The sequence below is a fragment of the Microtus oregoni genome, unplaced genomic scaffold (assembly GCF_018167655.1).
Source record: "Microtus oregoni isolate MIOR12 unplaced genomic scaffold, Mior012 000082F_ref0000272, whole genome shotgun sequence".
NCBI lineage: Eukaryota > Metazoa > Chordata > Mammalia > Rodentia > Cricetidae > Microtus > Microtus oregoni.
This window is the reverse complement of record NW_024544542.1, coordinates 526,605-664,939: the sequence shown is the minus strand read 5'-3', so window position 1 is coordinate 664,939 and position 138,335 is coordinate 526,605. Positions and strand designations below refer to the sequence as shown.

The 138,335-nt window shown below is 41.9% G+C and overlaps 1 protein-coding gene across 1 annotated transcript; it reads left to right on the top strand.

Moving 5' to 3' along the window:
* The first annotated feature begins 49,408 nt into the window (after positions 1–49,408).
* LOC121441863 (polypeptide N-acetylgalactosaminyltransferase 1) lies at positions 49,409–125,246 on the top strand. The gene is made up of 13 exons (XM_041643187.1): positions 49,409–49,423; positions 80,934–80,988; positions 85,735–85,976; positions 87,112–87,286; positions 94,148–94,314; positions 99,379–99,586; positions 102,961–103,131; positions 104,776–104,893; positions 107,173–107,353; positions 108,893–109,032; positions 117,147–117,245; positions 118,510–118,644; positions 123,108–125,246. The coding sequence occupies exons 3-13, from the start codon at positions 85,838–85,840 to the stop codon at positions 123,252–123,254; spliced, it is 1,680 nt and encodes a 559-aa protein (XP_041499121.1). The 5' UTR covers positions 49,409–49,423; positions 80,934–80,988; positions 85,735–85,837; the 3' UTR covers positions 123,255–125,246.
* Positions 125,247–138,335: the final 13,089 nt, after the last annotated feature.

The window sequence follows — 138,335 nt, the reverse complement described above, 5'->3', positions numbered from 1 at the left end:
TGTTAGAGGGTCCCGATCTCCCGTCTTCCCAGGCATTCAGTTACGTGTCACAAGGATGTCAGTGGTGGGGTAGAGGGCGTGTGCTGCTCAGGGAGTCTTGGGCTAAGGTTGGCAGAAACCTATGTAATGTGAAGGAGCAAGGAGTTTTGGCGAAAGTAAGTCTGCGACAAAACAGAGCAGAGGTCTCAAGATGACAGCGACCAGTTTTCTGTCCCCTTGTGATTTGTGCCTTGGTATTTGTATATGGCTCACACCCTCTCCAACTACTACACATGTTAAGGGATCTACCACTAGACACTCAGAGCCAAGTTAAAGCTAGCAACCATCTACTCTGTCACATTACAACTGTGTGACATTATCTATAATTTGTCATAGGATTAGCAGAATACATGGTAATAAGTGCTTCATTTTGTGAAAGGTGACAAATGGCAGGGTTCAGATTTCTAGAGGCAAGAGGTGAATGAAATCAAGGAGGGAGCCAGAGTAGAGCAGAATGCTATCTGCGTGAACCTTTGAGCTCAGTCGTCTAAGGCCTACCAAGGAACTGAGGAGCACAGGAGATATTCAGAGCAGAGGGATGCACTGCCTTGCCCCCCGTTCAACAGACTCTCATGAGCCTGCATCCACATATCCCTTCATTAAAGGCCACTTCTTCCTCCTCCTATTCCTTCTCCTCTTGTTTTAGGTTTCTTGAGACAGGGTTTCTCTAACCCTAACCCTGGCTGTCCTGGAACTCGCTCTGTAGACCAGGCTGGCCTTGAACTCAGAGATCTGCCTTCAGAGTGCTGGAATTAAAGTGTATTCCACCACTACCTTGCTCTAATTCCCTTCTTAAAAGGGGAGACTCATAGTTCTGAATTTTCATTTTCTTGGTTAATTATATTATTATATATTATTCTTATGCCAACTGAGAGGAAGTAAAATTCCTCGATCTGTTAGAAGTAACAATTTACTTCCCAGAAGGAAGGAAAACTAGGCAATCTCTGATTCTGAGGAAGTGGATAGAAATAAAACCCCAGCCAAAATAGTGACAAGAACCACTAGTGAGCAGAAGGCTGGGTGTGTACAAGAGACAGAACGCTTGCCTAGTATGCATGACGCCTTGAGTTTAGTTCCTACCATGGAACTACATGGAACACCACACACACACACACACACACACACACACACACACACACACACGATGGTGGCAGAGGAGAAAGTGAAGTCCAGCTGGATTTGAATCTAAAATAGATACAGGTATTGCCAAAAACATTATTTTTTTTAAAAAAATTATTTATTTTTATTTTAAATGTATAGGTGTTTTGTCTGCATAAATGTCTATTCTCTACATACAAGTAGTTCCATCAGAGGCAAGCAGAGTATGTCAGAACCTCTGATATTGGAGTTGCAGATAGTTGTGAGCCACCATGTGAGTGCTGGGACCAAACCTGGGTCCTCTGCAAGAGCAGCTGGCGCTCTTAATCACTGAACCATCCCTCCAGTCCACTACGCTACCTTCCTAATGAAATAATGTTGGAGGACTCTAACCTCAGACTCACACACAGATAGCCACACATTCTGATTTAAAAGAGTACTTCTTGAGAAGGACCAGAAATTTTGTTTGCCTGCTTTGTTTGGTTTGAGACAGGGTCTCTCTATATGTAGCCCTGGCTGTCCTGGAACTCTCTATGTAGACCAGGCTGGCCTCGAATTCACAGAGATCTTCCTGCCTCTGGCTCCTAGGGTCTGAGATTAAAGTCACATTCCACCAAGCCCAGCAAGATTTTGTTTACTATGTTTAAATGATTAAATAGAAGACTTACAACCTAAGAGATATATGTGGAAATTTTGAAGCGTCTATGAAATGGCATGGGTTGTTTTTTTTCCACAACAGAAATCACTTTTTCCACTTTTCAAGATAACGTCCTGCTCTGCAGTTCAGCTGAAGACTGACATTGCCCACCTGGAGCTGATGTCAGATCCACGGACTAAGGACTCAGTCTTGCAATCCTGCCTGTCCTCGTTGGGGTGATGGAGGAAGGTCATTGGTTAATTATAATAAAGAAACTGCTTGGCCCTCATAGGTTAAAACATAGGTGGGAGGAGTAAACAGAACAGAATGCTGGGAGGAAGAGGAAGTGAGCTCAGACTCGACAGCTCTGCTCTCTGGAGCAGAGGCCATGCTCCTCTCTCCCGGGCAGATGCCATTAAGCAAGCTGCCAGGTCAGACATGCTGAATCTTTCACGGTAAGACTGATGCTACACAGATTATTAGAGATGGGTTGATCGGGATATGAGAATTAGCCTGTAAGGGCTAGAGTTAATGGGCCAAGCAGTGTTTAAAAGAATATAGTGTCCGTGTAATTATTTCGGGGCATAAGCTAGCAGGCGGCCCCGGGGTGCTGGGGAAGCAACCCCGCCGCTCCTATTTAAACATTGGGGATTCTGTTGCTCTGAAGAGACCCCATGACCATGGCAACTCTTATAAAGGAAAGCATTTAATTGGGGCTGGCTTACAGTTCAGAGGTTTACATTGTCATCATAGCTGCAAGCATGGTGGCATGCAAGCAGACACGGTGCTGGAGACTCTCCTGAGAGTTCTACATCTGAATCTGAAGGCAGCAGGAAGAGACCCTGAGCCACTAGGCTTGGCTTGAACTTATTAAACCTCAAAGCCCACCCCCAGTGACACACATCCTCCAGCAAAGCCATACCCTACTACCACAAGGCCACACGTCTTAATAGTGCCACTCCTTGTGGACCTATGGGGGCCGTTGTTATTAAATCCACCACACTGACACCATTCAGAATGAATGGCCAGTCCCAAGTTGTCAACCATACTTCTGACCAACCAGGTATAAATTTAAGGTTTTCACAACCACTCATGATGTTAATTGACCATAACAGCTCACAAAACTTAGGGGAATATTTATTTTCATTTTCAGATGTATTATAAAGGATACAGACTGAATGCCGAGCAAGGTCTGGGAGGGCACTCCTGTTTCCATGGAGATAAGGGTACACCACCCTCTCTACCCAAAAAAATTGTTCACTAATCCCAAATGTTTCCTGATTCTATTATTTAATGTTCCTATGGAGGTTCTATTATGTAAGCGTGATTGATTAAATAATTAGTCACTGGTGATTAAAGTCAATCTCCAGCCCTCTCCCAAGGAAGTAGGGGGTGGGGGTTGGAATCGGTTCCTCCAGCAGCCAGTTCCTTCCTGAGCTGTCTAGGGGCTGTCAGCGCTCAGTCATCTCATTATCATATAAAAACACACTCTCGCCATTCGGATTCTGTCTTGGTTTCTTTTTCTGCAGCTATGACAGAATGCCTGACAAAAGTAACCTGAAGGAGAAAGGTCTTGTTTTGGCTCACGGGGCAGTCACAGGACCTGGAGGCAGCTGATCATAGGACATCCTTAGCAAAGACTTCGACAGCCATGATCCAACCCCAGGGTTAGAGTGGATCTTCCTACCTCAGTTATCCTAACTGACACAGGCACTCCCTCTCAGGTGTCTCCGGAGGCTACAAAGCCCTGGCAGGTGTTCCTGGAGTCCATCTCTAGGTGACTGGAGATCCTGACAAGTGAGGACACCAATAACCACAGACTCCCTGTGTCTTAGCTCTGTGTCAAGAACTTGAAATGGAGATCAAATACCAAAGATATCCCTACCACATGGGAATCCCCAGGTTTTAAACTTAGAAACCCTGAAGTCTTGTATCCCATATGTTGCTGGGTCTTAACAACCCCTGAGGGGAGAGGGGAGAAGGGGAGAAGGGGCAGCATCAATGGCATAGACACCAGAAGTCAGGTAAAAGGCAACAGCAGAGTCGTTTATTCATCAGTGGGAAGAGCCTTACATACCCTCCTCCCAGCACCCAGGCTATGTCCCTCTGGTGGCATCTCATGGTCACACCCTCATTGGCTAGGCACCATCAGGACCTCTGACAGCGCCTGTTGATAGGCCCTCAGGCAGACTCCTAGTTGGCTACCTCTTGGCCTCATAGGCCTTATCTCCCTACACCCATGAAATAGAAACCAAATTTATATTTCTTACTATGCCACACAGAGACTTTGGGGGAGGAAATTTTATTTATTTTATATTCCTATCAGATGATATGGGGGCATTTGACATTCTAGATTTTAACATAAAGGGCTGGCTGGGATTTTTTTGTTGTTGTTTTTGGGTTTTGTTTGTTTGGGGTTTTTTGTTTGTTTATTTGGTTGGTTGGTTGGTTGGTTGGTTTTAGCTTTTGGAGACAGAATTTCTCAATGTAGCCTTGGTTGTCCTAGAATTCACTTTGTAGATGAGACTGACCACGAACTCAGAAAGATCAGCTGCCTCTTCCTCTCAAGTACTGGAATTAAAGGTGTGTGCTACCATGCCCAGGTTGGAATGAGGTTTTAACTAATAATGAAAAGACTCCTTCACTGAGAGCTGGCATGTGGGAGGCCAGCATCACCAGTAGTAAAAATTTTTTTAAAAAGGAAGATTTTCGACAGACAAAGAGACAATTTATTTCTTACACTGTTTGAAAACAATGGCTGGGTTCCCAGCAAGGGGACCGCACCAATGAAAGGGTGTGGAGGCTCTTGTAGTGTAGTCAAGGGGAAGTCACGTAGGGATAGCATCTGAGGGGACTGGTGCACCTCTCATCTTGTTAAGTAGTGATTTCACAGTGTTAAGTTCTTTTGCTGACACTGGCCGTGTGTGTAAGCCATACTGAGTCATCAGGAGCTAGGCGCCAGACGTCTGTGTAAGACACATGATGCTTAATTGTTGTTAAAAAATATTTATTTTTATGTGCATTGATGCTTTGTCTGTGTAAGGGTGTAGGGTCCCCAAGAACCATAGTTACAAACGGTTGTGAGCTGCCGCGTGGGTGCTGGGAGTTGAACCTGGGTCCTCTGGAAGGACAGTCAGTGTTCTTAGCCACTGAGCCACATCTCCAGCACCATGATGCTTAGGATTAATTGTTATTCTGACAGTCTAGATCAGGTGGCTTGTGAGTCTGTCTGTGAGGACTTTTCTTAGTTTGGTTAATGGAGGAGAAAACCTACCATGATTGGGAGCAGCACCATTTCTTAAGCTGGGTACTGGTGAGGCATGTATTTGTTCTCTCTGCTCTTGACTGTGGGTGTGACCAGCCACTTAGGTTCTTGTCCCCTTGAGTTCCCCACAGTGATAGAATGTGACCTGGAATTCTGAATCAAATAAACCCTTTTTCCCTCATGTTGCTTTTGCCAGGGTGTTTTTGTTTTTTGTTTTATTTTCTGTTTGTTTGTTTTTATCACAGCAACAGAAATTCAACTAAGACAGAAAGCATGGGTCAGTCTCTACACAGTTGTGGCCGGACTGTTAGAGTGTGAGAATCTGGCTTTTTTTTCTGGCCTTTGGTCTCTACAGACCCACAGTCACAGAAGAATGTTTTGTTTGGGGACTAGGTAATCTATCAGGAGAGATTTTAAAGCTTTACTTTAAACATATCATTATTACTGGTGGGTGTGTATGTGTGTGTAATGTGTGTGCATGTGGGTCTGTGTGCCATGGCATGCTCGTAGAGGTCAGACAGCAACTTTTAAGGAGCCAGACCTCTCTTTCCACTGTGTATCCCACAGACTGAACTCATATCATGAGGTTTGCACAGCAAGTTCTTTTACCCGTGGAGCCACCTCACTGGTCCCAGGAAATTTTTTTTAACATTGTGTGAAGGATAAAAATATACCTAAGGCCAGACAGTTAAGGTCTTTGATTCCACTAGTTGGGAGGCAGAGACAGGCGGATATCTGTGAGTTCAAGGACAGACTGGTCTACAAAGCGAGTTCCAGGACAGTCAGGGCTGCACAAAGAAACTCTGTCTCAAAATAACAGAAAAGAAAAAAGAGATAAATAGGAAGACAAAAACAAAACAATCCAAACAGTCCAAATGTCCACCTTGCAAAGTAAGTCTCAATGTTAAATAATAAATAAACTATGTGCAATTGAAAAAAATTGGAACTACCTAAAATGTTGGGTAGAAAATTCCAAAGAGAGGGAAATAAAAAAGAAAAAAAAATATGTACAGTGTGGAAAGTTCCTGATAACGCTGTGGGGAGAGTGGCTGGAAAGCAAAGCATGTATGGCCTGGGTTTCTTCACTGGAGCACAGTGGTTAGACACAGTCACAGTTTTAATTAAAGTAAGGCTAGGTGATAAGACTCAAAAGCAGATGAGAGGCCAGGCTGAGAAGTAGAACACTTGCCAAGCTTGTGCTAGACCGTGGGTTTGATTCCCAGCATTGTTAAATGCTCCCTGTAGGAAGACAACAACAAAAATAAAGAAAAGGCACAGAAGTAGGATAATCAAGACAGCATGCAGCAGCCTTCATGAAGTGAATGGGCACTGCCAGGCACACATGATTGGACGCCGGTGGGCACACAGAAGCCGGCAGACACGCAGGAGTGGACGCCAGCAGGCACGCAGGAGTGGACACCATCAGGCACGCATGAGTGGACATCATCAGGCATGCATGAGTGGACGCCGTCAGGCATCTGAAGTGTGCCAAGAGTTGTGCTAATGTTGAAACCAGAAACCTGTTCTTGAGAAGTCTGTAGTCTATAATCTCAAACTGCTTTTAAGATTCCAGAGTATGAAAAAAATATATAACATTGGCAGGGATGGTGGTACATGCCTATAATCCTAGCACTTATGAGGCAGAGCCAGGCAGATCTCTTTGAGATTGAGGCCAGCCAAGTCTATGTAGTGAGTTCCAGGTCTACCAGAGCTACATAATGAGACTCTGCGTCTTAGTCACGGTTCTGTTGCTGTGAAGAGACACCATGACCAAACCCGTTCTTACAAAAGAAAGCACTTAACTGGGAGCTAACTTACACTTTCAGGGGTTAAGTCCATCATCATCAACGTGGGAAACATGGCAGCATGCAGGCAGACCCTGGAGCAGTAGCTGAGAGCTACATCTTGATCTGCAGGCTGAGAGGAAGAAGCAGCTAGGACTGGTGTGGGCTTTTGAAACCTCAAAGCCCACGTCCAGGGACACGCTTTCTCTAACAAGGCCACTCCTCCTTGCCTTCTCCAATGGGGCCACTCTGTGATGACTAAGCATTCAAATGTATGAAACTATAGAAGCCATTCTTATCCAAACCACCACACTCTGTCTCAAAACAAAACAAAAAACCCGAGAGTATGTCATTAAATGTTACCCGATAGTCAGAGACTGCAGAGGCCTGGCCCAGAGCCCTGCCAGCACGGGGGCCAGTAGATGAGCCTGTATGTGGTGGCGAGATGGGGATGAGCCTGTGTGTGGTGGGGAGATGGGAGGGAAATAATAGGAGCAGGGCAGTTTGTGCACTGTGAAGAGAGGTGGAACTGGAGACGTGACAGCGATGAAGAAGGGAGAGGCCTGCTCTGCCCCCTAAGGCCTCGGTGATATCTGGACCCCTGCTGCCACCAAGAGCCATGTTTGGGTCTCTGCCCCTTCTGCAGCAGGGGTCTTGTGTTGATGTCTGTGGCCAGTGTCACCAACATCATGTGGACCTCCTTGGCATGGGCTGCTGTCTGAGACCATGTTGATGTCTGAGCACCACGCTGAGCTGAACTAGCCTCTCACTGCCCACCACAGCTGGCATCAGCGGTGATATGGAATACAGGAGAAATGGCCCGCCCCTTGCCTGGGCAGGGCAGGAATGCTAGGTGGGGGATAAACTTAGCTACCCCCCAGACTTCGAGCTGGCTCACCCTAACACCTACTCTGTCTACACGCTGCTGGGGCATGATGTGGGAGTGATTTCTTTCTAATCTGTTGCTTTCATTGGTTAATTAATAAAGAAACTGCCTAGGCCCATTTGATAGGCCAACCCTTAGGTGGGTGGAGTAAACAGAACAGAATGCTGGGAGAAAGAAGCTGAGTCAGTGAGTCGCCATGATTCTCCTACTCCAGACAGACACAGGTTAAGATCTTTCCTGGTAAGCCAGCTCGTGGAGCTACACAGATTATTAGAAATGGGTTAGATCGATATGTAAGAGCTAGCCAATAAGAAACTGGAACTAATGGGCCAGGCAGTGTTTAAAAGAATACAGTTTCCGTGTAATTATTTCGGGTAAAGCTAGCCGTGCAGGCGGCCGGGTGCCGGGGAAGCAGCCCACCGCTCCTATTACAACAGGGGCATGTGAAGGGGCCAACCCTACAGATCCATAGCCACAGATTTCTGTGACTCAGGGCAACACCAGGATATCTGAGAGGAATCTCAGGGAGGGTCCAGTATGGATGGTGAAGCCAGAAGTCAAGCCAGCCCAACAACATTGCAATGAACATTTACAAGTAAAGCTGGTTGGACAAAAGGGAGGACTGTGGGATACACCGTGACACACTGCTACACCATGACACACTGCAGCTTCCAGGGCAAGACTTTTTTTTTCTATTTCCTTTTGGGGAGGAGGTGACAAGGGTGGAGGGTAGATATGGAAGAACTGGGAAATGAGTGATATAAAATTCACAAAGAATCAACAAGAAAGTTATGGGGAAAATGTTATGCTATTTTTCTAAGAAAATATAAGCACAACTACAAGAAAATGTAATCTTCGAGTGCTCTGCCAGCGGCGTTTCTTTGTTGGTTTGGCTTGGCGGGAATGGAGGAAGGGATAATTTTGTTTTTGTTTCTTTGAGATATAATTTGACAGTGTAGTTCAGGTTAGCTTGGAATTCAGTCTCAAACTGGTAGTATCCCTCCTGCCTTGGCCTCCTAAGCACTGCATTTATAGTGTGAGCTACCATGGCTGCTTGCCACCAGTTTAAAAACAAAACAACACACCTTGTAGAAGGTGTCTAGGAGGAGAAGGACCAAGGACGAGCTCGCTAATTTAAGCAGGTGAGGAAGATGGGGAGGAGCTTCCTATTTCCTGTGTCGCCATCTTTACTGAATTACAGTTATATGCCCCAAATCACAGCAACACAATGGTCGGCTCAATTCACTTCCAAAGCCTAAACATGTCTGTGTAACTGGCATCCAGACCAGAACACGAAGCATTGTCGCCATCCCTGGGGCATCCTTATGACTCTGTCCAATGAGGGAGCCCCTAGCCACCTCTCACCTCACCCCTGCTAATGGTTGACTTGACTTCCAGACTTCATTTTGTCCAAAGCAGTTCACCCATACAAAATGTCTTCATTAAGGTGTAGGCTTCAGGCATTTAAATCATAACATTAGATATGACAAAATATAGATAATGAACATTCCCATCGTCTCTTGTGGAGGTTCCTCGTGTTCTTTGGTGATCCATCCCTCATTCCATCTTGTCCACATATATTTTCCGATCTCTCTCTATGGGTTGTTCTGGTTTCTAGGATTTAACGTGACTGGGATCACACATTACATACTTTCTTCCTGGAGGGAAGGAAAGACAAGGCACACAGCTCTAAAGGTAGAGTGTGCTCAACTTCAGTGCAAGAAGCCCTGAGAAGCCCTGAGTCCAACCCTCAAAACCATATGAATTAAATGTGGTAGAACACACCTGCAATCCCAGTACTCAGGAGGTGGAGCAGGAGGATCAGAAGTTCATGGTCAACGCCAGCTACACAGTTTGAGACCAACCAGGAACGCATGGGATAATCTTGAAATCCCCAAACCAGCCAAACAACTCCCTTTTTCTTTTTTTTTCTTGTTTATTTGGTCCAGATTCTTTCACCTACCATCAGGATTTTGAGATCCGTCCATGTTTCTGTTCCGGGCCTTATTCTTTGATGTTGCTGTGTGATCTCCTAGTATGAGATGGTGCCACCATTTGTTTTCCCATGCTCCTGTTGACAATATTTAACTGTTTGTGGCTTACAGCTAGTATAAATAAAGTCACTACGAACAGAATGTGTAGCGAAGTCTTTCAACACAAGTTTTCCTTTTTCTTGGGCAAATTCCATGACCAAATCATCTGATAGAGTTGTGTTTAAGTTTTTAAGACGCCAGACTGTCTTGGAACGCTCTCTGCCATTTTGTAAACTCTGCAGCAGTCTGTAAAGCCGCCAGTTTGGCCACATCCTTGCCAATAATTGATATTATCAGTCTTTCAAATTTGAATCATTCTAATGAGTGTATAATCAGATCTCCTCGTGGGTTTTATTTGCATTTTACAGATGCCTAGTGATGGTTAGCATCTGTACAAATTTATTAGCAAGTTTAGGGTCTCTTTGGTGAAGTTTAGAGATCTTCTCTTTTAAATGCCATGCTCACTAAAAAGAACTTAAATAAGTGTTCAAAGCCAGGTTGACAAGATAGGTCCAAGGATAAAGGCACTTACTGATGGCCTAGGTTTTATCTTAGGGACCCACACGATAGAAGGAAAAAATAGAGACCCATAAGTTGTCTTTTGACCTCCACCTGTGTGGTGTGCTACATGTGTGCGCCTATACACATGACTAATGAAAAAAATGTAGTAAGAAGCTTAGGGCTAGTGGGACAGTTGAGCAGCTAAAGGTACTTGCCGCCAGTCCTGGCACCCTGAGTCTGAGCCCAGAACCCACATGATAGAGAGAACCCACTGCACAAGGTTGTTCTCTGAATTTCACAAGCGCTTCACAGCACATGTGTATCCACACAGAGACAAACACACTCGCACACAAAATAAATACGTGTAATGAACGTTGTTTTAAATTGTTTAAAAAAAATCTTTAGGGCCAAAAGCAATGGGAGTAATTGATATGGTGTCTCTGGGTAAGAAGGGTGAGGCGGGCTCTCCAACACTCGCTGCTCAAGTCCTCCCTTTCAAGGGCGGTTACTGTGAGGAAGAGCAGCAAAAACAGCAGCTGCACAGGGCATCCTGGGCAGAGAGGAGGAAAGCTAGGCACATCAGTAGTCATCTGTGGAGGCTCCGTACGAATGGCCCCTACAGGCCCATTGGTTGGAATGCTCAGTCACCAGGAAGTGGCACTATTTGAAAGGATTAGGGGGTGTGGCCAGGCCCAGTGTCACTCTCTTCCTGCTACCTGTAAATCCAGATGTAGAACTCTCAGCTGCTCCTCCAGCACCAAGTCTGGCTGTGTGCTGCGTGCTCTCCTGACATGATGACAATGGACTAAAGTCCTGAAGCTGTAAGGAAGCCCCGAATAAATGCTTTCTTTTGTGGGTTGCTGGGGTCAGGGTGTCTCTTCACAGCAAAAGAATACTGATTCATACCCCATCTCTTTCCTTTTTCTTTCAAACTTACAAGTTCATGGGGGCAACTCTCTTTGTTCACTTTGGACCTAGAGAATTCCCAAGGTGCAGGACTTCCAGTGTCAAAGACAAGAAGTCCCCAGGAAATCACAACGAGCTGGTCCAGGATAGGCCCTTCACTTCCCCCAAATGAATATGATTCTTTCCAAGTGTCTTTGTCAGATAGATGTAGTCCCGTGATTCCATTCTCTGATCAGAGAAATTAAAGCAGAAATGATGTATGAATCTCCAGAGTTATTCACACTGAAGCAAGCCCCCATTTTCTCCCTTCCCACCTCCCAGCTGGTTCAGATAAAGAGGTAAAAAGAAGTACGGGCAGAGCGTCTTAGATGGTTGGCAGGAAGCAGACTGTTAGGGACGACAAAGCAAGGTGAACAATGTCACACCCTTGGGATCCCAGCGCTGGGAATACAAAAGTGGGAGCATGGTTAGCTTGGGTCGATGTTAACCTAGGAAGATCTGCAGCCTCAAGAACGATGCCAGGAAGCCAGGCGGTGGTGGTGCACGCCTTTAATCCCAGCACTCGGGAGGCAGAGGCAGGCGGATCTCTGTGAGTTCGAGGCCAGCCTAGTCTACAAGAGCTAGTTCCAGGACAGGAACCAAAGCCACAGAGAAACCCTGTCTCGAAAAACCAAAAAAAAAAAAAAAAAAAAAAAAAAAAAACGATGCCAGGTCTTAATCATTATGGGATAGGCTGTCCTGCCTAGCTTTTGTGTGCTCCAGGTTGTATGATCTCCTGTGTTTTGGGTCTCCTTTTCAGCTGCCTGCTTGAGGTAGCATGTTAGAGCATAGCCAGGGAGGCTGGAATGAGGAAGAAGAGAAATGTGTGTTAAACATTATGAACGTTGGACGTTCTACTACTGGTTTCTTTCCTTCTTAAGATTTATTTCATTTTTAAAATTGTGTAGATGTATGTCAGGGTATACTCATACTCACATAACCTGCTCCCCACAACACACATACACACACATACGCATAATAAATACATCTTAAAAAGAAACTTTTTTTTTTTTTTATCACCGACAGATAGTACAGTAACCATGGAGTTGACAGATGGCATAGGATCAAGGAAGATAGTTCTTTTTCTCTTCGCTGCTAACAGATACCTGACAGGAAGAGACTTAAGGCAAGAAAGTCTTCTTTTGCTCACAACTTGAAGATTGGCGCTCCATGGTGGGGAAGGCCTAGTATCCCCAGCTCTGTTTGTGGTACTGGTGGGGGACCTGCCACTGTGACCTCTTACCTCACACACTCCCAGAACAGGAAGCAGAAACTGGATCGGAAGCTGTGGCCAGGCTATAAACCACAAGGCCACCTCTCTCCACAACTCACTTCCTCTAGGTAGGCTCCACCTCCCAAAGGTTCCACAAGCTTCCCAAAGAGAGTTGCCAACTGCAGACAGGGTGTTAAAGCACATGAGGCAGTGCGGGGCATTTCCTACCCAAACCTTAACAGCAGCAAACACTGAAAAAGACAAAATCAGAACCAAAGTTTTTGACACTCATGAATATGTGTTACACTCTTTTCTTTAAAAACAAACCCATCCAATTAGTTAAGAACAGAGAGAGGGGCTGGAGAGATGGAGCAGCAGCTAAGAGCACTTGTTGATCTTACAGAGGACCGTGGTTCAGCTTTCAGCCTTCACAAGTAGTGTCCCTGTGCCTCCAGTCCCAGTGAATCTGGACCCTCTATAACCTCTGCAGGTACCAGGCAAGCTCGTGGTGCATATACATACATACATAGAAACCATAAATACAGTCCGCAGGGAGACCAGCAACTTTCCTGATCCTTTTATAGTGATATAGAATATCACATTTTTTCTTTTTTTCTCCTTTTTTTTTGAATATCACATTTTTTGTATGACTTAGCTTATCCAAACAGCTAAAGCTTAACAAAGTGAGAAAAACAAAGAAGCTAGACAAATATTACTGTGAACCCCAGTAGGCCCTAGGAGTTTATAAATCTATTTACCAAATATACCTTACTTATCAAACATGTTACATATCTAAGTTTTTTAAAAGCCTAGTGTTGAACAGTTAGTAAAGACCTAAGTACTTAGGTACACATTTCTAAGTCAGCTTCTGATAATCTGAGTAGACCTTCATAACCTTAAAGTTTATTATCATACAAAAATAATTCCTACCAGTCCAAAATATTTTGGAGGCCTGCTGTTGTCTCTTTAGTCTGAAACAGCAAGTAGAGGGGGCAGCAGGACTAAGAAGTTTCATCAGCTGATTTGCACCATGTGGTCCTCTTAAGGTAGTGGTGAAGCTACAAGACACATACTCTTTAACCTTAGTAAAGATGGCTGCCAATCACACGGTTGCTTCTGTACTGATGAGGTCACCAACCATGGTGGAGGCAAGTCACATTGCTGATATTTAAAACATCTATTTTCCTAGTAGATCTATTTTTTGAATAAGAGTTGAATCTAAGTTACACACACACACACACACACCTTAAATAAGACTTGAATCACATACAATATGCCATAGCAAATTAAGATTATCCATGTATAGATTTTTAATTAGAAGCTTTCAGTCGTAAGTTTAAAGCCAAATTTTGTTACAGATTTTGTAGATTTTCTTAAAAATCATTTCCAATGAACTTAGAAATCCTGAGATAGAATTTACAGCATAGTCTTAAGGGACTTTTTTTGAGAGCAGAACACAGAAAATTGCAAAGATAAAAGACTGTAACAGCAGGAAGTAGAAGAGTATGGCACTGAGGAGGTTTAGATAGAGGAGATCTCGGGCCGTTTACTCGTGCTATGGCAGTTGCTACGGTTTGTGAGAACTTGGAAACCAAGGGTGCCAACTTTTGGCCACTGAGCTGTACTGAAGCCAAGCTGTTTGTAGTTCAGAGGGGAGAGAGGGGTGGAAAAATGAAACTCTGCCACAGGGAATTTCTGTACCGCCAATGGTAGCTAAGGGCAGGAGCTGCGGGCAGGAGCTCTGAGACTATAGCTCCTGGGGGAGGCGAGGAAAGCTAGCTGAGCTGAGGCAATGAAGGGTCATTGTCACAGGAATTTCCATCAGGGGCCTCCCCAAGAGGAATGGGAAACTAGTCAAGGAGAAAAATGTTCTAAATCACAGAGAAAAGGTGTTTCTTCCCATGTGACCAGGGCCCAAGTTGGACAAGAGGAGTTTCCTGGCACACCAGTGTGGCTTTTGTAGTTATAGTGGACAAATCAGGTAGCTCAGGGTGAAATTAATCCAGCAGAGAGAGATGGGGGAGCAGGAAAAGGGAGATGGTGTCTTTAGCAGAGAGACCCAGATAGGTGTGGCAGGCCAGAGCCGAGAGAGATTGGAGACAAGGGTCCAGGCAGGTGCATTGTGGGGTGCAGAAGGTTCTGGGAGTCAGAGAGATTCCTATGGCATAGAGAAGGCGAGGAATGGCTAGAACACGTAGAGAGGAGAAGTAGCTGAGAAGGTGGACTCTGGGATTTGATAGATGGCAGGAACCATCAGAAACAAAAGATCCGTACATACTTTCGAAGAATCAAATCGGCAGCTTGATTCAGAGAGGCCAAGTTTTTCAGAAGAGAACTCAGATATGCCAATCCCATTGTTTTGGCACCAGATGAATGAAAAATATCAATAAAAAAGGAAGAACATGACTGCTCCTAGGTATGGAGGATGAGAAGGGTTATTGTAGATAAAAGGGAGAACATAGCCAGAGACAGGGACATCTGGGAGAGTCCAGAGTGAGCACGACCCTGAACCAGGCCACGTGAGAAGAGGGGAGAGAGGAGAGCCAGGAGAACAAAGTGTAGATAAAAATGCCAGGTAACCAAAATGTCTGGATTCTATAGGCAGTCCAGTCCCTGGGCTGGAGAAGATTAGGGTATGGGGCTGGTAAGCCAGTCTTACCCTATAACAAGTAGGGGCCGAGAAAACCTGCTGGCCAGGTTCACTTTCTTTTTTTTTTTTTTTTTTTTTTTTTTTTTTTTTTTTTTTGACTTAAATAAGAGTGAATTTTTTTTTATTAAGAAAAGAAGAAAAAAAAACATAAACAAAAAACAAGTTTCCACCTCCTCCCAGCCTCCCATTTCCCTCCCCCTCCTCCCACCCTTCTCCCCCTCCTCCCACCCTTCTCCCCCTCCCCCCACTCCTCCCCCCCTCCCTCTCCAGTCCACAGAGCAGTCCGGGTTCCCTGCCCTGTGTTAAGTCCTAGGTCCTCCCCCTTCCGTCCATATCTAGGAAGGTGAACATCCAAACTGGCTAGGCTTCCACAAAGCCAGCACATTAAGTAGGATCAAAACCCCGTGCCATTGTCCTTGGCGTCTCATCAGCCCTCATTGTTCGCCATGTTCAGAGAGTCCGGTTTTATCCCATGCTTTTTCGGTTACAGTCCAGCTGGCCTTGGTGAGCTCCCAGTAGATCAGCTCCACTGTCTCAGTGGGTGGGTGCACGCCTCGTGGTCCCGACTTCTTTGCTCATGTTCTCCCTCCTTCTGCTCCTCATTGGGACCTTGGGAGTTCAGTCCAGTGCTCACGTGTGGGTCTCTGTCTCTATCTCTATCCATCACCAGATGAAGGTTCTGATGATATGTAAGATATTCGTCAGTATTGCTCTAGGATAGGGTCATTTCAGGTTCCCAATCCTCAGCTGCCCAAGGAACTAACTGGGAACCTCATGTTGGGCACTTGGGAGCCCCTCTAGGGTCACATCTCTTGCTCACCCTAAAGTGGTTCCCTTAACTAAGAATTGTGGTTCCATGCTCCCCTATCCACCTTTCCTTTATCCCAATTCTCCTGATTCCCCAAGTCCCCCCTCCTTCCCTTCTACCTTTTCTCTCCCCATCTCCCCTTACCCCCATCCCACCCCACCCCACCCCCAAGATCCTAATTTTCTCCCCGGCAATTTGGTCTACTTCCCTTAGCCAAGAGGATAACTATATGTTTTTCCTTGGGTTCACCTTCTTACTTAGCTTCTTTAGGTTCACCTATTGTAGACTCCGTGGCCCTTATTTATGGCTAGAAACCAATTATGAGCGAGTACATCCCATGTTCATCTTTTTGGGTCTGGGACACCTCACTCAGGATAGTGTTTTCTATTTCCATCCATTTGCATGCAAAATTCGAGAAGTCATTGTTTTTTACCGCAGCGTAGTACTCTAGCGTGTATATATTCCATACTTTCTTCATCCATTCTTCCATTGAAGGGCATCTAGGTTGTTTCCAGGTTCTGGCTATTACAAATAATACTGCTATGAACATAGTTGAACAAATGCTTTTGTCATATGATAGAGCATCTCTTGGGTATATTCCCAGGAGTGGTATTGCTGGGTCCAGGGGTAAGTTGATCCCGAATTTCCTGAGAAACCGAAACACTGACTTCCACAGTGGTTGCACAAGATTGCATTCCCACCAGCAATGGATGAGGGTACCCGTTCCTCCACAGCCTCTCCAGCAAAGGTTATCCTTGGTGTTTTTGACTTTAGCCATTCTGACAGGTGTAAGATGATATCTCAAAGTTGTTTTGATTTGCATTTCCCTGATTGCTAAGGAAGTTGAGCACGACTTTAAGTGTCTTTTGGCCATTTGAACTTCCTCTGCTGAGAATTCTCTGTTCAGTTCAGTGCCCCATTTTTTAATTGGGTTAATTAGCATTTTAAAGTCTAGTTTCTTGAGTTCTTTATATATTTTGGAGATCAGACCTTTGTCTGTTGTGGGGTTGGTGAAGATCTTCTCCCAGTCAGTAGGCTGCCTTTGTGTCTTAGTGACTATGTCCTTTGCTTTACAGAAGCTTCTCAGTTTAAGTAGGTCCCATTTATTCAATGTTGCCCTTAATGTCTGTGCTTCTGGGGTTATACATAGGAAGCGATCTCCTGTGCCCATCTCCTGTAGGGTACTTCCCACTTTCTCTTCTATCAGGTTCAGTGTGTTCGGGCTGATATTGAGGTCTTTAATCCATTTGGACTTGAGTTTTGTGCACGGTGATAGATAAGGGTCTATTTTCATTCTTCTACAGGATGACATCCAGTTGTGCCAGCACCATTTGTTGAAGATGCTTTCTTTCTTCCATTGTATACTTTTAGCTCCTTTATCAAAAATGAGGTGTTCATAGGTTTGTGGGATAAAATCCGGGTCTTCTATACGATTCCATTGGTCGACTTCTCTGTTTTTATGCCAGTACCACGCTGTTTTCATTACTGTAGCTCTGTAATAGAGTTTGAAGTCAGGGATGGTAATGGCTCCAGAAGATCCTTTATTGTATAGGATTGTTTTGGCTATCCTGGGTTTTTTGTTTTTCCATATAAAGTTGATTATTGTCCTCTCCAGATCTGTGAAGAATTTTGATGGGATCTTGATGGGGATTGCATTGAATCTATAAATTGCCTTTGGTAGAATTGCCATTTTTACTATGTTGATCCTCCCAATCCAAGAGCAAGGGAGGTCCATCCATTTTTTGGTATCCTCTTCAATTTCTTTCTTCAATGCCTTAAAGTTCTTGTCAAATAGATCTTTCACTTCCTTGGTTAGATGTACCCCAAGGTATTTTATGCTGTTTGTGGCTATTGTGAATGGTGAAGCTTCTCTGATTTCCCTCTCTGCTTCCATATCCTTTGTGTATAAGAGGGCGACTGATTTTTTGGAGTTGATCTTGTATCCTGCCACATTACTAAAGCTGTTTATCAGCTGTAAAAGTTCTTTGGTGGAGTTTTTGGGGTCGCTTATGTACACTATCATATCATCTGCAAATAACGAAAGTTTAACTTCTTCCTTTCCAATTCGAATCCCCTTGATTCCATTATGTTGTCTTATTGCTATTGCTAAAACTTCAAGCACTATATTGAAGAGGTATGGCGAGAGTGGACAGCCTTGTCGTGTTCCTGAGTTAAGTGGGATGGCTTTGAGTTTCTCTCCGTTTAATTTGATGTTAGCTGTTGGCTTGCTGTATATAGCTTTTATTATATTTAGGTATGACCCTTGTATCCCTAATCTCTCCAAGACTTTTAACATAAATGGATGTTGAATTTTGTCAAATGCTTTTTCAGCATCTAATGAAATGATCATATGGTTTTTTTTCTTTCAGTTTATTTATATGCTGGATTACATTGATAGATTTTCGTATGTTGAACCAGCCCTGCATCTCAGGAATGAAGCCTACTTGATCATAATGGATAATTTTTCGGATGTGTTCTTGGATTCGATTTGCCAGTATTTTGTTGAGGATTTTTGCGTCGATATTCATGAGTGAGATTGGCCTGTAGTTCTCTTTCCTGGTTGAGTCTTTGAGTGGTTTTGGTATCAGAGTAATTGTGGCTTCATAAAAGGAGTTTGGTAATGACCCTTCTGTTTCTATCTTGTGGAATACATTAAGGAGTATAGGTATTAGATCTTCTTGGAAGATCTGGTAGAATTCCGCATTGAAACCATCTGGTCCTGGGCTTTTTTTGGTAGGGAGGTTTTTGATAACCTCTTCTAATTCTTCGTGACTAACAGGACTATTTAGATTGTTCACCAGGTCCTGATTTAACTTTGGTATATGATATTTATCTAAAAAAGTATCCATTTCCTTTACATTTTCCAATTTTGTGGCATATAGGCTTTTGTAGTAAGATCTAATGATTCTCTGAATTTCCTCTGTGTCTGTGGTTATGTCCCCCTTTTCATTTCTGATCTTATTAATTTGCAAATTCTCTCTCTGCCGTTTGATTAGCTTGGATAGTGGTTTGTCAATCTTGTTGATTTTCTCCAGGAACCAGCTTTTTGTTTCATTGATTTTTTGTATTGTTTTCTGTGTTTCTATTTTGTTGATTTCAGCCCTCATTTTGATTATTTCCAGTCTTCTACTCCTCCTAGGTGAGTCTGCTTCTTTTTTTTCTAGAGCTTTCAGGTGGGCTGTTAAGTCTCCAATGTGAGCTTTCTCTGTTTTCTTTAAGTGGGCACTTAGTGCTATGAACTTTCCTCTTAGGACTGCTTTCATAGTGTCCCATAAGTTTGAGTATGTTGTTTCTTTATTTTCATTGAATTCCAGGAAGACTTTAATTTCTTTCTTTATTTCTTCCTTAATCCAGGTATGGTTCAATAGTTGACTGTTCAGTTTCCATGACTTTGTATGCTTTCTGGGGGTAGCATTATTGTTGAATTCTAACTTTAATCCATGGTGATCTGATAAGACACAGGTGGTTACTAATATTTTTTTGTAACTGTGGATGTTTGCTTTGCTACCGACTATGTGGTCGATTTTCGAGAAGGTTCCATGAGCTGCAGAGAAGAAGGTATATTCTTTCCTATTTGGATGGAATGTTCTATAGATGTCTGTTAAGTCCATTTGATTCATTACCTCCATTAATTCTCTTATTTCTCTGTTAGGTTTCTGTCTGATTGACCTGTCCATTGGTGAGAGAGGAGTGTTGAAGTCTCCTACTATTAGTGTGTGCGGTTTGATGGCTGCCTTGAATTTTAGCAATGTTTCTTTTATGTACGTGGGTGCTTTTATATTAGGGGCATAGATATTCAGGATTGAGACTTCATCCTGATGAACTGTTCCTGTTATGAGTATAAAATGCCCCTCTCTATCTCTTCTGATTGATTTAAGTTTAAAGTCAACTTTGTTAGAGATTAGTATGGCCACACCTGCCTGTTTCTTAGGTCCATTTGCTTGATAGGCCTTTTCCCAGCCCTTTACTCTGAGTAGGTGCCTGTCTTTGTGGTTGAGGTGTGTTTCTTGTAAACAGCAGAATGTTGGATCCTGTTTTCTTATCCAATCTCTTAGCCTGTGCCTTTTTATAGGTGAGTTGAGTCCATTGACATTAAGTGATATTAATGACCAGTGGATGTTAACTCCGGTCATTTTTTTTTAGTCGTAGAGTTTGTGTGTTTCCCTTCTTTGTTTTGTGTTGGTGAAGGGTCTCTAGATGTCTGAGTTATTGTGGTCATTGTTGGACTCCTTGGTTAGTGATTTTCCTTCAATTACTTTCTGTAAGGCTGGATTTGTGGCTGCGTATTGTTTAAATTTGTTTTTATCCTGGAAAATTTTATTTTCTCCATTTATAGTGAATGAAAGCTTGGCTGGGTATAGTAATCTGGGCTTGCACCCATGGTCTCTCAGTTTCTGCAGTACATCTATCCAGGACCTTCTGGCTTTCATGGTTTCCATGGAGAAGTCAGGTGTAAGTCTGATAGGTTTACCTTTATAAGTAATTTGGCCTTTTTCCTTTGCAGCTCTTAATATTCTTTCCTTATTGTGTATGCTTTGTGTTTTGATAATTATATGGCGAGGGGATGTTTTTTTTTTGATCCAGCCTATTCGGTGTTCTGTATGCTTCTTGCACCTTCATAGGAAAATCTTTCTTTAGGTTGGGAAAGTTTTCTTCTATAATTTTATTAAATATATTTTCTGGACCATTGAGCTGCCCTTCTTCTCCTTCTTCTACTCCTATTATTCTTAGGTTTGGTCTTTTTATTGTGTCCCATATTTCCTGAATGTTTTGTGATGAGAGTTTGTTGGACTTGCTGTTTTCTTTGATCAGTGTGTTTATTTTCTCTATGGTATCTTCAGAATCCGAGAGTCTTTCTTCTATCTCTTGTATTCTGCTGGTTATGCTTGTTTCTGTAGTCTCTATTCGTTTACCTAGATTTTCCATGTCCAGCCGGCCCTCTGTTTGTGTTTTCTTCTTTGCCTCCATTTCAGTTTTCAGGTCTTGAACTGTTTCCATTATCTGTTTGATTGTTTTTCCTTGGTTTTCTAGGGTATCATTCACTGATTTATTCAATTCTTCAAACTTTCTGTTATATTTCTCATCCATTTCTATAAGGGCATTTTTTACATGCTGTTTAAGGGTGTCAATCACTTTCATGAAGTCAATCTTTTCTCCTTCCTCTTGATTAAGGGGTTCTTGTCTTCCCGTTGTGAGGTCGCTTGTTTCTGGTAGCTTCATGTTGCTTTTCAGCTTGTTGGGCGAATTCTTGCCTTGACGTCGGCCCATCTCTTCTTCCAAATGCTCCCAATGGATCTTCTTTTACCGGATCAGGTCTCCTTGCCTACCAAACGCTGTCTCTCCCCAATGTTGGCTCTCTGGCGATGAGAGATCAGGCCTCCGTGCTGGTTGGGCAGCTCGCAAACAAAGCACCTACCCCGCTTGGTGCAGGCAGGCCACAGAAACAAAGGAACTGCTGCCCGCCCGGGAGCCCCGAGTACTTGGACCCAGCGCCCAGATAGGCTGGGCTGGGCGATGCCACGCGCCAAAAGAGGGCAGTGGGGGCGAAGTGGGGAGGGCTCTGGATGGAAGCTGGGTGGGCCAGGAAGAAAGAGGCAGCACCCAGGGAGTAGAGGCCTTGCAGAGAGCCCAAGAAGGACAGGGGGCCAAGAAACCCCCGAGCTCCCCGTCCCAGGCTGGCGCCGTGGGCCAGAAACTCACCCCAATGCTGGGTCTCCTGGCGCCGAAAGATCAGGCCTCCGTGCTGGTTGGGCAGCTCGCAGACAAAGCGCCTACCCCGCTTGGTGCAGGCAGGCCACAGAAACAAAGGAACTGCTGCCCGCCCGGGAGCCCCGGGTACTCGGACCCAGCGCCCAGATAGGCTGGGCTGGGCGATGCCACGCGCCAAAAGAGGGCAGTGGGGGCGAAGTGGGGAGGGCTCTGGGCGGAAGCTGGGTGGGCCAGGAAGAAAGAGGCAGCACCCGGGGAGTAGAGGCCCTGCAGAGAGCCCAAGCAGGACAGGGGGCCAAGAAACCCCCGAGCTCCCTGTCCCAGGCTGGCGCCGTGGGCCAGAAACTCCAGGTTCACTTTCATATGTTAATAGACTCCTTAGTTAACCATTTGTCCCAGTCTTGAGACCTAACACACATAAAATAAAATAAATGAATCTAAAGAAGAATCAGGAATGAGTTAGTATTAACTCATTAAATAATTGGATCTGGTTGTGCTGGTGCATGCCTTTAATCCCAGCACTCAGGAGGCAGAGGCAAAGGAATCTCTGTGAGTTCAAGGCCAGCCTGGTCTACAGGATGGGTTCCAGGACCGCTTGATCTACACAGAGAAACCCTGTCTCAAAAAACAAAACAAACAAAAAGAATTGGGTATTTTAGCTGTCGACATGAAGCTGAGACAACGTGACAAAGCTAAAGCATTCAGGCTACCACAGTGGAGCGACAGTATCTGCTCTAAGAAGCTGAAGCATGGCTCATCCACAGTCTATGCCATAGCATGAAGGCTAGCATGCCACAACTCTGGCAACCTGTCTTAGTTAGGGTTTCTGTTGCTATGAAGAGACACCATGATGGCAACTCTATAAAGGAAAGCATTTAATTGGGGCTGGCTGACAGTTCAGAGGTTTAGTCCATTATCATCATTGCCAGAAGCATGGCAGCAAGCAGACAGACATGGTGCTGGAGAGGTAACTGGGTTCTACATCCTGATCCACAGGCAGCAAAAGGACACTGTGTGCACCACTGGGTGCAGCTTGAGCATATGAGACCTCAAAACCTGCCCCCCTCCCAGTGACACACTTCCTCCAACAGGCCACATCTTCTCCAACAAGGCCATGCCTCCAGTAGTGCCACTCCCTAGGGACCAAGTATTCACATACATGAGTCTATGGGGCCATTCCTATTTACACCACCACACAAGGCTTAGGGAGGCATGAAGCTGCTGCTCTGGTTGGCTTACGCTGTGGCACTCTGGCTCCACGGCCAGAAAAATGCCTCTGCCTGGTGTAACATAAGGGCCTGCTTGTTGCTTGTTGGGGTTTCTGTCCTGCCCAGTTCCCACAGCCGGTAAGCCCCAAAGAAATCACACAGAGCTCTACAAAGTTATAAACTGATTGGCCCATTAGCTCAGGCTTCTTATTAACTCTTATAACTTTTATAGCCCATTATCAGTCCATTATTCTAGTATATGTTAGCCATGTGACTTAGTACCTTATTCAGCGGGGTAGGTCACACCTTGCTTCTTTGGTGTCTAGACAGAACTGGGGGGGGGGGGGGTATGGGCTTCTTCCTTCCCAGAATTCTCCTGTTCTCATTGCCCTGCCTCTATTTCCTGTCTGGTTTCCCAACTATACTTCCTGCCTGGCTGCTGGCCAATCAGCATTTATTTAAAACATAATTGACAGAATATAGAATTGTCCCACACCAGCCTGGTACTTTGGGGTTTTTTTTCTGTTTCTTTCTGCTCTGGTTATACTCTACTCCTGATTTGTAACTGAGCATAAAAACCCAGAGGCCATTAAAACCCAGAGGAGCTGAGGGTGAGGAGTGGGTGTGGTGACATCCTAAGCACTTCCTTCTAAAGAAGTGTCCTTTCCAACTCTATTATAGAAGGCGTGCATCTTTGATCCCAGCACTTGGGAGGCAGAGGCAGAGAAATCTCTGAGTTCAAGGCCAGCCTGCTCTACAGAAGGCAGTTGGAATGGGACTTGTTAACCCTATCTTTTCCCTAAATCACAAAAGTTGCTAGTCAGGTGTGGTGGCTCATGCCTGTCTTCGCCACACCAGGAAGGCTGAGGCAGGGAGAGCATGAGTTTGAGACCAGCCTGGGATACATAGTGAAATCATTTCTTATATAATCCATTAAATAAAAACCAAAGCAAGTTTTAGGAAATAAAAGAATATAGTAGCATTTCCAGAACTAGGCAAACAATCAGTTTTAAAAGAAGTGAGGGTCAGAGTGGTGGTGCTCACCTTTAACCTGAGCACTCAGGAAGCAGAGGCAGGGGGATCTCTGTGAGTTCAAAGATAAGAAAGGGTCAGAGTGGTGGCCCACACCTTTAACCTGAGCACTCAGGAAGCAGAGGCAGGGTCATCTCGGGAGTTCAAGGGCCAGCCTGGTCTACAGAGTGAGTTCCAGGCCAGTGAGGGCTACACCATTTCAAATAAAACAAGAGATGATAGTGGCTGGGGAGGTGACAGTGGGTAAAGGTGCTTGCTGCCAAGGTTGAAGACTTGAGTTTGGTCCCCAGAGCCCACATGGTGGAAGGAGAAAACTAACTCCCCAAAGCTGTCCTTTGACCTCCACAAGTATAGCATACAAGTGCCCCATTCACATACACACATATGCGTGCGCGCGCGCGCGCACACACACACACACACACACACACACACACACGAAGGGAATAAGGTAAAGCGATGACTTCAGCAATAGCACCATCTAAGCGCTCCAAGTTAACACGCATCTTAAATACCTCTCTCTCCTCCAGAGGACAACCAAAGCCCTGAGCAACATTTGAAGTACATACATTTGCATATGGACCGAAGAGCTTGCAAGGCAGTAAAGAAGGCTCCTATGGCAAAAATAGAACAGAAGTTGATATCCATAGACGAAAGTCAGCCATGGGATTGGCTCTCACTTTGAGGCACCGGCTCAACCCTGCTAAACGTGAGCCTTCACCGCAAAGGGTGAGAAACAGGAGCTAAAATCGAAAGCCTTCCTGATGTTCAAAGTGTAAAAGTATGTGTCTGAGAGAAAGTAGAGGACCCCAAGGGGTGCATCATTGATGGGGTGATAGACTGCTAGTGAGCTCACCCCAAAGAAAGACTCAAAGCTGCCCTGGAACAGAGTCCTGAGCATGTGTAATTCTCGGCAGGATTACACCTATGGGTTTTGGCCTGAATTCAAGCTGCCCAGGAGGTTTTGAAAACCCCAGCTTGAAAACTGAAAGTAGCCCCAGGCACCCGCAGAAGTAAGCCAAATCTTTTTCTGAAAGAAGAAGCCTTGAAGTCAGGGCTCAGAGAAGTTCAGCAAGGATTCAGGAAACTCAAGTATTAAGGACAACATAAGAAAAAGAGGTGCCGGGAGTGAGAGCCAGACAATGGCTCATTCACAGACCTCACTTGCTGCACTTGTCAGATGTGAAATGTTTGTTTGCTCTCTGTATAGAAATAAAAAGGAGCACAACCTGACTACAGAGAACGTCATTACGAATACTCAGCGCGACTTCACATTAAAACAATTTCAAATTTAACTGTTGTCGACTGTCTGTGGAGGGGGCATCGTGTATAATTCTAAAAGGACCCAAAAGAGATCCCACACCTGAACTAGATCTGCTTTTATATTGAAATGTAAAAAATAGTTCAAGACTTCTCTGCGCCATGAATGTTGTTAGTAACAGTGAAGTTACACGTACTCTCCCTGGTTCTGACGGGTGCAAGTTAGGAATCCCCTCCCCGACGGTGCTAAGACTTGCTACATAATGTTAATATTCCTCTAGCCTGCTCCGAAACTATCACCTAAACACATACTGCAGTTCAGGCACCCTTTTGGACTAAGTGCTGCTACTGAAAGTCTTACTGATCTATCTGGAGATATTTTCTTTACTAATTGAGGAAACTTTGGCTAGGTTGGGCAAGAAGAAGGGGAAGACTCAGACCACAAAGACTGGCAAGGAAAGAGAGGGTCACAGCTGACCTTTACGAAACAAAAGAGCAGTGTGACGAAGTAAGGACGGTAGAATTTGCACACTAGCAAATTAGGAGAACCAAAGGAAACGAACAAGGTTTTAGAAAGAAGATTATCCATGCTGACTCAAACCCTGCCGGCTATGCAGATCTGACTTCCCAGATAAGGAACGGGCTGGCGCGGGACGATCTCAGGTTCAAGGTTTGTCTGGGTTACAGAGTGAGTTGAAGGCTGGCTTGGATAATTTGGTCAGACCATGTTTCAAAAATAAAAGCTAAAAAGAGTGTTGTACATAACTCAGTGGCAGAGCCCTTGTCTAGTACTACACTGTAGGTTCAGACCACACTCACACACACACACACACGGTGGGGGAGGGGGAAACAATAAGCTAATAGACAAATAATGATCTAGTAAGTATAACAAAGCTGCACAGTGTGGTATCATACATAAAAAATAAATTATATTCTATATGAGCAGTAATAAGCTAAAAATAAAAATTTGACAAAATTACATTTGTAAGAACCAAATGAATTAAATACTTGGAACTATACTTTCTTTTGTGGTGCTGATATTTAACTCAGGGCCTCCTGCATGACAGGTGAGGGTTCTACTACTGAGTTACATTCCCAATCCCAATGTGTTTGGTTCTTTGGTTGTTGAGACAGGGTCTATCTTCATAGCTCTGGTTGTCCTGGAACTCACCATGTAGACCTGGCTGGCCTCAAAGACACAAATATTTGCCTGCCTTTGTCTCCAAGTGCTGGGATTAAAGATGTACGCAGTTGGGCCTGGCCCTAGGAATATGGTTTTAAAAGAAGTGGAAAAACTTGTACACTGAAACTGTCAGAGACCCTTGAAAGAAATTCAACCAAATCTAAATAAACAGAAAGACAGGCTATGTCCATGGATTGGGAGGCTGTTGTTAAAATGGCAAAGATCATCAAACTGGTGTAGACATTAAAACAACCCTCATCAACCTTTTCATAGTGACCGTGATATGCTGACCCAAAAACTTACAAAAAGCTGGAGGGATTCAGAATAGTCAAAGCACCCTTGAAAAAGAAGACACTGTTGAATAATTCACACACTTCAAATCTCACCACAAGGGTACAGTAGCTACACAGTGTAATGTACGAGCAGAAGCAGGGAAAAATGAAATAAAACTGAGATTTTTACATGTAACCTCTGTGTGTTTACTGCTTTGGTGGGCATGGGCTGAGGATTAAATACCGTGAACTGGGCATGCTAAGCACACATCCTACTGCTGAGTTCACCCCTCACTTCATTTGTTAATTAAGGATTATTCAATTGTAAGGAGAGTAGTCTTTCCAACACACAGTTCTGGAACAGACTTGTTATGCAGAGAATGAAATTGGGCTGTTAAACCATACCAAAAAAATTGACTCTTCATGGGCCTAAAATACAAATAAGAGTTAAATCATGAGTGCTCAGAGACGGATATACACAAATCTCACCTTAGATTAAACCATGTTTTATTAAATATGATGTGAAACACAGAAGCAACAACAGAAAAAGTGGGTTCTGGGGGTCCTTACGAATGCCACAGCTGGTAAAGAACCACATGAGGCAAGAATAAAATCTGGTTCAGCATAACTCAGCAGCCAGTGCTGGTTCAAACTGCCAGAGTCTGTCCCAGGGCAGTTATTTAGACATATTTAAGTACAGTAAAGTTTTGGAAAAATGTTTCCTGGCAACAATTATCGCAATCCATGTTCACAATAAAGCTTAAGCAGGACCACATCAAAACTCTTTTGCAAAGTACATGTGACTTCTACCATGAAGATGGGGTCTACATCCCAAGGGTCTAGCATCTGGTGTGGCCTCGGTCATATGGATAACTCAGAGGTCACCAGGCTATAAAGTCCATGGTGTCTCCCCTAAGGATGTGTTCCACTGACTGAGAAACAGTGCCCAAGACAAAGGTCTACAGAGAAAGAATCTGGAATAAACATCTGGGAAATTCGGGCGAGGCCTGGTCCTACAGATTACCAGGCAATTAACTTGACCCATTCCAAATCTTCCCCATGGAAAACAGGTATACATCCCTTCCATTGAAGAGACAAACCCAAGAGGTGGAGACAGGGGATTCCCAGAGCAAATTAGAGAAGTGAATTGGTGCTCTCTGAGTTCAGTGAATCACCCAATACCCTAAGTTGATCTCTGGCTTACCCACATGTACAAAATACACATACAGTTCACATGTGTACTCACACACATGTGAACACGTAATACATGCCCAAACAAGACACAAATACATAAAAGGATATACATACATAGAAATGAAAATAAAATTAACTTCAAGTCTGAGCTGTCCCCACAGGGTATTCTAAATGCCCAGTTCCCAGCTTCTGGTGCTTGTTTAGGAGGCTGAGAAGCCCTGAGGAATGGGGTCTGCCTGGCAGGAAGAGTTTGCTCACAAGGAAACAGTCTCTGAAGGTGCTGCTCACTCCTGGTTCTGACCTGAGCTGTCTGCCTTCTGGCGAACACACATGAACCAGCTGCGCCACACTCCCATCGCCACAACGGCAGGACTTTCGCCACCATCCTTCCCTTGCTGTGACAGTCTGGAACCCCCCTAAAACCATGAGCCCAAGTAAATTCTCACTCCCTTCAGTTGTACCTGGTCCCATAAACACAAAAGGTAATTAGTGCAAAACATAAACTTCATAAGGGGATCTGTCTGTAGACCATATAGAAGATCTGTTACTGCAGTAGGCAGTCGGGACTACCAGTGACTGTTCTTGGTGCTGTGGTCCAGTGTGGCGAGAAAAGGGGAATGCAGAGAAACACAGGACACCACAGTGGGAAGGCGTGATGACAGGGGCGTGGCAAGGCTGCTCACCTTGTGCAGTCAGGACACAGAGACAGGTGAATGACGATGCTCTGTTGGCTTTGTCCTTTTCCCAGCCTAAGATGCCATCCTGCAGGAGCTGCTTGCCCACATTCTGGGTCATCTTCCCTCCGTAGTTAGTCCTCTCCAGAGTCAGTCTCACAGATGTGCCCAGGAATACGTCTCCGAGATGACTGTTAATCCACCAAGTTGACAAGAGAGATTAGCCATCACACAACCCAATTTAAAAGCGAGTGAAAGGGACTTGAGAGACAGCTCAGTAGCTAAGAGTAGGTTCTGCTCTTGCAGAGGACCCAAGTTTGGTCCCCAGCACCTATATCAGGCTACTGACAACATCTAGAACTCCAGCTCCAGGAAATCTAACACCTTCTTCTAGACTCCATGGGCACTGTACTTACACAATTTAAAAATAAAATGAAATTTTTTTAAACAGATAAAGGATTTGATTAGAACTTTATCTAAATAAGTATACAAATAGCCAATCACCACATGACTAGATACTCAACATCATTAGTCACTAGGAAATTTATAATCAAAACCACAAGGAGGCACAACCGCCCTACACCCTAGGATGTGACTGTAATCCAGACGATGGGAACGATAGGTACTGGCAAGGACGCAAGAAAACTGGATCCCTCGCACATTGCTAGTGGGGAATGTTAAATCATGCAGCAGACTTGGAAAACTATCTGGCAGCTCCCCAAATGATTAAACATAGAGTTCCCATATTATCCAACAATCCTACTCCTATATATATAAAATAACCAAGGGGATTGAAAACATATGTTCACACAGAAATTTGTACACGAATGTTCACAGCAGCGTAATTCATAACAGCTGAAAAGTAAAGGCAGCCCACGTGTCTATCAGCTCGTGAACAGAAAGGTCGTGTGAACTGCCGTGTGTGCAACGGGCCGGTATCTACTATCATAGGAAGTGGAATACTGACTTGGTGGGATAAACCTTGAGTGCATCCTGCCAGATACAAAAGGTTAAACTCTGGAGGAGGCTAGCTACATGAAATGCCCAAAACGACAAACTTAAAGAGATGGGATTAATAGTTTCCCAGGGTTGGGAGGCCTGAGGATTGGGAGCTGACAGATAATGGGCACCAAGTTTCTTTCTGAGCTTGTGACAACATCCTGGACATTGATAGTGGTCATGGATACACAATGTGTGAATTTACTAAGAAGCAGTGGGCTTCTAAAAGGGTTGACTTTTTGGTATGTGAATTATAACACAATTAAACTGTTACAAAAGTAATAATTGATATGAAACAGTAGTCCTCAGCCTTCCTAATGTGTGACCCTTTAACACAGTTCCTCATGTCACGGTGACCACCAGCCATAAAAAACCATTTTGTTGCTACTTCATAACTGTAATTTTCCTACTGTTATGAATTGTAATATAAATACCTGATATTTGACCAAAAGGGTTACGACCCACAGGTTGAGAACCACTGATATTAAAACTTCAGTGAATGCATCAAATCGTTTGAAATAATAAATGAACTGGAATATAAATTTGAGGATACAGAGCAGAATACAAAGATGGTACAAAGAGAGGAAAATTATACTAATTAAGAGTCAGGGAGGGCAAATGAGATACATAAATATCTGTGTAATCAGAGTTTTGGAAGGAAAGAAAAGAGAGGTCATACCTGGTGATAGATAATCATTATTTTTCAGAATAATTTAATAAACGCCTCCTCTGTGTGTGTGTGTGTGTGTGTGTGTGTGTGTGTGTGTGTGTGTGATGTTCTATGTATGCACATGTGTTTGTAGAAGGTTTGTGTCCATGTGTGCCTGTGTGGGGGCCAGAGATCCGCGTTGGGAGTCTTCCTCATCAGTAGCTTTCCAGGTTAGATTTTGAGACAGGGTCTGTCGTTGAACTTGGAGCTTGTGTTTTCAGAGATTAGCTAACTAGCAAGCCTTTCAGAAGCACCTGTCACCACACCACCTCCAAAACACTGGGGTTCTGGTTGCACATAGCCATACCTGAGTTTCCAGAGGGCGCCAAGGGTACAAACCCAGGTCCTTATGCTCCTTGCCCTTGCATATCAAGCCCTGTGTTCACTGAGCCATCTCCCAGCAGTGAGTCACATGAGTTCTTGAATTCAGGAAGCAGAAAAAAATCTCCAGAAGAATTTTTAAAGGAAAAGAAAAAGACTTCTTAGACACTCCATATCCATCTCCAGAACACCAAAACTAAACTGAAGTTTTTGAAGAAGTCAGTTGGAGGACTTGCAAGCAACAAGAAGGACTAAATTATTAACATACCCTACACAGTTTGAATGGATTTTATGAATCTTAGGCTGAGTGTGGTGGCGGTGGGGAGCCCTTCTCCAAAGGTCAAGGACAGTGCATTTGCATATTAAGGAAGCCACAAATTATGCCGTTCACTGAGGAGCTGTAATAACAAACATTTGTGTCCTTACAGTCTGGAAGTTGTAAGTCCCAGGTCAAGGTTCGGCAGAGGTTATTTCTAACTAGGGCCACTTCCTGACTTGCAAGCAGCTACCTTCTTACTTTGCTTCCCCATGGGATGAGTAGGGGTGGAAAACAAGGTTGGGGCCTTTCTGACGTCTCATCATTTAACTTTAACGACTACATAAAGGCTTTAGTTTCAATTGCAGTCAAATAAGAGGATTAGGGTTTTAACATATGGATTCTGTGATATAATTCAGTTCATAGCATACGGCATGATTCCTTTTATATGACATCCTTAAAAATACATTTTGTCAGGCAAATCAGTAGTTGCTAGGGGTGAGGGACAGTGAGGGATTTAGATGTTATTATAGCCAGCATCGTGAGACATATGAGTCTTGATATCAGAGATGCTTATAGGAATCCATACATGAGAAGCAGTGACACACAGAAAAGTGCATGCACACATCCATAGCCATGTGCCCTTTGCTAGTACATACTAATAATGTATGATCAATAGGAGAAGCTGGGGGAAATTCCAAAAGGGCCTCCTGCAATATCGTTGTAAATTGTGTGTGTTATAAATGTGTGTGAGGGTGAGCAGGCCCATGCGTGCCTTGTTTCCTTCAGACGGGGTCTCTTCACTGACTCTGAAGCTCACAATTTAGTCTAGCCTGGCTCACCAGCAAGCTCCCAGATCAACCTGGCTCCACCTCCCAGACAGACAGTGGCGTTACCTGAACAGAGGTAATTCATGGCTTTCTTACGTGAGTTCTGGGCATCTGGATTTGCTTGCACAAGTCAACTCTCCAGCCCTATAACTTACTCTGAGTATGTAATTACTCCAAAATGGGAAAAAAAAAATTAAAAAGTCAGAAATTTAAAAAAAATAAAATTCTGGCTAGAAAATAGAAATTTATTTGGAAGTTAGCTAACGGCGATGAGAAGGGAAATACTGGAAGAATATCTTCAATGTGCCAAGGCAGCTGTTCATCCAGGATTGTATCCTCATCAAACTCTTCCAAGAGTTAAGATGAAATAAAGCTTTCCTGACACACAGCGACAGTACAGTGCTGATCAAACCTTTCCACTGCTAACACCGAGGGCTCCAGGAGAGCAGGGTGAGCTCCTGGGAGGATGCCTGAGGTCCTAGGAGCAATGGTGAAGCAGTACATCAATACACAGCACACGGAAAGACTGTGAACTCCCCAGCAGAGGATCATGAGCTGGCTTGGTGGGAAAGGCACCTCCTGCTAAGCCTGAAGATCGAAGATTAATCCCCAGGCCCCACAGCTCAGAAGGAGAGAAGCAACTCGCCACAACTGTCCTCTGACCTCCACGCGTGCTGTGTATCCCCTCACACAAACACACACAATAAATAAAACAAGAGAAATTCATCATAAACAGACAAGAAACATACAATCTCTAAACTAGTGTGTGGGTGAAAAGAAAATAATGGATGACAGAAACCAGAAATTTATTAGCGAAAAAAAAAAATAAGAAAAATAATGGCCCTACAATGAGCAATAGAAATGTGACCAGGTACGATTCTTCTTCCATGTGTGTATGGTGCACGCACATGTATATGCGGGCTCGCAAGTGTTTGACGTCTGGGGCTAATTCTGGAGCCTTCTCCATTGTGCTCAAGCGCGTTGCCTAAGGCACAGTTGCTCACTGCGTCAGAAGCTCACTGATGCTGGCCAGTCTCACTAGCCGGCTTGCCCTGCGGATCCTGTCTCTGAATTCTGAGTGCTAGGATGATGGACAGCTGCCACATCTGCCTGGCTTTTCGGAGGATCCTGGGGATCTCAACGTGGCCTCTGTGCTTGCTTGTGTTCCACAATCTACTGAGTCATCTCTCCAGCCCCCAGGAACAATTCTCAGCAGAGTAGATTCAGTTAAGGAAAGGTTTATTGTAGAGTGGAGGAGCAAAAACCTATTCGAATGTCACTTGCAGGGGACACACTGAACCGCAAAGTGGGGAAAGTTGAAAATGAAAGCCCTGGAGGAATATTACAGAATCACAGTGTTAGCATCAACAAAATGGACACTCGGTGAAACTAAAAACTCTAGATTCTATTGGTTAAGGAAGCAGTCTCTAAGGGGAGGGGACAAGTGACCTCATCTACTGGGAAATTAGGATCTGAATGGATGATCACATGGTTGGGATGTCAGTGAAGACAATGAATCTTCAGAAAAAGAAAAGGGTTTAAAAAAACACACAATCCCCCCAGTCCCCACACAGTCCCCCCAGTTCCCAGAGTCACCACACAGTCCCCCCAGTTCCCAGAGTCACCACACAGTCCCCCCAGAGTCACCACACAGTCCCCCCAGTTCCCAGAGTCACCTCACAGTCCTGCAGTTCCCAGAGTCACCACACAGTCCCCCAGTTCCCCGAGTCACCACACAGTCCCCCAGTTTCCAGGGTCCCCCAGTTTCCAGAATCACAGCACAGTCCCCCAGTTTCCAGAGTCACAGCACAGTCCCCCAGTCCCCAGAGTCACCACACAGTGTCCCCCCCACCCCAGTCCCCATAGCCTAACAGTGATTTCATTTTCTCATGACTGGGAGCTTTTCTGACCAATCAGGTATCAGAAGCAGTGCTCTGCCATTGCCTTGGGGTTATGAACTCTCTCTGTAGTGAGAAATCTAGTGTGTGTGTGCACACATAAGCGTGACTGTATGTGCTGGGAGTGGAGCGTACAGCACACACTCTCAAACATCCACTGTTCAGAATTGAATTGCTCTGCTTTAGGATTTGCTGGAGATCATTTGTCTGAGGAAATATAATGAGAAATATCCCTCAGGGAAAAATTTAATATTCTGTTTTATCTAACTGAGTCAGCAATCTTAGCTGTCCAAGTTACTAACAGATGCTCAAAGAAACGCAAACCCTATGAGGCCTCTGAACCTGGCAGAGCCTTCTGAGGGCGGGGTAGCTAGCAACTGTTTGGCTAGCGCTGCTATCAAAGCTGGTTCTTCCACAAGACGAAGCCTTAGCTATGAGATCAAGATCTATTAAAAAAGTTCACACAGAATTTTCTGGAAGGTCTTTGGAACTGGGTGGAGATGGAACTGCTCTACCTGTTGGCAGAGCATGGCCAGGAGAGTGGTGTATTGAACATATATCTCTAAGTATTTATAAGCCACACTATAGACCGAAGAAGATGATGTTAAGAGATCTCATAGCTTTAAGAGAGTGTGTTCTTTTTCTATACATAAAAAATAATTTCTCCTGTATAAGATCTAGCCTGTTTATATTCTACTGAGGAAGGGAGAGGGTCTCATGAGGCCGCACCCCTCCCTGAGGTTTATAACCAGTTAGTGGTTGATGGCAGAGGGAAATGTGTTCTTGAGTGGTGTAGTCACTGGTGAGGTGTGCGTGATCCTGTAATCAAACCTTCACCCACATTCCTGTGAGCAAGCCTAATGAAACACTGGGTCATAAAAAAATAAAAGGCATGGAAATAGAAGAGGGAGGAAGAGGAAGACACAGTCACAGGGGGACAAGAGAGAGTACGGCGTGACTGTGACCAGACAGAGGGACAAGAGAGAGTACGGCACAAATGTAACCAGAACATATTTTATGCTTGTATAAAAATGTCTAAACAAGAAATTGATAAATCAATGTCTGTAGACTATTCCTTAGTTGGTTGTTTTCTTTCATTGGGGACGGGTAGGGGTGTTGGGGTGATGCGCACGGCATTTGGAGGTGTGGTTCACACTGACTTACTTAGTTGGGAACCCTCTGGATGTGTTTTCCATCACAAGGCAGCTATTTCCACTAACTTTAAAAGATTCTGTTGTTTGTTCTTATTTACAGTGACAGCAGAAATCTGGGCTGAGGCCACATGTAGGACAGCCCCAAGGAGAAAGCAAAACTGCCCACAGATGTAATTCCTGTGGTCCTAAGACAGAATGTAAGACCAGGCTCACAAAGTCAAACCAGCAACAACGAATTTCTCATTGCAGATGAAAAGCAGGAAAGAAAAGAACCAGCCTCAAATTCTTCACTGATTTACTAAGTAAACAGCCTGGTGTGAAACACTTTGAAATTTTTAAAAAATAACTCAAAATGAGAATAATGAAGAATTAGTAAGTAAAGTAACTCTATGTTTATACAAAAGAGACAAGAAATGGCTGTCTGTGTTCCATTTTCACAAAGTTGTGGAATATATTTGCCAGAAGATGGAAAAGTAAGTTACCTCCACTACATAATCTCTCCAGACTCAAAACAAATGACCAAATTCGATCAGGCGTATTAAGAATTCATTATTTAAGAAGCAGTACTCATCCATTCCTTTGGCAGACTATTAAGGCATCCTTACAGATGGAAACTTTGAGAAGCGACTGTGTTCTGTAAGCTCTCCACATCTTAAGCACTACCGATCATGTTCTAGGATGGGAGAACGCCCATTTGTTAAAGGAAGAGCTGTGTGTTGAACACCGCCATAAAATGTCATCGCTCTGTGTTAAAGAGAAACCACCAAAGAGCTTCCTGGGAACAGAAACGACGCGTTTGCAGAGGGATGAGAATCACAGGGGCATTCGGATTTTCCAGCTTTACGAAGAAACACAACGGAACGGTGCCTTGAAGGGGCGAACGGAAAGTGGCTTGGGACATAGCATTCCGTGGCCAGCCAAGTTATCAGTCTGCGGATCAGAGAGAACGGACTCAATATTTAATGAAAAACCATGCGAGTACACGCTCTAAGGAAAGAAAAAGTAAAAAAGATAATTGTTACAGCTCAGAACAGCAACAGGAAGAACCCTGCAGGCTATTGCTGGGCAGCAGCTGTGAAGCAATTTGTTCAAATTAAACAAGTAGTGAGGAGGCTTCCAGATGCGTGAATGTGATAAGAACGCACCACCTACTTCAGCCAACACACAGGAGTCAAGAAGCTCACAGCCTGCGTGGCCGCTCACAACTGTAACCCTGGCACTTGGGAGGCTGAGGAAGCAGAGTGATCCTAAATTTGAGACTAGCCTTGAAATCAGAGCGAGACCTTGATAAATAAATAAATAAATAAAATAAAAAAGCAAAACAAGTTGTTATCAACTTATGAGACGATGAAAATGATTTTTCCTGTTAAGAAAAAAAAAACAGGAAACTCCATTAAAAGTAAAAAAGCACAGCTCACATAAGAAGGCAAATATACCAATGTCCTGAGTCACATGGAATAGAATGAAGGATAAACTATTTGAGCTTGGATTTGATTTACTGTTTTGTTTGTGCTCTCTCTCTCTCTCTCTCTCTCTCTCTCTGTCTCTCTCTCCCTCTCTCTCCCTCTCTCTCGACGGGGTGTCTCTGTGTGCCAGCCCTGGCTGTCCTGGGGCCCATTTACTGTGTGAGGGGCGCAGTAAAGAAACTGCCAACATGACTCCTCCGCTATTGCGGGTGTGATGGCCATTCTTGGTTGTCAACTTGACCATATCCAGAATTAACTAAATCCCAAGTGACTGGGCACACTGGTGATATGGGAAGACCCACTTTTAACTCTGTCTTCTGAGGTGGGAAGGTGCACCTTGAATCTGGACCACACCTCCTGCTGGAAGCCCGGATGAAGGACACTGAAGGAAGAAGTTCTGTCTGTCTTTGCCTGGTGACTCTGGCTGGCAAGTCCATTCCTTCACTGGCATTAGAGCCTACTTCCTCGGGATTCCAGCATATGTTAAAGGCAAACTGAGACATTCAGCCTCGTGGACTGAACAACTACTGGACCATTGGACGTTCCATTGTTGGACTAGCTGGACCACAGCCTGTGAGCCATTATAATATATATGCTATGGGCTTTTTTCCTTTAGAGGACCCTGACTAACACATACTTTGGTACCTGGAGTAGGGAGGGTGTTGCTGTTTTAGGGAGCATTGTGTAAGGACTTTGAAACTTTGGGAAAAGATATTGAATGTCCAAAGTTTGGTGAGTCTTTCTGTGGGAGCAAGTCAGTAAGCAGGAACCCTCCATGGTCTCTGCATTGGCTCCCGCCTCCAGGTTCCTGCCCTGTTTGAGTTCATGTCCTGATTTCCTTTGCTGATGAACAGTGCTGTGGGAGTATAAGCCTTTCTTCCCCAAGGGAATGGTATTTCAGCACAGCAACAGTAACCCTAGCTAAGAAAGATTGGTACTGAGAATGTATAATTGGGAGAGATAACTAGAAGTCGGCAGAATTCTCACACTGGTTCTCTGACCTGTGGAGTGAGGATTACTATGGTTGGAAGGGCTAAGTGTGCCAGTGACCATGTCAGAGGAGCTGCAGACAGCAATGGAGCTTACAGACTACAGCTCAGAGGATAGCGAAGCTACTCTGGCTGCCTCCTGGAGAGGCAGAGGCTGGGAGAACTGTCTCCAGAATGCCCCTGGCTTCTGCTGTTTGCTGCCGCCACGGTCCTGCTGCATTTGGCGTGGTGTGATTACTATATGAAGAAATCTCACTGTATCTAGTATAGTGTGGTTGTTTCTTGGGAAAATCCCACTCCTCACTGGGCAATTTACTTGCAGATCACGATAAAGATGATTTTCATAAGAGCAATGATGATTAGTTAGATCTATGATTTAACTAGACTTTCTGAGTCAGCCTAAAAGATACAGGTGGTTAGGACAGTTAGTAAAGATGGTTAAAAACACGGTTTAAGTTATTCGGCCAATCGCTGCAATAAGAGATAAGATTAAAAAAAAAGACAAATATAGGCAAAAGTTACCTCCCCCTTTGTTAGATATAAGAATTGCAGAGGATGGAAAATAAGAACAAGGAAACCTTATGTATTATAGACCCACGAATTATGCCTGTGGAAAAACAAGGGGATGATCAAAGAAAACAATTATGTCCCTACACTCAAGGGTAGGCCTGAGTTCCTTGGTCATGCAATTTACAGAATTAATCGCAGGCCCTGGTGTGCACCTTGAAAAAACAAAGTTGTACAAAGAAATTAAATGGCTCTATTGTGTGTAAAGAAAAATAGATGGTTAGCTGAGCACTCGTTTAAGGTTTCCCAGAGTAGAGCTAAGAACAGGAATCTGCTACACTGAAACCGCAGACAGCTGCCTGCCAATACAAAGGAGCTGGCTGGAATACACTTAGCTTGCTTAAAACCTTGTTAATCAGTAATGAAAGAATCATTGCTTTGGAGTAAAGATACTATTATGATAAGAAAATAAATACAAAGAAATTTTTTAACTAGTAGTGGGCTTCTAAGGGAAACATGCAACTTGTGATCTTATTATGATTTCTTTTTATGTAAAGATTTTAATTGTTTTTGGAAAATATGTAACTTGTAGTTATGAGGTAATCTTTTCTCGTATAGAAGTCTTTGTCTTAGGTGGTGTAAAAGGGATAAGGGAAAAACGTAAGACAACAGAAGAACATCCAACAGAGAGAAAAATAAACTGAAGAATTCTGCTTTGGCCTTCAGCGAGGTCTCGTGTGTGTGTGTGTGTGTGTGTGTGTGTGTGTGTGCGCAGCTCTGCCGACGCCACACCTCCTTTCCTGTTTCCCCCAGTGCTGAAAGCTGGTCTCCCAGCAGCATAAATGGAAGCCTTCAGGGTCGCCTCTGCCAAGGGAAATAGTGAATCAAAACAGTGCTGCATTCCTGGAGGAACTGCAGAAATTAGCGCCCCCACTGAGGACTTGAAAGATGCGGGGGTGGTCATTCCCACCACCTCTCCCTTTAACCCTGCCTGGCCAGTGCAGAAGAGAGATGGCTCATGGAGAAGGACAAAAACTCAATCAGGTAGTGACTCCAATGACAGATGCGGTGCCCTTCCTTGAGCAGGTTAGCACGTGTCCTGGGCCAACAGAAGCAATGTTTTTAGTCGGCAAGACCAGCGGTACACCTTTACAGTTTAACTCAAGTGTGTAGTGACTCATCAGCCCCATGTCTGAAATTTGTTCAAAGAGATCTTGCTCATCCGTCTTGCGCACAAATTGCCACACAGGTTCACTATATTAATGACACGATGCTGATTGGACCAAGTGAGCAAGAGGAAACAACTACTTTGGACTTGTTGGTAACACATATGCACATCAGCACATGGGAAATAAATCTAACCGAAACCCAAAGACCTCCTTCCTCAGTGAAATTCTTAGGAGTTCTGGGGTGTGGGGGTGGGGCATGCAGAGATAGTCCTTCTAAGGTAAAGGATAAGTTATTGCGCCTGGTCCCTCCCACCATTAAGAAAGAAGTTTAGTGTGCCTATTTGGATTCTGGAGACAGCATATTTCTCACTTGGGTGCATGACTGAGGTCCACACACGGAGTGATCTGGAAAGCCACTAGCTTTGTGTGGGGCCTGGTCCAGGAGAAGGCTCTTCAATTGGTCTAGGCTGCTGTGCAGGCTGCTCTACCATGTGGACTGTATGATCCAGCAGACGCTATGGTACTTGGGGTGTCAGTTTCAGATAGGGATGCTGTTTGGAGACTTTGGCAGGCTCCTATAGGTGAATCACAGAAGAGATTGTTGGGATTTTGGAACGAGGCTCTGCTGTCATCTGCAGACAACAACACTTCTCCCTTTGAGAGACAGCTCTTGGCCTGGTATGGGGCCTGTTCATGATGTAGGAGTTAGGAGAAGAAAAGGGGAAAATGCACATCAGTGTGAATTTCTGATCCTCCATCTTTATCAACACAAAACACGATTGCTCCATGGGACGGAAGGTTTTATTGTAGAGATGAGAGGGCGAATAGTCAGAGGCATTTGGAAGAGTCCAGAGCAGAGAGACAAAGAAGCAGCCTGAGCATGGCCAGCAGACTGGACAAGGCCAGGCCTGTCTGCAAGGGAGGGGAATAGAGAAGAGAGAGAGCATCATGAGGGCAGCAAAAAGCATAGTAAGAATAGCAGGGTTAAAAGCAGGGTGAGGAGTTGAGGGAGGAAAGGGCCAGGAGACTGGTGTGGGTCTTTGAAATTGTGTGTATGGACTGAGGGAGCCTGGAGGCTAGCTTGGATCTTTATATGCTGATAGGTGCACAGGTGTATGGTAATCAGAGACCATATGTCCCTTTTGCAGGAGGTAGGGGAAATAGATCCTTTTGGTAGCCAGAACAGGCTTCACAAGTTTCTGAGGAATGCTGGCTTTTATCTAACTGCCAGAAATCCTCCTATAGTCTACCTTGAGCTCGTTTCTGGATATTTGAACTGCCTTTCAGAGTCTGGGGAATAGGAGTTTCCTTTGGTCTTGACACTGTCTCTACCTCCTAGTACTGGGATAACAGGTATAATCCAGTAATATCCAAGTGTAATCACTGGACAGGCTTTTGTGCAATATTGGGGATTAAACTCAGGACCTCAATGCATGCTAGCCATTCTACCAACTGAGGAACAACTCCAGCCCCTATAGCATCATTTTTTTTTATTGAGATAGGGTCTTTCTATGTAGCCCTGGATGGCCTGGACCTCATTAAGTAGAGTAGGTTGACCTTGAATTCATGGAGATCCACCTGCCTCTGCTTCCCAACTGCTGAGATTAAAGGTGTGTGCCAACATACACAGCATATCCTTTTTATCTCCCAAGACAGGGGGTTTCTCTGTGTTGTCCTGGAACTAATTCCATCAACCAGGCTGGTCTCAACTCATAGAGATCCATCTGCCTCTGCTTCCCGAGTGCTGGGATTAAAAGTGTGAACCACCACTGCCTGGGTCGATCTTCACTTTTAATAATGAAAACCTGAATGAAATAATGAATAATAAAAATGCTAATACTGAAGTGCTAAATGATTTCGGATTGTCAAGTAAGCCCACATAAGGAATACGAACCACCCAACTCCAACAGTATGAGGTGGCACATGGAAGGTAGAACAAGCAAGTTCAATTCCTTACCTTTGTTAAGTAGGCTTTGAGAGATGCCCGTGTGCTGTGGGTCACAGTTCATTGCTCCCTTTCTGAAATCTATATCAGGTCGAAGGTTTTGATTGTGTGGCTTTGCTCTGCTGACTTTAGATCTGGCATTGTGTGTTATGCTGAACAATAGAATGTGGAGGGGAAGGGACAGTGGCCAGACCTGAATAGAGACTTATAAAAATGTTCACTTCCCTGTGTAATGGTCTATCCAGTTAAGAGACAAGCCCCCGCCCACCCAGGCAGATCTTCCTTCCTGCTTGCAGTCTCTCTCTCTCTCTCTCTCTCTCTCTCTCTTTCTCCTTCTCTCCCCCCCTCACACACACACAGAGGCAGCTTCTGCCTCGCTCCCTTCTCCCCACTTCTTCCCTTCCCCCTTCTGTTTCTCTCACACTCTCTCTGTCTGTCCCTCTTTGCCCTTCTCCCCTTCCTCCATTTCCCTTTCCCTTCCATAACCACGAAATAAATATCCAACCTCACTCTGCATGGTGTGCCTATCCATGTCTCTTCTCTCACCCACCGCATGGCTCCCTGCCCAGAACCAGCTGCCTTCAGAAACCTGCAGAGTAGTTTCGTGGGCATGCCTATCTGTCTCAGTCTCTCACCCACCATGTGGCTCCCTGCCTAGGACCCGCTGGCCCTCATGGCCCACCGGCCAATGGGGGGGGATCCCTGCCTGGGTCCCCACTGTGGTCTCGGGACCTGCTGCCCGCTGCAGCCACTAGGGGAATAGTGCCGTTTTATTTTTACCATTATACCCTGGGACTGTGGCTCTCTCTCTGTCACAGGAACACCACTCTGAGAAAGGGCCACTTTAGCCTAAGTCCCAAAGTTAAAAGGCATGCAGCTATGCCATCCAAGTCTAGAATTTTAAAATTCTGTTTCCCACATGTCAACATTCTTATTAGTACAGCTTAATTTGAAAATGTCTGACCACAGGCATGCTCATTCTTTCCCTTTGGAATTGTTGAAGTCAGAGGGGGAAAAATTAAATTTATTTTGAATACAGACCATTGAAAGTATTCACTTCATGTGGTCTTGACTGTTTATATCCAAAGCCCTTCTTCTCTTCTCTAAGAGCCATTCAAGATTCCTTTTTCATAAGGAAAAGGCTAAACTCTACAAAACCAGCAATATATCTTCTGTAACGATGAGCTTACAAAACATATCGGGGGCAAGGCACACTAGGTGTGACATGGAAGTGTATTCACTGACAGGAGAAAGGGAAACACCACCACAAAAGTTCCTGGAAGTTCTAACAAGAGCTTGACTCAGTCTATGCTCAAGCATTCATAAACACCACAGGAGAACCACACAGTTTGGGATGAAACTTAGAGAACTCTCTTTCCCCCAAAAGCCAGCATGTGAACCTTTCTCTCGGTCTCCCTCCTCTCCGCTTCAGTGTGTTGAAGACACTGCTGTTCTTCCAGGTTTTGGGTTAGGTGGCTGTTTCAAGCAGACTGGATTCTCTGGATGAATGCATCCTGCGCAAGGCTCTTGGTTAAATCCCAAAATAGGATGGAGAAAGAGAAAAATCTGCCTGATGGACTCCCTCGGGGTCCTTGATGCTTTTGCTATGGTTTTCCTCCTGTATCGATTATTACTTTCTTTAAAAGGAATCATCCTGATGACTTGCCTGACTTTATACCACTTATTTTGTGTGTGCGCGCATGTGGAGGTTGGAGAACAACTTGGAGGAGTTGGTTTCCTCTTTCTACCATTGGATCCGCAGGACTGAACTCAGATGTCAGGCTAGGTGGTGACACCTTTATGCCCTGAGCGATCTCACCTCAACTTTCAGTTTCTAGGGTTCATTTTGGCCAGTGACCTTTTTCATCTTCATTGGCCATGTAGCCAGACAAAATGCGTTAGCTTCATCAATACGAGCCCCGGTTCCCTGGTGGAGAGTCTCTGGCTTTTTATTCTCACTAGCTGTGCCAATTTTCCCATTGCTTCATTCTTGGGTCTGTGGTCCCTAGTCAAATACCTTTCCTTCCTACTAGAATGATGAATGGGGCATTTTTCTTATAACAATAGCAAGTGTGTGTGTGTGTGTGTGTAAGAATATTGCACAAAACAAGAGCAGTGCACAGTTTATATTATCCAAATAAATCTAATTATTTTCTACATATAAAAGAATAGCCCAAAGCCCTAGATATTACATATAAAATAAACAGAAGATTCAGCGAGAGAGAGAGAGAGAGAGAGAAAGAAAGAGAGAAAGAGAGAAAGAGAGAGAGAGAGGAAGGCAATTGACAAGGGATCTTGGGACTTGAAGAACAACCAATTGCCTGTTTCTTTTTGCCTCATATATCCTGAATCTGTACAGGAGAAGCAGGCAGATTTCTTTTAAAAATCGAAGGAATGCCTGCTTTCTCCAGCCAGAGGGCCAGGAAACTACACAGAAAATTTCTCTTGGACAATAACTGCCTATTCCAGGCAAACAATACAAGAAAAACAAAAGAAAACGTGACCTCACTCCTACCCCAGTCCAGAGGCTCAACTGAGAGACCAGACTCCCATACCTTTACCTGCTGGGGCAGAGTCAGAGAAGACTAACTGGGGAGGCAGGATTTTATATTGTGGGTAGGGACAGAGTCGATGGCACAAAAACATGACCCAGCCGTTTACAAGGGAATCAAAAAGATCATTTCCAAAGTTCCATGCTGTCTGTTTTTATTTATGTACATCTTGGAATGACACGATAATAGAGCTGGAGAACTGAGTTATGGTTGCCAGGGTTTGGAGGTCGAGGAAGGGAGACAATGAAAGGCTAGCCCAAGCTAGCTCTTGTGGAGATTGAACAGTTCCGTGTCTTATTCTGGAGCAGTCACAGCAACATGTATGCAGTTGAGGACGCATGAGCATGCTCACACAGACACACACACACACCACCTGATAGTTATGCAAATGTAATGGAGATGGGCAAGAGCAGAGCACAGCCCTAATCCTCAGCTTACAGGAGTTTAGGGTTATCAGGTTTTTGACTGGCAAGGGCAAAAACAGTAAATTAAAAACAAACAAACCAACCATGAAATGATAGTGAATGATTGCTTTGTTCAATTTTAATGCATATGACAGGCATTTGGCTTTTTGGGCTAGTCTGATCATTTCCCCTTCGCTCTACACCTTAAGCCCTTCTACTATTCAGACTGAGTCTTGATAGCTCACTAGGCTGGCCTTGAATTTACCATCCTCCTGCTTCAGCCTGGAATAGCTGAGTTTGCAGGCATGCAGCAGCAACATGACCAGCTTGCTGGTCCCTTTCATTCTTCCTTTGTCACTCCTCCCCACCTATGGGTGCTTGCTTCTCAATTTTGTACACCCAGGGTCTTCTCCCTTTTCCTCTCATCGCTCTGGCTAATTACTCTGGAGCAGTTTACTCAGCAGCAAGCCGCAACCTTGTAACTTTCCTAGTTTCTCTGATAAAACGCTGATAGAGGGACCTTAAGGGAAGATGGGCTTATTTTGGTCTACAGTTTGATAGTACAGTCTGTTGGTGGAGAAGACCTGGCTGCAGGAGGGGGAGGCAGCTGGTCCCTCTGCATCCACAGTTAGAAAGTAGAGAGATGAACTCTTAATGCTTCACTCCCCTTTATTCAATCTGGGACCTCAGCAAGTGGAGTGGGGCTGCCCACAGTCAGGGTGGATCTTCTCTTCTTAGTCAGTCCTCCCTGGAAACACTCCCAGACACACCCAGAGGGGTATCTGTCAAGATTAACCAGCCACTCCCACACCTCTCCCTCAAACAGACATGGTACAGGAGCCATTTTCTTGCTTCCTAGCTAGTTGGGAACAAATGACTAGGACTTATTTACAATGGGGAGGAATCACAAAATTCATTTAAAAAAACCCCACAAAACCAAATAACAACAACACAAAATAAAGCTAACTTGTATCATCCAACCGAACGGCTCACACTGTTGTGATTAGAGGGAACTCTGAGTTCTGGGCACAGTGTGAATGGCAAGTAACAACAGAGAGAAACGCCAGAAAATATGTGGATTGTTCCTTACTTTGGATTCCCTCATCTGTTATTTCAAATAACCTGATCTGTGCTCTTTCACCTACTCCTTCCTGACAAATCTCGACCCTAATTTCTTCCTGTTATGGTAAAAATAAAATGGCGCCATACCACGAGGGGCCAAGGGCCACGAGGCAGGGAGCTGTGCTGTGGGTGAGAGACAGAGACAGATAGGCACGCCATGCAGAGGGAGGTTGGATATTTATGTAGTGGGTTATGGAAGGGAAGGGGGAAGGGGAGGGGGAGAAGGGGGAGTGAGGAGAGAGTGGCAGGGAGAGAGAGAAACAGAGAGAGAGAGAGAGAGAGAGAGAGGAGGAGAGGTGGGGAGGAGAGGAGAGGAGCCATGGGACAGCAGATACCTCTTCAGGAGAGAGACTTGCAGGCTCAAAGCAGAAGGAAGATCTGCTTACCTCAGTGGATCAGAGGGGGGTGGGGTGGGTGGGGCTTGTCTCTTAAAGGGACAGGACAGACCATTACATGTAAATTAAATACACTTATGATACACCTATGTTTAATGTTATATAATTGTCTGTTCATTGTATCTCATTCCAGACTATAAAAACAATAAGTCTCATGTTTTAAACTGGTATGTACTTTTAAGTCTCTTACAAAAAATATTATATATGTAACCAACCCTAGCAGCAGCACTCTATTTCCTCCAAAGAAGACAGAAGACAAATGAGCACAGAACAACGTCCATCCGCAATTTGCTTCAACTGCCAAGTGCTGACCACTGGGAAAAATTGCCTTTCATCTAAACTGAAGATCTCCAGACAGTGGACAGAATCGCTGGAATGGACAGCCTAGCTGCTCAGGTCAAGGTAGGCTTGTCTTCCTACAGATTTCATTGCCTACAGGATCTTCTGGAGCCTCGCAGGCCTTGCACCAAAGAGCAAAAGAAAAATACGACCCTCAGAGACCATAGAGCATCCTGAAGAGTAGCTCTAGGTGCCAACCAAGGAAGTTCTCTGTTTTTTAAATCAATAACTCGAGTAAAATTTTATCCTTTTTAAAGATCTCTGATGCAGTTTGACAGCTGAGAGGTTCTATGAGGACAACCTCACCAAATTTCAGCAAAACACAAACAAATTATTAAGGTGTGTACCTGCAAGTTATAAAGGTGTTAGGACAAGTGCACCTCAAATTTCTCTCTCATGCTGCCTTTCATAGTCTTAAAGATATTTTCATTATGCAAAAATATCTGTCACAGTCATTCTGATATAAATATGCTAAAACTTATGCTTTCACAAACCCAAAAAATTCTTGTGAGTTCCAGGGAGCTGAATCGAAGGATGCACTTTAAACAGGTCAGATACACCCCGCTCGAGCCCCTGGTCCTAAATTTTTTCCCCTAAACTTAACTTTGCCCTCTCTTCTGACAATACCTTAAATAGGTGTAAGAGAAGCCAGACATTTCTATACCACAAACACCAGACAGGAGCAAAGAGACCAGCTACGCCAGGATGTGACCAGCACCCAGCTTTCTCAGGTTCTCCCCCAAAGACAACGCCCACAAATAAGCAGGAAGCAGTCTTGAGAATCTGCCGTTCTAATTCCTTTAACCTGTTGTGCCTAACCTCTTGCCTTTTTATTATGTGATGGGAATGTAATGGACTGTCCTATCCCTTTAGGAGACAAGTAGATCTTCCTTCCACTTCCAGCCTGAGTTCCTTCCTTTCCATCTCTCTCCTGAAAGGCAGCTTCTGCCTCTCTCCCTTCTCCCCACTTCTCCCCTTCCCCCTCCTATCTCTCTCTCTGCCTCTCTCTGCGCTTTCCCCTTTTCTCCTTAACACCTTTCCCTTCCATAACCCACTAAGTAAATACCCACTTTCTCTGCATGAAGCGACTAATAGGTCTCTGTCTCTCACTCACTGCACAGCCCCCTACCTGGGACCCAGCTTCCTTTGTGGCCTGCCATGGTCTTGTGGCCCATGGCCCACTGCCACCACTCAGGGACCTACAGCTTAAACATGCCCCTTTTCTACCCTGTTGAATGAATAAAGACAAAACACATTTTTGGTTTTCTTTTTTTTTTGGTTTTTCGAGACAGGGTTTCTCTGTGGCTTTGGAGCCTGTCCTGGAACTAGCTCTTGTAGACCAGGCATTTTTGAATGACTAGTAGTAGGTGGAAACCGAGGTGATGGGAATAAATGTACTTGGCTAGACAGCCTGTGGAGGAAAGAGCATTTTATTACATCATACAATACAAACCGCGCCATTTTCTATTTGTGTTTAGGTACTTATTTAACTGCAAATTATTTCCTAATGAGACGCAAAAGGTATTGTTATTTCAGGCTTCTTAGTGGAACACAAGAAATGTTTAAAAACTTGTTTTAGTGAGGAAGTTTGACATATCAACATCCACTTATCTCAAATGCACATTCAATTATTTTTGGTTCAGCTGCAGTCATTATGTTACTCTGTTCTAGTCTGTGGTCAGTCCCCGTACTCCTACCCCCAGCCTTAAGCAACTGCCAATCATTATCCGTGTGATTTTTCTGGGTATTTTATTGAAGTTCAATCATGTATGTGCTCTTTTGCATCAGTCTCTTGCACTTAGCTTGTTACTATCATTGTGACACCAAATCTCCTTTGGTTGCTGTCAGACTAGTCCTGTAACATGGGGGTCTAAACTCTCACTCCTGCCCTGTACACCCCAGTGCTGGTGTTACAGAAATGAACCATTATGGCCAGTTTTGGCTTACTGTTTTTGAAGTACCTAAGTGTAGGATATATATTTTTTAATGAGTACTTTGCTCCTTTGCATATACATTTTTATTGATCCTTTCAGAAATTCTTGGGCATCTGTACTGTTCTCTCTTTTGGCTATTATAAATAGCAACATGAAAATTTGTGAACAAGTTAGAAGAACCTCTTCAATTTTCTGAGGGAAATGTCTGTAAGTGAGATTGCAGGGCCCTGTGTTAACTTTCTAAGAACCCAGCACACTTTTCCGAAGTGGCTACAGTTTTACAGTCTCATAATAAACGAAGGTTGTAATTTGTCCACCTCCTCAGTAACCATTCTTGTCTGGGTTTCTACCTTTTTAATTGCAGCCATTGTAGTGGGTGTGCAGAGTTTTCCTATTGTGGTTTTAATTTGCATATCCCTAAGTGACTAATGATACTGAACATTACTTATAATCATCTACATATTTCCTTTGATAAAATGTGTATTTTTTCATTCACTTGTAAATTGATTGTTAGCCTTCTTTATTGAGTTTCAGAAGTTCTCTGACATAATCTGAATACAAATCCTGTATGACATATACTGCTTGCAAAAATATTTTCTTCCAAGCAAGTGCATCTTTCTCTTCTTTTGGACATATTTTTCTTTTAAAGGTCACATTTTATTCAAACTATAGTTCCCGTGTGGACCATTACCAGGCCAATGACTGACTTGGTTTCAAAATATCACATTAGTACTTTTTAAAATGGCACCTTTTAGGCCATGCAGGCACTGTAGCCCAGTTTGTAATTCCAGCATTTGGGAGGTGGATTTGCTTTCCAATATAGTACTTGAAATAAGGAGATTAGTAAAGCAAGATAGTAAAACCGTAGGGATAGTTTTGAATGTCCTTTTTTGAAGAGCTGGAACCCTAAGTCAAGGCTCCTCACAAGGTTCCACTCCCAATCGATTGACAATATAGATTTAAAAGATTAAAATGGGGCCACTAACATCTATAGAGGTCTTATCGCGTGGTTCCTGCTCGTGGTTGGCAAGTAGTAATATACAAGCCTCTCAATGAGCTATTGAGAAAAACGCAAAGGCGGGAGGTTGGCGGGTTGCACCGGGGTGAAGTCTGGGCCCAGGACTCTGTCTTGCACGGTGCAGGGAGGCCAAGCTTGGTTCTGAGAATGAGTAGAGAGGTCGGCTTCACCAGGGAGAGGGGTGGAAGGGGTGGAAGGCATGAGCAAGCAGTCCCCTATTCTGCGGCAGCGGCGCGCGCGGGGAGGGGGGGGGCGTATTTTTTTTTCTGGTCCCCCGAGGTCCGGCGGCCTCTTCCGGCGGTGCGGGCCGGTGGCCTTCCCTAACCGCCCACCCTCGGTCGAGCATTCAGTCGCTGGCGCCGGGCTCGCCCGAACCACTCATCCCGCCACAGGTGGCTCCGCATCAGGCGTGGCCTCGTGCGGCGCCCCGGGCCTGAACGCAGCGACAGGCGCCTTCGATTTCTGCCGCCCGCGACCGGCTGGCTCCCCGAGCTCTTCTTGCCGCCGCCGTCTTTGTCCGGACACAGGTGGGGCCACCTCTCTGCCCGAGGCCCCGGCCGCGACACCCCGATTCCGCGCCTCGGGGCGGGCGGGACAGGAAGCGACGGCCGCGGCGACACGCCGGAACCAACCGCGGCCGGGGCCAGGGGCGCAGCCGGCGGCGGCCGAGGGGCGCCTGCCGCGGGGGAGGGGTCTGGCATCCGGTGAGCGCGGCCCCCGCCTCCCCCGCGCAGCCGCAGCGGCCCGCGAGGACTGCGCCCGCTGACCGAGACGCCGGGGCGAGCGCCGGCCGCGGCTGCATGAGGCTCGGCGGGAACTAGCGCGCCGCGGCGCCGAGGCTGGGGGGCGGGCGCGGCGGAGGCGGAGCTCGGGCCGGGCCCGCCCGCCCGCGGGGGCGCCGCCGGCAGAGGCCGTGGAGGCGGCGCGGCGGACGGCGGCCCGAGAGGAGCGCCCGCGCTGCGGCCCGCGGGAGCGCGCCGCCACCGCCCGCGCCGGCCTGAGGAGCGCCCGCCGCCGCGCGGGCCGAGGTGAGTGAGTGCGCGGCAGGCCGGCCGGTGGCGCGGGAACGGGGCGAAGCGGAGGCTCCGGCGCGCCCGCGTCCTCGGCCCTTTGTGGCCGCGCGGCCGGCCGGGAAGCGGGGTCCGGCGGCGGGGAGTCCCGGGTTGCCCGGCGCGCGGCGTCTCCCTCTGCCGGGCGACCGCGCAGAGCTGCGAGTTGACGTCCTAGTTTGACATTGAGTTAGGAACCGTTTTTCTTCGGAAGACGGAAGTTTAGTTTTATTGACAGAGGTAGGGCTAAACATGGCTCCTGGCTTCGGCCGAGTGGGACTTGCTGCCGCGGTGCCGGGCTGACCCCGGCGGGTCCGGAGCGACGGGGGAGGGCGCGCAGGCTGGGGCCGAGGTCTGTGCCCGGGAAGTAGCGGGCTCCGGGCAGTGGGAATGAATGAAGGAGAGAGGCCACTCACCCGCAGCACAATGCCGTGAGAGACCGGCCAGGAATCGGGATGACTTGCCTCGTCACTGCCTCTCACCTAGTCAGCCTTGCCGAGAGGACCCCCTCCGGCCCCCCATCAAATTTATGACCTTGGCTTTATTTCAAAGCCACTGAAACCAAACTCGCTGGGCATTTCTGGTACGTGCGGGCAGAAGTCAGAATAGTCTTCGTGATCTTGAATTGTTTCTGGAGGACAGATAATTTCACTTAAACCACACTTTGTGTTTAATAGTAAGTAGTACGTTTCTTTCTAATCTTACTAAGAACTCCAAGAAGTAGGAGATCTTGTGCTAGTTTTCATAGATGGAGATGAGGCCCCAAGAAGTTCAAGTTTCCAGGTCACACGCCACGCTGCAGAGTTGAGAGTCAGACCTAGGGGACTTTGTGCTTAAGTGCCCTTTCCTTCTGGTCTGTGCCTGGCCCAGGATTGTCCTTTGGGGGTAGCCATTGACCACATGTGGTTACCTAAATTTAAAAAGTTCAGCGCTGAGCTCACTCAGTAGCCACATTTCAAGGATTCATGAGCCAAGTGTGCAGCAATTGAATAGTGCTAATCTTGACCGTCCATCCATTTACTTACCTGGTAAATATTTATTGAGTGTTAGGGCTTGGGAATACTGTGGTGAATGAAAGACAGAGTTCGGGAGCTTGCGTTTTACAGGACAGTTTGAAGGTCTTCCCGTGGTACCTCAGAGCCTTGGTAATTCTTTCAAATGTGGTTCGTGAACTAGAAATATCTTCATTACCTGGAGAGTCCCAAAGAGATACTTCAGACACCCATCCACGTCCACCAAATTAGTATCTGTTTTAACAGAATTCCTGGTTGTGTGTGGTTTGAAACCTGAGAAACCTTTATTGAAAAGTCAATGATAAATGGGTTTAGAGAATGTTTCTTGGTTTGTTTGGTACCTGTTTTATTTCATTACTATTTTTTAAAATACGTATGGATGTTTTGCCTGCATGTATGTCCAGAAGAGGGGTTCAGATCCCTTGAAATTGGAGTTACAGATACTTGTGAACTGCCATGTGGGTGCTGGAAAAGGAGCCTGCGTTGTCTGGAAGAGCAGACAGTGCTCTGTACCACCAAGTTCTCTCTCTGGCTCCATTTGTTTTAAGCAGCAGACTGTACAGCTTTTGGGAGCGCTCATCATTTGTGCAAATGTTAAGTGTCTTCCTCAGTGGAGTTTATACACTTAGCGAAAGCAGAGATTGTTGTAGTTTTCTCCCCTAGCCATGTGTTCCTGTAGACTTTACAGCCCTTGATAAGTTATAGACACCCAGTAACTGTGCTATGAGTAAGCTACCTCATGGGTGAGACCATGAGGCAGAGTTAAAATGAAGGTATTTGTAGGCTCTCTTCTGGGAATTCTAGCTACCTGGATAGAGTTTTGCTCCTGGCATGGTTTACTGACCTTCCCTTCCTACTCTCTTGTTTCTGTTTCTGTGTTGAGACAGGGTCTCTCGCTGTGACCTAGGCTAGCCTCAGCTCACAGAGGTCTTCAGCCTCGCCTCTCCAAAGGAAGGGATTATAAACTTGAGCCAACAACAGGCCTGGTGTGTGTCACATGGGTTCGTGCGCGTGTGTGTGTGTGTGTGTGTGTGTGTATTTTGCTACAGGTTCTCACTATGCAGCCCCCTTGTTGAAATGGTGTATCTCATTGACCTCTAACTTGGTGATACTCTTGCTTTAGCCTACCAAGTACAGGGTTTATATGGCCAATAGGTCTGTCTGTCTCTCTTTAGTAACATGAAATTATATTAATAAATTCAAATTTTAATCATATGTTAGTACCTATTGTGTGTGTGCGTTTTAAAGATTTATTTGTGTTTATGTGCATTGGTGTTTTGCTTGTATGTATGTCTGTGCACCTTGTGCATGCAGTGCCAGTAGAGACCAGAAGAAGGCATTAGATCCCTTGGGATTGGAGTTACCATTTGGTGCTGGAAATTGAACTCAAGTCCTTCGAAAGAGAAACCAGTTCTCCTGACTGCTGAGCCATCTCTCTAGCCCTTCATAGGTGTTTTTTAAAAAGCTAAATTTGGATTTAGCATTAATTTTCCATTAATATGGTCCTTTGCTCCAAAATCTAATCCAAGATACTACATTATATTTAAGCAGCATGTCGCCTAGTCTTTGGTATGCGACATTTTTCTGAAACCTGTCTTGTTTTTCATAAGTTTGGCCTGGAGGAATGCTGGCTTTTTCTTTTTGCTGTGTTTGTTTTCTTGAGACAGGTTTGTTGCTTGGGCAGTTACTGTCTCTCTGACTCAGCCCAGGAGTGCAGGGACTAGAGGTATGGCCCACTGCACCTAGGCTTTTGCTGTTTGTTTATGGATAACTTCCACAGACCAGATAAAATCATGTAGTCTTGGGAGTAGGCTCTCATTTTATGAAAAATAACACAACAGAGGTAATAACACCATTTCTATACTCATTTATGTACTACATGCCCTTCTCATACTTGGGTAAAATAGAGGAAAGGGATGCACTAAGAGTGGACACTTACAGCATGCTCGTTTATTCACTTAGCATGTATTGGGTGATGAGTGTATGACAGGCCCAAAGTAGATTGAAGGTGACAAGAGAACAGGGCAGCATTAAATGATACAGTGGAGTCTAGACTTAATGGGATGGTTTTTCTTTTTCAGACTTGTGGATTTCAGGAACATTTAAACTTTTTTCTCATCTTGCTCTATACTGTTCTGGGGTATAATTCTTTTTTTTTCTTTTGATTTTTAAGCACTTTTCAGGGGTAGAGTGGGATAGGATAGGCAGGAGCAAGGAGACCCAGTCTCACTCTGTAGCTCAGGCTGGCCTAGAACTCACTATGAAGACCAACCTGATCTTGACCATCCTCTGGCCTCCGGTCCTGGTGCTGGGGTTATTGGTGAGCACCACCCTTGCTTGGCTCAGAACTTCTGTCATTGTTTTAAGATAGGTCTGTGAAGCCAGGCGGTGGTGGCGCACGCCTTTAATCCCAGCACTCAGGAGGCAGAGGCAGGCGGATCTCTGTGAGTTTGGGACCAGCCTGGTCTACAGGACAGGCTCCAAAGCCACAGAGAAACCCTGTCTCGAAAAACCAAAAAAAAAAAAAAATCTGTGAAAAAGTCCTTTCTTTTCCTTTATGTGAGATTATCAGTTCCCTTTAATTTTCTCTTCCAGTCCATCAAAAGCACTTGCTTTCCCATCTGGGCCTTGTGGTTCCAGGTAAGAAATTTGCTCATTTAAGTCACCTTTCCTCTGTGGCTTTCTTGTCTTTCATTCTTCTTAGAGCTTTTTCTTCTGTTTTTATGTTTTCTGATGTTTGTACCTTTTGGTATGGATTTCTTTGGGTTTATCCTGTTTGGGGATGCACTTAGCATTCCGAATCTAGCCTTATTCTATTGTCAAATTTAGGGAGTTTTCACCATTATTTTTTGAGTACATCTTTAGCCTAATTTTTCTGTTCCCCTTCCTTGTCAGACTGACAGCTTGAGCAGTAGCTCTTGTTTAAGAGTGCCTGTGATTTGCCAGTTGTTCTTCAATCTTTCTGCTGTTCTGGTTGGATACTTTGTGCTTCTCTGGCTTCCTGTGTATTTCCTCTGTCCCTGAAGGAACCCACCTACTTTTTATATTTTTCAGCTTTTTAAATTTCCATTTGGGTCTTCATCTGCTACTTTTTTGCTTAGGCTTTTTTTTTTTTTTTTAAAAAAAAACTTGTTTAGAGAGTCATTGTAATTGTTGAAGCATTTCTGTCAAGTATTGTAAAATTGGTAATTTTAGTACTATTGGTGTTCTTTTAGTTTGAACTCTACATTTCTTGGACTAGTGTGTGTGTGTGATTAAAATCTGGATATTTTCATGTTTTCTGATATGCTAGTTCTTTTTTAAGCTTTCTGTTTTCACTAGAGTTTGGAGGGGGTGTCACTTCAGCAGAGGAAATGAAGGAGGAACGTTAGTTACTACCTTGTTGTCACTAAGAGGATTCAGAAGGTCCGATGTGGTGACACAAACCTTTAATCCCAGCATTCACTAGACAGAGGCAGGTGGATCTCTGTGAGCTCAAGGCCAGCCTGGTCTACAAGTAAGTTGCAGGACGGCTAGGTCTGATACATAGAGAAACCCTATACCCTGTCTCCAAAAACAAGCCAAAAAGAGAAATCAGAAGTACAGGCTCACTGGGCAGGTGAGGTGGTATGGAAGGACTGGTGCCTTGTTAAGCTAATGTGGATAAGAGCTCTGGCTCCTGTTGTGGTTCGAGTGTGAATTGTCCCCTGTAGGTTCATTTGGGCCATAGCTAGCAACACAGTTTGGGAAAGTTGTGAACTTTTAGGAAATGGAGTCTCAATGGAGAAAGTGGGTCACTGGGGTGGGCCTTGAGACTTTATAGCCTGGTTCTGCTTCCTATTCATAGGCTGCATCTTGAGTGTGGGTGCATTGTGACCAGCTCGCCTTCTGCTTCTTGACATCATGCCTTTTCTCCCTGTTGCCATGTGTTCCCCACCACACTAGACTGTGGTCTTTCAGATCTATAAGGCAACGTAGGCCCTTTCTCTCTTAAGTTGTTTTGTGAGAATATTTTATCACAACTGCCAACCTTGAGCTCTGGAGTGCTGCCCTGGTGAGGAGGATTATGAGCCTTCTTACCTCAGTTCTTCTAGGTGTTTGGTGAATTTCTTCTTAAAACCACTGTCTTGCTGGACTGTCTCTTTCCTAGTCCTCTGAATAACCCACGCGGGCTTCAGTTGGGACTTGTTTCTGCCTGTTTGCATTTCCAGGTTGTTGGCATCATCTGCTTCAGATCTGGGGAACAAGGGGTAAAAACAAATCACAGAGACTTCTTATTTGTGCCACTGTTCTTTTACTTAAGCTGATGGCCTGCCTGCCACCTCTTTCTAGTTCTTTAAAAGTGATCTTCCCCAAGCTTACCAGATGAACAAATAACAACAGAACCTAAACTTCTCATGTTTATGTGTGCTATCCCCCATCTTTATGTATCTATTTTACTGTTAGAAAATATATCCCTGGAGAGTTAGTATTAGACATTCCTGTCTAACATGAAGTAATTTTTAGTGCATAAAAATATGAATTGCAAAACCACAGAGAAACTCTGTCTCGAAAAACCAAAAAAAAAATATGAATTGCAAGAAAAAGAAAGTTACCATATATAATTTCCACCTTAAAAGTCTATTGTCTTGTATATTGGTTTCTGAGTACTTACTCCAAGCCTTCTTATGGACTAGATACCAGGTTGTTGTCTAGGGACTATATTTTGACTACAATTGCCTGGTACTACTAGTTGCTTCTTTTGAAAACAGAATTTAGTTACTTCTAAAATTGTGCCAATGTGTTTGCATACAAGCCCACAGCACACATGTGGAGGTTTGAGGACAACTTTCCGAAGTTGGTTCTCTTCTTCTACCATGTGGGTCCTTGGGATAAATGGATTGAACTCAGGTCATCAGACTTGGAGGTAGGTTCCTTTACCTACTGAGCTGTTTTATAGACCCACTTCCTTTTAAAACATTAAGCCAGTGATTAGATACCCAATTTAACTTTCCTCCTGATGTTTTCCTTGTATTTTTATAGGAACATCTGTAATATTTTTAAGGTATATAGGACAAAAGTAATGAGAGTTGGTTGAGAGGACAGCTTTGACTTAAGGTGATCTGTTTTTTCTTTGATTTTTTTTTAATTCTTCTAAGTTCTTAGAAACTATAAAATAATTGGCTTGGAGGGATGGCTCACAGGGTTGAGGCACTTGTCTTCTATCTAGGTGTACTGAGTTTGATCCCTAAGACCCCTATGATGGACCTGACTACCATAATTTGTCACCTGACCTCCACACATACTCATCCTCAAAGAAGGAAGGAAATACAGTAACCTTTAAAAATTACTCAATAATTACCTTTTTATAAGAATAATTTATAAGTCATTGTCATCTTTGACTTGTTGAGGACACACTGTTTGGGGATTTGTAATGCTCTCTAGGTTTGAGCCTGAAGTGACCTCCACAGGCTCATGCTTTGAATGCTGGGCTCTCAGACTGTGCTGTTTTGAAGGCTCTAGAGCATTCTCCAAAAGCTGTAAAAGCAGATCAGTAGAGGAGGGCCTTTGGAAATTACACCTACTTCTAGCTCTGTTTGATCTTTCTGCTTTCTGGGAAACCTGCTGGGAGCCTCTGCTGCATGCTTCCGCTACTTTGACTTCTACTATACTAACTCTGTTGTGCTAGATTGCAGCCTTCTGAAGCTACATCTGAAACAAACCTTTCTTCCCTAAGTTGTTTTCTGTCCCTAGGTCCAAACACTAGCAGACACTGGATAAGACCTTTCTGGAAATCGGAGAAATGATTTGAAGACTATTCTTTTTTTTTTTTTTTTTTTTTTTTTTGATTTTTCGAGACAGGGTTTCTCCGTAGCTTTTGGTTCCTGTCCTGGAACTAGCTCTTGTAGACCAGGCTGGCCTCGAACTCACAGAGATCCACCTGCCTCTGCCTCCCGAGTGCTGGGATTAAAGGCGTGCTCCACCACCGCCCGGCTTGAAGACTATTCTTTAGGTCCAGTTCTTGCTAGATTTTTGTGTCTTTAGCAGTTACCATTTGTTTTCGGTTTTCTGTTTGCTTGTTTTTCCCACTTTCCTTTACAGAAAGGAATGGTTCGCACTGATTGGTGGCACCACATGCACACTTAAGTTCCTAGTTGTTTTTGGAATTATATAATGTACTTGGTAATTTGTTGTTCAAATTGAAGAGTGGGTAAGCAGGTTTTGGAGGTTTTTTTGTTTGATTTCCTTTTTTTTTTTTTTTTTGAGATAGGGTCTCACTGTGTGGCTTTAGCTGTCTTGAAACTTGCTATATAGATCAGGCTAGCCTTAAACTCAGAGATCTGCCTGCCTCTGCCTCACAGGTACTGGTTAAAGACATATGCCACTGTACCTGGCAATTTTGGGGAGTATTAAAGCTCTCATTTTACAATTCCTAGGAATCTGTGAGTTATTAGCAAATACTAGTATTACCTATTCCTGTGTATAGCAGATGCCCTAAGAGGGTAGAAAGGCTACACTTCTAATAGCGAGGCCTGACTACTTTGGAGATTAAAGTCCATATTCTGTATTAGAGGGGAAGAACTTTTAATTATTTTTAAGCAAAGAGAATACAATAGAAGCATAAGAAACCTAAAATAGCAAGGTGGTGGTGGTGTACAACTTTAATTCCAACACTAGTGAAGCAGAGGCAGGTTGATTACTGTGTGTTCAAGGCCAGCTTGCTCCACAGAATGAGTTACAGGATAGCCAGGGCTACACAGAGAGACCCTGTCTCAAGAAAGCAAAACCAGCCAACCTACCAACCAAACAAAAAAACCCTAAAACAGCATTGCCACTGGCGATAGAGATAGTGTGGCAAGATGTTCTCTCATCTGTAAATTGGGAATGAGAAAGTGGACGGAAGAGTGGGCCAGTTGTAGGCAGAGAATCTTTGAACGGGGCTGGAAATTCTTTGAGGAGTAAACTTTGGGACGTTTCAGGGCATGAGATGGAAAGAAAAGAAGCTTTTGACTGAAAGTGCTTTCATATTAGAACAGGTTTGCAAAACCGGCAAACTTATCAGCTGATTCTTACCCTGTGGTGAACTGTGACTTCAGAAGGGAAAGGCTGAGGGGAACGGGTGCAACAGTCAGTCAGTTTCAGCAGGTTGGAGTGCAGGTTATTGATAATTGAAAATGTGACTGTAAAACACAGTAGATAGTATTAATTGTGTGCCAAGCATTGTTTTAAGTAATCTGTTTACGTGAACTTGTTTGGTCTTTATAAGATTAAAGGATGTAGATAGGTTAAGTGGTGGAGTTGATTTTCCTGTCATGTTTTTTTTTTTTTAATTTTTTATTTTTTTTGGTTTTTCGAGACAGGGTTTCTCTGTGGTTTTGGAGCCTGTCCTGGAACTAGCTCTTGTAGACCAGGCTGGTCTCAAACTCACAGAGATCTGCCTGCCTCTGCCTCCCGAGTGCTAGGATTAAAGGCGTGCGCCACCACCGCCCGGCTTCATGTTTTTTTTTAATTATTTAATGTGTTTGGGTGTTTTGTCTACGTGTATGTCTGTGTACCATTTGCATGCCTGGTACCTGCTAACGCCTGAAGAGGGTATCTGATTCCCTACAACTGGAGTTACAAGTGGTTATGAGCTAACATGTGGGTGCTGGGAATTAAGTCCTGGTCCTCTAGAAGAACAGCCCAGTGCTTTTAACCTCTAAGGCAGCTCTCCAGTCCCCTTGTCATCTTTTAACATGTCAGTCTTCCTCCAGGTTTATAGATTTGGCTGTCAAACTAGATTGCCTTGCTAAGGTAGCCTGGGCAACGTTGAGAGGGACTTTGAAGGCCAGGGAGAGGTTTCAGACAGGGACTCATGTGGTCTTCCATGTTGGCCATGGTCTTGCTGTATACACGTCTGACTTTGAACTCCTGGTCTTCCAAGTGCTGGGATGACAGGTTTGTGCTGCTACACTGGCTTTGAGAGGGCCTTTGAAATACCAAGTAGAAAGTGTGGATGTTGGGAAGTATGAAGAGATTGACGAGAACATTTAATGGTATGGTTGGAATTCATATTGAGTATACATGGAGATAAATACATAATTGTTATTTCAAAAGACCATAGATAAGAAATGAGGCCCCACGTGGCAGCAGGAATATTCAGATGCATTTTTAGAAAAGTAATCAGGCATTATCAATGGATGAAAGAACATTTTGACACTTGACCTCTAAAAGGATACCATTATTAACAATATGGAGGAAAAAGAGAGTTATAACTAGAGCAATTAATGTATTTGAGTTTTCTTTTTTCTCTTCAGTGCTGAAAATTGAACCCAGAGTGCTTACTAGACAAACACTGTCATTGAATTACCCATCCCTCAGGGAATATCTCAAGACATGTCCAGTTCTGAGTACTAGAGAATGACTCCAGGTGGATTTCACTGCAGGTGCCATAGTTGAAGGACTGAACCTTGTTGGGAAAGGTTAAGTTTGCAGTTTTAAGATAGAATCTTTAACCTAGAAATGAAAATAGGGAGAGGTTGAGAGGGCTCAGGCATAAATCTAAGGGACTACCTGCAATTGGGACCCACAAGAATGAAAAGATTGAACACATTTTTATTTTCTCCTGTGGGCCAAGTACTATGAATGCAGAACGAACAAAGCAGATGCTTTCTGTCTTTGTTGTTCGTGTGATCCAATGAAGCATACAGAGTTAGAAGCAAGTAAGTAAAAGAGAAATGGCATCTCAGTGGTGCCCCAGAAGTCAAAAGATTTTCATGTAAAGGGTGGTAATAAGAGGATTCTCAATAAGAGGATTAGTACGTGCAGAGGCCATGGAGCAGGAGAGGGCATGATCTGTCTGTGGAATGGGAAGATGTGTGTGGCTGTAGGGCCTGTATCTGGGAAAGACAATGGGGTAAATAGGAAATTGTCATGTACCTTATGCTCAAAGTTGGTGACTATCTGAGCATGAAGAGTGAACTTGACTGTGCTTACTGAGAGCAGGAGAGGATTTCATTTGCTAGAGAGGCCAGAAGAAAAAAACTGAGTCAGGATGTTGCTCTTTAGTAAGGAGGGCCTTGAATTTCTGATCCTCCTGCCTCAGCCTACAAGGTCACGATTACAGGCTCTAATGCTGTACTTGACTCAGAAGTCAGTTTTTGTTTTCCAAGTGTGATGCCCTACGTTTTAAATATTCATAATTTAATCTCAAATCTTGGGGTGAGAAGGAGGGAAGGTATAGTTCTGCACAGGTTAACAGTCTGAAAGTTGCCCCAAGGAAAAGACTTGGTGTGGTCAGTTGGTTATTGTGAAAAGGAGAGTAATTTGTGGATCTAGGAAGGTAAAGGGATTTAACTATATTCTTGAAAGTCATTATTCTGAAACTAATGGAAACCAGGTCCTTTTAGTTTTGCTGGTTTTTAAAATTGCCATTGTGTCTAGAACCTTGTAAGTATACATTTATGGAGTCACAGTGTTTGAATGTCAATGAAAAGGACTGAGTATAATCTGAGTTTAGAATGACATAAAAAAATGAGTTCTTTTATTTAAAAAAAACTGTTAAAAGTTTCAAGACGATAACAACAGATTGTTAAACCAAATGCAAAGTTCCTTCTAAGGTGGAGCCCTACCTATGTGGCTGTATATTTTATGGGTCTATAAAGTTTGTCCCAGAAGGAAATTTTAGAATTCATTTAGTACAGGAGCCTCCTTTTGTAGAAGAGATGTATAGTATTATGCATAACTAGATGTTGATGATTATTACTGTACAGTAGACTTACACATAAAATATGCCTTTAGATGGTTTGCCACCTTTCAGTCTGTAGGCATCCTGAGAGTATAATTACCTGCATGTGTGTGTTTTGCTTGCACCTGAGTGTGAGTGCATATGTGTACCTGAAAATACAGAGTTTTACGTCTTCAGTGAGGCAGTGTCGCTCAGTTGAACCCAGAGCTCAATGTTAAGACTAGTCTAGCCAGCCAGTTTTCTGGGGTCCCCTGTAATTGCTATTAGTTTCCCATAGTGATTGTAGAAATGACAAGTGGGTGAAATAAGTAATTATAGAGAAATTTATACTAAGATATTTCTTAGTTCTCTAACAAATTTTTGATGTTGTTTGTTTTTGTCATGGGGTTAGGAGTATATACATAGTTCAGTAGTAGAGAAAGACTTTGGGTCCAGTATCTAACGTCTAAATAAACAAACAATTTTTTTCCATAATTACTGCCTGCCCTGCTGATAAATGTGCTGGTTTCTGTCTTATTTCCTTGCAAATTCTGAGAGGTCAGAATTTATTGGCCATGCATACGCGAGAACTGTCTGTTTACTTCACCGAGATTCACAGAATGAAGATCAGCAAAAGGCCCTTGTTGCAGTGGTGATGGTATCTCTCATGGTGTCAGAGGATGGTGTCTGTGTGTGTGACACATACCCTGTTGTCTGTAGGACACATGGGAGAACAGCCAGCTAGCATGTATGCTGTTGAACACCTGCTGCATACATTCCTGTTAATAGGGGTTTTTCTACTTTTTTTTTTTAGTTAAGCTAATTTTGGCAATAATTAGTTTTTTTTTCTTCTGCTAAATCACGTTAAACTTAGGTAACACTAGTTGTGACTACTGATAGAAATACATTGAAGCAGCTAGATATTAAGTATGATTTATAGTTTTATCACTTTAAAATGTGAATGTTGACCCTCTTAATAGTTACTTTGGCATACTCAATTTTGTTTTATTAGTTGTGCTAATTTGTAGACAGTATTGCAAATTGGACCCTGTCTTTCAACATTATAGGCTCAGGTGGATACATTGGATAAACAACTTAACAAAATATCTAGAAAAGTATGAGTAAAAAATTGACAAGTGGGTGAAATAAATAATTCTAGAGAAATTTATACTATGATATTTTCCAGTTCTCTAACAAAATTTTGATGTTTGTTTTTGTCATGGAGTTAAGGGTATAGTTCATTAGTAGAGAAAGACTTTGGGTCCAGTATCTAACATCTAAATAAACAGTTTTTCCATAGTTACTGCCTGCCCTGCTGATAAATATGGTGGCTTGTTTCTTATTTTCTTGTAAGTTCTGAGAGGTCAGAATTTATATGCGTACTTGAGAGCTGTCTGTTTAGAGATTCTCAGAATGAAGAGCAGCAGAAGGCCTTTGTAGCAGTGGAATGAATAAACAAACTATTGTTAGCGAGTGAAAATGGGGTAAAGCAGCTTCTGTCTACAGAACTGCTGTACATAGAGATAGTGCACTTTTTTGGAAATAAGAGCCAGTGGTTAAGGAATATGGTTTCCTTTTACCGTTGTACTTACTGTGTGCAGTTGCCTGCTGGAATGCTAAATACAACTTTTAATTTTTGGCTGTCATTAGTAAAATTCTTCTTCCTTTAAACACCTACCCGGGGAACTCAGACTTTTGATGTGCATACCTATTATTTCCACTGCTTGGCGTAGACACAGTACTGGAGTATTCTTGGTTATACTTGTGTTTACTAGGTGGCTTTGAAAAACTGCACAGTATTTTACAGATGAAAATGCAGGTAATCTGACAGTCATTTATGGACTCTGTAATGTGTAAGTTCAGGGTTAGATCACTGGTGGTAGACAGATGATAGATGACTAAGACTAACCTGTCAAAGATTAGAGGTAAGAAAAGTTTAATTCTTTTACCTTAGTCATTTGTCTGATAGTGATTAAACACTTATTGCTTTAAGCCAGGCACTGTGGTCTGCACTGCAAATTCAAAAACGCCTTCCAGGAATTCAGTCAAATGGGTAAAGTTGACACATAGAAATACCACTGCATGTTAGCATTGATGAAATGAAATTGCTGTGGAGAGGCAGAGAGTAGGGTGAGTCCCAGCAGCATGTCAGCCGCTGTAGTACTAAAGCTACATTAGGTAAGCAGAGGTTGTTGTCATCATCATCTTTTTCTTCTACTTCTATTTTTTTTTCCCTTCAAGACAGGGTTTCTCCTGCCTGCCCTCCGCTTTCTGAGTGCTAGAATTAAAGGTGTGTGCCACCACTGCCTGGCACAGAGGTTCTTTCAGATGGAGGAAATAACAAATAAATATGTAGTTGGCCTTTTCGTTTTGGCTGTCAGCCAGCTCCCAAATAAAGACATGGAGACTTATTATTAATTATGAGTTCTTGGCCTTAGCTTAGGCTTGTCCCCACTAGCTCTTTTAATTTAATTTAACTTGTTTCTATTTGCCTGTGCTTTGCCTCAAGGCATTTCCCCTTCCTTCTTCCTTCCTTCCTTCCTTCCTTCCTTCCTAACTTCTATCCTTCCTTTCTCCTTCCTAACTCCCTCCCTTCCTCCCTCCCTTCCTTCCCTACTTTCCTTCTTCCTCCCATGTCTGTCTGGCCCCTGGCATTCCCCTCCCCAGCCTAAATTCTTCCTTCTACTTACTCACCCTGCTCAGAATTCCCACCTACACCTCCTCCTTTGCTATTAGCAGTTCAGCTTTTTATTAGACCAAACAGGTATCTTAGGCAGGCAAAATAAAACAGAAACACATCTTTACACAATTAAACAAATGCAGCACATCTTTACATAGTTAAACACATATTCCACAACAACGAAGACAGAGAAAAAAAGAAAGTATGAGCTATTTGGGTACCAGGAGTGGTTAGATGTGAGCCAAGAGCTGGGCAGTTTCAAAGGCCTTCACCTAAGCCTTTGTGTATTTGGTTCCTTCCCCCCCCCCCCCCATCTCCTCAGTACACTGCTTCAGAGAAACCTTTCCTGAACACACAGTGAAATAACTGCAGTTACTTGCTGACATGCTAGCTTAGGACATTATTTGTGGAATGCTCTTTCTTTTTTTTTTTTTTAATTTTTTTCCCATTTATTTTATTGAGAAAAGGAGAAAAAAAAAACAAGTTTCCACCTCCTCCCAGCCTCCCATTTCCCTCCCCCTCCTCCCATCCTTCTCCCCCTCCTCCCACCCTTCTCCCTCTCCCCCCACTCCTCTCCCCCTCCCTCTCCAGTCCAAAGAGCAGTCAGGGTTCCCTGCCCTGTGGTAAGTCCTAGGTCCTCCCCTCTCCGTCCATTTCGAGGAAGGTGAACATCCAAACTGGCTAGGCTCCCACAAAGCCAGCACATTACGTAGGTTCAAAACCCCGTGCCATTGTCCTTGGGTTCTCATCAGCCCTCATTGTTCGCCATGCTCAGAGAGTCCAGTTTTATCCCATGCTTTTTTCAGTCACAGTCCAGCTGGCCTTGGTGAGCTCCCAATAGATCAGCTCCACTGTCTCAGTGGGTGGGTGCACCCCTCGTGGTCCTGACTTCTTTGCTCATGTTCTCCCTCCTTCTGCTCCTCATTGGGACTTGGGAGCTCAGTCCAGTGCTCCAGTGTGGGTCTCTGTCTCTATCTCCATCCATCACCAGATGAAGGTTCTATGATGATATGCAAGATATTCGTCAGTATTGCTATAGGATAGGGTCATTTCAGGTTCCCTATCCTCAGCTGCCCAAGGAACTAACTGGGGACCTCGGCTTGGGCATCTGGGAGCCACTCTAGGTTCAAGTCTCTTGCCAACTCTAAGGTGGCTCCCTTAACTAAGAATTGTGCTTCCGTGCTCCCCTATCTAACCTTCCTTTATCCCAATCCTCCTTTTTCCCCAAGTTCCCCCCATTCTCCCCTTCTCCCTTTTCTCTTTCTTAGCTGTCACTTTTTTATTCTCAACTTTGGACTGCAGTTTCATGATACTGAAATGAGACTGGTCCTATAAGGAAACTGTCCGTCCTGTACTTTTGCAAATGTCCTGGGGAGTGGAGGAGAAGGAGTCATTCCTTTGTCTTCATTCCTTGCCTAAATTGTAGTTGACTGGTGTAGGAGGTCCTTTTGTTTGTGTGTTGCTTTCATTGGTTAATGAATAAATTAACCTAGTTGATAGGGCAGAACTTAGGTAGCCAGGGAAGACAGAGCTGAATGCTGGGAGGAAGAGAGGCGGAGTAGAGAGAGACACCATGGATCCACCAGAGATAGACATGTTGAATCTTTTCCAGTAAGCCACTGCCACGTGGCAATATACAGATTAATAGAAATGGGTTAAATTAATGTAAGAGTTAGCCAATAAGAAGCTAGAGCTAATGGGCTAAGCAGTGTTTTAATTAGTACAGTTTCTGTGTGGTTATTTCAGGGCTAAATTAGCCAGGTGGCCAGGATGAACAAGCAGCCTGTCCTTGTTACAGTTGACAACTTCCAGAGTAGGAATACGAGGGTCAGGGAGACATTCAAGCATACTGTTGGAATTTTGTCCCCTGTACCATGCTTTAATTTACTGTTTAATTTCATGGTTTTTATTGTACCATAACTTTGGAATATTAGTATTAATGTTTTATCAGTTATTTCCTTTTAAGTAAGTGATTATTGGTTTGTTTTCACAGGAAAAAAAATTTGACCCTATTACCAAACAGGTTAATTTTGTTTCTGAAGTTTACTTTTCTGCTTTTGTATATCAGTAAGAAATTTAACTGTAATTCTCAACAAGCTTATAGAATTACTTGTAAATTAAATATCAAAAATTCTCTCTCTCTCTCTCTCTCTCTCTCTCTCTCGATAGAGTCTTAACTATGTAACTTTGGCTGATATGGAACTTGCTAAGTAGACCATACCGGCCTTGAACTCAGAAATCTTCCTGCCTCTTTCTCCTGGGTGCTGTAATTAAAGATGTGTGGTACCATGCCCAGCTTTAAAAAAAGATTTTTTGGGGCTGGAGAGATGGCTCAGAGGTTAAGAGCATTGCCTGCTCTTCCAAAGGTCCTGAGTTCAATTCCCAGCAACCACATGGTGGCTCACAACCATCTGTAGAGGGGTCTGGTGCCCTCTTCTGGCCTGCAGGCATACACACAGACAGAAGATTGTATACATAATAAATAAATATTAAAAAAGATTTATTTTTAATTATGGGACATGTGTGGAGAAGCCAGCAGAGGACAGATGCCTCAGATCCTCTGGAGCTGGAGTTTCTTGCAGTTGTGAGCAGCCTGATGTTTAGTGCTAGGGACTGAAACCCAGTCCTCTTCAACTTTACCCTCAGAGCCCCTCTCCAGCCCCATTACAGGTGTTTAGAAGGCAGCTTACTCTGTGCACATCTGAGAGTTTATAAAAGTGAGGAAGTGAGGGAAACCAAACTATTGGAACAGGGAATTCTCATGGTGTGGAGACGGGAAGATGGCAGCACCATGTAGGCGCTGGGAATCAAACATAAGTTCTCAGGAAAAGCAGCCAGCGCTCTTAACTGCTGAGCTCTCTCCAGTCCCTGGAGTTCCCCTCCCTGCTTTTAAGGTTTAATTTAATCACTTTATATTTTATTGCTATACAGAGAAAAAGGAAGCCTGATTTTTAAAGAGTTAATAAGCACATCCTCATAAAAGACATAATGAGAAAATTGGACAGGTTGCCTTCCAAGATGAGGGTTACCCTTCAAAGCAACTGACTAATAGTGGCCTAATTAAAATCTAACTAACTAAAGAAGTACGAAAAGTATCTCTGTTCATTTAACCATTGTTGTGGGAGCTGTGGGCCTGCTTTTCGTCCCATCCGGCTCCCACACGGCTAGCTTTACACCAGAAATAACAACACACAAACTGTATTCATTTAAACACTGCTTGGCCCATTAGTTTTAGCCTCTTAACCCATTTCTAATAATGTGTGTAGCACCCCTAGGTGCGCTTACCTGGAAGATTCTAGCCTACGTCCATCCTGGGTCGGAGCTTCATCGATTGCGTCTGCCCCGGAGAGGGGAGCATGGCCTCTGAGCTCACTTCCTCTTCCTCCCAGCATTCTGTTCTGTTTACTCCACCCATCTATGTTATAAGCTATGAAGCCAAGCAGTTTGTTTATTACTTAACCAATAAAATCAACAGATTGATATATGACACTCCCACATCATTTCCCCTTTTTCTGTTTAAACAAAAAAAGAAGGCTTTAATTTTAACAGAGCAAAATTGCATATAACAAAGCAGTTATCAAGTAAGAATTACAGTTACAATATTTATATCTACTTTATCTTTTATCATAATAAAGGAAAACTATAACTATATTTCTTTAACTCCATCAAAGACTCCAGAAGGATATAATATTACCTAAGCAAACAAGAAATAAGCAACTTCCAAACTCTAGAAATGACAGAGACATCTCGCTGCCTGGACAGTCACCCGAAGTTCCTCTGTACGATTGGGGCATCTATCTTCGGCCTACAGGCCTATAGTTTCCAGCAGACATTTTCATGAAGCAGGACATTTCAAAGTCAGTTCAGTCACTATCTGTTGTGTCCTGAAGAATGTCTCGCAGACTCTTTCATGAATCAGGAACCCCGAAAGATCATCTCACCTTTAGGCAAGTTCAGCAGTCCTCTCTCTGCGGGTTCTCTGTGTCCAGTTTATGCAATAGTCCAGGCAAGAACAGTTTCTTGCCCAAATGGCTATCAAACTCCATAAGGATCCTCTTCAATGCCCATCTTCCTCTTGAAGTAGATTGGTGCTGCCAGGAGCAGAGTGTCTCATTGTCATGAAAAGCCCTAAGTTATTAAAACATTTAAAATGCCATATTTTGTAATCTAAAAATATGAAGAATGCCTATCTAAAATATATCTATGTACATCTAGAAAATCTTAACTAACATGACTACAAGCTTGACTATTATTGATTATCCATTAACTACCTATATACATTACATTTTTAAGTGAACTACACAATCACAGTACCTTAATAAAGATCAGAAATACATATACATATAACAAAATTGACCTTAAATCTCTATCAATAAAGCAAAATCTATACTAATGCAAATTATTCATCTATATCATATCCCCCTTTAAATGTAAAAGAACGTTTATAAACCATATTTGGGAACACGGGCGCAGTTTTTTCTCTCCAAACTGCTTCCTGCTGAATGGGGGCGCTGTTAATCAGATCTCTTATGGTGTAACCTGTGTGTTAAATTCATCTCATTCGGCAGTTGAATGAAGTAACTTTTTTGAGGGTGTTCACAGCAACCTTTCAGGAGGGTGTGGTCCATCATACCATACTGCGATAGAAGCAATCCACAGGATTTCATCCTCTGTGAAAACAAAATAAGAAACTCCTTTCCAAAGCATCATGTCCTTAGATCCAAATTTCAAAGTCAAGGCATTTTCAAAATATCTATGTTGGATTAGTTCAGCAGCATTTATAAACAAATATCTTTTAGCAGCTGTTGCTCCTTCCTCAGCATTCAAACAATTCAAACAGAGCATAATAGCATACAGTATCAAAATTCTCTGTTTATTTTCCATCTTTGTACGGCTTTATTTTAACTCTGTTTATTTTTACGTTTATTTTATATTCTCTGTATATCTTTGTCCTGGAATAACTCTGTACACTAGGCTGTCCTTGAACTCTCAGAGATCCGCCTGTCTCTACCTCTCAGGCATTGGGATTAAAGGTGTACGCTACTATACCTTGAACTCACAGAGATCTGATTGTCTCTGCCTTCTAGGCACTGGGATTAAAGGCGTGTGTACCACACCTTGAAGTCACAGAGGTCAATCTCCCTCTCCCTCCCAAGTGTTGGGATTAAAGGTGTGTACCACCACACCCAACTACTCTCTTCCATTTTTTACTTTTAAGAACTTTAACTTTTAGCTTGCATATATTTTTAACACACTTTAAATCACTTAAACATTTTCTTTCACTTTGAATCTTTCTTTTACTGTATATGTCTCTTTTTTGACCACATGAGTCTTTAATTTACTGAGCAATATGGGTGGGATTAAAGCCATGGCTTTGGTAGCTAGATCCAGCCCATTCCTTAGCTTTCCAGCCTCATGGCTGAGGTACTGGCTGTAGCCATGTTTACTGCCACAACTCTATGCCAGTCCCTGCCAGTAAGCGAGCTTCAGCAGCCTGTGCTTGCAAACCGTATGAACCGCCTGCGTAAAAGAGTCAGAGTTTGCCCTGGCAGGACAGCCCAGAAAGCCGGCATTTTTAAACGGCGCAGCTTTTTTCCTGCTACGGCTGAAAACTGAAAAGCATGCGTTCAGCTTTTCGTCAACACTGTTTAAGTGTTTCGTGGCAGGACCTCTTAATGAGCTGCAGGGTTTTGCAGCTAAAGCTGAGTCAGAAAGCCTCTCTTAGATGAGAGCGCTTGCTTGCCTCTAGCAAGCAGAGCAGACCCGAGAAATTGCTGCTACTACGTCGGGCTCCATTCTGTAGTAGGAGCTGCAGGCTGCGTTCCTGCCGCCCCAGCTCCTGGTCGCCTGGCTAGCTTATGCCCCAAAATAACAACGCACAAATTGTATTCTTTTAAACACTGCTTGGCCCATTAACTCTAGCCCTTACAGGCTAATTCTCATGTCCCGATCAACCCATCTCTAATAATCTGGGTAGCATCAGTCTTACCGGGAAAGATTCAGCATGTCTGATCTGGCAGATTGCTTCATGGCGTCTGCCCGAGAGAGGGGAGCATGGCCTCTGAGCTCACTTCCTCTTCCTCCCAGCATTCTGTTCTGTTTATTCTACCCACCTATGTTCTAAGCTATGAGGCCAAGCAGTTTGTTTATTACTTAACCAATGAAATCAACAGATTGATATATGACACTCCCACATCAAGCCATTATTTCAATAAATATTAAGAATTTTGATCCTGTTATATATTTTATTATTTTAAAATTTCATTTACTTTAAATTTTTGAATAGGAAACATTTTAACTTTTTGAGCAGCATTTCCAAGTATTCATATTTAGGTGTGCCTTGGTTTCTTTGAAGTGGATGGAGTCAGGCAGTTTTAACATCTCTGTGGGCCACCTCCCTTCTATCTCACACCAAGAGGAAATTAGTCATAGTTCTTACAATCTTGTGTTTTATTAAAAAATTTAGTAATATGTTAGAGGGAAGTGTTTTAATAGTAGCTGCTGTGTTTAGGATCATAGGTCCCCACAGTATCAGCTGTGTGTATGTGTGCTTACACATATACTCCTAGGGATTGAACCCAGAGGCTCACACACAGTATTCAGACTTTCTACTATTGTGACTACAGCCTCAACACAAATACTTGAGATCTTTTTCTTGTTTGACCACTTGATTTTTAATTTCTTCCTATTGTTCTTACTACCTTCTATAGTATAATCTAATTTCACTGTGCTTATTGATTGTGTTGTTCTACTTTTATACAGTGTCAGCACTTCAAACATATTAATATTTCTTTAGTTTACTGATGTGTGTTAAGTCCCTAGAAGTGTATTTGGCACACACTTATTAAATGAACCAGTTTCCTTTGGCTTTAAGTAGTGTTGGTAATTTCTTTTGGGGATACTTAGTGAGCTAGCTATTCAAAGCTTAGAGATGTTTTTGGTTTTGGCAGTGTGGCAAATGTGAAATTTAAAAAAAAAAATTTGGACAAAGACATATGTTATAAAACATTAAAAATACTGGGCTAGAGAGATGACACAGGGGTTAATCGTACTGGTCGCCTTCCCAGAGGACCTGAGCTTCATTGCTAGCACCCACGTGTCAGCTTACAACTTTTGTAACTCTAGTCCCAGGGAATCTGATAGTATTCTGACATACATTCAGGAAAAATATTCACATATATAAAAATAAATCCAAATTTTAAAAAAAAAAATTGGGGTATTTGAGATACTTTTTTAAAGTTCATTGTTGAGCTGACATGCAAAGAGTGTTGGAGAGGAAACCATGACTTCAGAGAAGTAAGCCTGTCTGTCTCCCTTGCTCCTCTGCTGATGTTCTGTAGGGCTAGAGAAACGTTTACAGAGTACCTACCCATGGAGGGCTGAACAGTCCAAGGACTGAGCAAGGTGAGAAGATACAGGGACCTTTGTGTATAGCTGGAATTCCTTTAAGGATCAGTGAATAAACTAGGAAGAGATGCAAACCTGTCCTAGGGCACAGGGATTAGAAGTGAAGGATGGGGAAAGGAGTGTTTGTTACTTTTCTTGTTCCTGTATCCACACTACTGACAGAAGGAACTTGAGGGAGGATTGCTTGGCTCACAGTTCAATCTGTTACAGTGGGGAAGGCATGGCAACTGTGAAAGAGAGATCATGTGACTTAGTTTTTTTAATGATGAGTGAACAGAAAGCTGAGTACTTGGACAGGCACTAGAAGCAGATACAACTTTCAGGACCTGTCCCAGATTCCCACTTGTGCTAGATAGGCCGCAAGATCCCAGGTTCCACACCCTAAAGCTGGAGACCGTGTTCAAGCACAGGAGCTAGTGGGGGACATTTCAGACTCAAACCATAACAGGTTGTTTGTCTTGTCTTCTGTTCACTGGGAGGGTGACATGGAGAGAAACTGAGAAATTATTGCTATAAGTCCATTCCAGCTGGATTTGGAGTTGGAGTTCATAGAATTATGTGAATGGTACAAAAAAACCAAACCAAAATTTTAGTGGAAAGTGGTCTCAGGTTGTTAGGACTATGAACCAGTCAAGCAAACCCCTTGCTCATTCCTTTTCCCCTTTTATTTTCTCTCTCTCATTTCCTTATTCTGTTTTCCTAAGACTTCACCTCTCTTTTTCCTCAACAGTGTCACAGTCTGGCCTTGAACTCCCTTATAGCCAACGCTAAACATTGAACACTTGATCTTCTGTCTCTTCCCACACCTACTAGGATTACAGGCATGCTCAAAATAGACCCTTTCTTCAAGAATGCAGGAATATAGACTTAGGTATGGACTTAGAAAGTAGAAACACGAACTCACAATCTAAAAAGTTAAAAAAAAAAAACCTTGAAGTCGGCAATTTAATCAGCAGAGCAATGAAAAATATAATCAAATACTCCAAAGTTATAGATATGCTGTTCAGATATAACACATAAAATAAAATTTTAAAAATAATGTACTTCTTTTTTCTTGAGGCAGGGTTTCTCTGTAGATCAGACTGCCCTTAATTGAGTGCTGGGATTAAAGGTGTGTGCTGCCACGGCCCATAAATATATATTTTTAAAAAGATGTATTTATGTGTATGTGTGTGGTGGTTTGAATAAGAATGGTCCCTATAGACTCGTGTGTTTGAATGTCTGATTTCCAGTTAGAATTGTTGGGAAGGACTAGAAGGGTGGTCTTGTTGGAGGAGGTGTGTCACTGGTGGGGGAGCTCTCTCTGCTGTCTGTCTCTCAGCTACTGCACCAGCACTGTACCTGCTTGACTGCTGCTATTGTCCCCGCCGTGGTGATAATAGACTAGCCCTCTGAAACTAGGAGTGAGCCCCAGTTATAAGGAAGCATTTGGTCTTTGTACTGGCTAGTTTTATGTCAACTTAACACAGGGAATAGTCATTAGAGATGAGGGAACATCAATTGAGAAAATGCCTCTATAACACCAGGCTGTCAAAATTAGTTAGATTACCTGCATTCAGTAAGGTGTAAGGAAAGAAAAATTAGTAGACAAATTTGGTTTTACATTTTAAAATGTAATTATCCATACAAGCAGTTTAAATGTGTTTCCCTTGCTTTTGGTACCTAGATTGAGCCCAGAACCTTATACTAGGCATTGCTCTGCCACTTAGCTTTAAGATACAGAAAGTTAATTTATTAAATCTTTTATGGTTAAGAAAAAAAACTATTCAACTTAGAGTAGAAAGGATATTTTTTGATATGATGAAAGATAATTATCTTAGTTACTTTTCTACTGCATGACAAAGCACCAAGACCAATGCAACTTACAGAAGAAAGAGTTTATTGATTGGGAGCATAGCAGCTGGCAGACATGGTGCTGATGCAGTAACTGAGAATTTGCATCCTTATCTGCAAGTTGGACAGAGACAGGGAGAACTAATGGCATGGGCATCTGAGACCTCAAAGCCCACCCCTGGTGACACACCTCTTAATCCTTCCCAAACAGTCCCACTAACTGGGGACCAATTTTCAAATACATGAGTCTATGAGAGCCGTTTCACTGAAGCCACCCACCACAGACCTCTATGAAAGGCCTCCAGCAATTATCATACTTGATAGCAAGACATTCGTAGTATTCTCTTAGATGTCAGCAGCCTAGCAGCCATAACTGTCCTTCATCTCCAGGATTGCATTGCATCTCTCCTAAAGACCCTGGGCAAGAGAAGTCACCAGGCTGAAAGAAATAACCAAGCCTTCATCTTTTAGAGTCAATAGGAATACTTCCATGGAAAATTCTAGAGTCTATACAGAAGTTTTTCAGATTTGTAATAGTTTATTAACTACTTTTTATATAAAATTACTACAGTAAAGTCAGTTTTGTTACTCTAAATAGCAACATACAATGAAAATATAGTTAATATCAGAATAGTGAAAAAATCTTCCTAATTATTTAAGAAGGAATGTGTGTCTTTGGATTGTGTTATGTCAGCTTTTCATGCTGTAATAGGTAAGCTGGCTTTAAGAGAGCAGAGACTTATGTTGACTCATGATTCCAGAGGTCTCAGTCCAGAGTTGATTGTCTTTACTGGGGCATGTGGAAACAGAGCTGGGAATGTGTGTACAGCTGGGAAATAAAAAGAGACATAAGAAGGGACCTTAGTCCCAGTACCCTTTGAAAGGCACCCTCCCTCTATGACTACTGCCTCCAACTAGACCCCCTTCTTAAAAGGTTCCACCACTTCCTAATAGCAAAACTGACTCTTGTAATCAAGATTTGCAGTGTGGGTCATTATGACAATATTTAAGATCCAAATGATAGCAGGCAGGCAGGGCAAATTTTTAAGAAAAATTATATAAGTAAACCAAAAGACATCATAGTCATTCTAAAGATATTTTTGGATTATAATCATAGAGGAGGAAAAAGACTAATTTATTGTAAAAGTGCCAATTAAACCATCATTAATGTATAAATTGTAGTTTTAGAAAAATGAATATTTTAGAAAATGATTTGTTTATCCTTGTAGAACCAACAAAGTTAATTTAAAATCTATTTGGAAGCAAAAAGTCAAGATTGGCCAAGATATTTTAGAAGTTAAGTGCTTGTTATTGTATGAGATTTTAAGACTTAGTGTAAGACCTGGATATGTAGCTCAGTATCAATACTGTTTTAATATATGTGAAGCTCTGAGTTTGGTTCTGGTCCCTAGTATTGCCAGAAAAAACAAAGTGGGGGGAGGGGTTTAAAACCTTTATAATTGGGGTACTACAGTATTTGGCACAGGTAAACAGAAAGCAAAGGAGGAAATTAAAGTATAAAGCAGAATTTACTTAACTCCTGATATATGAAAGATTTAGTCTTACGTTATATATGAAAATGGAATAATCTTTAAATAGTATTTATACTGTTTATCTACATGAAAAAATGGTTTCCTTTTTTTCTTTTTTGTTGAGGCAGGTTCTTTAGTCTAGGTCAACCTTGGACAGATAATACAGGCATAATAACACTACCATGTCGTGTGTGTGTGTGTGTGTGTGTACATATTAAAATTCTACTTGCATTGAAGATTTAATTGTGAAAGACAAAACTGAAGATTTCAGATTCAAATATTAGAAATTTTACCCCATTTTTCTTAACAGTTTTTTATTTTAATTAAAATTTATATCATTTCCTTCTGTCTTAGTTGGGGTTTTTATTGCTGTGATAAGATACTATAACCATAAACTACTTTGGGGGCAAAAGGCTTATTTCAGTTTAACAACTTGCAAGTCATATTTCATTATGAGGGAAGTTTGGGCAGGAACCTAGAGGCAGGAACTGAAGGAAGCAAAGCCATGGAGGAACACTGCTTTCTGGCTTGATCTTCCTGACTTGCTCAGCCTGCATTCTTATACCATTAGGACCACCTGCCTAAGGGTGCCATCAGGGCCATCCACTTCACTCATTAATCAAAACAGTGTCCTACAGAGACTTGCCTGCAGGCAGTCTGGATCCTGGAGGCTTTTTTTTTTTTTTTCAGATGACCCTTGCTTATGTCATATTAACCAAATTCAACTAGGACATCCCTCTTCCCTTCTTTCTTCTCTCCAGCGCCTCACTTGTTTCCCTGTTACTGCCTCTCAAATCCATAGCTGCTTTTTTGTCCCCCCCCTCACACACACACATATACACACATATACACATGTGTGTATATATGCACATGCATATACGTGAACATATATTCACACAACATATACATGCATACATAATTTGCATTTTATACACGTGCAAACACACAAATATAGACATATAACCTACAGAGTCTATTTAATGTTGCTTGCATGTGTATGATTTCAGGGCCGACCACTTGATATTCTATCAATTAGCAGCCTCATCCTTCTGGATGACTAATTTCCTCTCTTAGCAATCAGTGTTGTCTTGGGAGTGGAGCCTCGTAAGATTTTCTCCTTCTGTCTTAACATTTCTCATGATGCTGTTATTATTGTTCAGGTCCTGTTTAGATCGCTGTGTTGTTGAAATATTGTTGATGTAGCCTCCCTTTCATTCTAGGAGACACAGTCTCACATGCTGGCCCTCTGATTCTTAAAATATTCCTTCTGCCATGTTCCCCAAGCCATAGGTGCAGGAATTGTGTTGTAAATGTATCAGCTGGGGCTGGACACCCATGATCGGTTGTACTCTGTTTTGACAGGTTGTAGTTTCTGAAATGGTCTGTTGCAAAGACGAGTTTCTTTGATTGGGTGTATGAGAGAGAGCTACACCTACCTGAGGGTATCAGGGTGGGTATTTAGAATGCAGTTAGGAATTATGTTGGTTTAGTAAAGTAACAGTTTAAGGTTCTCTTCTACATCCTCACTAGCCTCGGGCATGTTTCCAGGCATGATTTCTCTCCCATTGAACAGGCCTTAAGTCCTATTGGACAGCTGTTGGTTACAACCTAGATGTGAGAGCCACTTTTGGCATATTCAGGGGTATCTTGCATTGCTGGTCATTGTAGTTCATAGGTGTCTTAGCGTAGGATAATTGATTGCTACCCCCTTTGGCATCTTACATAACACCTTCTGATAATATGAAAGCAGGGCGCAAGCTTCAGTTGATTGCTTTCTTTCTTATTTAGGGACCAAACGTACAGTTGTTAAAAGAACAGGTTTTTTTTTTTTAATTATTTATTATGTATACAGTATTCTGCCTGCATGTATCCCTGCAGGCCAGAAGAGGGCACCAAATCTCACTGCAGATGGTTGTGAGCCACCAAGTGGTTGCTGGGAATTGAACTCAGGATCTCTGGAAGAGCAGGCAAAGCTCTTAACCACTGAACCATCTCTCCAGCCCTATTTTGTTTTTTTGATACAAAGTCTCTCTGTGTAACTCTTGACTGTCCTGAAACTAACTAACTAACTAACTAACTATCTATCTATCTATCACCTCTAAATTTAGCTTGATCTGTGATAAAATCTGAGAATCTCTGTTCAAAATTTGAGACATAAATGTGTTTGCTTTTAGTAAATATCCAAAACCTATAAAGAAGTCCAGTTAGCAAAAGATGATTTCACCTATCTCCCCAGATGGTGAGCCTTTGTTTTGTGGCAGTTGGTACTAGGTGTGCTTTCCTACTTCCCCCAGAAAGGGGCTTTGGGCAGCAGAGAGCATTGTTTGGTTTTTCTTTTCCTCCATATATGGCATTGTGTTGTCAGGAACCTGCTCCTTTCTTTCTCTTCAGCTTGTATCTCTCTTCTCAAGAAAATTCTTCTTGCTTTGTTCTATCTGTTGTGTTCACCTCTCAGGCACTACAGGGGTCAGGGTTGTGGGACTGTAGTGATGAGGCCAGCAGGCCTGCTTTTCGTTCCGCCCGGTTCCCGCACGGCTAGCTTTACACCCTAAATAACAACACACAAATTGTATTTATTTAAACACTGCCTGGCCCATTAGCTCTACCCTCTTACTGGCTAACTCTCACACCTTGATTAACCCATTTCTATTAATGTGTATTGCACCACGAGGTCGTGGCTTACCTACGTAGGTTAAGATTCTAACCTACGTCCATCTTGGGCTGGAGCTTCATGGCAATGGCCTGACTCTGCTTTCTTTCTCCCACAATTCTGTTCTGTCTTCCCCGCCTACCTGTGCTCTGACCTATTGAGCCAAGCAGTTTTCTTTATTAATTAACCAATGAAAGCAACAGATAGAAGACCCTCCTACATCATTTCCCCTTTTTCTGTTTAAACAAAAAGGAAGGCTTTAACTTTAACATAGCAAAATTACATATAACAAAATAGTTACAAAGCAAGATTTACAGATACAATATTTATATCTATTTTATCTTTTATCATAACTAAGGAAAACTGTAACTATAACTAATCATTCTTCAACAGAAGGATATAATATTATCTAAGTAAAAAGAAATAAGCAACTTTCAAAACTCTAGAAATAACAGAGACATCTCTCTGTCTGGACAGTCACCCAAAGTTTTTTGTACCTTTAGGGCATCCATCTTCACCCTACAGGCCCATAGTATCCAGCAGATATTCCCATGAAGCAGGAAAATTCAAAGACAGTTCATTCACTTTTTGCTGTGTCCTGCAGAATGTCTCGTAGACTCTTTCATAAATCAGGAACCCCTTAAGACCATCTTGCCTTTAGGCAAGTTTAGCAGTCCTCTCTGTGGGTTCTTTGTGTCCAGTTTATGCAACAGTCCAGGCAAGAGCAATTTCTTGCCCAAATGGCTATCAAACTCCATAAGGAGCCTCTTCAATGCCCATCTTCCTCTTGAAGTAGCTGGTGCTGCCAGGAGCAGACGTGTCTCATTGTCATGAAAAGCCCTAAGTTATTAAAACATTAAATGCCATATTCTGTAGTCTTTGAAAGATATAAAGAATGCCTATCTGAACTATATCTATGCACATCTAGAAAATCTAACATGACTACAAGCTTGACTATTATTGATGATTATCCATTAACAACCTATTTTTCCTAATTATACATTACATTTAAATGAACTATACAATCACAATACTTTAATATCAGAAATACAAATACATATAACAAGATTGACCTTAAATTTATGTCAATAAACCAAGATTTATACCAATGCAAATTATTCATATCTATATCATCTCCCCCTTTAAATGTAAAAGACATTTATAAGCAATATTTGGGAACTTGGGCACAGTTTTTTCTCTCCAAACTTCTCCCTGTTGTATAGGGGCACTGTTAATCAGGTCTTTTATGGTGTAACCTGTGTGCCAGGTTCATCTCAGTCGGCAGTTGAGTGAAATAATTTTTTGAAGGTGTTCACAGCAACCTTTCAGGAGGGCGTGGTCTATCATACCTTATTGGGACAGAAGCAATCCACAGGGTCTCATCCTCTGTGAAAACAAAAGAAGAATGTTTCCAAAGCATCATAACCTTAGATCCAAATTTTGAAGTCAAGGTATTTTCAGATCATTGTTCTTGTTTCATCTGAAGATCATAACTCTTCATGGGCAAATTAGTGTAGCATAGCTTGCACTTTGGCGTATACACATTTCTATACTTTTACTGAAAGGACCTTGTGGTGTCTTTATGCTTTTGATTTTTGTCTCATGGAGGCCACATGCCAAGCACATGGCACTTCATTAAATGTCACACCTTATCTTTTAATGGCCATGCTTTTTCTTTTTATTATCTTAATCGTGATAACATTTGTTTTAATTGTGCTCTGAGGATGTCTCCTCAGCAGAGACAAAGGAGTCAGGGTGGGTAGTAAAGAAGTCTAAAGACTGCAAACCAAGAGAATTCTTTTTTAGTTTTTACCCTGACTGTTCTAAACATAATTAAAGATGGTTGAAACATCAAGTACATTGTGGCTGAAAAAGAAATTGATTGGTGATGTTGGTAGGACATTAGAGTAGTGATTTCATCAAGAAGCCATTTCACTGATATGAAGCCACACCAGAATGTAAAGACCACTTGCACAGAGGAGAGCAGATAATTGGAGGGAAATAAGGCATAATTATGGAGTAAGATTGGTAGTTTGGCAAAAATACAGAAGAAACCCTTCTAAACTTTGAGAATTCCAAGACTAGAAAATAGTGTTAGCTTCTGATCTGGGGAAGTTCCTGTTGGATTCTTTATGTCCCAGAAACTGCTCCCCAAAATGATAATGTTCAATGCTGTTTTTTAGTGTCTAGGTTTTTGGCTAGGGGAAATCTAACATACACTCTTTCTTAATGTTTAGGCATTTGTGTTGAAGTGATAAAAGTGATAGATGTTACCCTGGGTATTACTTTTTAGATGCCTTAGAATGTAGACAAGAATTCCTGTTTGCCATATATCTTTGAACTATGAGCTCCTAATTCTGTTTGCTGTTGACAGACATTTATACATTTACCTGCTTCTTTTTAAGCTCAGTTTATGCAAATATATCTTTACCTTTTTCCTATCATATACTTTTGCCTTTTCTGTATCATAAAACAAATTGATATTTCTTCTCACCAGTTTTTTCTTCCTTTTTTTTCCTTCCTTATAATCTGTATCTACTCATACTTTTTTTTCCTGTTTTTGGTTTTTCAAGACAGAGTTTCTCTGTGTAACAGCTCTGGCTTCCCTGGAACTCCCTTTGTAGACCAGGTTGGCCTCAAACTCAAAGGGATCCACCTGCCACTAACTTCGAGTGCTGGGATTAAAGACGTGCTCCCCCACCACCCAGCATCTTCTCATACTTTTGAAACATTTTGCAAAGATGTAAAATCAATTTGTAAATTGTGACATGCTCCACCATCCTACCATGTCTGAAGATAAGATTTTTTATGTTCCTACCACAGAATTATTGAAAAAATGAATCATAAATAAAAGCAATGTATTGTCTTAGTTTTGAAGACTAGGAAGTCCAGTATCAAAGGAATCAGCATCTGGTGAGGACTTTCTTGCTATGTTATAACATGGTGGAGGGACACAAGTATGCAAGGCAGGCAGGTGAATCTCTGTGAGTTTGAGGCCAGCCTGGTCTGCATAGTGAATTCCAGGCCAACTAAGGCTACATAGTGAGACTCCATCTCAAAAAAACAAAACCAAAAAAGTAAATGTGTATTTCTGTTGACATCTCTCTCTCCTTTCTTTAATAAAAGACACTAATACCATCATGGGAGTCCCTATTCCCATCGCTTCATTTATCCCTGTTTCTAACATACAGTCTTTGGGAGGAACCCAATAACACTATACCTGAGACTGAACTTTTTCATGTTTTATTTTTCTCTGTTAACAGTGTCTTGTATATAATTGACAGTTTAACATACTGGGAATATGTGATTTTTCAGTTGATTAGCTGAAGCCATGCACAGGGTTTCACACAAAGGTGGACCAAATATACCATGATACATACACCTTAGAACCTAGATTTGTAGTAGGCTTTGCTGCTGGGTTTATGTAAGTAACAGTTTTATACTCAAACAGTAATGAAACTACATCATGACAAGTTTCTCAGAACACACTCTTGTTAAATGATACATGACTTTAATATCATTTCTAAGATGGAAATGTTACACCAGATTCTAGTTTGTAGTCATTAAATTTATGTTGAAATTCTGCTGCTAGACAGATCCTCTATTTACACTTTCATTTTTTTTTCCCCACAGGATGTATTCTCATCTGAATCAATGATTGTAGCTTGAAAGGTGTTATTAGGGGATTTTTGATGTAGGAGCACAGTGCCTCATCACTGAGAGTTTTATCATCTCACAAGGAGGTTCATATGAAGGAAGGAGATTTCAAGGTTGATCTGGCTTCATGATACCATGGTCCAAATGCTTTCCACAGATTCAGTTTGCCATTCTCAGCACCATAAAGTCTTTTTTTTCTTATGGCTTCAAGATAGCTTCAGGACTTGAAGTATGTGTTGATTCAGAGTATCTAGAAGTAGAAACAAATATTTCTCCTTTGTCATCTTTTTCCCCAATACTTTCTGACAGATTTCCCTACAGGTCCCATTGATCATGCTTTAGTCTTGTGCTTTGACAAGGTAAATAGAGGGGCTGTGGTTGGCATGGTCCAATCAGGAATAGGTGGCCTAGTAGAGAATTATCATTAGAATTCCACTGGAGTCTAATATGGTGAAAATTTTGGGTATGAAATAAGGAGTAAACGAGAATTTGCTGTTAGTTCTCAGTAACATACTATATATATATATATATATATATATATATATATACATACATGTGTATATTGTATGTATGTACGTGTGTATATGTATATTGTGTATATGTGTGTATATATATGTATGTATGTATATATATGTATGTATATACACACACACACATATACACATATATATGTGTGTATATATATGTATGTATGTATATATATGTATGTATATACACACACACATATATGTGTGTATATATATGTATGTATGTATGTATATATATGTATGTATATACACACACACACATATACACAATATACATATACACACGTACATACATACACTATACACATGTATATATGTATATGTGTGTGTATATATATATATAATAGACATTAACTGGAGTGCTTATGCTCCAGGTACTTTACTCAGAGAAGTAGCTGAATAATTAATGACCCTTGCATTCAAGTGGGTAGCTAGCCTAAGTCGGGTGTATAGGATAGTGGAGGAAAGGGAACAGGAAAGAGTTACTTTGAAATTTACTGATTTTAGGAAATTTATTTTTCAACAGATGATGTGAAACATGTGGATTTGTGATATGAATTCATTTGAAAAGCCTCTTTGGGGTAAGTTGATAAAATTGGAAATCAGGGACTTCAAGGTTGCACTTCTCCATGGATTTTAAAATATGCGTTGGATTTTATGTCTTATATACATGCATTGGAAGATTTTTGTTGTTGCTGCTGCTGTTTTTTTTATTTGCTTGTTTTGGTTTTTCTTTGAAACAGTCCTGGCTGCCCTAGAACTCACTCTGTAGACCAGGCTGGCCTCAAACTCACAGAGATATACGCCTGCCTCTACCTCCCTGAGTGCTGGGATTAAAAGCTTGTGCCACCACCGCCTGGCTTGTTTGTTTTTGTTTTAGACAGAATTTCCCTCTGTAGCCCTGGCTAGCCTCAAACTCACAGAGCTCTACTTGCATTTCTTCCTTCCTCACCTTCAAGCATTAAAGGCATGTGCCACCATGCTTAGCCGTAGAAGGGTTTTGTACTAAGTTCTTACTTTAATAAAATTTGAGAAATAGCAGTTTGTGGTTCCAGCACTGCTATACTAGTACATTTATAGTTATTTCTCATTAGCAAATCAGTTTGAAGACTAAATGAGGACCAGGTTCTGAAAGGAAGTCTTTAGGTAGAACTAAACTTACCCCTAATCTTCTCTAGTGACTGAGAACTAATTCACAGTACCAGTGTGAAGATACTGGAGTAATTTGTCTGTGAACTTCTCTTTGCAGCATTTCAGATGTTCATTTTCATTGCATCCATGTATATGTAAAAGAATCCTGATGGTTTCCTCTAAGAAAGCACCTTTAGAAATACCATTTATTTACTGAGTGTATATTATTGCAGTGGAGCTATATAAGAAGAGGCTGTGCAGGTTTTGTTTGTCGCAAATAAAGTAAACTGACCCTGCTAAGACCACATAACAAACAAGTGTTAGAACTGAAATTTGAGTTTAAACATTTGGTTTAGTAAGCATTTCCTTTTGTTTTAATATGGGGCTCCTTAGACTACTCCCAGATCTTCTAATTGACTTGGAGGACTTAAATGACTTCAGTATAGGAATACTAGCAACGGAGATACATTGCAGTAAAAGGACACATTTAAAATCTGGAGGAAACCAGGAGTAAGCTTGTAAGCATTCTTTCCCTGAGGGATGGCAGTGTGTGATTAGTTTCTCCAACAGTCGTGACAACACATGGAATATTTGTAATGGATTAAATAAATATGCTGCAGATCCCCAAGTGGCTGCTATGAGATGGACGGATAGGCACGCCACGCAGAGTGAGGTTGGATATTTATTAAGTGGGTTATGGAAGGGAAGGGGAAGAAGAAGAACAGAGAGAGGGGCAAAAAGAGAGAAAGAGAGAGGAGGAGAGGAGAGAAGGCTCATGCCCTAGGTTTTTTACTGGGTTGGGCATGTAAAGATACCTTATATCTGGCACATACCAAAATTCCAAAATCACAGAAGGAAGAAGGGGGATGTTTAACATAAACCAGATTGTACAGTTAAGGCACAGTAGAGCACACTTCTTATTTAGAGGAAGCTTTATATCACTGTAGAGAACTGTTTATAATTCAAATTCCCTGATTTGAGGTAAGGACCAACCTTGTTACGCTTTTCTAAGGATAACAATTTTAGGCCTGCTTTATTAACTTCATCCCTATACACTGATTTATTCATTTGAAGAAGTAGGAACTGTGGCAAACCAAATTTTAATGTCACATGTTTTGAAGGTTTCAGTTGTTAATGATTTGGTTTTTGTTTTCATTTTTTTAAGTTAATTTAATATTATTTTTAGATAGGGTTTTCTGTGTAGCCCTGTCTTGTCCTGGAGCACACTCTGTAGACCAACCTGGCCTCAAACTCAGAAATATGCCTGCATCTGCCTCTGAGTGCTGGTGCTTGTCTACTACTGATTTGTTAGGAAACTTGCATGACCTCTTGGCTAAGATTTATCATCAAAAGATAGTGCTGCAGACAACAGTAAGACAAGCACTCAGGAGGCAGAGTCAGGTGAATCTCTGAGTTTGAGGCCAGCCTAGTCTACAAAGCAAGTTCCAGGACAGCTAGAGTTGTAACACAGAGAAACCGTATCTTGAAAAACCAACCAAAACCAAAGGAATAGTGAAAAAGGTGACCAATCAAGGTGACTTAGTGGGTTAACGCAGTTGCTTCTAAGCCTGACAACCTGAGTTTAACTCCTATCTCTTGCCTAGGTCCTCAAAGATAACTTACTTTATGATCTGAACTTCCACATAATAGAGAACTGACTCCAGGAGATTGTTCTTTGATCTCCATCATCCTCCCACATACACACACACAGTAAAAGTGTAATATGTTTTTAATAGTTATAGTTGAGAAGACTTGTTTTACTATATGCCAAGAATAAGCTAGTTATTATAATTTAGATAGCATTTCTAGATATGAAGAGACAGACTGGTCAATGGAGCCAAACATAGAGTCTCACAAACTTGATTTACAATACGGTGATTGTTGCATTTTTTTAGGAAAGCATGACCTGTTGTTTAAGTAAGTGGAGACAATTTATCATTTTGGGAGATGGTGACATTAGCCCCTTACTTAAATAGGAAAGGTAAAATCTTTGACATAAAAACTTTCATTATTAGTAATGATTTCCAGGTATAAGTATTTCTTAAGACTTGGGAAATTTGAACGATAAAAGATATTCTTTTACTAAACGTAAGCTAGGAGCTAGAAACAAAAATACTCAACATTTCATGCTCCAGATAAACACATGAGCCAGTAAGCTCTGTTAAGGATTTCAGCAGTATTCTAGGTTATACTTGTTCTCCTGACCTCTAAACTTGAGACAGTAACTCAGAGTGGTCACAGTGGTACTTTAGTTATCACCATAGTGATTTTTAAATTCTGAGTTGTGTTTCACTGTATAAATGTATAACTTGTATGCACATCCTTAGTTAGAAATCTAAAATATTCTCAAATCTGGAACGCTGAATGCAGATGAACACTTAAATTTTAGATTTTAAATTTTAGATTTTGGAATATTTCAGATTTTGGATTGTGGAGCTAAACAAATTAAGTCTGTACAAATATTGCAAAATCTGAAAAACTTAAATCTGGAGCAGTTCTTATCCCAAGTATTTTATATAAAGGATACTTCAAGATACTAAAAAGAAATTGGCACACAGGTTGTTTTGTAGACATGTTTTCCTTTTTCCTTAGTTGTCTAAATGTGAAAAGACATCATTTTTATATATAAATGAACTGACAGTAATATATATTAGAGAAATGCTCATTAGAGTTTAAAGAATGGGTCTGGGGACGTAGTCACTTGATAAAAGGCTTGCCCTGGATACATGAGATCCTGGGTTTGATTCCTGGCTCCATATAAACCTATTAACTGTGGTGCATACCTATAATCCTAGCACTGTTAGCGGTAGGAGGAACAGAAATTTAAGGCCATCCTTGGCTCCCTAGGAGTTTTAGGTTCTCTTGATCTACATGAGATCCTGTTTGTTTGTATTTTAAATCTCCTGTATTAGCAGTCAGGTTCTTTGCCAGGTAGTAGGTCTTCCCTGTGACATCGCTCAAATATAAATGAGCGTGCCTAGCTTTTGTGAGAGCCACTTTGCTGCGATACTGTGTTCTGTAATTCTTTCATGTTTTCCTGTAGTTATTAGTAACTACTCACTGCATGTAACACAGTCAAATGTCTCATTGAATAGGCATGATTTTGAGGCAGAAAAAATCAGTAGCACCCTTGTTACTCCCCACCTTGCAGTCTAAGAGAATGTTCTGATGAAAACATATGTTAGAGATCAAAGTCCCTGGTAACGAAAACAGAAATAAATAATAATTCTTTATGCTTACAAGTATCATTTAGTACTTTTTCAGGTAATTTTCTGGCTTTTGTCTAAGAACCTTGTAAAGAACTATCTACGTAGTTCATAGATGAACTCACCTGTTCTGAATTGTTCAAATAATCCATCTCTGCTGGCCACCCTTGTGTGAAACTGCTACATCGCCCATCTGCCTGCTTCTTAGGGCATTTGCTTATACCCTTTTCAGCATGGAACACATGTACAAGGTGTTTCCTCTGCTTACTTGATGGAACACATATGGTGTGTTTCTCTCCTGTCAGCAATGACAAGACCCAGGCCTTTGCCTTTGAGCCTTTGTGTTAGCTACTCAATGACACTCTTCTCAGACTGCTCCTGAGCTCTTCAAGATAAACATTCACTTGGTGGAAACAGTTTTAGTTAGAATATCCCAAATGATTATTCCGGATTGTGAATGAGTTCTCAGTGATAGAAGAGTGTCATGAAATGGAGAAGAGTGGGAGATAGGAACTAAAAAACTGGCATCATCAGAGTTAAGACTCGGTCTTAGGTCTTAGAATTCCTTCTCTCCCTGCAGTGAAAAACTGTACAGACTGTAGGGAGAACTGCATAGTCAGTTATTGAGGATCTGGTGTTAATTAATAGTTCGGCTTTTGCCTTAGAATTCAGTAGAGCAGTTGAACAGAAAGGGAGTTAAGACCCTTGTTTGAGAAGACTGAAATAGTAGCTTACTGTTGTTTTAATTTACATATCTAGTTACAGGGAAATAAACACATTTTTACATAGTTATTAGCTATTTAAAGTTGTCTTTTATAAAGGCATTTTATATCCTTTGCTCATTTTTCAATTGGATACTGCTCTGTAAGAGTTACTATATAATAATAGAATTTCTTGTTAATGAAATTAATTCATATCTCTTAATATTTAATGTTAAATTAATCATGATCTATTTCCTTGAATTTAAGACAGCCTTTTTTTTCTTTATAGGGTATGACCATGATTTCTGATGAAACCAGATTGGAATAATTTTCATGATATTTGTATATTTATATATATATATATTAAAATTTTACATTTGACTTAAAGTGCCATGAGAAAATTTGCATATTGCAAGGTGGTTCTAGCCACCTCCTTGGTTTGGGTACTTTTGGATATGTTTCTGCTGCTGTACTTCAGTGAGTGCAACAAATGTGATCAGAAAAAGGAGAGAGGACTTCCTGCTGGGGATGGTGAGTAGAGTAGCCTTTTTACAAATGTTTGCTTAAGTATGGCGCTCGTTTTTACTGATGAATAATAAAGTTCTATATCTTATGTTTATATTTAAATTTTATAGCTATATATTTAGATCTGTGAAAGTTAAAATTTTTTATAAAATATAAAATTTTATTTTATAAAAATAAGTTTATATATAGATTTAAATTTTGAGGTTAATTGTAATCCCTAAGTTCCTACGTTTTAATTATATTTCTAACAATGTTGTGGTTGGTTCTTTTAGCAGTTGTTCAGTTTAGTTTTTTTATTTAATATTGAGTGTTAATTTTCTACAAATTATGTTACCAAACAATAGAGGGAATCTCAAAATCAGAATTGTACTGAAGATCTAATGCTATGATGCAAAGTGGAACGTTAATGCTTTGTTAGGAGGTATCAAGTCTCCTGCTTGTCTATCTTATTATCTCGGGCAGTAGTTCTCAGCCTTCCTAATGCTGTGACGCTTAACACAGTTCCTCATGTTGCGGTGACGCCCAACTATAAAACTACTTTTGTTGCTGCTTCATAACTGTAATTTTGCTACTGTTGTGAATCATAATATCTTTGTTTTCCAATGATCTTAAATGACCACTGTAAAAAGGTCATTTGATGACCCGACCCCCAAAAGGGTTGTGACCCACAGGCTGAGCCTAGTGCCTAAAGTCTTGGCATTTGTTAGACTGAAAGAGGATCCTGTGTCATGATGAGGATTTTGGCTCATCTGCAGCAGTGCTATGCCTTCAAAGGATTTCAGACAAGTGTTAAGTCATCTAACAAGATTGGGACTTTGAATGAATAGGTGGTTGTGTCTAGAAGGGAATGGACTAGAAGAGAGACAGGGATAGTAAGGACTAGTTGGAGGTGTTCATGATGGTTTCAAAGAAAGAAAATTTTAAGTTGACCCTCTGCAAAACTATTTAGCATTCTAAAGCTGAGTGGTCTGTGTCATTTCCTCAAAGTGGGAAAACTGCACAGCACCTTGGAGGCGTGAACAGACTGGAGACTCCAGAAGAGGCTCTGCTTGTTGAGCACAGTTTTTAACTTGGATGTTGTTAACAAAAGCATGAGGTAATTGTTATGAAATTGGTATCAGTTAAGCATATTTCTTCTTAGTTCTAGAGCCAGTGCAGAAGCCTCATGAAGGTCCTGGAGAAATGGGGAAACCAGTCGTCATTCCTAAAGAGGATCAAGAAAAGATGAAAGAGATGTTTAAAATCAATCAGTTTAATTTAATGGCAAGTGAGATGATTGCACTCAACAGATCTTTACCAGATGTGAGGTTAGAGGGGTAAGTACTTAGTGTGGTCCTAATCATATTTCAATGCAAGGCTTGTCTACATTCCCAAGATATGCTTAGCGCTTACTTTTCTGTCAGTTACTGTTTAATTATACTTGAACTCTAAGTTCAGTGCTAATAAAGTAACATTTCAGTATGTTACTGTTCTACTGACTCAGGAACTAGGAAAATGATTACTTCTCTCAACAGATTAGTAGGGGAGTCTAAGCATTCATAAAAATAGTCATATGTTCAACCTTTTACAAAAAGATTTTAGGTGCATGAAACTTGAAGCAGGGAAGTTCCTAAGTCCTACACGTATAGCTTACTGAATTTTTATGTGTAAGTACGAAGCTGTGTAACATCATCCAAACAAGATATAACCCCTGAAAATTCTCTTTATTTTCCTTTCCAATTACTTCCACCTCCAGAGACAACTATTGTTTTACCCCTTGTAACCATAGAAGATATATCTTCTCCATTTTGGAAGAGAAGAAATTCTAGACCTCTGCTGCACAACAATGTGCCTGTAGACAGCAGTACCAAATTGCATGCATAAAAATTCTTTCAAAAGGAGCTGGAGAGATGTGGCTCACGAGTTAAGAGAGTGTACTGCTCTTCAGAGGACCCAAATTTGACTCCATGCACCTACAGTGAGCAGCTCACTGTTCTGGTGGAAATGTCACCTAAGATCCTGGCTCCCATATATCCAAAGAGTTTGGGATGATTAGGTGGAAGCCCTGCCTTCCTCTCTCTCTCTCCCCCGAGACCCTGCCCACTAAGAAAGCTGGCCAAATAGCAGCCTCTCCCCTCAGAAAGCCCACCAAGAGTTAGCCCCTCCCCAGGGCTTCTCAAGACCATGCCAACTGGCTATTTAAGACCTGGCCCATAGATCTGCTGTGTGTGTCTTCCTTCCTGTTCTTTTCATTGCCTTCCTGAGGGCCACCTGGAAGTGTTCTGCTTTACATTACCTTGTTTGTTAAATCTTGATTTATTAATTTGGTCTGATTTGGCTTATTGTATCAGTAGTGGAGGAATCCAGCAACCAGGGATCTAATATTTAACATCCACAACCACTTATAATTTCAACTTCAGGGCATCTCATTCCTTCTTCTGGCCTTTGAGAGCACCTGCGCGCGCGCACACACACACACACACTTCAAAATTACAAAAATAAATCTCACCGGGCGGTGGTGGCGCACGCCTTTAATCCCAGCACTCGGGAGGCAGAGGCAGGCCGATCTCTGTGAGTTCGAGGCCAGCCTGGACTACAAGAGCTAGTTCCAGGACAGGAACCAAAAGCTACAGAGAAACCCTGTCTCGAAAAACCAAAAAAAAAAAAACAAAAACAAAACTCAAAATAAAAATCTTTAAGAACGTAGATGTCATGTACATCTTATAAGTAGGTATTATAAGTATATTTAAAAATTTAGATTAAGACCTTTAATGCCTTTAATCCCAGCACTTTGTAGGTAGAGGCAGGCATATCTTTGGGTGCAAGGCCAGTCTGGTCTACATAGTGAATTCTGGGGATATGTACAAAGATCCCAAAACAAAATAAAACACAAAAAAATTTTAATCACATTGTTAGTTCCTACAAAAATATAACTGATACCAGAGAAAAGCAGAAACTGTAAAGTATAATTATTAAATCAATAAACTATTTAAGGCCTTTTACACAGACATACATAAATAATAACAAACTTCCATTCACACACAGCCTTGTCACTGCATATACATCTAAAGAAAGCAAAGCCAGTCCTTATTAGAAAAAGAAGGACCATACCAGTGTGCATCATGAAATCAGTGGTGGAAATTAGATAAAGGTGTAATAAACAAGGAGTTAGCATAATCTCACTGACAGCATAGATACGGACTTACAAATGAAAAGTGAAGTGAATCTAGCAATATGTAGATTGTATATGTTCAGTTTTATACCAAGTTGGTATATTCCACACAGGAAGCTAAAGTTGCTGAAATTTGCTATAGTAACAGAAAAAGGATATGTTGATATGGTTATTTCATGAAATACAAAGAAAATATTTGATAAAATTTGTTGCTGTCAAGATATGCCTTAGGAACTTTAAAAGAAATTTTCTTAATCTGATCTGTAGGGTAGCTAAACAGCACAGCACGAAAGTCCCTTAACGCAAGTACCCCGTGTTGAATAGAGATTCTGAAAGGTCAGAAGCATGCATAGTGCTCATCATTATTACTTCTGCTCCATGTTATACTGGATGTCTTGGCCAGGCGAGACAATAAGAATTTGAAAGATACTAAAAGATTTTATTTAAGCTAGGTGTGGTAAAAACTTGGAGGCTGAGGCAGGAGGATTGTGAGTTTGAGGAAAGCCTTGGGATATATAAGCCCTATCACAACCTTATTTTCACCTCCTACCCCCAATGGATTATAGATAGAACATTATAATCCATAAGTGTTTAGTAAGGTTGATGGTTTGTACGTCAGTATTTCTTTTGTTTTGTTTTTTGAGACAGAGTTTCTCTGTATAGCCCTGGCTGTCTTGGAACTCACTCTGTAGACCAGGCTGGCCTCAAACTCACATAGATCCGCCTGCCTCTGCCTTCCAAGTGCTGGGACTAAACCATGCCTAGCACAATATTTCTAAGGAAAAAGGTTTTTAGCATGTGTTAGTTCTTTTCAAGCTAGAAGATATTTTTAGAGTATCTTTTTAGAATTACTAGAACATACCAAGTGTACTATTGAGAGAAATTAAATGCCTAAATAAATGAAAAAATACTCTGTTCATAATCAGTATTATAAAGATTTTGATTTTCTCGTTTGATAATTTAGTGTAGTTCTAGTCATAACCATGCAGCAGGAAGCAAAGACAAAATGTTTATAGCAGTAAGTCTGTATTGGTTCCAAAAGTTAAAATGTGGGCTGGAGAGATGGCTCAGAGGTTAAGAGCATTGCCTGCTCTTCCAAAGGTCCTGAGTTCAATTCCCAGCAACCACATGGTGGCTCACAACCATCTGTAATAGGGTCTGGTGCCCTTTTCTGGCTTTCAAGCATACACATAGACAGAATGTTGTATACATAATAAATAAATAAATATTAAAAAAAAAACAAAAGTTAAAATGTCTGACCTTGTATTAGTAAAGTAGTAAAGCACCCTGGTGGTGCTTTCTTTTAACCACAGCACTTGGAAAGCAGAGGCAGAGAATTTCTGTTAAGGCCAGTGTCATCTACATAGTGAGTTCCAGGTCAGTCGGGTGAGGCCTTGTCTCAAACAACAACAATAATAAATAAAATAGAAGACTTTGTAGTAGTAGAAATGAACAAAAACTGCATGTCATTCTAAGGATGAATCTTGTCAACATAGTAAATGGAATATATTTATTTGTGTGAAAATCAAAACAGACCAAGCAAAAGTCCTTCAAAATGACACTAGTTTTTGCTTTAGGGACAAATGAGATGATAATAGCAACAGTAAGGATACGGCAATATTTCGTTCTCATTTAGTGATAGTTATACAGTTTGCTCTCTACTAAGTCATTCAGCTCACATTTTTTGGGTGTATTTTGTTTCTTTTGTTGTTGTTGTTCTGGGAATTGAGCCCAACAAATTTGTTTTGTGTGCTTTGTGTTTGCTATATTTTATAATACAATCAATTTGGGAATGAGTGGGATGTGCAACACTTTACAGCAGTAATCTACAATACGTTGTTGTAATGAGGTGAGAGGAGACAGAAAGAGAGGATAGTATAAAGTAGTATTTGTGTGTTAATGGAAATGACCCAGTTAAGAGGGGAACTTTTGAAAGGGTGTTAAAAGCAAAGGCTTTGGGCAGCTGTAGGTGAGAAAGTTGATAGACAAGATCATGCAAGCCCTCTAGAGGGAAAAGCATGATTTTGTAGCCCTGATACTTACAGAATTATGTGTGTATATTGGTACCGTTATGGAATCACTTTGGGTAGCTCTTATTTCTTCTGTGAAATTGGAAACAAAGGTGTGAGTGAGGAGGGCAAGCGTATTTTAAATCTGAGATGTGGGAGAGTTTGAAGGAGTGGTCTGGGAAGGTGTAATGTTGCTGGAGTGTGGGGAGAGCCCACATGAGGATTGTAGGTCATTTAAAACGAGACTCCCCAACCTGGCTGGGCTTTTATGAACCACATAGAACAACCCAAGCACAGATGTACAACTAAGGCAAAGTTGGATTGAGCTAACTTTTCATTAAATTTTCCTTACTCCAGCTTTTTGTTTAATTTTTTTTCATTTTGTTTCTTCCTTTCCTGTTTTGCTAATGGACACAGTTTGAGCTGATACAAATTTCAGTTTCCAGCTATTGTGTTGGAGCTGTACATTTTGTCTTTATGTATTTAGTGTAGCCTCTGAGTCAGCTTTAATGGTCAAGGTGTGGGTTTACTTTTACTGATTTGCATGTTTGTTCATACATGTACTATGGTTTTGATCTGAGCGTTCATATTTTACTTTATTTCTCAGAGCTGCTTCACCATTAACTGCAGTTTGGTCTACTGGACCAACTTGTTTATAACCTTGATAGTGACATAGTCCCAGTCTGGCTCTGCCGTTTACTACCTTGTGATTCCCAGAGTCTCTGTATCCCAGAATCCTTATCTGTAAAACAAGGAGGTAAACAAGGGTGATTGTGAGGATTTATCCACTGCTGTGATATTTCCCAGCACTTAGGATCCAGAGGGCCCTTCAGATCCAAAAGTGAGCTCTGTGTCCACTGGTGATTCTTGAGACTTCCAAAGAGGATTTACAGTGAAATGTCAAGTCACAAATACAGACTGTCATTGGTTCATCCTCACACTAGAGCTGAGCAGGATCTGCTGTCCAGAGCAGCTCCCTAAATGGAAAGATAGTGTCCCTAGCATGTGACTTGCTCACCACACTTTTAAATCCAAACCCCTTGCTTCTAGAGTATAACTTAACTGGTTTGGATCATCCTGTATCTGCTTGCCAGTTTCACTGTTTTATGAGGTGCCAGGATCAGTTTTCCGGAAAGACTGGAAGAAAGGATGGCATTGGCCCAGTGTTAAAAATAGTTAAGTAGAAGTAGAATCAGTGAATAATTTTTATAATATGTGATATTAATTAGGAAAGGAGCCCTAAAACAAATCCCAGGTTAGTTAGAGGCCAAATCCATCCTATGTAGTTCACTCTTAATGTTTAAGAAGTAATAATGGTACCCTTTGTTGAGTGCTAATGGTGTAGCAATTTGTGTAAACATCATACTTAAATAGTTGTCAAATCAGGCCTTGACTAAATGACCTGTCTCAGGTGTACTTAGGAATTCCTGGTCTCCATGGCTGTGCTGCTGCTGCTTGTAAGGTTAATCTCAGTTGATCCTACTCTGAGTACATACAGAAGAGTCTTGTAACAGTACCAAGCACTGCTTGCTACATAGCCAGGCTTCTTATGGTGAGTTCTTTGTTAGTGGTAAAAGCTAGTAATTGACCAAATTTAGGTTATAAACAATGCATGAAAAGTACATTGCATTTAGAGAGACATGGAGAAGAGTGTTGGAGTATATGTGATATATATTTTTACCTTGACCTCAGAAATCCTCTTTTCTGGCTTCTTTCATATACTACTACACTGTTTGGTATATGTGGATAATGAGGGGCGAGATTTGTCATAAATGTCTGATTTGATGTGTGTGTGGTTGTACCATTTACTAGCTGTTAGTTTGACCAAGCGTCTTCATTTCTCTAAGCGTAGTTTCCTCATCTGTAAAACTCCTCTAATTTCAGGACCTAATTCGAAGTTAATTAGCAGGACCTTTGCAGACCAGTGCCCTGAGAGTTAGGCTGACATTCCACTCTAACATTGTTTCAGCATTGAACAGAAAAGAACCTGAAGAAACTTTATCTCTTGCTTGTCTAAGGGACAACACAGGACTGGAGGGGAGCGATTGTTCTCTTATTTTCACTGTTCCTCTTCTTTACTACCACAGCTTTCAAGCAGTTTTGTGTAAGCAACACAGTAGTGCCACAGTGAGTAGACAAGAGAAAACCTTTCTTTGACCAGAGGCCCTCTGGTCCCCAGAACATGGGTAGAGTCACCACTGCTTTCCTCTCTGTGCTTCCCACCACTGCAACTAATAGTGCAGACTCAGAAGTACTGATGTCCATTGCTGTTGACTAGAAATGTATGTCCATAGGATATGCAGCAATAAAATAAACTTGAAAGCTGGCTCAGCAGTTGGGAGCTCTGGCTGCTTTTCCAGAGGACCTGGCTTTCATTCCTAGCACTCACATGACTGCTCACAAACCATTGGCAACGTGCGTTTCAGGTGATCCTGTGGCCTCTGTGGGTACTAGGTGTACACGTGGCGCACAGATATGCACACAGGCAAAACACCCATACACATAAAATAAAACTAAAGCCAGTTGGTTCTTGAAGTACGGTTTGAGATTAATAATATAGCCTTAGTTCGTTCTCCATTAAAAGTAATTAACTCAGCTAGGTGTGGTACATGCTTTTAAATCCCAGTACTTGGGAAGCAGAGGCAGGCAGATCTCTGTGAATTCCAGGCAGGTCATAGCTACATCATGAGTGCCAGTCTCATAACAACAACAACAACAACAACAACAACAACAATAATAATAATAATAATAATAAATAAAGTAAATCAACCCCCCAAATCTAATTGGGAGAGCTTATTTTAAGAACATAGGCAATATCTTTAAAATAATTTTTTTAGCTCTCTTACTTTATATAAGTATTATTATACATGCGACATTAGTCAAAACTTAAATGGAAACCAACTAAGAGTCTCACCATTAGCACAAACTTTTTATTGTTCTGTCAGCTTATGTAGTATAGATTCATTTACTGTAGTGTCTTCAAGTCACTTTTATAAAGGCCTTTGCTTTGTCTCTAGGTGTAAAACAAAGGTGTATCCAGATAACCTTCCTACAACAAGCGTGGTGATTGTTTTCCACAATGAGGCATGGAGCACACTTCTTCGAACAGTCCATAGTGTCATTAATCGTTCACCAAGACACATGATAGAAGAGATTGTTCTTGTAGACGATGCCAGTGAAAGAGGTAAAGTTTACATTTTAATCCAGTGACATTGGACCTTTGATCACTAACAGTCTGCAAACCTTTGCTTTCATTTTAAATTAATAGTTATATGTAAACTTCCAATTTATCTAAAAATCCTTAGCATTTAAACTCATTCATATAGTGAAAGGTATTCCATTGTAAAACTTAAAGAGTATTACTTTAGTGTTTAATTGTGCTGCATCTTAATCTTATTAGAAAAGAAATGATGCTTTAAGATGTAAAGTTGATGTAGAATAGGAAGAAGCCCACACCTTATTAGAATTTTCCTCTGTGGAAAGCTGCAGATCGCAAATGGAGAAATTTAGTTCTGAGTGGCAAGAAGAACCTTTGCAGAAAATGCGGTCCAGACTGGAATTCTCTGAATTCTTCCTGTTTCCTTACTTTCTAAGTTTTAGGAATGATCTGTAATTAGGTGCAGAACGTGATTAAGCACAATTAAAGTGTGGTGTGTAGTCTGACTCTTTTCTCACAAATCTGTCACGTCTCTTGCTCAGATACCCTTCTGAGAATGTCAGGGTTTTTCCACAGATAGAGAATATCCTCATCTGTCTCATGAAGCACGCAAGAAAAGGTACCCTGTTTATTCTGAGCCCTTCTTGGAGATTTCATACTGCAGAATGCTATAGAAAAGGCGGCACTAAGTGAAGTCAGAAATCCAGTGTTTCCCAGTGCTTTGTTTTTCAGCACAGTCCATCTGTGCCGCAGCACTAACTAGTATCATGTGCCGCCAGAATTCCTGTTTACATGGGAGAGATTTGGAGAGAGCTCCAGGAAATAGGTTTTTACTTTTCTTCATTCCTTTCTTGTATCTGTATGTGGACTTGTGCACATGGGTATAGGTGTCCATGCCGGTCTGAAGAGAGCATGAAGATCCTCTGGAGCTGGAGTTACAGGTGCTTCCGAGTCTCCCAGTGTGGGGTTTAGAAACTAAACTTGGATCCTGTGGAGGAACAGCGAGTGCTCGCAAGCCCTGAACCATCTCTTGAGCCTCCATACCTTTCTTAATGAACTTTAAGCCTCATAGCCCATCATTTTCACCTCTTTGAATGCAACCAGCTTTTTTACCTGTTCTTTCATTGCATCTGCTGAGATGATTACAGTCAAATGTTACTGTATAATAATTTGTATCCCAGAAGACATTTATATATGTAATATATAATATAATTAACATTAAAGTGAAGAAGAGCTATTATTAACTAAGTAGACCACACTTAAAGAATAGCTGTTGACAGGCCAGGTCAGATGGCTCAGGAAGGAGGTACAGGTGCTTGAGTTCAGTCCCAGGAACCAACAATAGAAGAGGACTGACTCTCAGAAGTTGTACCTTGACCTCACATGGCTACTGTGGTGTCTGTACGCATGCACTCACATCCACATAACATATACACATAACAATACGAAAGAAAATGATAAAATAAAGGGTTTCAGAAACATCTTAGAGAAAAAGAGTAAGGGCTGACAATAGAGATAAATCATATGTTGGTAATTTTCAGTTAGAAGCTAATTCTTTTTTTTTTCTTTTTTTTTTTTTAAAGACTAGTCAAGTGCAGTAGTGAGAAGGGGGAAAGTGTAGAACAGGAGTTCAGTCTGTAACTGACCGTGAACAATCAATTGAGATAACTCACTACCTTCGGACCAGCCAGAAGCCAATTCTTTTAGAAAATTAATTTTAGAACTATTAAAAATAATAAGCCCTGCTTAATGATATTTTAGTTCTGAGAAATGCATCATCAGATAATTTTTGTCATTGTAGAAATCACAGTATATTTAACACAAAATGACTGTGATGTCACTTATGGTTTACTGCCATATATGCTCTCTATCATGGGCTGAAACAGTGACTCATGCATGTTATTTATTTATAAAGAGTTTTTTCCTCCTCAGGCAAAATAATTTTATCCCCCCCCCCCCAGTAGCCTGTGTGCAATCACATTAGTAAGAGGCAAGGAATTTACATCCAGTAAATTGAACAATGACTCAATAGTGGCTTTTTTTTTTTATTTATTGTGTGTAAGTATTGCTGTGTGTGAAAGAGAGACAGAGAGACATTGCCCTACACACCAAGGTATACAGGTAGATGTCAGAGAACAACTTTTTGGAGTCTGTTCTTTCCTTCTGTCACATGGGTCTGTAGACGGAAGTCTCTGTCCCATCTGTCTTGCAGCTGTCAGTTCCAAAGAAACACACAGAGGCTTATATTAATTATAAACTATTTGGTATATTGCTCAAGCTTATTACTAACTAGCTCTTACAACTTAAATTCACCTATAATTCTTATCTATGTTTAGCCTTGTGGCATCTTTTCTCAGTAAGGCAGTCTCATCTTGCTTTCTCTGCATCTGCCTTGTGACTGCATCCCTGCTTTTCCTCTTTTCAGAATTCTAGTATGGTTGGGTCACCCCACCTGTACTTCCTGCCTGGCTGATGACCGACGTCAGCATTTTATTAAGCTAATATGAGTGACAAATCTTTACAGTGTACAAGAACATAATCCCACAGCATGGGTCCCAGGACTCAAACTCAGGTTGTCAGACAAGTACACTTTAGCCAACTGAGCCCCCTCACCAGTCTTATTGTAACTTAGTTTTTCCCTCATTGTACGGGATGGAAATGTGTGTATTTCTGTTGAATCTTAGAGCACTCACTAAATAGTAAGAGCTATAGCACCATAATAAATTTTGTGAGTGCTTAGAATATTGCTACTGGGGACACAAAATATAAACTAAATCTATCTTTCCTCAAATACCTTCGAAGTCAGAAATTATAAACAATTAAAGCGAATCTACAAATGCACAAGAAAGATTTCAGCAGTACCAGCAAGTGGCAAATCTCTGACAACTTCATGCTGTGTGGTGGAGTGATGGTTGTGGATATTTATAGGACGGCAGTCAGCAGGGTATTTAAGGAGGAAGGCTTCTAGTCACCACTACCTCCTCAGGACTTGATGCTTAAAACTATATGAACTGAAAACACAAATTTCCTAGTGTCCATTGTATGAAAGTTACAAAGATGTCAGAAGTGCCAAGGAAATTTGTTGCAGTGCTACAGAATCACATATTAAATTTTTTTTGTTACCAATGAAAGGGTGTATTAATTAATCTCAACTCTCAGGAGGCAGAGGCATGTAGACCTCTGTGTGTTCAAGGCCTCCCTAGTCTACAAAGCAAGTTCCAGAACAGCCAAATTAAACTTTGATTAGTTTAAGCTAATAGAGCATATCTTGTACCCCACCACAGATGATTCTGTTCAGCTCTAGACACATAGACTAATGCTGATCCATATTTGTATAGATTAAGTGCTCCACACTCCTATATTCTCTCTAGAGGCCCTTCTGTTGGATTCTGTTTGCTTGTTGTATTGGTGTTTTTGAGACAGGATCTTGCTACAAAGCCTAGGCCAGTCTGACCTCAAACTTGAGACCCTCATTCCTCTGTTCCATCCCCCTAGTACTGGGATTACAGGTATCCCCAATGTGCTTAGCCAGTCAGTATTCATATAGTGCTCTGTCCAGCGTAAAATGATGGATTTGATGTTAGGCAAGCCTGGGCTATAACAAACTGTCACATTGATCAAATTCATGTAATATTCTGAGAGTGTAGATATTCATTGCTAAAGTCTGCGTGATAGCACAACCTTGTGGGCCACTGTGAAGATAAACACATTTAAGTTGCAGAGTTTTCACAAACCCACTCACTGCTAGTATAAAAATGTTTTTCTCAGATTGCATTGTCCAAACCTTTTTCCTTAGAATCTGGTTATATTCTTCTCACCTTTTGATTTAGTTCATAAAATCATAGTATTATTTTGAAATACTATTTCTAGCACAAATATTAGGAAATGAGTTAACAGAAAAAGAGATTAGGAATCAGATATAGCCCTGTCTTTTTGAAGGGTTTGGGTTTTTGATGACATTACTTATGCTTCAATCTGATTCTGCCAAATAGAATCACTTTCTTCCCATTTGTCCTCCCACTTTCTTTCCATTTGTCCTCTCACCCCAGCTTACAGGAAGCTCTTGGAGCCTTGTTTTCAGTATTTAAGTAGCCTCTTAATCTTTCATCATCAATTGCTGAAGTCTTAGAAATTCTAAGATTCTGTAAATCAATATTCCCTTCCCTAGATAGATTATACACATCTTTCACTGCTACTGGTTAGAAAGACACGGTCCCATCACTGTCACTTGTCTGACATGGATCTCTCAGTTCCTATCTCTTAGGAGTTTTTCACTTTCTTATTCTTGCTGAGTGTGTAGTCAGAGACTGTGTGATCAATAAGATACTTTGTTTCTGCCTTGGAAGAAATCTCACAGTTTATAAAACTATAATAGCGGTTACAAACTGTTTCTTCTCTCTGTTGTGATCTAGATTTAATATTCTTTTGTTTGTTTTGTTTTATTTTTGGAGACAGGGTTTCTCTGTGCCACCTTGGCAGTCCTTGAACTATCTGTAGACCAGGATGGTCTTGAACTCAAATCTGCCTACCTCTGTCTCACTAGTGCCAGGATTAAAGGCATGTGCAACAACTCCCTGGCCCAAATTTAATATTCTTAAAATGCTTTTTCTGTTTTGTGTATGTTGGGTGTGTTAGTGTTTTGTTTTTTGAGACAGGATCTCAAAACTCCCTGTGTAGCCAACACTGACCTCAAACTCAAAATCCTCCTGCTTCTGCCTTCCAGGGTTAGGATTACAAGTGAGCGCTATCACACTTGGCTGGGCTACTTTGCTTCTGTTACAGATTCTTCAGCATGATTAGGAAGAGAATTGGAAGCCTGATAAAAATGCGTGGTGACATGCCTGCCCTAGGCGATACTTAAGCCATAGGTTTGTCTTTGTGTTCTTATGGCAAGATACAGGCAGCTAGTCATACCAACATGAAAATAGAAGGTTTCCTTCAGGGAATGGCATTGATGGGGCAAGGAACCCCACTAGGAGGACTCTGTCAGTATGTATATGTTGAAGGAATGCCACAAAATCAAAATTGCTTTAAATTTGGGTAATGCCAATTCATGCCTTTTTTTATTTCATTCTTTTGTTATATTTTCAGACTTTTTGAAAAGACCTCTAGAGAGTTATGTGAAAAAACTCAAGGTGCCAGTTCATGTAATTCGAATGGAACAACGTTCTGGATTGATCAGAGCTAGATTAAAAGGAGCTGCTGTGTCCAAAGGCCAAGTGATCACCTTCTTAGATGCACACTGTGAGTGTACGGCAGGGTGGCTGGAGCCTCTCTTAGCCAGGATCAAACATGACAGGTAATTTTTTGGAATTTGTGAATTTGTTCTTAGTTATTTTTATCTTAAATTGTGTGGAACATTGTAGATTCTGTTTTAAGTAAATACAAAAGTACCATTCCCTCAAGTAGCCTTTAAAATGGCTTCAAGAGTGCTCCAAACAAAATACAAACAAGACCACAGTCTTAAACTCTGTCCTAATGGAGATGAATGAGACAACATATTGTAGAATTGTTAATTACTCTGTGTTCTAGGTTGACAAAATAGGACCAGAATAGGCAGACAGTAATGAACTCATGGGAAGTTTACTTGTCCCTGCTTTCAAAGACTGCCACAGGACAGGCAGACTATCTCATCTTTGTTGATGCCTTCATAGGGACTATAGCTCTCATTTTGTAGCGTAAGGCTGAAGAGAGGCACCTTGTATCCTGGAATCGTCCTGTTATCCTCTTGATACAGAATAAGCATTACTACGGGGTGTCTATGGTTTTGTCTTTCATGTCATAGACTTTACAAAGAATTGTCTGACTTTCTCTTGGTTCTAAAGAGTCAGGACAGATGTAACTTCAGTCTGTTTGACCTTTCTAGTTGAATTTCTGCTTGCCCTGGCAATTTGATCTTAAAACTCTCCACATCAACTTGAAGGCTTAGATTGTATACAGTAGACTTTCACTAGTCCAGTGGAGAATGGAAGGGTTAAGGTCACTTATTCTCTGTTAGAAAATGGTGTCACTACAGCTATCTGTTCTCAGAGACAAAACAAACCAGCATTGAACCAAAGGACACCCAACAGTTTAAGGAAGAGATTATTGCCCTGAAGAATCAAAACAATAGAATATCTCTCTAAATATTTTTCTATAAGTAAAAGGTGACTGGTTTAGGAGATACTTGATTGCATAAAGAAAAACCCATAAACTTTAGAAACACGATTCTGAACCCATACAGAGAAGATTGTGTGTGTGTGTGTGTGTGTGAGAGAGAGAGAGAGAGAGAGAGAGAGAGAGAGAGAGAGAGAGACAGAGAGAGAGAGAGAGAGAGAGACAGAGAAGTATAGGAGAGAATTGACTAAAACAACAACCAAAATACCTTAGTTTGGGCTATATGGTGGATTATATATATCTCCTGAATAATGTCCAATAGATAATGTTAAAGTGATGAATAAATACAAAAGCAGATTTTTTTTGTTTGTTTTTTTGTTTTTCGAGAGAGGGTTTCTCTGTGGCTTTGGAGCCTGTCCTGGAACTAGATCTGTAGATCAGGCTGGTCTCGAACTCACAGAGATCAGCCTGCCTCTGCCTCCCAAGTGCTGGGATTAAAGGCGTACGCCACCATCGCTTGGCAAATGCAGATTTTTTAAATTAATTAATTTTATTTTATTTTTCACTTTTCGTTTTTTTGAGACAGGGTTTCTCTGTAGCTTTGGAGCCTGTGCTGGTACTAGCTCCTGTAGACCAGGCTGGCCTCAAACTCACAGAGATCTACCTGCCTCTGGAGTGCTGGGATTAAAGGTGTGTGCCACCACTGCCTGGCTTCAAAAACAGATTTTAAAAAAATTCACTATTGAGTTGACACAAAAGAAAGAAAGAAAGAAAGAAAGAAAGAAAGAAAGAAAGAAAGAAAGACAGACAATCACAAAGTGAGAGCAAAAAAGCTGTCCACTCAGTGAGGCCAGCTGGTATTTGTGGTGTCTGTGCTGAATTCTGGGATACTGTCCCTTGATAAATGTACGAGTTGAGAGTGACAGGAGCAAAGCTGGGACGCTGAAACTTCCGCTCAGTGAGAATGAGAAGTGGATCACACACAGCAGAGTCCTGTGTGTAAGAGGGGGTGTGCTCCCACCAAAATGTTTGAGGGGAACATAGAAAAAGTAACAAATTAACTGTTTATTTTTATGAAGCTAGAGTAATTTTAATTAAAAAAAAAAACTAGTAAAGACCTATGATTTAAATTTTTAAAAAGTGTGTGTGTCTGCGCGTGTGTGTTTAAGGTCAAAGGACAACTTGCAGGGGTTGATTTTTCTCTGTCTCCACATGAGTCCTGGTTGTTAGGCTAGGAAGTAGGCACCTTTAGATACTGAGCCAACTTGCTGGCCCCAGGGTGGGGAGCGGAGGAGACAGAGAAAAAAAGCCACGTACTCACGTAGAGGTCAAGGGACAACTTTGACCTCTAGAAAAACAAGGTGTTTCTTCTACGGTGATGATCAGAGGAACTGAACTCAGGTGATTAAGTTCAAGGTCCTTTACCCTCTAAACCATCTCATCTCACCAATCCATGGGAAAGACTTCTTTTCATCTTCTTTTTTTTTTTTCTTTTTTCTTTTTTGGTTTTTTGAGACAGGGTTTCTCTGTAGCTTTGGAGCCTGTCCTGGCACTCACTCTGTAGACCAGGCTGGTCTCAAACTCACAGAGATCCACCTGCCTCTGCCTCCTGAGTGCTGGGATTAAAGGCGTGCATCACCACTGCCTTCTTTAAATACCAATAGAATGGATATGATATCACATCCTATAAACTATATCTGTGAACGACCATATTTGGGACACTTTCCTTCAAAAGAGCTGTTGTCGTTTGGGTGTTTTGGGGGGGGGGGGTGTTTTTCCTTTAAGCCAACTGGAAAATACCTGAATATGTGATCAGTCTATATGAAGAAATACAAACCCAAAAGAAAAGAATTCCCTTCTAGTAACTAAAAAATTTCAATTCCAATTTCAGTTGGTCATGGCGATACACATTTTTGGTCCTAGCACTTGGAAGCAGAGGCAGGAGGTTCTCTGAGTTTGAGGCCAGCCTGGTCTACATAGTGAGTTCCTGGACAGCCCGGACTGCAGAGAGAGGCCTTGACTCAAAAACCAAAACCCAATCGAGCAAGCACAATTTGTGTGTGTGTGTACGTGTGTGTGTGTGTAAATTCAAAAAGTCCTGAGCTATTATTTATTTATTTATTATAATTTAATTAATTAAAGTGTAAGAAATCAGCTTCAAAGTTGATAGCATTACAGTGAGGAATATGTATATATCAGGACTAGAAAACAGTAATGAATGCTGACTTAAGTAACATCTGTGCTAGACATTTTCCCTGAAGATTACATACATAAAAATACTCAATTTCTCACTAGCAAAAACTGAAGAACAGAAGTGACAGAGTTGTTTATAAAGGAAAATTTTGTCTAAAAGTGATTAAATGTATAGTCATTAGTATAATATTTTCCATGTGGCAAATAGGAAAAAAAATTGTGTAAAAGAAGAAATGCAAAAGGACAACGTTCTCAGCCAGCAAATGAATATGATACTGGTTTGGTATAGGTTGTAGCAGGAAAAATATTTTGCAATTGTTTTGTTGTATGGTCGTTATAGTTAGGAACATTTGAAAGATTTAAAATCTCCTTTTATGACATCAGGAGAACAGTGGTATGTCCTATCATTGATGTGATCAGCGATGATACTTTTGAGTACATGGCAGGCTCTGACATGACCTATGGTGGATTCAACTGGAAGCTCAATTTTCGTTGGTATCCTGTCCCCCAAAGAGAAATGGACAGAAGGAAAGGTGACCGGACTCTCCCTGTCAGGTGATTTGTCAGACGTTTCCTTTGTAGTGTGCAGAGAGTTGTGACATTTCATCGGTTGGGTTAAAGTGTACTTTGAGAAACACCTAGCAATCGTATACCTTGTATGTAGTCAAGAACTGTGTTTTACATATATCTATTTTTAAAGGGGATTTTTCTCCTCCAGTTAATAAAGTTAGATTTTCTTTCATTCTGTGAACTCCAGTCTACAAGAAAAATGATGTCATACCTATGTTCCTTCTTTCCTGTATGAAAACATTACAAATTTCTAAGTTCAGGCTGCTTAAGTCAAGCTGCTCCTCAGTTACCATGGCATTATGTTAAAGTGCCATCTCAGAATTGCGGCTCTCATTGTACCATGTCTGGGTGGTAGTTACTGACAGTAAGGTTAGAAAAGCTTGTTTCACACAATTTTTTAAAATAACTAGAATTAGCAGTGTATAAAGGGATTTTCATTTATGTGTATTTTTCTTTTTACTGTACTTGATCATGGGTGACAGGAAGGCATAAGAATCATCTGGTAAGGGCATGGAACAGACTTTGAGCTCCTAACCATCCTAGTATTTATCGCAGTTGTATCTGCCTCCACTTCTGTAGCTCTTAACTCCATTTTCTCCTATTTTAAGCATCTCTGGTCTATTTTCCCATGAATTCAAATCCAATTCTGGAGAAGTTGAAGAGATTTTTTTTTTTCACTTAATACATTCTTTTCCAGAGCCAGTTTGAGATCTGTACCCATTCAAAGAGGCTCTCGGTTCAGTTCAGTGTTAAATCAAGAGCTCTTAGATATTTGAGAACTTTGGGAATTACAGCTTTCACTGGACAGACAACGCTGCTGTCCTAGAGAATCCTGGAAGAGCACATGTCAGTGACTTCTGAACTTAGGAACCTTATGGGATATTGGATCCAAGAACTTAATTATTTTCTCTTGGTGGATTGAGTTTTTTTACCCCTTCATACTGACCCTTCATGGAAATTAGTGATTAACTGGAACCCCTGCTACCTGTCCCTTTCAATCCTCCCTCATGATCATTTCTCTGCTTTTTTACATGCTTCTCTTCCACCCCGCCCTGTGCATGCCTGGACTTGGCTTCTGCAGAAAACCTACCACAGGCGGTTAGGGTCCCTTTAGAAGAAGTGTGTTCTCTGTACTGCATCACCTCCTTTATGCTTTCTCTAGACCTAGGAAAGGCTGTCTTTGTTTTCATCCTGTCTTAACTTTAATCTTTCAACCTGCCATTTCTGCAGTATTTGCCACCCTTTAGAACTTGGCATTTTAACCCTAACCTGAGTCTAGTTGAATAAAATTATCAACTACCTTTATAGTTGCTAGGACTTTGGAATCAAATACCTGGTCAAATGGAGAAGGTTATGAGAAACATTCAATTTAAGGAGTCTGAGCTAGAAAGTCGGTCGGCACCAAGGATCAGGAAGAGGAAATATTTAGGATTAAACAGAGCGTGAGCAGGGTGCAGATCGTGTCTGCCACAGCAGTCCCCGAGGGTGTAAGCATTCTGAAGAGGGTAAGAGTAAGCATTATTCTGTAGTTATAAACAGCTGTAGAACTATAGTACTTCTAAAAACAAACACTGATTATCAACTTTAAATTACTAAAATTAATGGCATAGTATTATGATTGAATTTCAGAACACCTACAATGGCCGGAGGCCTTTTTTCAATAGACAGAGATTACTTTCAGGAAATTGGAACATATGATGCTGGAATGGATATTTGGGGAGGAGAAAACCTAGAAATTTCCTTTAGGGTAAGTTCCCTTTGACAAAAAATATAAAATCTTTTACTTAACCACAAATATGTGTTCATTATTCTTGTTGTCTATATAAGAAATAAAATTTAGTGAGTCTAATCTGACTCCAGAACCTTCAGCCTATGATGGCACTATGGATGATTTATTAAAAACTATTTCAACAAATTATAACATGGTTAGCTTTACTAGCCTAACTGTTAAATTTCTGTTCTTTTAAGAAAGTAATTCAAACTTCAGCAACTAAATAGAAACAATTTGTAATTTAAATGGGCTGCTTTGGTACCTAACTGTAAAACATAATTTCACATTATGTTATTTCCTTCTTACCTAATTGAAATTGTTCTCTTATTAAATGTGGTTACCTTATTAGTTTTATGTTTTTCAGTAAAAGGTGACAGCAGTTAGGGAGATGACTCAGTCAGTAAGGTGTTTGCCACATATGCATGGAGGTCTGAGTTTGATTCCTAGCTACTACCGAAAAAAAAGCTAGGCATGGATCTGCTGAGATGACTCAGTGAATAAAGACGCTTCCTTCAGTCTGAGTCAATCTCCAGGACCAACATGGTAGAAGGAGAGAACTGACTCCTACAAGTTGTCCTCTGACATATGTACCACATCAATTAAATGCTTAAGTTTTATGTTTTTTGGGTTTTTTTTTTTTGGTTTTTCGAGACAGGGTTTCTCTGTAGCTTTGGAGCCTGTCCTGGAGTTAGCTCTTGTAGACCAGGCTGGCCTCGAACTCACGGAGATCTGCCTGCCTCTGCCTCCCAATGGATTAAAAACGTGCGCCAATGTTTTTATTTTTTAGGGCAGGGCATAACAGTGCATACTGTAATCCTAGTACTGGGGACAGAGAGACTGTAGAATCCATAGCTACATCAGTGAGCTCTGGTTTCAGTGAGAAGCCCTGTCTCAAAATAAGGAAAGTGATTTAGATAAATAACTGATGTTACCCTCTGGCCACCACACACACAACCACACATATACATCACAAAAAGGAAGAAAAAGACAAAGCGGTTCTGAAATGACTCTTCATCGGCCTAGTTGACCTTTCATTGTGTGTCCACTAAATCAGCATGTTAGGTGGTAACACAAGCTGCCAAACAGCTTCTGACACGCAGCAATCAGTAGAGATGCACTGAGTGTGCTCCAAGTGGAAGCAGGAAGCTCCTTTGCTTCTAGAGACTCTCTTTGCCTAAGTGTAAAAGATGAAACCTGAGCTTCCGGGAAATCTCACTGAGCTCTAACGCTAACACTGAATAAACTTGGGAAAACCTGAAGGTAGACATACTATTTAACAAAGCCAGCAGTGTTTCAAAATGTGAGTTTCAATTGCAAATATGAGATTTTCCTTTATAGTACAAAACTGTATTTTGAAACAATTGCATTGAATTAAGACTATAAACCTATACTTAATTTTTCTTTTGGTCCATGTGTCTTATTGATTGGACAAATAGATCAGAACATACTATCTCTGTCTTGTTGAAGAATCATGGTTGGTGTCTGTTCTGTGTGATATGTCAGTAGTGGCTCAAATTTGGAGAGACAGAAATAGAAACAAATTTGGCTGAATACTCCCTGATCATGGGTGTGTGTGGTGAGTGTTAAATCATGAGCCACATCAAACATGTTAAACACACAAAACAAAGTGACACTGAACATTTCTTGAAGTGGTGTGTCCTTGTTGACAAGGGTTGATTGAGCCTGAGCGGGGTGAGTTAATGATGCTGTGAGTCACCTGCATTTGGAGTTGCTCTTGTGTCTCTCACTCTTCCTGCGTAGTTCATCATAGCTTGTCTAGTTTGTATTTTATCTGATTTTGACCAAAATTTTGAAAAAATGTTTGGTCCCTGGGAAGTATTGGCTGTACACCAAAGCAGGATCTCGGAGTCTTGAGCTTTGTTGTTTATTTTTGAGACCCAATCTCACTATGTAGCACTGGCTAGCCCGGAACTCACAATGTAGATCAGGCTGGCCTTAACTCATGGAGGTCCATTGCCTCTACCTCCTGAATTCTGGGATTAAAGGTGTAGGTCACCACAGGCAGGCTTGTGTTCTGAATTTTAAACTGTATGTCCAACGCAATCCACTTTACTCTTTTGTTCAGATTTGGTAGTTTATAGACATATTGGGAAGAATTTATCAGTAACTACAGATTTTCCATTCAAGGCTATAAATTAAAAGTCAACCCCCCTGTTCAATTGAAAAAAAAATACCACATGAATGCTACAGCAGCTTTGGTAAGTAGGTACTAAGCTTCATCCTGCTGTTTTCAGATTTGGCAATGTGGAGGAACTTTGGAAATTGTGACTTGTTCCCACGTTGGTCATGTGTTTCGTAAAGCTACACCTTACACGTTTCCAGGAGGGACAGGGCAGATTATCAATAAAAATAATAGACGGCTTGCAGAAGTATGGATGGATGAATTCAAGAATTTCTTCTATATAATTTCTCCAGGTTAGTATACTTTGCATGATATATACAAAGTGTACCTTTTTCCCCCATGTGTGTGTATATGAGAGAGAGAGAGAGAATCAGAGAAAGAATTTTCTTTTTATCTCACTATAGCATTTGACATTTCTGAGATTTCATCTTATTAAATTTCAGCCATTTTCCTAGCTGACAAAGCACTCTCTGGACATTTGGCATTTTTAGCCAACATTAAAAATACCAGTACTACCAGTCTAGCTGAACATAGCGGACAATGAGGAATACTGAGAATTCAAGAACAATCGCAGTGGGTTTTCGATCCTACTGCACGTACTGGCTTTGTGGGAGCCTAGGCAGTTTGGATGCTCACCTTATGAGACCTGGATAGAGGTGGGCAGTCCTTGGGCTTCCCACAGGTCAGGGAACCCTGATTGCTCTTCGAGCAGATGAGGGAGGGGGACTTGATTGGGGGAGGGGGAGGGAAATGGGAAGCGGTTGCGGGGAGGAGGCAGAAATCCTTAATAAATAAATTAATTAAAAAAAATACCAGTACTTATTTATGGATTTATATATGTACGTAGAGACGGGCTCATGTATCCCGAGCTAGCCTCAAACTCACTGTGTAGCTGAGGATATCCTTGAGCTTCTGATCTTTCTGCCTCCATCTCCCAAGTGTGCCTGCCTGCTTTACCATACATGTTTTATGTGATGCTGGGGGACTAAACCCAGACTTTCATATATGCTAGTTAAGTACTCCTAACTGAGCCACATCCCCTGTCCATAGAACAATACCACCTCAGAAGCAAGTTATTAGCATTCTCCATAAGCAGACCTTTAGTGCTGCTGTATAAGACTTTAATGAAACCATCTCTCGTCACATAGCCAATGCAGAGGCTACAGCATTCCTCAAGAGACTTTCTAAGAATTCGCTCTGTTAATCGGGCTTTTGTATGTCTGTTTCTTCCCAGAGATATGCCTCTCTGAAATTGTTACTATTCTGCCTTGGTTGTTCAGTTACAATTCTTCAAGACTGCAGTGGGTATGAGCAAAGTCCAGCAAATTCTGTGAGAGAAAGCTGATGGGGTGTAGTTGTCCTATTTAATACTTGTGCCAAGTAGTTTTTCCAGTTTCTTGAGACACGGTTTCTCTGTAGCTTTGAAGCCTGTCCTGGAACTAGCTCTTGTAGAACAGGCTGACCTTGAACTCACAGAGAACCGCGAGGCCTGTGCTGGGATTAAAGGCCTGCACACCACTGTCTGGCAATTTTTTTATTTTTACCTTAATATACATTTAAGTTTCCTGATTTCTGTGTGACTAACTGTTGTTTAATATTTTTATTTGTTACATTTTCACATGAATTTGTTTCCTTTGAATAAAATCAAAATACGCGCTAATGCCTTGTCGTGTTTTCTCCTTTGGGAGTGGTCCGTATGGCATCACCTGTAGTGTCATCCATCACCTGATAATCCTGCTTCCCATTCAGTTGCTTTGTGAGAATGCGCATATAGGTAGACGTGTGTTACCAGATAGAACTCTAATAAATCAGTCAATTATTTCTTTCAACAGGTGTTACAAAGGTAGATTATGGAGATATATCATCAAGACTTGGTCTGAGACATAAACTACAATGCAAACCTTTCTCTTGGTACCTAGAAAATATTTACCCTGATTCTCAAATTCCACGTCACTATTTCTCATTGGGAGAGGTAAAAACAAATGTGTGCGTGTGTGTGTGTGTGTGTGTGTGTGTGTGTGTGTGTAATATATTTATTCTGTATAGTTATTTAAAAGTTAAAACTTCTAACATCTAAGGTTCTTAAATTATCTTTGATATTATAAAGTATTAACCTCAAGTATGGATAAGTTCTTGTTAATTAATGGAGTCTGCCTCATAATATGAAATTTTACTAAATTCTTGGCTCCCCCACCCCTAGTACTAGGAAGTAACCCTGAGAACTTTCACATGATAAGCAAATGCTTGATCATTGAGCCACTTCCTCAGCAAAATCTTACTACATCTTTATCACATTATGTTTTATTAAAATAAAGATGCTTAGGGCTGGAGAGATTGCTTGGCTTACTTGTTCTTACAGAAAACTGGGGTTTGGGTCCCAGTACCCACAGGAAAACTAAGAACCATCTGAACCATTACCAAGAAGACTCTTGTTACAATGTAGCAGTGTCTTCAGTGGACTTATATTAACAACAAGCTAAGCCATTTCCTTGAAACCTGTACTACTAAAGTGAATAACCATGGGTTAGTCCAAATCAAAGCCTGAGAAATTTCAGAGTGAAGCTAACTTGACAAGGAAGGTTGAAACAGTTCTGTATGTAAGTGGATGGATGTTTATTTTCCTTTGGGAATTTTAAGTTTTCACAGTTTAAACAGGGAAGTGGGGGGAAATGCTGAAAAGCATATTTGTTTCTGATGATTCTTTAGAATTCAGTATTATTTTTTCTTGAAATAATTGGCTTATTAATACTTATAGATAAGACAAATTTGCAAATTAGTTGTCCTTTTTATCTCAGTGCCTGTTCATACTAAGGACTCTAGTATGAAAAAGATCTTGGCTTCTGTTATAATGACTTTGACAGTAAAACATTCTTGTGTCCTGTTTATTTAATGCCAGTTAGCTATCAGTTTTGACTCCTAGCCAAACTTCCTTTCTGTGTTTAAGAATTCAGATAAGAGCTGGGCGTGGTGACACATGCCTTTAATCTGAGCACTGGGAGGCAGAGGCAGGTAGATCTCTGTAAGTTTGAGCTATATAATAGAGAGACTATGTCTACCCACACCTCTGTCCTCTTCCCACCCCATCCCCACCCCGCAAAAATTCAGATTTCTTAGACTGGATGTCTGGTCTTTTTGCATCCTTTGTTTAAAAGTTCAGCCTCTAAGTGAAAGTTCTTCTGGAGCCTGAGTTATTCCTTCTCTTGGAAGAAAACCAGCCATCTCCACGTAGTTTTAGTAACTCTGTTTCCTCAAATGGACCATTTCTTTTTATTCAAATTTACTCTCGTCTTTTGATTTCTTCTTAAGTGGTTGTCATGTCTTTGTTTCCATGGCCACCCTAGAGATTCGTGTGTGCATCACTGAATTAGGACTTAACAAGTACTGTACCATTTTTTTCAGACTCCCCCACCCCCAGTGTTAAATCAAAAACATTGGACTACTCCTTCATTAGAGTCGAATACCACAGCATATTAAACCATAAAGATTTGAGGTTTCTTCTTTTTTGTTTTTGTTTTGTTTTGCTTCGAGACAGGGTTTCTCCATAGCTTTAGAGCCTGTCCTGGAACTAGCTCTTGTAGACCAGGCTGGCCTTGAACTCATAGCCTGCCTCTGCCTCCCAAGTGCTGGGATTAAAGGTGTGCACCACTACCACCTGGTAAGGTATCTTTTTCTTGTAATCTTCTAATTTATCAAGGTCCTATTTGTTAGTTGAAGGCAGTAATTTTCAACAGCCTAGTATAGATTTATCATCAGTTTAGCCTCTTATAATAATAATCTAGGAATAAATGTATTAAGTATATTAAAAGAATTTGTTTTTACTGGACTGTGACTCAAAAGAGTTTTTATTGCCAATTGTAAGTGGGAATTACTGTGGTCAAGATCCTCCTTTGATAGCATTATGTTTATAGGACTTACCATCAAATGTTTTTTGGTTATTTGCCCTTCTTTGTTGCCTACCTTTCTGTGTCTTTTCCAGGACACAGGACCTCTCCCTTCACAGTACAGTCAGTCCTTTTCCCTTCCTCCTCCCTCTAAAACTCCTTCGATGGAGGCTGGTAGACAGTCTTGGAAGTTAGAACACCTTACATTGGCATAGGCCCCCGTGGCAACCTTCTTGAGATCCTATAGTCATTGTGTTTACAGAAAGATTTCAAAGAGGACAAAGGGAAGGTTCTTTGAGGTGCCAAGGTAAATCTAGTCTGTTTCCTTGCTTGTGTTTCGTTACCACCTTGAGTCACTTTTATACTGTGGTGCTTGGGCTGAGCAGTTGTCCCAGAGACCAGATGGCTCACAAACTGGACAGAGTTATTCTCTGGCCCCTGAGGTATGCATTTAGGAGCAATCATTGATGTATTCCTTATCCTTACCTATTGTTCCAGGTAGTCTTTGATTGCTTGAGCCTTTATTGAAGCATTTTCCTCAGTTGGTAAAAATTTAACTTGTTTTACTTCCTGTTGTATGCTGTGAATATTTTTTATTGCCATTGGTTAATAAAGAAGTTACTTTGACCAGTGGCTTAACAGAGTAAAGTCAGGCTGAAAGAGATGTATAGAGGGAGTAGGCGAAGTCAGGGAGAAGCCATGTAGCCATCCACAGGAGACAGACACCTCTGCCGGAGCCCACCGGAACCTTGCCTACCTAGTGATACACAGATTAATAGAGATGGGTTAGTTTAGGATATAAGAGCTAGCTAGAAATATGCTTAAGCTATTGGCCAACCAGTATTGCAAATAATTATTTTTGTAATTTTGTGATTATTTCAAGTGTGGGCAGCCAGGAACAAACAGCTTCCTCCAACAACTTCCTTACTCCCTTTACTTGTTAGTGTAAATTCTACACTTTCGCCCTTTTCTCCTCTGTCTTAATTAGTGTTTCTGTTGCTGTAAAGAGACACCATAACCACAGCAACACTTATAAAGGAAAACATTAATTGTGGTGGCTCACTTACAGTTCAGAGGTTCAGTCCATTATCATCATGGCGGGAAGCAAGGCAACATGCAGGCAGACATGGTGCTAGAAAAGGAGCTAAAAGTTCTTACATTTTGACTCATGGGCAACAGGAAGTGGTCTGAGACACTAGGCAGGATCTTGAACATATATGAGACCTCAAAGCTTATTCTCACAGTGACACTTCTCCAACAAGGCCACACCTCCTAATAGTGCTACTCCCTTGGGGGCCATTTTTTTCAAACCATCACATCCTCCCAAAAAGTTCAGTTTCCATTGGGTTGAAATATGTCTATGCTGCCTGTTCTTGCCTTTATACCACCATTCCTCCACTGTAGTAGTGGAACATTTAGGACTTTATTTTAAATCTAGCTTATAGAAAAAAATTATAAAGCCAAATAGAGGAAGAAACCTGTTTTGTAATAGAAGTTGAATTGTGACAGATTTCCTTTTGTAAGCATTAGCTGACATGAGTTTATTTGTCAGAAAGACCACAGCCATATCCTCCCTGACACTCAGGGTATGTAACCCCAGCTCTGTAGGAGGTTGTAATTTCTTCACAGTTTTTTCTTCATTCAACAACTATTTGAGTGCCCACAATGCAACATGGCGTAAAATTTTGTTTTTGTTGATCTTATAATCTATTTGAAAAAAAATTAAAAATATACAGTGTATCAGATAGTGGCAAGAACAGATGAGAACAAGGATGCCTGGTGAGCATGAAAATTGTTCTATTTTACATAGGTAGTTGAGGAAGGCACCCTTAAGGTAATTTGTGAGCAAAATCCTGAAGAAAGAATAACTAAGCCAAGTGTTGCTTAGGTTAACGTTTCAGAGCAATGGGGGAATGAGTACAAAGGTTGCTAAGATGAGTATGAACTTGGCATGTCCCAGAAATAGTAGGGAGGTTACTTGTCTAGAAAAAAAAACAAATATATAGGTAATAAAAGATGAGGACAAAACCATGAGGGTAAGCTGGGAAGATGGCCCAGTGAGTAAAGCACTTGCCTCACAGACATGAACTGAGTTCAGATCCTCAGAACCCATGTAAAGCTGAGCATGAGTGTGGTGAGGTGAGAGGCAGAGACAGGAGAATCCCTGAAAGTTCCTGGGTCAGTTGGCCTGGTTTATGCAGTAAAAAATAGCAAGGAAGAAAGAAAGACTCCATTTCAGAGTGAAGATGGACAGTTAAGGTTGTCACCACGGTAGGTGTGAACTTTCCAGTCTTGATGCACACATGTGCTTGTATCGTTTGTTGTACACGCACACAGACCATTTAGAGGATCAAGTGAGAAGAGAACACAGCCATAAGCAGCTGGTACAGTTTGGAAATCATGGATATTAATCCTAATACTTGGGAGCACGGAGGCAGGATTGCATGCTTGAGGCCAGTCTAGTCTATGTAGTGAGTTCCAGAGCTGCATAATGAGGCTCTGTCTGAAAACTAAAAAGTAGAGCAGAAGGAGAACCAGGAGAATGATGTTTGAGAGACTTAAGTGAAAGGTTTGTCTCAAAAAGTAGGTGCTTAACTATGTGACTACTATGGAGAAAGCATAACCTGAGTATGGAAGATTAGGGAGATTCTGTTAGTACTCTCAGTATGCGAGAGTGCCCATGGAGAGTATTAGGGAGAATACAAGTGTGGAGCCTGAATGTGCACAGTCTTGCAAGGCGAGGCATTTTTCTGTAAATAATACAGAGAAGTAGATGATGGCTAGAGGATAATATGGGGAAGGGGAGATTATTTTCCTTTTATGAAAATAAAGTGTGTGCTGAGTTTTTCATAGTCAGTTTCTGGGGTCTGGTGCAGCCTGGGGCCTTGGTCATGCCAGGATTCTTCGAGGCTTTATTAAGAATGTTTGGGTTCTAGTGGTTTCATGTTTTACCCACTTATAAGGAAATTTGTATAAGAATGGGGTTGAGGACCTTAATCATTTATAAAATCAGGAGTGATGCTAAAAGATGGGAAGTTTTGAACAGAGTTTGGTTCAATGGTTTTAAGCCCTTTCAGGGGGACTAGGTTTGGTCCCTAGCACCCACATGGTAGCTTACAACCATCTGTAACTCCATTCCCAAGGGATATGGTTCCCTCTTCTGAGATTCATGCTCATGGCAGCTCTGTTGACCCAACCTAAGTGGCAGAGGCAACTTGGATGTCCCAGACAGATGAATGGAATGATAAGCAGAAAGTTATATGTACATACAGTCCTTCAAAAGGATAGACATCCTGACATATATGCATTACCTCATAAATGAACTTTGAAGACGTTTTGCTTAAGTGAAATAGAATGACGACAAATATAATGTAGTTTCACTTCTGGAAAGAACTATAGTGGCTGTGTGCATGGAAACAGAAAGCAGTAGTTACCACAGACTGATAGAGGTAGGAAAATGGTTTGTTTAGTGGCTGAAGTGGTTCAGGTTTATAAACTGGGAAGGTTCTAGAGACCTTTTTCATAGCAGTGGGAATGGACTTAGCAGTTCTGAACTGACTCTTTGTAACTGGCTATGGTGGTAAATTTTATGTTATACAAAAAAGAGAAAGACCCTAAATGGTTAGGAGATGGGATCCAGCACTGAGGGGAGTAAAGGATAGGACACAGGCAGTTCATCCCTTGGGACAGAATAGAAAGGAGAGGTGGAGTCAAGTACAAGTCAGATGAGAGTGGTAGTTTGTGTGGATGCTTGAGAAGTCCTCTTAAATAATGACTTCAGGTGAATACAGATTATTGGTTGAGAGTAAGGCGGGGGCTGCTGGTGATAGAGGCGTGGGAAAGAGGGCAAACAGAAGCCTAGACTTGTTTGAGTACAGAGGTCCCGGAAGGGAGCTGATGCTGGTGAGTGAGTAAACCCATCACCCCCTCCCTTCCTGCACATTCTCCCCTTGAGTGAGTAAAATCTAGGTTAAGTAACGTGCCTCTGAAGGACATGGAGCAGCCACTCCTGTATGGAGTGAAAGGTGGTTTGTTTTTTTCTTTCTTTCTTTCTTTTTCTTCCTTTCTTCTCTTTTCTTCTTTTCTTTTTTTGAACTGACCCAATTTTAGACAATGCCTAAACATTGTTAGCTGGGCTTGAGTTCCAACAAATTAAAGGGTGATACATGTCCAAACCGTGGAACATGGTTGCCAAGGCAAGTTGACCTCTTCTTATCTGCTGGCTTCGCACGTGGCATCATAGGCTTTACCATCTGCTATTCTTGTCATTGCCTCAGAAACATAGCCTGTGGTCCTTTTGTGCCAGGTCTTTTCTGGGGCATGATTATTAAGATGTCTGTCTTAACCAAGTCTGCCTTCCAGTACTCATACTATAGAATTTGAAACCAAAATAATGTTATGTTTCCTCATAATAGCTAATAGTTGTTAATCCATTGACTATTGTAAGCAACCACAGATTTGGACCCTGACCTTCCTGGGATAGCTGGTGTTAAGGCAGAGCAGACACTGATTCAGGCAGTTCTGATGGTTCTCACATTGCCTTGGCATCCACTTCATATAAAGCAGCAGTCTAAGTGCCTTACAGACATTCAGATGTCTCTCTTCTGATGACACAGTTAAACTGTTTTTGTGGAGTGGATTAATGTTTAATGGAAAGTGAAATCCGCACCATCATGTGGCTGCTTCCACACAAGCCAGAAAATGTCTATCTTTAGTTTGCCGAGGAGTCATCAGGGGGATTGGATTGTCAAAAGGGACACCTTGTGTCCTTGAAGAGTTGTAAAATTGCTTTTAAGTTATTACTGAAAATAGAATTATTTTGAACTGAATGTAATTCCTAAAGGAACAGTGAAAGAATGAAAGAAATGAGAACAAATAAAAGTTTTAATTTAAAATTAAAGAACCCTTGTTGTATAAATAAGTACTTTATTTGGATCATTTCCACCCCTCTCTTCCCAGCTCCTTCTTTGTCACCCCCCTCATTTCCCTTTCAAATTAGAAACCTCTTCCTCTTTAACTCTTGTTGCATACATACATACATACATACACACACACACACACACACACACACACACACACATACCGTACTTGAGTCTGGTGTTGCCCTCATATACATTTGTCTAGGACTGACTGACTGGGATTGAATAAGCCGAGGGCTTGTCCCTGGAAAAAACTGATTCTCCTTCTCATAACAGCCATTAATTGCCTATAGTTTTTCATCTATAGGTGGGACCTTGTGATATTTCCCCTATCCTCTTATGTAAACACCTCATTGGCATGCCAGCTGGTGGTGTTACTATGCAAGTCATGTTTAGGTGACCATATTGTTGAGATTTCATTGGTGCAACTTCCCTGTCATATATAGAAGACACTGTCTTGAAGCAGAAACCCTGGTCCTTGGCTATTATAGTTTTCCTGTTCCTTTATGATGTTCCCTAAGCCTTTGTTGTAGGGGTTGTGTTCTATCGACTGAGGCTGAGCATTCCATTCTGTTCTCAGTATTTTGACCAGTTGTGGCTTTCTGTGATAGTCTCTATCTGCTTCAAAAAGAAACTTCTTTAATGAGGACTGAGAGCTACCTGGATAAATATTTAGAATGCAACTAGAATTATACTGGTTTAGAAAAATCGCAGTCATAGGTTCTCCTCTAAGATCCATGACTTCATTAGTTATGTGTGAGTGACTAGGATTTTATTGTACCAAATATGAATTTCCTCCTATTGTGTGGGCCCTAAGTCCACTTAGACAACTGTTGGTGGCACCCATAAGTACCACTAAAGAAATAATAAAAGATGTTGGGTGTGGTGGTGCACAGTTTTTTTTGTTTTTTGTTTCTTTCCCCAAGACAGGGTTTCTCCTGTAACAACCCTAGCTGGTTGTCCTGGAATTCACTTTGCAAACCAGGCGCCTCCAACTCACAGAGACCTGCTTACTTCTACCTCTAAAGTGCTGTGTTTAAAGACATATGCCACCATTTAAAGGCGTGCACACCTTTAATCCCAGCAGGCAGATCTCTGAGATGGAGGCACCTGGTCTGCAGAGTGAATTCCAGGACAGCTAGGGCAATTACACAGAGAAACCCTGTCTCAATAAACCAACAACAACAAAAAGAAATAATAAAGGGTTGGCTTTTGGTATTATCTGTATGCACCTCTCCTTTAGTTAAGCTCCTACGTCTAACTCCTGACGTCTTCACGTCCCACAGATACGAAATGTGGAAACAAATCAGTGTCTAGATAACATGGCTAGAAAAGAGAATGAAAAGGTTGGAATTTTCAATTGTCACGGTATGGGAGGCAATCAGGTGAGTATCCTTACTAAACTTTGCAAACAGCTTTCGATTTTGGTTTACTTTGTTCTTTTTCTCCTATAACATTATTCAGGAAACATTTTTATATATTTAAAAAAATAATAAAAGTATTAGGTGAGCCGGGCGGTGTTGGCTCACGCCTTTAATCCCAGCACTTGGGAGGCAGAGGCAGGCGGATCTCTGTGAGTTCGAGACCAGCCTGGTCTAGAAGAGCTAGTTCCAGGACAGGCTCCAAAGCCACAGAGAAACCCTGTCTCAAAAAAGCAAAAAAAAAAAAAAAAAAAAAAAAAAAAAAGTATTAGGTGAAAGGTGCTTTCAATCTAATGATTGATACTGTATTATTTTTATATAGCTCTCACTGTGTGTAACCTTGGGAAGCTTTCAATATAGACTTTGATGGCCTTGAACTCAGATCTGCCTGCCTCCTCTAATAATTTTTTTTATTACTGATAGGTATGTTGTGTTTATTTTAAAGGTTTTAAAGGTATTTTGTTATATTACACATGTGTGGTTTATTATTCTTTTTTTTGGCAAAACAATAATTTTTTTTTTATTGAGAAAAGGAAAAAAAAAGTATCCGCCTCCTCCCAGCCTCCCATTTCCCTCCCCCTCCTCCCACCCTTCTCCCCCTCCCCCCAAACTCCTCTCCCCCTCCCTCTCCAGTCCAAAGAGCAGTCAGGGTTCCCTGCCTGTGGAAAGTCCAAGGTCCGCCCCCCTCCGTCCATGTCTAGGAAGGTGAACATCCAAACTGGCTAGGCTCCTACAAAGCCAGTACATGAAGTAGGATCAAAACCCCGTGCCATTGTCCTTGGCTTCTCATCAATAAAAGATTTTTATAAGGTCTCTTTAACCACTGAATTAACATTACTGAGCACAAAATTTGTTTTGTCCTTTTTAGGGAAAAAAAAAATGACTGCCCTTAATAATACACTCAGCCTCCAGAGAACAATGTGGATTTTTACTTTCCTCTGTGTAAAATTGGTGTAGCTTTCTCAGTTTTTCATTCTCCATTACTGTGACAATGTACATGAATCCTGTGTCTTGAAGTAGTTGCAGATTCCTTTGAGAGTGGTCCAGGCAAAGTTTAAACTTGGAGTTATGGTTTTTATCTATATGCTCATTATCCCTCTGTTGAAACTGATTCCCGATGTCTTCATTGTCTCGTGGCTACAAATGTAGAAATGTGGGCATCTGAAATGCGGACTAATTTCTTTTTACTGTTAAAGCTTACTTATATAAGTTTATGTTTACTTTTCAGGTTTTCTCTTATACTGCCAACAAAGAAATTAGAACCGATGACTTGTGTTTGGACGTTTCCAAACTTAATGGCCCAGTTACCATGCTCAAATGCCACCACCTAAAAGGCAACCAGCTCTGGGAGTATGACCCAGTGGTGAGTTCCCCAGTTGTCTACAGATATAGAAGCTACAGCGTATGGGCAGATTTATAGCTAGTGTGGTTCATAGTAACTGATACAGTCATTATAGCCATTGGATATTCCAAACATTCCCTGTTTGTTTCTGGATGTGTGCTGCTGCCATCATGAGTGTGACTGTCTCTTGCCTTAAAGAATGTGCAATATCTATTTCTTTCTAGCAGGTGCCAGGGACATAGCCAGTGTAACAACTAACAGCTTTTAAAATGAAAAAGCTCCTTATTTTCAGTTTGTTGGGATATGACAGTATATTAATTATGCAGTACTGAACTACTTAAGTAGCTCCATTGAATAGATATTTTTTTTTTACACAAGTCTCTAGGTATATGGTTTCTGGTGTAGATTAGGCGTACTCTGATGGGGTTTTTTTGTTTTTTTGTTTGTTTTTATGACAGAACAGGCAGAATAGAATGTTTATTAAAACATTCATCATGTGTTCCTTGCTTAATATTGTTTATGTTGTTTGTAATTTTATACTTGATATCTGTTCCTATTGTATATAGTTTATTTATTTATTTACTTATTTATTTACTTATTAAAGATTTCTGCCTCCTCCCCGCCACCGCCTCCCATTTCCCTCCCCCTCCCCCAACCAACTCCCCCTCCCTCATTAGCCCGAAGAGCAGTCAGGGTTCCCTGCCCTATGGAAAGTCCAAGGACCTCCCACGCAGCGTACTCTGATGTTTAAGCTAACTATAATCTCAGCTCTGAAAGAAAAGACCATGGGCTGCTTTACTCTCAGATATGTTACTCTTCTTTTCAGGAAAATAAGTTTTTCCTGGAACGCTCTTGACAAGCTGTGCTTATTTCTCGGGAGTTGTAGATTTGTCCCATAGTGAACCATTAGGAAGGCAGGGAAAGTAAGTGCTTGGTTTTCTTGTGTTTGCAGTGTGAGATGACCAAGACCCAGAGATTGGAAATGGTTGTTGGCTAGTCCTACCTCAGTGAACATTTGCAAAGTGAGTGTCGATTAGAGGTGCAGGAGAATAGAGAGGCCTTTGAGTATTTACAAAGAACCCACTGCACGTGTGAAGTTTAAACTTCACATCACTGTGCAAAGTTTGTTTCCCAGAAATTAAATTAATTATGTCTTAGGCTGGTTTCTCTCAGATTCCAGGATAAAACTAACTATTGAGGTGTTTACTAGGGAGTATTTCTGAATTAGTAACTGTGAAAAGGAAAGGGAAAAGCAAGCTGCCTGGCTAGCCTGAGTAAACTCCAGAGGGCGCTCTGGAGACAGAGGGCAGCCCATACGAACCCAAGAACTAAAATCCAGGACACTGTTCCATGGGTAAAAATTAATTGTTCCTGGTATCACAGTGGGTAGATGGTCTAAGTTAGATCTCAGACCCGGGATTCTTAGTTCTTGATCCAAGATAATTTGTTCAGTACCCTACTATATTTGATTAAATTTGCATGTTCATGCATGTTTAAATCTTGTTTATATTATGTACTTTATAAAATGTATAGTATGACAATAAGCTCCTTCCCTTCTACTGCTTGTGCTGTCTCCTCTGAAATACGATGGAGATCGAGACCCATTTACATTGAGAGATTGGATGCAGGAAGTAGTGAATATTTTTTCTATTATGTAGGTAGCCTTTGCAATAAGTAATGAAAGCTTTTATCCTCTGCTTCAAGGGTTGCAGTTAAAAATGTGTCACTTGCCTGCCCAGTGCCTGAATCATGTTCTCTCTGGAGACTTGCCAGTGTTACCTAGGTGTCTGCTGAGTCCTCTGATGACAAAGCGCAGTACTGGAGCCTTTGAGCTCTGCATCTCTATCAGCCCGAGCCTTGTCTAGAGCAAGGTTCTTCCCAGTGTTTAGGTCTCCTGCAGGGCTTGCCTCCTGATAATACCAGTTCAGTCTGGATGTTGAGCACTTGAGTACCCAGCATGAAGCATTTCCAGATTCTAGAAACTGGATGTGGTGGCACAGGCCTAGGATCACAGCACTCCGAGGACGTGGAGGTAGACTGTGAGTTATTTGAGGCCAGCCTGGGCTCCATATAGCAAGGCTTTGTCTCAGAAAAGGGGGTAAAGAGAGGTGTTTTTAGAAATTGGGAAGGAACTGGGTGGTGGTGGCTCACGCCTTTAATCCCAGCACTCAGGAAGGAGGTAGAGGCAGTCGGCCTGGTCTACAGAGTGAGTTCCAGAACAGCCCTGGCTACACAGAGAAACCCTGTCTTGGAAAAACTAAATGCCCAGTCACAGTTTTTGTTGTATTTGGTTTTTTTAGTAATCTTGACCTTGAGCCTCAGGACAGGTGCCACCTTGGTAGGGAGTTGTGGAATGTTGAACTCGTCCTTAATCCTGCACTGGTTTTGTCTCAGCTGGAACTGAAGGCTGAAATGAAGTGCATGCGTATAGAGCCTGAGCGCTGGCTGCTAGACTGTGTGCACCTGCATGAGAAGAGCTAGCACCATCACAGCCACAGCTGCACTCACTGTCCTCGAGCTTCAGTTCTCCTGCATCTGTGAGAATTAAGTAGATAATACAGAACCTCGGGTCAGTGTGATGGTAACATCTACAGTATACAGCTATTTGCCAGTTCTCACTTGGACACGGCACAGAGTAATAGAGAACTAGAAGAAAGAGTAGATGGATGCAGTCACTAGTTTCTGTTATATTTTAAATTAACACAAGTGTTAAAAGAGGCATCGTGAAAATGAGATGTTTCAGATGCTGGAGTGTTGGCTCAGTGGTTAAGAGCACTGGCTGCTCTAACAGAAGACCCAGGTTCAATTCCCAACACCCACATACTGATTCACAACTGTCTATAACTCCATTTCTAGGGGATCTGACTCCCTCTTCTGACCTCCGAAGGCATCAGGCACACACATGGTATACGGACATGCACACAGGCAAAAGAATGCTCATACACATAAAGTAAAATTTAAAATTGTTTTGTTTTTTGAGGCAGGGTTTCTCTGTGTAGCCCCGGCTGTCCTGGAACTAACACTGTAGACCAAACTGGCCTCAAACTCATAGAGATCAGACAGCCTTTGCCTCCCAAGTGCTGGAATTAAAGGTATGCGCCACCACCACCTGACAAAATATATAAACATTTTAAGTAAGGTCTTGCAGAGAAAAGATTCACATTAAAATCAAGACAGGAGTAAAGAATCCGATAATGTGTGTTCATTAGCATTGTAGCTATCTGACCCACTAGGGTATCACTCAGTATGCACCACACACCAGTAATTCATTGTTCTGGAACACATTCATTCTGGACCATTATGACTATGAATTCACTCTTATTTGTCTTGCCTTTTAGAAATGACCCTAAATATCAGCATGAAAGTCTCATGCTTAAAACATAAGCACCAAGGTGGACAGCCGTGTCCCTCTCTGGCAGTCCTTTGCGTGTGAGGCTCCACATAGTTACCTGTTGTTACTGCCTTCCAGAATCTTCTCAAAATGTGTCTTGTATTGTGATATTTATCTTCAAGTGAGAAAGCCCAGGTTGTCTAGGCTATGAACCAGTCTTCTCTAGGTTTCTATGCTCTTGTATACCACAATCCCTTCCTCCACCACAAGGATGATTTCTGGAGTTGATTTCTAGGCTTATGGTTAATTGTAGTGTGTCTCAGCCACACCAGCATTCTTATAGAAGGACCCAAGTTTCTAAAATCTTAGAGTTTAGAATCACAGAATTAAGCAGCCTTATCACAGAGAAATAAAAGAAAAATTGAAGTAGTTGTTTGGAAATATGTTCGAGGGAATGTTAGTAGTCTGTAGTAATTAGGGCGGCGGGGCTGCGTCCCTGGCACCCCAGCCGCCTGGCTAGCTTATGCCCCGAAATAACAACACACAAACTGTATTCATTTAAACATTGCTTGGCCCTTTAGCTCTAGCCCTTACTGGCTAATTCTGATATCCCGATCAACCCATCTCTAATAATCTGTGAGAACCGGTCTTACCGGGAAGATTCTAGCCTAGTCCATCCTGGGTCGGAGCTTCATGGCGTATGTCTGCCCGGGAGCGGGGCATGGTGTCTCTCTCTGAGGCGTCTGCTCCCAAGAGGAGAGCTGTGGAGTCTGAGCTCACTTCCTCTTCCTCCCAGCGTTCTGTTCTGTTTACTCCTCCCACCTATCTTCTAACCAATGAGGGCCAAGCAGTTTCTTTTTATTTAACCAATGACCTTCCTCCATCAGTAGTCACTTAACTTGGCCTGGATTTTTCTTTTTGCTTTAAGGAAGCTAAGTGTGTGTGTGTGTGTGTGTGTGTGTGTGTGTGTGTGTCAGTCTGTATGGCAGTAGCACACAACTTTAATCCCAGCACTTGGGAGGCAGAGGCAGGTGGATCTCTTGGAGTTCTAGGCCAGCCTAGTTGATGTGGTACAGTTCTCCAAAGGGGACTGGGGTGTTATTTTTTTCCTCCACTTTCTAGTTAAGGTGTGTGTTTCCCTTGCTGCTTTCAGAAATTAACCCTGCAGCATGTGAACAGTAACCAGTGCCTGGATAAAGCCACGGAAGAGGACAGCCAGGTGCCCAGCATTAGAGACTGCACTGGAAGCCGGTCCCAGCAGTGGCTTCTTCGAAATGTCACCCTTCCAGAAATATTCTGAGACCAAATTTACAACAACAACAACAAAAAGAAAAATGAAAGAAAAAAAAATAAGGATTGACTGGGCTACCTCAGCATACGTTTCTGCCACATTCTTAAGTAGCAAAAAAGGAGAAGTGTTGTCCTCTTCTGTGGGATGTAAGGTTTATCAGCCATTAAAACTCAGACTCCTCTAGCTTTTCACTTGCTGTGAACCAGCCTTCCTGTCCCAGGACGTGAGACTGCAAAGTAGTGAGACTGCGCACACTGATGTTTACAAGACTGAAGAGTCTTCATCAAGAACAGTGGCGAGTGGCCTTCCGATCCCAGACAGGCGCAGAATGTGCTCTCTGGATAGATGCACCTTCCATAGCGGTCATGCACGTCAGCCGTGTCGGCTGAGTGTACCTCCTGAAGAAGAGATCTCCTGATTAGAACCAGTAGCTGAAATATTAAATATTGATAGAAAAGTAAGTGGAAAAGAACTGGAACCAGGTTCAGAATCATGAAAACATTTTTACAACAATAAAAATTATGTCAAACAGGGTTTAAAGGAAATTAAAACAGAATTATGAGAAGTACAATTTGTTATAGTATCAGATTTCTATATAGATTTTATACCTCAGTGGGGGAAAAATGATTCCAGTGACATTTATTTTGTTTTCATCTGTGATAGTCATATGGATGCTTTTATTTTCCTTGGGGTGCTGAAAATGAGATGGGGGTGGAGCTCTGGACATAGTTTTGATTCTTTTTTACAATATTTTTATTTGGTTTGTGGTCTGTTGGAATTGTAAGTTTTAATTGCCTTCTTTTAAAAAAAATGGAGATTTAACATGCCTGGTCTCAATTGAAACGTTAGAGATATCAGTTGCTCTTGGGTCAACTGGCTTACAGACTCTCTCTTACCCTGTCCCCCAACCTCCACACAGTTTCTTACCACATTTTCAACTTTTTAACTTGACCCCCAGACTCCTGCTACTGACTCCAGATTTGTCTCCACAGCAGCAGCTCCTCAGTTCCTGTGAGTCACTTCACACAACTTACAAAGAGTGGTTGTTTATTTGGGTTTATGGAGATTGTGGATCTGATGGGCTTTTTTGAAAACCTTTTCCACTCCACACAAAGATGTGCTTTCCTGTCAGGTGCACATTTAGATTAAGTTTGAGTTGTGATGTTGATTTGCTGCTTTTTATAAAAAAAAAAAATAAAAATTGACTGAAAATATTTAATTGGCATTTTTTAATGAGTTAGCCAAGGAAGTGCAGCTGAGTCCGTATTCCAGTCCTGCATTTCTCCCTAACTCCATTTCTTAACTGATTTTCTTTTCTCTGATTTTTAGTGACAGAATCACCTATTGAAAGATGATGTTAATTAAAGTTCACGTTTGGTCTCACAGAAATCTCCTTGTGACATTTTCCTATGGCATCCCTCTGGCCAGAGTATGCATACACTCTGCTTCCTGTTTGTCAGGGATAGTGAAGGGGGTTCTGTGCTTTGGTTATCAAGGACTCGCTGCAGGAAGTCCTATTTCTTATGCTTAAGAATGGTCCTGGAAGTCACATCACCAGCAACATTGCCCAGTTTCTCATTCATTTGATCAGCATTGAACATACGGATGCTTGGGATAACACTGTCCTCCAGGATGCAGAGACTCCCCAGGAAGTCTGAAATGAAGCAGGTGTTGGCTGGAATAGTTTTTCTCCTCTGTGGGCTATGTTAATTCTATTTCCAGTGGGGCCAATGTTTGAAAAGTCAGATGTCTAATAAATTATTTTCATGCTCAGAATTACAGATTTTTGTACCCTAGCATAGCATGGCCTTACTCCTTATTGTAAAAGTTTAACAGCATTGTGATTTTAAATTTTGTCTCACTTTTTAAGTGGAGATGTGAGTGACTTAATTCATGGGTACTTTTAGAACCTGATAGATAATCTCATTGCCTTTATTTTTCTAATTAAAATATTCCTAAATACTTTGAAATATAAAATATTCCTGAGTAGTTGTGCCTTCCGTTGATTTTACTTGAAGGTAAAATGGACCCTTTCACCACAGCTGTTTGTGGATTAAGCAGATGCTCATCTCTGTTGAATCAAACTGAGAAGAAAAGGAATGAAAAATTAAAGGATAAGGATGGGCTTATTTTTGCCAGTGACATATTTAGAAGTATGACAAATAAAGATATGTTTTGTTTCTTTAAGACAAGGCCACACCCTGTAGCCCAGACTACTCTTAAACTCACAAGCAGTCCTACTGCCTCAGCCTCTATCCGAGTACTGGCATTAAAGCATGAACCACCAAACCTGGCCAGGACAATTTGAGTCTCACAGATCTTTCCACCCACACCAGTCACAGTCTGTTTGAATGTTTCTTCGTTCTAACTGGTATCTTGGTAAGTGCTGTTTCACTTACTGTCCTGCTAGCCAAGGCTGCCGACTGCCAGTCATGTAGGCCATGTCTTCTCTGTCCTTGTTCTCTGTGCTGACGTGGTGCTTCCCTCTTCTTCCAAGAAGCACACCAAAGTGAGTTAGATTCAGGACTGACATAGTCTTTAAACAAGAAAGGCGTCTAGAACCAAGGTTTCTGGAGTGCTGGCTAGAGCAGGTGTGTAGAAGAGTGCTTTACTCCTTTAGGACATTAAATCAGTTTGCAAGTCTCCCATCCTCTGATTTTTTTTTTTGTATTAAAGAGCATTTTGCTTAGTAAATTTCTAAGAATTATCCATTCAGAGTATGAGGCTGATATGCAAGGGTTTATACATGAAGTCAGATGTCTAAGAAGGTTATCTACCTCTCCCCTGAAAACTACAGCAACATGCGGAGAGAACCGGAGAGCAGCAGCACAGTGAAGACTGTACTCGTTTGAGGGTTTCATATGCTAAGACGTTAGTTTCCCACAATTGGTCTGTAGAGTCATACGGTAAAAGTGCGTAAGGCTTTTTGTAGGAATCGGTGTGTGTGTCTGTGGAAATGCAGTAAATAACAAAGATAATGTTCAAAAGGAAAAATAGAATTGGAGGCTTTCCATTTCCCATCCTGATTTGCTCTAAAGTTTTTGTCAATAAGTGTGGTAGTAGAACAGGATAAACAGATGATAGCAGCAGACCCCACATGGTTGGATGGATTTTTTAGCAAAAAATGCAAGCAGTTAATTCAGGAAATAAGATTTTCCTTTTGGAACTGAAGTGGTAGTGTTTTGTTTGGTTTTCATTTAGTGTGTGTGTGTGTGTTTAATTTGTTTGTTTCTTGTTTTTTGAGATAGGATTTCTTTGTGTAGCCCTGGCTGTCCTGGAACTAACTCTGTAGACCAGTCTGACCTCAAACTCACAGAGATTTTCTACCTCCTGAGTTCTGGGATTAAAGGTGTGTGCCCAGCTTGTTTATTTGGGGACAGGACCTCATACAGGGTTCCTAGGGGTTTCGGTAGAAGGTATGTACTACCATTCCTGGAGTGGGGATTTATGTTGTTTTATTTTTAAACTGCTATCCCTGAGGGAATGATAGTGCTCTGTCTTTAATGAGGATGTAATCTCACAGGCTCTGACCTCTTCAGTCCCCAGATTCTTCTAGCTGACTCTTGTTGCCTCTAGACTCCCTGGGATCTGCAGTTAATTTCTTTGCTGAGGAATCTTCATTTTTTCATTGTGTTTTACTTGACACACACCTGAATCTGACTTTCCACCGTTCAGGATTTTCAGCAGTGACTTAGTGACTGGACTTTTGGCCACTGTTGGCAGACTATAAGACCAAATCAGAAAGCTTAACCACAGAAATTCCAAATTGGCCTACAGATTCAGTGCAGACCCTATTAAAGTATCCCAAGTGGCATTTTTTCTTAAGTTTTAGAAACCGACAAGTGCATCCTAAAATTGTTAGGTAAAATCATCAGATCCAGAATACTAAAAAATTAACTGAACAGAATAGACAGTCCTGAAACCTATAGTGTAATCAGTTGATTCTCAAGAGTACCCAAGATAATTTAATGGAATTTTGTTTCTATGATTTCTGGTTTGTAGACAACTAAGCAAGAAGTAATCTTATATCATTAAAAACAACAAAACCATGAGCCGGGCAGTGGTGGCGCACACCTTTAATCCCAGCACTCAGGAGGCAGAGACAGGTGGATCTCTGTGAGTTCGAGGCCAGCCTGGTCTACAAGAGCTAGTTCCAGGACAGACTCCAAAGCTACAGTGAAACCCTGTCTATAGAAGTCTTTTGAGACAGGACCCAAAGAAGCTAAGGCTTCTCATGAATTTGCTCTTTGGAAGAGGATGGTGACCTTAAAAGTCTGATCCTCCTGCCTCCACTTCCATGTGCTGGGATTACAGGTGTGCATCATCGTACCAAGTTTATGCAATACTGGGGGTTGAATTTAGAGCTTGGTGCATGGAAGGCAAATCTACCAACCAAGCCCAAAAGAAAACAATTAGGCAATAGTTTCTTTGATATAAATCACTGCTGGGCGGTGGTATCACACACCTTTAATCCCAGCACTCGGGAGGCAGAGACGGATCTCTGAGAGTTCGAGGCCAACCTGGTTTACAGAGCGAGTTCCAGGACAAGCTCCAAAGCTACAGAGAAACCCTGTCTCAAAAAACCAAAAAACAACAACAACAAAAAAAAAAAAAACAAAAAACCCTGAAGTTCCAGCAAAAGTGGTGGGGTTTTCGGTCTCATGTTTATGAAGAGACAAACTGAACTCTATAGAAACTTAAAAGTTCTTCTGAGGACACTACCGGAAGTCTATGTAGCTGGGGGTAGAGTCCTAGTATAGGTGAGGCCCTGGAGTCAATGACCTTTATCCTAGAACATACGTATTCATAAAAGTTCTAAATATAAGACCTAAAATTGTAAATGGCCTTCAGGAGTGCATAGGGAACACGATGGGAGACTTCGGAATTGGTGATGATTTATAAGATAGGACAGCAGCAATGTGGATAGCAAGCTAGATACAAGAGATTTCTTTAGCTGTAAAACTGCATGGGAAGAGTGGGAGGTGACCTGTTGGCACAGGCACTAATGCCAACACTCTAGAGGCAGACTCAGGTTCCTGTGAGTTCAAAACCAGTCGATTTACACAGTGATTTCCAGGGCTACCTAGCGAGACCCTGTCTTTAAAGAGTCAGCATTCTCAAGACTTGTTTTTAATTATGTGTGGAGGTATGTGTCTGCAAATGGGTATGTGAACATGAATGCAGAAGGCTAGCGCATCAAATCATGTGGAGCTGGGCTTACAGATGTCTGAGCTGCCTGATGTGGGTACTGGGATCCAAAGTTAGGTCTCTGGAAGAAGCAGCAAGTGTTTGTTAACCACTGAGCCATTTCTCCAATGCTCACGTTTTAATGTGGTTGAACATGTGTTTATTAGCTAGCTGCTTCCATTTATATCAGCAGTCATAAATAGTTTATACACAAAGTGATTTGGCAGAAAAGGTCCTCTGAAATTGACTTAACTTAAAAAAATTAAACTTTCAAACCTTTATTAACAAAGATGTATTAAAACCTCAGTAAGGCCACAGCTAGGTTGCACAGTAGCCTTCCTCTCCAGCAAGTGACAAGTTCCACTATCCTTGATGTCAAGGGGGGGAGGGTAAAGGGAAAGGCTGGCTGCGGACAGTAGGTCCCTTCCTCACCCCCACCCTGTTCTGATGCTGGGATCAGCTTTAATACAGAGGTGACCTCTTGCCTCGCTGGCATCAATAGCCTGTCACATTTGAGCTGAGAAAACAGCTTGATGGAGAAGGTGCTTGCCATGCAAACGTAAGGGCCCGAGTTTGGTCCCCAGAAACCATGTTTTAGAAGATAAAAATACCAATGTGGTGACACGCATTTGTAACCCCAGTGCTCAGGAGCTCATGGCCGATAGCTAGTGAGCGCCGGGCTAACTAGAGAGACTGTATCAAAAATCAAGGATGGGACATAAAGGACGAGAACTTAGGTGGCCCTCTGGCCTCCACACAAAAGATGGGTGCGGGGGGAGAGAGAAGAGAGTGGAGTTTGCCATTCTGTCCTCATCCCTGAATCTCAGCATTGTGCTGTGTTTTCTGGGGGGTTGCAGGGACAGAAAGGGACAGTCTCTTCATAACTGATACTGGAACTGTCATGCGAGAGAAGTCAGTGTGACTTGCAGAGACAGCACTGGACTTGAAGTCAAGTAGCTATAGGTGCAGTGAATATTTGATAAAACATCCCCAACAAGTCATGAGTAAAGTGTGTGCTTAACATGCCTTTTCAGAACTGTTCCATCTTAATTTTCCTTGAGATCACAGCCAGCATTATATTTAACCACAGCCACTAGAGACCTCACTATTTGAATCAAGAACAAAGCAAGGATGCCTGTGATCTCCATTATGGCATGACTGTTCAGGAAGTGCACCCTGCAGGACACGAAACAGAAAGGAGAGACAAAAATACCAAACCAACGATTTGTTCCTGCTGTTTGCAGGTGGCTGTCATTTATTAACTGAATGCATACTGTCTCCTAAAATGCTGAACTCCTTGTCCCATAGAGCTGCTGGGGTTTGAGATGGAGACAGACCAGGTAAGAAACGGAACTGGAGATGCGGCTCAGTAGTTAAGAGCACTTGATGCTCTTCCAGAAGAGTTCCCAGCACCTACGTAAGGGCTCACAAATGTAACTCTAGTTCTAAGGATCCGGTGCCCTCTTCTGGTCTCTGTGGGCACAGCATGCGTGTGTTATACAGATTGCCTCCAGGTAAAACCCCTGTACATATAAATAATTGTTTAAGTTAGCAACAGACGGAGCTATAAAGATACTTAGCAAGCAGAGCGACTGCTCTTGAGCAGAGAACAGCCCACCTGAAGGGGGAGATTTGGACAATCTGTGGGTGAAAGGTATTCCAAATGGGGAGCAGTTGGGGGAAAGGCTCTGGTTCTCAGACGCTGTGAGCATGCTAGAAACCCAGCAAGGTTGTTTGGGCGAGCATGGTAAGGGAGTCAGGGAGAACCCGACTGAGACTCAGTCAGCAGCCAGACTACGTTTAGCAGCACTGGGGAGAATTCTGACTTTCATCTGCGTGTACTAGGAAGTTGGCTTGTGGGGTAGGAAGTAGTAAGCTGACGCCGCGGTGCTGCTGTTCTGGCCGCTGTGCGGAGGACCAACTGTTAGGATGGGCAGTGGCAGCGTGAGTCAAGGGGGGTGAATTTCCATACCCGTGAATGAGAGGGCTTGGGACAAGATGGGAGCATGGAGCTGCAGAGTTTGAAGATAAACCGGCATTTGCGAGACTAAGACTGTTGCTTCATGGCAGAGCACACGTGCACCGCACTTGCTTCCCGCTGAATGCAGATGTGAGAAAGATGAGCCCAGGACAGTGCTGTAGCTTCTGACCTAGGGCTTGGGTACCAATGACTTCAGTTAACTAGAGTCCTGTGCTGATGGGCACAGGAGGGCTGTGCTTAAAACATGAAATGACTTCACCTGTGTTTCAGCCTCGAGCTCAAGGGAAACCCAAAATAATAATCAGTGCACAGGTAGATACTCTTGCCCCAGAACATTTCAGACATGAAGCACACCACCCACATTTGATTTGAGCAATGACATTTGAGGATTTCAAGCTGATAAGATGTGGATTGGATCTGGGGCTTGGGGCCAGATGATCTTGAGACTTTTAAGGAGGATCTTGGACCGGGGACCTTGCATGAGAGAGGCCAGTGAATGTTGCACAGAGTCCAGGGGTGTGACATGGCAGATGGAATAATAACATCCCTATGGCTATGCTCTAGTCCCTGGAACCAGTGGAGTGGAGCTGGGTGAAGCTATCTTAGATTGGGCAGCTCCAGTATATCGTGTCCTTCACTGTGGAAGAAGGAGACAGTATACATCTGTCAGAGAGACGTGATTCAAGTGGCCTTGCAGATGAGAGGAGGCAAGCAGCCGAAGAACACCAGCAGCCCCAGGAGCCAGGAGGTGAGAAGACAGATTGCGCTCTACAACCTCTAGGAGAGAACACAGCCCTGTGGATCCCTTCATTCATCTCAGTGAAGGTCTTTGTAGATTGATGATCTCCATGACTGGAAGAGAATCAACCTGTCTTTTTTTTTTTTTTTTCGATTTTTTTGAGCTCTACATTTTTCTCTGCTCCCCTCCCTGACTCTCCCCTCCCTGCTTCAATCCTCCCCCAAGGTCCCCATGCTCCCAATTTACTCAGGAGATCTTGTCTTTTTTCTACTTTCTATTTCCCATGTAGATTAGAGCTATGTAAGTCTCTCTTAGTGTCCTCATTGATGTCTAAATTCTCTGGGATTGTGGTTTGTAGGCTGGCTTTCTTTGCTTTATGTTTTAAAATTACCTATAAGTGAGTACATGTGATAATTCTCTTTGTGTGTCTGGGTTACCTCACTCAAAATGTTTTCTAGCTCCATCCATTTTCCTGCAAAATTCAAGCTGTTGTTTTTTTTTCTGCTGTGTAGTACTCCATTATGTAAATGTGCCACATTTTCCTCATCCATTCTTCAATCTAGGGGCATTTAGGTTGTTTCCAGGTTCTGGCTATGACAAACAATGCTGCTATGAACATAGTTGAGCACATGTCCTTGTGGCATGATTGAGCATCCTTTGGATATATACCCCAAAGTGGTGTTGCTGGGTCTTGAGGAAGGGTGTTTCCTAATTTTCTGAGAAATTGCCACACTGACATCCAAAGGGGCTGTACCAGCTTGCACTCCCACCAGCAATGCAGAAGTGTTCCCTTTTCCCCACAACCTCTCCAACATAAGTTGTCATCAGTGTTTTTGATCTTGGCCATTCTTGCAGGTGTAAGATGGAATCCCAGAGTTGTTTTGATTTGCATTTCTCTGATGACTAAGGATGTTGAATATTTCCTTAAGTGTCTTTCAGCCATTTTAGATTCCTCTGTTGAGAGTTCTCTGTTTATGTTTGTACTCCTTTTGTTGTTGTTGTTGTTGTTGGATTATGTGATCTTTTGGTGTCCAATTTCTTGGATTCTTTGTATATTTGGAGATCAGACCAAATTGGGGTTAGTGAAGATCTTTTCCCATTCTGTAGGCTGTCGTTTTGTCTTGCTGACTGTGTCCTTTGCTTTACAGAAGCTTTTCAGTTTCAGGAGGTCCCATTTATTAATTGTTTCTCTCAATGTCTGTGCTGCTGGGGTTATATTTAGAAAGTAGTTCCCTGTGCCAATGAGTTCAAGTGTACTTCCCACTAATCAACTTGTCTTTTAAAAAATTATTTTCTTATTTACTTATTTGTGTGTGTTTGGTGTGCATGTGTACAGTATGCATTCAGGGGCATACGGACAGGCAGAAGAGACCATTGGGTCCCCTGGAACCACCTGTTACGAGTGCTGGAAACCAAAAGAGCAGGAAGGGCTCTTAGCTGCTGAGCGATCTCTCTTCTTCAATTTGTTATAGCAGCAGAGTGGAGCTAATGCAGTTAGCAGCTGCACTGCCTGGCTTTCAGGTACTGAATCGTCCTGTGTCCCTGGAATAACCCTGTTAAAGCTGGTATAGAATTCTATGGATGTGGCCTGGGATTTCCAGCATTTTGTTAAGTATCTCAGACTACCTTGGTTTTTCTCTGATATGCTCGTGGTTTGATTTTATTGTCACTCAGATCAGTGTTTTTATTTTAGATTTCCCTTGACATTTTTTTCTGGGGCTCACACGGGATCTTGGTCTGTGGTTTATTGTTTTATGATTTTGTGGTTAATGTCGACGTCATAAAATAAGAACTGTTTCCTCCTTTTCTATTTTCAGATTGAACAGAAATAATTTAGCACTCTTCAGACATTTAGTAGAATTCTGAACCTGGAGCTCTCTATCTCTCTGCCTCTCTCTGCCTCCACAGGGTCTCCCTCTGGAACTTTCTCCACAGTATTTTTAAACAGCAGATTCAGTTTCCCTACGTAATTACAGGGAAATTAAAAAAAATTTCTATTTCACGCTCAATGTGTTTGGTAGTTGTACTTTCTGAAGAACCGGTCCACTTCACCTAAGTTGTTGAAGTTTTGTCTCTTGGGTTGTATAGTAGCCACTTGTAATCATTTTCATTTCTGCAGAGCATGTAATGGTTTCTGCTTCACTCCTGATATTGCCGGCTTTTTTAGCTTGCTAGAAATGTGTCAGTGTTATTGATCTCTTCATTGAATCTGTTTGGGTTTCACAAATTTTCTTCTACTTTTCAGTTCTATTGGTTTCTATTTTTTATTGTTGTTATTATTTCATTTGTTTGATTTCTGTTGGGCTTGATATGCTCTGGTTCCCCAAGGTGGGAGCTTCATTCTTGCAAAGCTCTTGTTGCTGTGGATACTCTTCTGGGCCTTGCTTTTCTCTATTATTTTACTGTGTTGTTTTCAGTGCCATTACGTTCATTGCCTTTCTGTCACTCTTTATTTGCGCTTGATATTTCCTGCGGTCCATGAATTATTTAGAAACATGTCACGTAGTTTCAAGTAGTTGGATATTTTCCCACTCCTTCCCATTTGATTTCTATTTTGAACCCATATGGTTACAGGGCAAATCTGTATGGCTTTAATTCCTTTTAATTTGTTGAGGCTTGTGTGATCTATATCGGCTAATGTTCCGTGGGCATTCGGAAAGAATATGCATTGTGCTGCACTATAGAGATGCCAGTAGACTCTGTTGGATGATGCTGAGGTCTTCGATCCTTGTTCATTTTCAGTCTTGTTCTTTGACTTGCACAGGAAGGATGTCAAGTCTCTGGGCGCACATGTGAGCGTCTGTTTCTATGTCCAGGTCTGCCCATTTTGCTTCATAGATTCTGCAGTTCTGTTGTTTGGTGCATTAATATATAACGCAGCCGTCTGTGAACATGTGCTGTGTGTGAACGTGCTGTTCTGTGAACATGTGTGTTCTGTGAACATGTGCTGTGTGTGAACATGTGCTGTGTGTGAACATGTGTGTTTTGTGAACATGTGCTGTGTGTGAACGTGCTGTTCTGTGAACATGTGTGTTCTGTGAATATGTGCTGTGTGTGAACGTGCTGTTTTGTGAACATGTGTGTTCTGTGAACATGTGCTGTGTGTGAACATGTGCTGTGTGTGAACATGTGTGTTCTGTGAACATGTGCTGTGTGTGAACGTGCTGTTCTGTGAACATGTGCTGTGTGTGAACATGTGCTGTGTGTGAACATGTGCTGTGTTTGAACATGTGCTGTGTATGAACATGTGTGTTCTCTGAACATGTGCTGTTCTCTGAACATGTGCTGTGTATACCACATCGGCTCCAGTGACCCTTCCCTTTCTTCATGGTCCAGTATGTCTCTGGGGATTTTCTTTGCGCTGGAATCTTTGTATTTACACAGATTCTCACACTGTGTACCCCAGGCCGGTTGGGAATTCACTATGCAGTTCCAACTGGCCTTGAACTTGGGAAAATCATCCTGTGTCAGGCTCCGAAGTACTGGGTTTACAGTCATGTGTCCACATACTTAGCTCCCTAGCCACACACAGCTGTTCCTGAAGTCTGACTGTTAATACAGCCCTGCCTTTGGTTCAGTTAATGTCTGCCTGGTTTATCATTTCTCATCCTTTTACTCTCAACCTTCAGCATATAAAGAATCAAATTTCTTCTATCATGTAGTTAGGATAATTTGAAATTCAACAAGCCAGTGTTTGTCTTTTCATTGTTGTGTTTAGGTCATTTACAGTGAATTTGATTATCAGTGTTAGGTTTAAACCTGACATTGTAGTTTTGTGGTTTCCTCTGCTGTTAATGTTGTCTCTTTTTCCTTTCTTCTAGTTCTTGACTTCCATTTGTGGTAACATTGGACATTCATCTTTCTTTTTAAAAAGATTTATTTGAAGCCGGGCGGTGGTGGCACATGCCTTTAATCCCAGCACTCGGGAGGCAGAGGCAGGCGGATCTCTGTGAGTTCGAGACCAGCTTGGTCTACAAGAGCTAGTTCCAGGACAGGCTCCAAAACCACAGAGAAACCCTGTCTCGGAAAAAAAAAAAAAGATTTATTTGAGGGGGCTGGAGAGATGGCTCAGCGGTTAAGAGCATTGCCTGCTCTTCCAAAGGTCCTGAGTTCAATTCCCAGCAACCACATGGTGGCTCACAACCATCTGAAATGAGGTCTGGTGCCCTCTTCTGGCCTTCGGGCATACATGCAGAAAGAATATTGTATACATAATAAATAAATAAATAATATAAAAAAAAAGATTTATTTGAGTGTGTGTGTGTGCGTGCATGCGTGCATGTGTGCATGCTCCTGTGCATGCATGTGCACACATACACATAGGTGCATGTGAGTGTGAATGTACACAAAGACCAGAGAGGACATCAGATCCCTGAAGTGGGAGTTACAGATGGTTGTGAGCCATCCAGTGTGGGTGTTGGTGCCTGGATTTGGGTCCTCTGCAGGAGCAACACACGTTCTTACCCACTGAGCAGTCTCTCCAGCCCTGGAGTTTTCATTTTCTTTTTTTTTTTTTTTTTTTTTTTTTTTGGTTTTTTTCGAGACAGGGTTTCTCTGTGGTTTTGGAGCCTGTCCTGGAACTAGCTTTTGTAGACCAGGCTGGTCTCGAACTCACAGAGATCCACCTGCCTCTGCCTCCCGAGTGCTGGGATTAAAGGCGTGCGCCACCACCGCCCGGCGAGTTTTCATTTTCTTACAATGTTTTCAACTTCATTCTTCATATATTCCCATAATCATATATGATAAATTGTTCTTTCAATTTTATGACATTACTGAAAAAAGAAACTCCATCCCTTTAGTTCTCACACCCTAATCTGCACTTTCCTCTTCTGTCCTAGGAAACCATTAATCTTATTTCTCGCTCAGTAGGGTTGCCGGCTCTGGATATTTCATTTCAGTGTGGTGTTGCAGGTTGCCACTTCCTATGATGGGCTTCTTAAAAATACACACGTACACACGGGTATATACACACACATACACATATATACACACACACAAACACATATACACACATACATACACATATACACACACAAACACATATACACACAAACACATACACACACATATATACACACACAAACACATATACACACACAAACATATACACACATACATACACACACAAACACATATACACACACACATATACACACACAAACACATATACAAATACACAATTTTATGTGTATGGGTGTGTTTCAGTGCATCATTTGAATGCCCCACAAAGGTTCTTGCAACCCCTGGAACTGGAGTTACATACAGTGTGAGCCACCGTGTGCGCGCTGGGACTCGTGCCTGGGCTCTCTGGAAGGGCGGCTGGTCTCCTCAACTGCTGAGCCATCTCTCCACCTCATTTTCACTCTTCATGATGTCATGATAACCATGAGTCTTAACCTTTAACAAAGTGGGGGTTGTTTAGTTGTTGTTTGGTCATAGTTCAGAAACAACTGACAAAACCAAAGTCACAAATGATTTAATCCTGTTCTTTCTTGGGAGGGTTTTGTGGATTTGATTTGTAAGTTCAGATCTTTGGCCATTTATAGTTTGCCTTTTATAATGGGGTTTTACTATGTCACCTTGGTTGGCTTTAAACTCCTGGGCTCAAGCAACCTTCACTCACCCCTGCCTACAGCTGGGACCACAGGCAGGTGCCCTGTGTGAAGTCAGGTGTGTGGGAGTAGAGGGAGTATCAAGGTTCCTTCTTTCTTTGTCTTCTTTGTGTGCCAGTAACTTCTTACAGCCATTCTTTTAGGGAGTTGTATAAGCAACAACTTCCCTTAGTTTCCCTTCAGCCTGAGCGAACTTTTACCCACCCTGCAATCCTGAGGCATATATATCTTCACTGGACACAGACTTCTGAATTGACAGTTCTTTCTTTTAGCACTTGAGAAATGTCGGGCATTTCCTCTGGCTCTGGCTTCAGATGGGAAACTTGTTACCCTTTGAATTATTTTCCTTTGTAGACAAGATGTCATTTTTCTTTTGCCAATAAGAAAATTTTTCTTTGTGTGTTTTTCAAATGTTTTATTTTAATGTGACTTGATGGAGTTTTTTTGGTTTCTGTTTTTTTGTTGTTGTTGTTGTTTTCATTTTTGGTTTTTGTTTGTTTGTTTTGTTTGTTGAGATTATCTAGAGTGAGATTCACTCAGCTCCTAAACCCTATAGGATTTTCTCTTTTGCCAGATTTGAGGTATTTCCGCCATTTTCTTTGGACAGTTTTCAGCCCACAAGTCCATGGGCACAGTGTTGCTCCCGTCACAGTTAAAGCTCCGAGTCTCTGCTCGATCGGCTTTGGTGTCTTCTGCCTTGTTCCGGTATTTTCTGTTCCGTGTTCCACCTCACTAGTCATCTTCCTCTGTCTTCTGCACTGTGCTGCTGAGCCCACCCAGTGTCACTCCCTGTGGACGCGCCGTTTCCAGCCTCCTCGATGCGCCGTTTCCAGCCTCCTCGATGTGATGCGCTGTTTCCAGCCTCCTCGATGTGATGCGCTGTTTCCAGCCTCCTCGATGCCCTGTTTCCAGCCTCCTCGAGCTCTTGCTGCCACGCCTTCCTCTCCAAGGTGGAGTGAGTGTGTCCTTGAACTGTCAATCAAAGTGACCAAAGTTGCCTTTGCCAGGGCGTCTTTACCACAGCGGCAGGAGAGCTGACTAATACAGGCGTGCGTGGAGACAGCATCGCGGTAAGCTTGCTGGCTAGCATGAGTCCCTTACTCTTGCCAGTGGACATAGAAGTCTCCTTGTTTAGCTTCCACTGATAACCTGAGGAGGACTGTATTTCTACTGGGTCCAAATCAAAATTGAGGTAGCTCTGTGGCTCTCTCTCACCTCCCTGGATGAGGATGGGAGTGGGGCCCATTCGACTCAGGTGAAGGAGAAAAGTCTAGGCCCCCCTTCTGACCTTTACAGACAGGGGTGAAATGGGGTCATGGACCCCACTCCATACTGTGGTGTTCAGCTTCTTTGTGTTTGTTTATTTTAACATTCCCTGTTGCCTAGCTTGCTAGGCTGCCTGTCCCTCGGTCCCTTCATTAAACTTGTCTTGGAGATGCTGGTATACTCTCTGGTGTCTCAGGCTTGCAGACTTCTTAAGCACCTGGTGCACATGCACAAGGCAGAAGCAGCAGGACAGAAAAGCCCAGAGGATTTACCACCGCATTGTTCCTTACCTTCCCAGTCCCTCA

Bases quoted from the DNA above. Each gene is read 5' to 3' on its own strand.
- LOC121441863 (XM_041643187.1), top strand. From the start codon at position 85,838: ATGAGAAAATTTGCATATTGCAAGGTGGTTCTAGCCACCTCCTTGGTT. The intron at 85,977-87,111 runs GTGAGTAGAGTA...ATTTCTTCTTAG, and splicing joins AGGACTTCCTGCTGGGGATG to TTCTAGAGCCAGTGCAGAAG. The intron at 117,246-118,509 runs GTGAGTATCCTT...TTTACTTTTCAG, and splicing joins ACGGTATGGGAGGCAATCAG to GTTTTCTCTTATACTGCCAA.